The sequence below is a fragment of the Melospiza georgiana genome, chromosome 24 (assembly GCF_028018845.1).
Source record: "Melospiza georgiana isolate bMelGeo1 chromosome 24, bMelGeo1.pri, whole genome shotgun sequence".
Classification (NCBI taxonomy): Eukaryota; Metazoa; Chordata; class Aves; order Passeriformes; family Passerellidae; genus Melospiza; species Melospiza georgiana.
In genome coordinates, this window is record NC_080453.1 from 7,502,059 (window position 1) to 7,639,888 (window position 137,830).

At 58.8% G+C, this 137,830-nt stretch overlaps 6 protein-coding genes across 14 annotated transcripts in view; 3 read left to right on the plus strand and 3 right to left on the minus strand.

Moving 5' to 3' along the window:
• The window catches only part of NFYC (nuclear transcription factor Y subunit gamma), a 28,719-nt gene extending 22,230 nt beyond the window's left edge, over window positions 1–6,489 (plus strand). For 2 of the 3 annotated variants that reach the window (XM_058040172.1, XM_058040171.1), the window contains exons 7-10: window positions 220–378; window positions 4,222–4,329; window positions 5,031–5,090; window positions 5,665–6,489. In XM_058040172.1, coding sequence (XP_057896155.1) covers window positions 220–378; window positions 4,222–4,329; window positions 5,031–5,090; window positions 5,665–5,784 — 447 coding nt within the window. In that variant the 3' untranslated portion in view covers window positions 5,785–6,489. The remainder of the gene's footprint in view (window positions 1–219; window positions 379–4,221; window positions 4,330–5,030; window positions 5,091–5,664) is intronic. The other variant, XM_058040173.1, reaches the window with a different exon arrangement.
• Window positions 6,490–12,838: 6,349 nt separating this feature from the next.
• On the plus strand, window positions 12,839–38,511 carry KCNQ4 (potassium voltage-gated channel subfamily Q member 4). Its single transcript, XM_058040049.1, has 14 exons — window positions 12,839–13,497; window positions 25,063–25,153; window positions 25,825–25,951; window positions 26,852–27,027; window positions 27,989–28,114; window positions 28,184–28,321; window positions 28,432–28,527; window positions 29,416–29,504; window positions 32,583–32,639; window positions 33,774–34,003; window positions 34,970–35,072; window positions 35,165–35,296; window positions 35,676–35,814; window positions 36,650–38,511. Exons 1-14 carry the CDS (start codon window positions 12,839–12,841, stop codon window positions 36,866–36,868), a joined length of 2,382 nt encoding a protein of 793 aa, XP_057896032.1. The 3' UTR covers window positions 36,869–38,511.
• Window positions 38,512–42,191: 3,680 nt separating this feature from the next.
• Window positions 42,192–50,389, plus strand: TINAGL1 (tubulointerstitial nephritis antigen like 1). Its single transcript, XM_058040302.1, has 11 exons — window positions 42,192–42,495; window positions 43,039–43,102; window positions 44,940–45,032; window positions 45,115–45,229; window positions 46,443–46,566; window positions 46,810–46,960; window positions 47,710–47,893; window positions 48,141–48,186; window positions 48,617–48,740; window positions 49,798–49,843; window positions 49,966–50,389. Exons 1-11 carry the CDS (start codon window positions 42,192–42,194, stop codon window positions 50,104–50,106), a joined length of 1,392 nt encoding a protein of 463 aa, XP_057896285.1. The 3' UTR covers window positions 50,107–50,389.
• A 2,721-nt stretch (window positions 50,390–53,110) lies between these two features.
• On the minus strand, window positions 53,111–56,529 carry PEF1 (penta-EF-hand domain containing 1). The gene is made up of 5 exons (XM_058040185.1): window positions 56,473–56,529; window positions 55,645–55,864; window positions 54,972–55,127; window positions 54,375–54,518; window positions 53,111–53,900 (listed from the first exon to the last, which is right to left on the minus strand). Exons 1-5 carry the CDS (start codon window positions 56,488–56,490, stop codon window positions 53,671–53,673), a joined length of 768 nt encoding a protein of 255 aa, XP_057896168.1. The 5' UTR covers window positions 56,491–56,529; the 3' UTR covers window positions 53,111–53,670.
• Window positions 56,530–57,418: 889 nt separating this feature from the next.
• On the minus strand, window positions 57,419–92,235 carry COL16A1 (collagen type XVI alpha 1 chain). Its single transcript, XM_058040250.1, has 71 exons — window positions 92,193–92,235; window positions 91,287–91,399; window positions 89,151–89,213; window positions 88,918–89,035; window positions 86,075–86,198; window positions 85,712–85,987; window positions 84,903–84,983; window positions 84,524–84,655; window positions 83,524–83,577; window positions 80,077–80,112; window positions 79,713–79,739; window positions 78,940–79,002; window positions 78,772–78,813; window positions 78,583–78,627; window positions 77,514–77,549; window positions 77,335–77,397; window positions 77,202–77,246; window positions 77,026–77,121; window positions 76,868–76,906; window positions 76,462–76,506; window positions 74,459–74,494; window positions 73,855–73,974; window positions 73,739–73,774; window positions 73,620–73,655; window positions 73,469–73,543; window positions 73,311–73,358; window positions 73,192–73,227; window positions 73,043–73,096; window positions 72,670–72,786; window positions 72,558–72,593; window positions 72,341–72,448; window positions 72,126–72,260; window positions 71,998–72,051; window positions 71,678–71,719; window positions 71,559–71,594; window positions 71,358–71,411; window positions 71,213–71,290; window positions 71,075–71,119; window positions 69,902–69,928; window positions 69,757–69,822; window positions 69,618–69,671; window positions 69,493–69,546; window positions 69,365–69,418; window positions 69,142–69,186; window positions 68,965–69,063; window positions 68,296–68,331; window positions 68,079–68,144; window positions 67,033–67,077; window positions 66,702–66,746; window positions 65,350–65,403; window positions 65,192–65,245; window positions 64,440–64,493; window positions 64,270–64,314; window positions 64,126–64,179; window positions 64,004–64,039; window positions 63,131–63,193; window positions 62,895–62,966; window positions 62,620–62,673; window positions 62,486–62,530; window positions 62,270–62,314; window positions 62,131–62,184; window positions 61,993–62,046; window positions 61,833–61,883; window positions 60,773–60,862; window positions 60,644–60,679; window positions 60,494–60,538; window positions 60,225–60,413; window positions 59,496–59,562; window positions 59,209–59,385; window positions 57,719–57,796; window positions 57,419–57,634 (listed from the first exon to the last, which is right to left on the minus strand). The coding sequence occupies exons 2-71, from the start codon at window positions 91,360–91,362 to the stop codon at window positions 57,432–57,434; spliced, it is 4,818 nt and encodes a 1,605-aa protein (XP_057896233.1). The 5' UTR covers window positions 91,363–91,399; window positions 92,193–92,235; the 3' UTR covers window positions 57,419–57,431.
• A 4,102-nt stretch (window positions 92,236–96,337) lies between these two features.
• On the minus strand, window positions 96,338–136,150 carry ADGRB2 (adhesion G protein-coupled receptor B2). Of its 7 annotated transcripts, XM_058040273.1 has the most exons (32): window positions 131,159–131,308; window positions 127,943–128,741; window positions 121,171–121,254; window positions 119,012–119,176; window positions 117,553–117,717; window positions 114,950–115,117; window positions 112,277–112,441; window positions 112,100–112,201; window positions 111,576–111,682; window positions 110,692–110,886; window positions 110,516–110,584; window positions 110,293–110,401; window positions 109,064–109,210; window positions 108,145–108,220; window positions 107,971–108,073; window positions 106,939–106,982; window positions 104,492–104,618; window positions 103,582–103,685; window positions 102,597–102,699; window positions 102,216–102,366; window positions 101,003–101,072; window positions 100,796–100,862; window positions 100,619–100,704; window positions 99,962–100,060; window positions 99,040–99,211; window positions 98,872–98,967; window positions 98,695–98,734; window positions 97,911–98,569; window positions 97,628–97,663; window positions 97,255–97,359; window positions 97,062–97,115; window positions 96,338–96,970 (listed from the first exon to the last, which is right to left on the minus strand). In XM_058040273.1, the coding sequence occupies exons 2-32, from the start codon at window positions 128,724–128,726 to the stop codon at window positions 96,776–96,778; spliced, it is 4,647 nt and encodes a 1,548-aa protein (XP_057896256.1). In that variant the 5' UTR covers window positions 128,727–128,741; window positions 131,159–131,308; the 3' UTR covers window positions 96,338–96,775. The 7 variants fall into 7 exon arrangements, with proteins under 7 accessions (XP_057896256.1, XP_057896251.1, XP_057896249.1 ...); XM_058040268.1 differs by lacking the exons at window positions 117,553–117,717; window positions 131,159–131,308 and adding an exon at window positions 136,071–136,150 and having other exon boundaries at window positions 112,277–112,438; XM_058040266.1 differs by lacking the exons at window positions 117,553–117,717; window positions 131,159–131,308 and adding an exon at window positions 136,071–136,150.
• Window positions 136,151–137,830: the final 1,680 nt, after the last annotated feature.

Consider the following 137,830-nt stretch of genomic DNA (forward strand, 5'->3'; position numbering starts at 1 on the left):
TCCTGGTCTGTTCCTGGGTCAGGTCTTCTAGGAAAGTGCTTCACCCAGGCTCTGAGCTCCATCTGTGGTGTTTTAATCCCCACAGTTTATGGGTGTAGGACAGACCTGCCCCAACCCAGCAGCAATCAGTGGGTGTAGGACAGGCTCAGCCTGCCCCAATCCTGACATATCACAGATTTCCCACCTCCTGATGCTCACCTTTGTTCATTTTTTGTGCAGACCACCCCTGTGACCATGCAGGTGGGAGAGGGGCAGCAGGTGCAGATCGTGCAGGCCCAGCCCCAGGGCCAGAGCCAGCAGGCTCAGAGCGGCACAGGACAAACCATGCAAGTGATGCAGCAAATCATCACCAACACGGGAGAAATCCAACAAATCCCGGTAAGATTTGGCCAGGAATAAAGGTGGAAAAGTCTCCCTGAGCAAATTTGTGAGCATGAGGCTTGTTTCTGTTTGCTTTGTTAACTGGCAGAGGAAGTTTGGATTGAGTGGTGTGGTTCCTGCACTTAGGAAAACCAACCAAGGGGGAAATAAATCTTCACTCATTTAATCCAGACTCGTTGCCCACCCCAAACACCTTCCCCTGAGTGAAATAGTTGGGATTAGGAAGCAGTAAATCAAATATTTCCTGGCTAAAACCTCAGTTCTTCACCACAGCCTGCTTTGAATAAATGAGAATTCATTTCTTTTGCCTTTACTTGGTTGTGCCTCTGCAATCTGAAATCGTGACCTGGCAGGCTGAGTGGGAAAGTTGCCATCTGGGAGTTATTAATAAACTTTGATGTTAAAAGAAATATTTCTCCAAAATATTTGGAGCTGGTTGGAGAAATGGCTTTGCAGAACCAGGAGATTTTTTCTGGTTCCTCACTTGTACATCGGCCTTAAAAATGAGATTTTGGGTGCCCAATGTAACCCAAACTTTCTGAAATGTGTCTTAAGTAAACACAGAAGTAAAAAAAAACACATTAACTTAGAATTACAACAAAACTGTGTCTTTTGGTTCCCAGCTGGAAAATACCACACCTGTTAGAGGAAAAAATAAATAAAAATCAGCCAGATCTGTGTTCCAAAGGTCACCCAGGGCCAGGCTTTGCACTTGGATTTCAGTTTTGCTGTGAAATTGGAGCTTTCACAGAGGTTTTGCCTTTCCAGCCTTGCTGAGCTTCCCTCTGTGGTCAGAGCATCTTGGAAAGGGTTTGGATTGGGGCAGTGCCGGATTTTTCCAGCTCTTTTCATCTCTTGACTCTTCAGCTGATTCCTGCTGCCTTGAGGTGTTGATCAGAAAGGAAGAAATTCCCAAATTGTCTTTTTTACTACAAGGAACTCTTTTTCTTCTCTTCATTTTCTTGTCCTTTTCTTTCTTTTCCTTGTCTTTTTTCTCTTCTTTTCCTTATGAAAATCTCTCTGAGAGATTTGTTCCTCAAAGAATTATGGAAAATCTCCAGCGGATCCTCAGCAAGAAAAGAACAGCTCAGATTTATCTCCAGGAACTCCAGAAAGGGGCTTGGACATCTCTTGGGAGCAAGAATTCCTTACAAAGGAGCCAAAACCTCCTGAAGAAAATCCAGGGGGATCCTTTGGGAAGTGATGCTGTGGTTTTGGACAGACTGGAGGCATTCTGGGGTCTGGTTTTGACCAAGAATTTGCTTTTTTCTCCCTCTTTCCTGGCATTGTGGGAGAACAGGGAGCTGTGGCTGCTCCCCAGGAGCTGCCAGGGGTTGGAGTTTGGAATCTTTTTGGGACTACCTGGATCTCTGACAGCTCCAAGACTGAATTTGGGATGGAATAATCCAAATTTCCAGCCACCCATCCAGGAGAAATCCTATTTGCCTGCAACCAAGAGGATTTTTCTATTGAAGAGCCACAGTTGGTGCTGAAGGAACTTCCAGCAAGTGAAATAAAATAAAACTTGGAGAAAAATTTGGATTTGGCTCCACAGAATTCCAGTCCTTGATCTGTTCTGCTCTTCCTGCTTTGCTTTTATTTTTTTCCCTTTATTTTTTTCCTTTTATTTCCTTTCTCTTTTGGCACAATCAGAGCCATCTTCTGTCAGCTCTGTGCACTCTGAGGGCTCAGAATGAATCTTGGATCACCCAAACAGAGTTGGAAACTCTCCTGAAACTGGAATTACCTCTGGAATGTTGAGAGCATCTTACTCCTGATTTTCCACATGTTCCTGCTGCTGTGCACACTCCCTGCTGCTCTTTATTCCAGAAATAAAGTGGAAAAGTGAATTTTTAACAGAGAAAAACTGGAAGTGAATCCATCAATGAAGTGATAATTGTTTGGCCATATGAATTTTATGTTAAATTTGATCTTTGTCTTACCCAGGCCTCATTTTAGGCAGGTTCTTTAGAGTTTCCTCTCCTTGCTGAAAGAACTTTTCCCAAATCTCTTCCATCATTTAATGATGTAATTAAAACCTAATTCCCCCAGCATGGAAAACTTGATCTCCCTGCAGTTCTCAAGGCAGAAACAAAATTTTTATTGAATTTTATTGCTCAGGGGTAGTTTTATTTGCTCTTGAAATAGTTTTGGAGCTTTCAGACACAAATGAGAGAGTTGGTGCCAGCACCATGTGCCAGGCACTTCTTTATCAGTCAGCAGTTTTTTAGAGTGTTCTGTGTGTTCTTTCTCTTAAAAAGAAAAAAAAAAAACACTTTTTTTTTTATATGAAATTACCCTTAAAGCTGAATTTCAATGTTGTAAAGTTAAATAACAGAAGGAAAATCCAGCAGTGGTATCTGTGACATTTTTATTGCTCTCAGGTGTGTATTAACTCTATTTTCTTCATGTCCCACATTCCCAAGCATCCAAATTTAGGTGATTTAAGGAATAAATTTGGGGTTGAATCTCTCACACAAATCACAGACACCAAAAAGCTGAAACTTGTGCCAGGTGGGACTTGACAGGTGTGAGCAGAGAGCTGCCTGCAAAGGCTCCAAAAATATCTTTGGGGTTTGAAATCTCTGCTGGCTTTGTTTGTGGGGAAAATTCCTGTTTATTTTTTAATTTTTGGCAGGATATGATTGATTGGGGTGCAGAATTTGATGAGGAGTGCAGGATTTGATAGGGATGCAGGATTTGATAGGGGTGCAGGATCTGATAGGCCTTCAAAGCCTCCAAAAATATTTTTGGTTTTTGCAATCTCTGTGGGGAAAATTCCTGTGTATTCCTTAATTTTTGGGAGGATATGATTGATTGGGGTGCAAAATAAGATAGGAGTGCAGGATTTGATAAGGGGTGCAGGATTTGATAAGGGGTGCAGGATCTGATAGGGGTGCGGGATATTTTAGGCCTTCAAAGCCTCCAAAAATATTTTTTGTTTTTGCAATCTCTGTGGGGAAAATTCCTGTTTATTCCTTAATTTTTGGTAGAATATGATTGATTGGGGTGCAGGATAAGATAGGGGTGCAGGATTTGATAGGGGTGCAGGATTTGATAGAGATGTAGGATTTTATAGGGGTGCAGGATTTGATAGGGATGCAGGATTTGATAGGCCTTCAAAGGCTCCAAAAATATTTTTGGTTTTTGCGTCTCTGTGGGGAAAATTCCTGTTTATTCTTTAATTTTTGGGAGGATATGATTGATTGGGGTGTAAAATAAGATAGGAGTGCAGGATTTGATAGGGATGTAAGATTTGATAGGGGTGCAGGATCTGATAGGGATGCAGGATTTGATAGGGGTGCAGGATATGTTAGGCCTTCAAAGGCTCCAAAATATTTTTGGTTTTTGCAATCTCTGTGGGGAAAATTCCTGTTTATTCCTTAATTTTTGGGAGGATATGATTGATTGGGGTGCAAAATAAGATAGGAGTGCAGGATTTGATGAGGAGTGCAGGATTTGATAGAGGTTCAGGATATGATTTGGTGTTTTCAGCTCCTAACAGTTGATGTGAAACGCTGCCTCAAAGGAGTAAAACTTAATCCTTGTAACCAAAATTGCTTCCAAATCCTTGAGAAACTGAGCCATTAATATGCTTTAGCTACTAACTGACCCTTCCCAGGCTGGAAAAAAAGGAGGAATGTGGTGCCTCAGGGATATCCAGGAGCTCTGTGCCCCTGGGGTTTTACCTTTGATTCAGAATTCCGTGGAGCTCCAGGGCAAAGCTCCCCAATAACTCCAGCTCCCGTGGTGGAATCGAGCAGGGAATTTTTGCTGTGTGTTGAGGGTGCAGAGTGACCTGTTTCATTTTCTTTCCCTGCCCCCTCCACCTGTCTCCAGGTGCAGTTGAATGCTGGCCAGCTGCAGTATATCCGCTTAGCCCAACCCGTGTCAGGCACCCAGGTAGTCCAGGGGCAGATCCAGACGCTTGCAACCAATGCACAGCAGGTATGCACTCCACAGAGCTGCCTCCAAGGCTTCTTCCCCAGCTCCTGAAACACCTCTTGGGTTAGGATTCCTACTTTCTTTTCTTGTTTTTGTCAGAGTTTATTTTTTTTTTTAATTAAAAATGAAGGAGCGTAGCGGAAACCTCCTTTAGGTGTCCGTGAGAGGTGCATGCAGAGCTCGTTTGTGTGTGTGTGTGTGTGTGTGTGGCTCTGGGTGAAGCTCCTGCTGCTTTTGAGCTGCTTGCAGGTAACATTTTGGGCTTATCAACCTTTTCTTTCCTTCTCCTTCTTGCCTGGGTGAGGGAGGAGCCGTGCAGGAAAGGCAGAAACGTCGGGAGCGGCGTTGAGGCTGAGGGATCCTTCCCAGCTGGAAAATACCACACCTGCTAGAGGAAAAAAAATAAATAAAAATCTGGAGGCCACCTTCTCCTTGGGGGGAGCAGAGAGGACGTGGTTTTGGGGTCTAAAAGGACCTGGTTTGGGGTCTGGAAGGACCTGGTGTTGGTCTGGAAGGACCTGGTGTTGGTCTGGAAGGTGGTGTTCGGTCTGGAGGTGTCGTGGCTGCCGTTCCTCTCGTGGTTGGGGTGCTGGAAAAGTTGGCTGAGGTTAAAAACCTCTCCCCAGGCAGCAGCAGGATGGTGGTGGTGGGGTTGTGAGCCTCTGGGAAGGGCTGGCAGTGATCAGCTGCTCTTATCTCTGTAGATAACGCAGACGGAGGTGCAGCAGGGGCAGCAGCAGTTCAGCCAGTTCACGGATGGACAGGTAAGAACTGGGGGGCACAAGGGGCTCAGGGTCCTAAATCCTCATTTTCTTCCTTATAAAACACTGCTGGCCAGCAGCAGGGTAAGGGAATCTTGTGCCAGGTGGCACAAATCCACAATCCAGGTGGATTTTTAAAGTTCTGCTGCCTGTGCTCTGAATTAATCCAATCCCTGGCACTCTGGGTGAAATCCTAAATTCCTAATTCAGGAATAAAAGTTTTAACATCTGGATGTTGTATAAGTATCTTAAATCATGGAATGGTTTGGGTTGGAAGCACCTTAAAGCTCCAACCATGTGGGGGACACCTTCCACTGTCCCAGGGTGCCCCAAGCCCTGTCCAGCCTGGCCTTGGACTCCTCTCAGGTATCCTGGGACAGCCACAGCTGCTCTGGGAAGTCCAGAGGGGCCCTGATGTGAGCCTGGGCATCAGCAATTCCCAGAAGGACTTTGCTGGGAATTAGCAGCAGATTTGGTGGCAGCTCATGGTGGGTTTGGGGTTTTGGGGATCAAATCTGGGGGCTTCTGGGTGTGCTGAGCACTGACAGAGTTCCTGTGTCCCCCTCTGTGCCTGCAGCAGCTGTACCAGATCCAGCAGGTGACAATGCCAGCGGGCCAGGACATCACCCAGCCCATGTTCATCCAGTCCACCAACCAGAGCTCGGACACCCAGGCCACACAGGTGACAGGGGACTGAGCAGGGACCTGGGGACAGTCCCCAAATCCAGCCCTGAACCTCTGCCAGACCCAGCAGCACCCCTGGGACTGAGCCTGTGGCAGGCTCTGCCATCTCCACCTCTCTCTGCTGGCCTTGGGATTATCCAGAATATCCAGGATATCCAGCAGACTCTGCCAAGAATGCAATATTTTTATTTTCCAAACCAATCTTTGTGTATCCAGCTGCTTTTCCAAACCCTGGGAGAAGCCATCCGAAGGGATTTGGAGCATCTCATTGAACAAACGTGGGAAATGTTTTTATTTCTAGGAAAATCCTGAGGGTACTGCTCCTGTCAGAGCTCTATTCCTGCTGTTCTCTTTGTATTTTTTTTCTCTAGGTTTGGTCCTCCCATCTCAGTGGGTTTTAGGGAATTTTTAGTGGGGGGAGTGTATGTGGTTTAGATTTTTCTCTCCTGCCTCCTTTTTTTGGAGCATTTGCTGTATGCAGGGAATAGGAGGAGGAGGAGGAATTGAAATGAAACAAAATAAAAAAAAAAAAAACATTCCTTGTATTATGATTGTATTTTTTAAGAGCAAAAAAAAATCCTTGAATTTGGCCTCTGGATTCCAGAAGAACTGATGGAATCTGGACAAAACCCCAACCCTGCTGTTACCTGTTGTCCTGGCTTTGGTCCATGCATGTAATATAAGCTTCATGAAAGGAAATAAATTTGCTTTTGTCAAATCCTTGTGTGCTGTCCATGAGCTGCTGGGCCTGAATCCCTGGGGTTGTTACACATTGAATCCCTGGGATTGTCGCACCTTGAATCCCTGGGATTGTCACACCTTGAATCCCTGGGATTGTCACACCTTGAATCTCTGGGATTGTTACACCTTGAATCTCTGGGATTGTTTCACCTTCAATCCCTGGGATTGTTACACCTTGAATCTCTGGGATTGTTACACCTTGAATCCCTGGGATTGTCACATCTTGAATCCCTGGGATTGTTACACCTTGAATCCCTGGGATTGTTACACCTCAAATCCCTGGAAGTGTTGCACCTTGAATCCCTGGGATTGTCACACCCTGAATCCCTGGGATTGTCACACCCTGAATCCCTGGGATTGTCACACCTTGAATCCTTGGAATTGTCACATCTTGAATCCTGGGATTGTCACACCTTGAATCCCTGGGATTTGTTACACCTTGAATCCTGGGATTGTCACACCTTGAACCCCTGGGATTGTTACACCTTCAATCTCTGGGATTGTTACACCTTGAATCTCTGGGATTGTTACACCTTGAATCCCTGGAATTGTCACACCTTGAATCCCTGGGGTTGTTACACCTTGAATCTCTGGGATTGTTTCACCTTCAATCTCTGGGATTGTTACACCTCAAATCCTTGGAATTGTTACACCTTGAACCCCTGGAACTGTCACACCTTGAATCCCTGGAATTGTCACACCTTGAATCCCTGTCCCCCTTGTCCCAGCTCAGGTGTCCCCCAGCCTGGGCAGAGATGCCCCTTTTACCTGGCACAGGTGTCCCTGGTACAATTAACTCCTTTTTCCTGGCACAGTTGTCCCAGCCCAGTTTTCCCCCTTTACCTGGCTCAGGTGCCACCCTTTACCTGGCACAGGTGCCTCCTGGTGCCACAGTTTTCCCCTTTACCTGGCACAGGTGTCCCTGGTACAATTAACCCCATTTTCCTGGCACAGTTGTCCCAGCACAGTTTTCCTCCTTTACCTGGCACAGGTGCCACCTGGTGCCACAGTTTTCCCCCTTTACCTGGCTCAGGTGTCCCCCTTACCCCATCATAGATGTCCCCTTATCCTGGCACAGGTGCCCCTTGCCAGGCTCAGCGGGAAGGGAAGCAAAGCCTCAGCCTTTGGCTCTCCTGGGGATATTTGTAAATATTTGTAAATATTTGTAAATGTCCCTTTTCCTGATTCCTGAAGGGTTTTTCCCGAATTTTCCAAGATTTTTGGGAGCAGCGGGAGGGAAGGGAAAGGAAAGGAAAGGAAGGGAAGGGAAGGGAAGGGAAGGGAAGGGAAGGGAAGGGAAGGGAAGGGAAGGGAAGGGAAGGGAAGGGAAGGGAAGGGAAGGGAAGGGAAGGGAAGGGAAGGGAAGGGAAGGGAAGGGAAGGGAAGTTTGCAGCTGTCGGAGCACCGCCGGTGTGTGGAGCAGAGCCGGGATGTGCCAGGCTGGAGCAGCATCCCCTGGGCTGGGAAAAGATGGATTTGGGGTGGAAAAAGAACTTTTCGGGAAAGCTCCGAGAGTGGGATCGGCCACGAGAGGGCTCCCGTGGGAAGGGCTGGAGCGGGACGGGACGGGGATGGGACAGGGATGGGACAAGGGGAATGGGACAGTGGGATGGGACAGCCAGGAAGGGACAACCAGGATGGGGCAGGCGGAATGGGAGCTTGGAGCCGCCTTCCCTGGAACCGGCCGCTCAGAGGTCCCTCCTTTCCTTGGAACTTGAGAGTCCCTTTCCCTGGAATTGGAGGCTCACAAGTCCCTTTTCCTGGAATTTGGGTGCTCCGAGGTCCGTTCTCCCGATATCTGCATCCCTGTGTCTGCTCCGGGCTGCTGCGGGAAGGGCTGGAGCGGGATGGGAGAGCCAGGACGGGGTTTTGGAGGTCCTTTTCCCTGGAATCTGGGGCTCGGAGGTCCTTTCCCTGAAATTGAGAGCTCGGAAGTCCCTTTTCCTGGATTTGGGGGCTCGGGGGTCCTTTCTCCCAACATTTGCATCCTTGTCTCTGCTCTGGGCTGGAGCGGGATGGGAGAGCCGGGATGGGAGAGCCGGGATGGGGTTTTGGATCTCTGATCCCACCACCAGAGGAGATGAGTGACCTCCTGTGCCCCCCCCAAACCCCTCTGGAAAAGCCTCCCTTGGGTCTGGAGAGCTGGGAATCCGCTTTGTGGGGATGGAGAGAGACCTGGGAGGCAGAGCTGGAGAGCGGAACGGGCGCTGCTCGCCTTTATCAGCCCCCTCAGGCTGCTGAGGAAAAGCTCTTTACTGGGTTTGCTGGAAATTGGTTAAACTTGAATGGGAATAAATCGTTTAAAGGACAGAAAACGGGAGGGAGATGCTGCTCCTCAAGGGAGTTTCCAGCTGTTGCATGAAGTGAATGAAATTCAGCTGGAAATAAAAAAATAAACCCTGTTGAGTGCTGAGGGATCAGAGGGGCTGGGGGCGGCCGGGATGATTATTTTAATTCCTGATTGTGTGGAATTGGGCAGGGAAAATGTGGTCATGGTCAGCAAAAACCTTCACGATCAGATACACAAAAATAGGGTTTGTTAAAGGCACAGAAACAGTTTCAGAACAGAATTTTCTCCTCGGACTCAGATCAGGGCAGAGAGCTGAGTAATAAACATGGTGAGAGTGTGTATTTAATTAACCTCATTATATAAGATGTGGATTTTAACATTGAAATAAACCTTAATGGGGCAAAAGTTATTTTTTTTATTTAGGTGATAACAGAGGTAAAGCTCTGCCAGCCCTCCCAGAGGACACTGGGACGGGATGGATGCTTTGGGGACAGCCAGCACGGTTTGTCACAGGGATTGGAACCCGGGGCATTGACAGGAGCCAGACCTTCCCTGCAAGGACTCACGGCTGCCTTTGATCCACCGAGGGGACCGCGGTGACAAATGGGGCGCCCTGGGGTGACACAGAGGCAAACACGCGTCCCTCCAGAGAGGGATGGCACCCACGGAGGGGACATGGGGCCTTCTGTGTGTGACACAGGGAGTGCCACCTCTGCAGGGCAAGTGCGACAGAAGCAGAGCTGGTGACACCCCCAGGGAGCCGGGATGAAGCTGAGGAGGAGGAGGAGGAGGAGGAGGAGGAGGAGGCAGCAGCGCTTCCCTGCCAAACGGAGATCCCGTTTCTCCTGGGGGTGATGAGCTCAGCACCGGGCACTGCCACGCTCGGTTTGCTGCGGGTTTGGCTGCTGACAGCTGTCCCCTTCATGGGCTGCTGTCCCCTCCATGGGCTTCTGTCCCCCTCCCAAAGCTGCTGTCCCCCTCCCAAAGCTGCTGTCCCCCTCCCAAAGCTGCTGTCCCCTCCAGGGCTACTGTCCCCCCCAAATCTGCCACCTCCGGCCACCCTTTTCCAAGGAAATCCCCTGCCATGGAGGTCCTGTGGGTGCAGGACCCCCGAGGGACCCTGGAGCAGGGGACGGCGCTCCCGGTGAAGGTTCTGGAGTCTCCACCTGCAGCCAGGGCCACCAAGGTCCCGTTCCCTGGGGGATCGGCTCTGCCTCTTCTCCGCTCTGCTCCATCTCCGCAGCACCTGGCATGAACGGAGGGGTTTGGCCGGGAATTGTCCCAGTTCTGGCGAGCCCTTGGCTTCCTCATCCTTCCTCATCCTTCCTCATCCTTCCTCATCCTTCCTCATCCTTCCTCATCCTTCCTCATCCTTCCTCATCCTTCCTCATCCTTCCTCATCCTTCCTTCCTTCCTTCCTTCCTTCCTTCCTTCCTTCCTTCCTTCCTTCCTTCCTTCCTTCCTTCCTTCCTTCCTTCCTTCCTTCCTTCCTTCCTTCCTTCCTTCCTTCCTTCCTTCCTTCCTTCCTTCCTTCCTTCCTTCCTTCCTTCCTTCCTTCCTTCCTTCCTTCCACCTCCTGTCCCCTCCCTGCTCCTCCTCGTCCGTGCCGCTGGAGCTGTCCCAGCTCGGGGACAACTCGGGGTGGCTTTGGGACAGAGAAGCCCCAGCTCCCTGCTCAGGATTCCCCATCCCCGGCTGTCCCAGGCTCTGCTTTGTCCCAGCGAGCCGTGCCAGGAGTTAATTACCCTGGGATGAGGCCAAGCCTCTGCTTGGAGCAGGCGCTGCACAACCCTCCCCGCTGTCACCGCTGTCACAGTGCTCCCCACACCGCGACAATGCCACCACTGCCACCCCCAGCCCGCTGTCCCCACTCTGCCCATCCCAGTCACCCTGCTCACAATGGATAAATCCTCCCCTCCACGGTGTCCCCCCCATATCCCCAACCCAAGGAGCCAAACTGGGGCTTTGTCCCTGTCCCCGTGTCCCCCTGAGGGGTCCCGGCTGTCCCTGGTGCCACATCCCCTGTCCCCAGCCCCGCAGCCCTGCCAGCTGCATTCCAAGGCTGCAAAACTTACTGGAAATCCTGTGGATGCAAATCCTGGCTGCTGCTCCGTGCCAGGAACTCGAGCTGCAATCCCGAGAGGGCAGCAGGCTCCAAGCACAGCGAGGCCTCCCCCTCGCCATTCCCGGCCTCTGGAATGCTCTTGAAAGTCTCCTCAGGGCTGGGGACACCAGTGGCTCTGTGGGACCCCCAAAACCGAGCAGGTGTGGGGGAAAATCAGCAAATCCTGGGGTGCCTTCCCAAAATCTCCACCCATCTGAGGGATGGGTCGGTGCCATGTTGATTCAGACTGCCTGGCTCCATCCCAAAACCTCCCAGCTCCCAGATCCGTGGAGATTCCCAGGCTCTGTGCAGGTGACAAGGTGGGAATGGCACCTGCCCACCATGCGTGGTGACCCCCGGCGCCAGGAATAACCCAATTCCCACCCGCTCCTGGAACAACCAAGTCCTTTCCAGGTCACCTCAACCCTGTCCCCTCTGCAGCCCCGAGGTTTTAATCAATCCCAGGTGAAACCCAAACCTCCAGCGAGGAGGATGTGCTGCTCCAAAGGCAGCAGCGGGATGAAGGTCAGGGTGCTCCTGCTGGAGCAGGGCCAGACCAGCTGGGGATGCTCTGGGATGCAATTTTTGGGGGGATGCAGGATTTAGGTATGGATGGAGGGGAGAATTTCCTTTGGATCTCCAGCATTTCACTCTTATCCCGTCTGTGCGTGGGGTTTTTGTGGCATCCTTGGGGAGAATTGTGGGTTTAACAGCACCATTTCCTCCAGGTAAATCAAATTGTCTATTTATTGTGTGTGTGATTGCCCAGACCTCCCAAATCCCGCAGTGCTCACGAGGGCCCCACGCCGTGCCAGGATCTCTGGCTGCCACTAAATAATTCACTGCCCAAAGCCCTGAACTCCAGCTCTGCTCCAGGAGGAGCTGGAGGGGTGGCGTGGGGGCACTTTGGGTTCCCCAAAGGTGCAGGAGAACAAGGATCCAGCTGGGATCCAGCTTGGAAAGGGAATTCCCAGTCCCTGCCTCAGTTCCCCGCTGTGCTGGGGAGGGGTTGAGGTGGAAAAGAAAAGGGCTGAACTTGGGGAACACTTGGGGAACACCTCGAGGCTGAGTCTGCAGAGGATGGGTGGGGATGGGATGCTCCATCTCCTCCAGGGATGCTCCACACCCTCCATAGATGCTCCATCTCCTCCAGGAATGCTCAATCTCCTCCAAGGATGCCCCATCTCCTCCAGGGATGCCCCATCTCTTCCAGGGATGCTCCATCTCCTCCAGAGATGCTCCATTCCCTCCAAGAATGCTCCATCTCCTCCAGGGACACTCCACACCCTCTGTTTGGGGTGTGCTGCGGGATCCAGTTCGGGATGCAATTTGGGATGCAGTTTAGGGGGCAGTGACGTGCTTTGGGACGCGATTCCATTTGGGATGCGGTGTGGGGCGAAGCTGGGATGGGGTTTGGGGTGCGACTCGGTGTGGGGCGCAGTTTGGGACGTGACTCGGTTCAGGATGAGGTACGGAATGAAGCTGGGGCGCAGTTTGGGATGTGTCTCGGTTCAGGATGAGGTACGGAATGAAGCTGGGGTGCGGTTCGGGATGCGGCTCGGTTCAGGATGAGCTATGGAATGAAGCTGGGATGGGGTTTGGGATGTGTCTCGGTTCAGGATGAGCTATGGAATGAAGCTGGGATGGGGTTTGGGATGTGGCTCGGTTCAGGATGAGGTACGGAATGAAGCTGGGGTGCAGTTTGGGATGCGGCTCGGTTCGGGATGAGGTACGGAATGAAGCTGGGGTGCGGTTCGGGATGCGGCTCGGTTCAGGATGAGCTATGGAATGAAGCTGGGATGGGGTTTGGGATGTGTCTCGGTTCAGGATGAGCTATGGAATGAAGCTGGGATGGGGTTTGGGATGTGGCTCGGTTCAGGATGAGGTACGGAATGAAGCTGGGGTGCAGTTTGGGATGCGGCTCGGTTCGGGATGAGGTACGGAATGAAGCTGGGGTGCGGTTCGGGATGCGGCTCGGTTCGGGATGCGCTTTGGGAAGCGTTTGTGTGCAGGGCGCAGTTTGGGACGAGCCGTGCCATGCGGGCCGGGATGCGGTGCCCCAGGATGACGCGCCAGGACCCACCCCGTGCCCAGCACCGTCCCGTCCCCACCCCCGCCCCCTCCCCGGCGCTTTCCCCGCCCGCCCCGTCCGGCGGAGCCCCGGGGGCGGGGGCCAGGTACGGCGGGGCGGGCCGGCCGGCCGGGGGAGGGCCCGCGGGGAGCGGCGGGCAGCTAAAGGCAGGTGCCGGCCCCGAGAGCCGCCCCGGGCTGGCTCGGGGGTCCCGCGGCGGCCGGGGCCATGCGAGGGGCGGCGGCCTGAGCGGGGCGGCCATGGCCGGGGCGGCGGGCGGGGAGCGGCGGGCGGCGCTGACGGCGGTGCGCACCGAGGGCTCGGGGGGGACCCCCGGGGCGGGCAGCGGGACCCTCCCCCCCCTGCCGCCGCCGCCGCCGCCCCCTCCCCGCCGCCGGGGGCTCGGGGCCGCCCCCCGCCCCGCCGGGGCCCCGCGCTGCTGCCGCCGCCGCCTGCAGAACTGCCTGTACAACGTGCTGGAGCGGCCCCGCGGCTGGGCGTTCATCTACCACGTCTTCATGTGAGTACCGGGCACCGGCAGGGGGGCACGGGGAGGCGAACACCCGGGGCTGCGCGGGGAACGAGCACCGGGGCTACCGGTAGAGCCCCCCCGGCTCCAGCGCGAAGTTTCTCCGGGGCCGCCGGAGCCGGTCCTGGTGCCGGGATCCGCCGCCCGGGCTGGGTCCGTGGCCCCCCGGTGCTGCTCCTGCCCTGGAGCCGGTTCCAGTCCCGGGATCCGCCGCCCGGGTGGGGTCCCTGGTGTCCCGGTGCCGCCCCTGCCCCGCAGCCGGTGCCGGCTCGGTGGCGGAGGGTCCCGGGCGAGGAGCTGAGCGCGTCCCCAAGGATGGGGCTCAACCCCCGGGATGGCCCCGAGACCCTTCCCGGTGTCACCGCGTCACCGTCCCGCCCTGCCGCTGTCCCTGCCGGGGTCTCTGAGCACAGGGGGACACTGAAAGGCAGGGGGGTGACAGCTCTGGATGGCAGCGGGGACACTCTGCTGTCCCGTACCTGTAGCACGGCTGGGACAAGGCACAAGTGCCACCCCAGAGCCGTGCCCGGGGATCCTGTCCCCGCTGTACCCCCAGAGCTGCGCCCATTCCCGGCTCCCCGTGGATCCCCAGCGCTGGAAATCCCTCTCCATGGCCACGGGGATGTTCCCAGGAGCGCACCTGCTCCTTCCCCTGCTCCGGGTGTTTTCCTGAGCTCTGCTCCAGCTTCCCTGGCTGGATCCGAGCATCCCACGGCTGCTGGCTCCGCTCAGGGCTCTGAACAGCTTCACCCGCTCGGGTTTGCTACCTCGGGGGGCTGTGACAGCAGCCCCAACACACCTGGAGGCTGCAGGGACAGAGGGGGCTCCAATATTGGGATTGTCCCGAACCGGGAGCTGGGGACGTGCTGGGACATCACAGCCGTGGGGCAGGAGGTGCTTTCCCTCCTTGCCTGGCGTGTTCCAGGTGTGGGCACGGACAAAATTTTGCCTCTTTCCCTCTCACCTGGAGCGGTGCCGCGGGGCTGCGCCGTTCCTGGGGTGCTGCGGGAGCCGGAGCTCATTAAGAGGCAGGAAAATGGGTCTTGCCTAAGTTAGCACATCGAGCTGGCAGCGGGGATTTGTCACGGGAGGAAAGGGCACCTGGAGCTCCCCAGGGAGCCGGGACACCAGCCCGGGGCCCATTTGGAAACCACATCTACCTCCAGAGCGGGCTCCCGCAGCCAGAATCCCTGCGTGGAAAATCCCACCTTGGGAAAAGCTTTTCCAGCAGGGAAAGGCGGCCAAAGCCCCTGGCAGGGCGGGCAGGGGGGATGGATGGCACACACACACGGCCTGGGGATGTGGAAGAACTGTGCCCTGCTCATCTTCCAGCTGGGATATCCATCCCTGAGCATCCTCCACCAGTTTGAGCCTTTTTTACCCCAAAAATAACAACGTGGCACAAGCGGCCCCGTTTGCAGAGCCTCCCCTGCCAGGGCAGGCAGTGGGCATGGATAGCACACACACCTCCATGGAATATGGAAGAGCTGTGCCCCCTGCTCATCTCCCAGCTGGGATATCCACCCCTGAGCATCCTTCACCAGTCTGAGCCTTTTTTTACCCCAAAAACACCAAAATGTCACAAGCGGCCTCATTTACAGAGGCCCAGTCCGTTCCCTGCCAGGGCGAGCAGTGGGCATGGATGGCACACACAACCCCCACGGGATGTGGAAGAGCTGTGCCCCCTGCCCATCCACCCCTGAGCATCCTCCACCAGTTTGCGCCTTTTTTACCCCAAAAATAACACTGTGGGACAAGCGGCCCCATTTGCAGAGCCTCCCCAGTCCCTCCCCTGCCACCCCAGCGTGCCTGGCCCCATCTCCCGGGCTCTGGGCTTCGTTCCACAAGATGTGCAGCAGCAGCAGCAGCAGCCAAACGTCTCCAGCCTTTGCTGAGGAGGTTTTTGTTCACTCACTCGCTCAATTTTAGGCAGCTGCAGGGCAGAGTCCTGCCAGGGACCCCCCGAATCCTGTGGGAAGACGCCGCGGTGGGTGCAAGGTGCAGACATCTGTTCTGCGAAGCCTCTCCCGTAATGCTGCTCATTTCTGGCTCCTTCCAAGTTTTTTTTTTGTTTTTTTTGTTGGGTTTTTTTCCTCTCTCTCTCTCTCTCGCGGCAGATGGGAGCTGCGAAGCTGTTGCAGCGGCTCTGAAGTTGTCGGGCGATGATTTGTGTGCCGCAATCGCTGGGTTTTAACAAAAGAGGAGGAAGGTGTTACCCCCTCCTCTTCCTCCCCTGAGAGGCACGGGAGGGGATGGAGCCTCCAGCCCGAGGTTGGGGCAGTGCTGGTGGCACAAACTGGTCCCAAACGCTGGTGGCACAAATGGAGCCCCAGTGGCACAAACCGAGCCCCAGTGGCGCAAACCCGTCCCCAGCGCTGGTGACACAAAGCGGTCCCCAGAGTTGGTGGCACAAACCGAGCCCCTGTGCTGGTGACACAAACTGGTCCCCTGTGCTGGTGACACAAACCAACCCCATCCCCAGCTCTAGTGGCACAACCCCATCCCCAGTGCTGGTGGCACAAACCCGTCCCCAGTTCTGGTGGCACAAACCCTTTCCCAGCTCTGGTGGCACAAACCCGTCCCCAGCTCTGGTGGCACAACCCCATCCCCAGTTCTGGTGGCACAAACCGAGCCCATTCCCAGCTCTGGTGGCACAAACCCGTCCCCAGCTCTGGGAACACAAACCAACCCCATCCCCAGTGCTGATGGCACAAACAGGTCCCCTGTGCTGGTGACACAAACCAGTCCGTCCCCAGTGCTGGTGGCACAACCCCATCCCCAGCTCTGGTGGCACAACCCCATCCCCAGCACTGGTGGCACAAACCAGTCCCCAGCTCTGGGGACACAAACCGAGCCCCGGTGGCACAAACCCGTCCCCAGCACTGCCTCCCCGGGCGGGCTGGCTCCGGGACAGGGCTGGGAGCTGCTGGAATGGAAATCCCCGCTGAGAAGGGACGTGCGTCCCTCCCCGCAGCGCGGCCGAGCCCATCGCGTTTATTGACCCGCTCCAGCCTCTTTCTGTCTCGGCGAATTGATCCCAAATCTTCTGCCAGCACCTGCTCTGGGCTCCATGGTTTGGTCACTGAATCATTTCTGCGGCAGCTCTGCCCTGGGTGGAGGGGGTTAGGAGGGATTGGAGGCACTTTTGGGGTCTGGTGGGTGTCCCCAATGTCCCCCGTGCACCAGGAAGGGGGTGGTGAGGACATGGGGGCCCGTGCAGGTGGAAATCCGAGTGCTGAGGTGCCCCCAGCCCCTCCAGACCATGCAGGGAGGCTCAGCCCGGCCTCACCAAGCCGAGCCTGGGATGAGAACTCGCAGCCCTGGAGCTTACGGAGCAAATCCAGGAGGGAGCCCAGAGCATTAACCAGAGGCTTTAGAGCCAGGAGACGAAATAAGAACTTCCCTTTTCCAATCTCCTCCTCCTTAGCAGGCGCTTCCCCGCTCCCGGCAAAGCTTGGCACGGGCACAGCTGCGTGCCCGTGGGCAGGGGCTGCCCTGCCAGGGGGTTTCTGCACCCTGGAGCTGCTCCATGAATTTTTTCCAGGTGCCCAACTCTATTTATTCCCAATGTGGTTTGTCCCTGCCCACCCTCCAGCCCCAAAAATTCCCGGGGTCTGCTGGTGCCCACGGTTATGAAACGGCACCAGCAGCTGGGCTCAGCGCTTTTGGCGCTCCTGGAGGAGCATTTCCATGCAGAACAGCTTCACCTGGAGCAAATTAGGGAAGCCTGAGCCAGCAGCAAGCACCGGGAACAGCCGCAATCCCCTGCCTGGAGCAGCATCCCCTGTGCCAGGCCCAGCTCCTTGCGCTGCTCTTGGGTTTATTTCCCACCTGGGAGAGGAATTTTCGTGGTTGTTGGGGTTTGTTTCCCACCTGGGAGAGGAATTTCCCTGGTTGTTGGGGTTTATTTTCCATGTGTGAGAGGAATTTTCCTTGGTTTTGGGATTTACTTCCCATTTCATAGAGGAATTTCCCTGGTTCTTGGGATTTATTTCCCATCTGGGAGAGGAATTTCCCTGGTTGTTGGGGTTTATTTTCCACGAGTGAGAGGAATTTTCCTTGGTTTTGGGATTTACTTCCCATTTGATAGAGGAATTTCCCTGGTTCTTGGGGTTTATTTCCCACCTGGAAGAGGAATTTCCCTGGTTGTTTGATTTATTTCCCACCTGGGAGAGGAATTTTCGTGGTTGTTGGGGTTTGTTTCCCACCTGGAAAAGGAATTTCCCTGGTTGTTGGGGTTTATTTTCCACGAGTGAGAGGAATTTTCCTTGGTTTTGGGATTTACTTCCCATTTGATAGAGGAATTTCCCTGGTTCTTGGGGTTTATTTCCCACCTGGAAGAGGGATTTCTCTGGTTGTTTGATTTATTTCCCACCTGAGAGAGGAATTTCCCTGGTTTTGGGGTTTATTTCCCACCTGGAAGAGGAATTTCCCTGGTTGTTGGGGTTTATTTTCCACGAGTGAGAGGAATTTTCCTTGGTTTTGGGATTTACTTCCCATTTGATAGAGGAATTTCCCTGCTTTGGGGGTTTATTTCCCACCTGGAAGAGGAATTTCCCTGGTCCTTCCAGCACTGTTGGAGAACCAGAAAACCCCCCTGCCATGCTGGCAGTGCCACCACAGCCAGTGCCCAGCCCTTGCCAACACCCCCAGGGCAATTCCTAAGCCTGGAGGCTGGCATGGATTGCAGGAAAATCCTTCCATCCCTGCTCAGCGCTGAGTCCCCAGCGCCTGCTTGGAAAAACCTCTTGAATTAACTCTTAAACTCTTGAATTTAACTCTCAGCCCTTCCACCTCTTCGAATTTAGCTCGTTGAAGGTTTTTAACCTCCTGGATTTAACTCTTCAACCTCTCTTAAACTCCTGAATTTAACTCCTCAGCCTCTCTAAAACTCTTGAGTTTAACTCTTCAGCCTCTCTAAAACTCCTGAATTTAACTCTTCAGCCTCTCTAAAACTCTTGAGTTTAACTCTTCGGCCTCTCTAAAACTCTTGAGTTTAACCTCTCTTAAACTCTTGAATTTAACTCCTCAGCCTCTCTTAAACTCTCGAGTTTAACTCTTCAGCCTCTCTTAAACTCCTGAATTTAACTCTACAACCTCTCTTAAACTTTGAGTTTAACTTTCAACTATTCTACCTATTTAAATTTAGCTCGTCGAAGGTTTTTAACCTCCTGAATTTAACTCCTCAGCCTCTCTTAAACTCTTGAATTTAACTCTCCAGCCTCTCTTAAATTCCTGAATTTAACTCCTCAGCCTCTCTTAAACTCTTGAATTTAACTCTTCAGCCTCTCTTAAATTCCTGAATTTAACTCCTCAGCCTCTCCAAAACTCCTGAATTTAATTCTTCAACCTCTCTAAAACTCTTCAATTTGACTCTTCAGCCTCTCTAAAACTCTTGAATTTAACTCTTCAACCTCTCTAAAACTCTTGACTTTAACCCTTCAGCCCCTCTAAAACTCTTGAATTTAACTCTTCAGCCTCTCTCAAACTATTGAGTTTACCTCTCCACCCTTCCGCCTCTTTAAATTTAGCTCGTTGGAGGTTTTTCACTCACTGTCCCCCAGCTGGGTGGTGGCACGGCCACCCCAGAGGGGCTCAGGCTGTGCCCCCAGGGCCACCTTCAGCCCGGGGCTGAAACGGGAGCTGCCCCAGGGGCAGTGCCAGCGGCAGGAGAAGCCGGCACAGCACTTTCCCCAGCCCCATGTGGTGTCACCAGGGCATAAAATTAAGCGACTTCGGCGCAACATGAAACGGTGCATTGATTTTTCCTTCTGTTTTGTTTTTTTTTTTTTTCCCTTTTTCCCTCTTCCTGCTCCCGCCAGACCCCCTAGGTTGGCACAGGAGGTGCCAGTTTGGCACCCCAGTGGGTGATGCTGGAGAGTTTTTGCTTCTTTGTCCCCATCATTTGATCCCAAACCTCCCCTCCACCCTTTGAGGGTCCCAACTTTGGGGCCACCCACACCCTTGCGCCCCAAATGTCCCCGCAGGCGCTGGCAGAGGGTGACAGCCCCGATCTCTCTCTCTCTCTCTCTTTCTCTCTGCTCAGAAAACTCTCTGGCTCCTTCTCCCCCCTCTCCAGCCCGCTCCTTGCCAGATGATCCAAGAGCAAAACTATCCCGGCCGCTCCGTGTGAGCGCCTTGGCACGGCCGCGGGAGCCTTGTGACCTCCCCGCGGGCACGGGGGGTGCCACCAGCCGCGCTCTCCTCCCGAAACACGCCGGGGTTTAGGGCTGGAGTGTTCCTGGGTGCTGCCGTGGGGTGGGGGAGAGGATCCGTGTCCTGGCTTTGCTTGCAGCGCTCCCCGGGATGATGGGGACATGCCGTGCTGCCTTTCCTCTGGGGCTGTGGGGACTCTGAGAGAAGCACCCTCCTGATAACAGCTCTGATAACATCTGGGGGGACTGGGGACACCCAGTGCTGCCTTTTCCCTGGGCTCTGGGAGCATCACCCTCCTGATAACAGCTCTGATAACATCTGGGGGGACTGGGGACACCCAGTGCTGCCTTTTCCCTGGGATCTGGGAGCATCACCCTCCTGATAACAGCTCTGATAACAGCTCGAGGGGCATCCAGTGCTGCCTTTTCCCTGGGACTTTGGGAGCATCACCCTCCTGATAACAGCTCTGATAACATCTCGGGGGGCTGGGGACATCCAGTGCTGCCTCTGCTGGGACTGTGGGGCTCTGGGAGCATCACCCTCCTGATAACAGCTCTGATAACATCTGGGGGGACATCCCGTGCTGCTTCTCCACTGGGGCTGTGGGGCTTTGGGAGCATCACCTTCCTGATAACAGCTCTGATAACATCTCGAGGGGCATCCTGTGCTGCCTCTGTGCTGGGGCTATGGGGCTCTAGAAGCAGAACCTTCCTGATAACAGCTCTGATAACATCTGGGGGGACATCCCGTGCTTCCTCTCCACTAGGGCTGAGGGATTCTGAGAGCAGCACCCTCCTGATAACAGCTCTGATAACATCTCGGGGTACCTCCAGCGCTGCCTCTTCCCTGGGGTTCTGAGAGCATCACCCTCCTGATAACAGCTCTGATAAGGCCTCGGGGCTGCGCTCTGAGCGTGTGCCGGGCTCTGCTGCGCTTCTCCCCGTGGGGAAACACTCCCGGAGCTTTTGTGCTTCCCTTCAGGGCGGCGTGGGCCGCTCCGTGCCATGGTTACGGGCGCAAACAGGGCCCGGTTATTTATATCCCCCCGCTCCACCTCTCCTGCAGGGCTGCGGGGCCGAGGGACGGGGATTTATGCCTTGTGCTGTTTATCCAGCTGCAGACCGAGCTGAACCTCGCGGCCAGGGGAGCCGGGAGGGTGAAACGGCACCGCCGTCCCTGCTGGAGCTGTGCGTGGGCAGTTTTTGGGCCAAATCCCGAGTTTCCAGCGGTGGCACAGCTGGAGGGTAGGGTTTAGGCGCTGTGATGGTGCCAGGGAAGGGATCTGTGCCTTTCTGGAGCCGGCCGAGCTGTTTGTCCTGCGGGGGATGGTGTTTGTCTTGCCTGAGTTATCGCGGCCTGCGCCCCTGCCCGGGGCGAGGGCAAAGCAGGGAAGCGACAGCCCTGCCAGGGCCGGTTCCACCCCCGTGCCAGTCCCGGGACAGGGCTGGTGTCACCCCCGTGACAATCCAGGGGAGAGGGCAAAGCAAGGACAAGGAAAGCCCTGCCAGGCTCAGTGCCACCCCTGTGCCAGTCTCAAGGATCTGGGCAGAGCAGGGACCAGGACAGCCCTGCCAGGGTCGGTGCCATCCCCATGCCAGTCCCAGGGTTTTGGGAAAGCAGGGACCGGGACAGCCCTGTCAGTGCTGGTGGCATCCCTGTGACAACCCCGGGGGTTTGGGCAGAGCAGGGTCAGGGACAGCTCTGCCAGTGCTGGTGTCACCCCCATGCCAGTCCTGGGTTGAGGTCAAAGTGGGACTGGGACAGCCCTGATGGCGTCGGTGCCATCCCCGTGCCAACCCCAGGGATTTGGGAAAGTGGGGACCAGGACAGACATGCCAGGGCCGGTGTCACCCCCTTGCCAGTCCTGTGTTGAGGGCAAAGTGCCACCAGGACAGCCCTGCGAGGGTTGGTGCCACCCCCATGCCAATCCTGGGGTGAGGACAAAGCGGGGACCGGGACAGCTCTGCCAGGGCTGGTGCCACCCCTGTGCCAATCCCGGGGATTTGGGGATGAATCCTGGGATTCCTACCCCACAAACTCCAAGGATCCCACTCCTCTGTCTCATCCCAGGCTGTTTTGGGGTGCAGCCCCTTTGCCCAGCGGTGTTTTGGGCACACTGGGAGCCAAGTGGTGCCCGCCTGCCCATGCGGGGAGCCCGACTTGGCCCTGGTTCCCCTGAGCTCAGCAGCTTTCCCCGCTCACCTGTTCCTGGGCCGGCTCAGGCGGCAGCAGATGGCAGTGCCCACCCTAATGAAGATTAATGGAGGAGATTTCGCCTTCCCCGCCGGGTTTTCATTATTGTTTTGGGGAGGTTTCGCTGCTCCTGCTGGGTCCTGTCCCTGTGTCCATGCTGGGAAAAGGGGGGGGTCCCATGGAGAGGGGGCTGGAGGTGGGGATTTTATTTGGGAGAGGTGAAGAACCAGCTCAGCCTCTGCTCTGGGGACGCTCTGGAGCTCCTGTCCCCCTCTCTCTGCCCCATCCCCATTCCCCTTCCGGCATTCCTGGCTTTTCCAGCTCCTCTTGGAGGGTGGGAAGAGCAGCGAGCTGGGATGGGAGCTGGTCCCCAGGGGGGTTTGGGAAAATGGGGACCAGGACAGTCTTGCCAGGGCTGGTGCCACCCTCATACCAATCCTGGGGATTTGGGAAAGTGGGGATCAGGACAGCCCTGCTAGGGCCAGTGTCATCCCCATGCCAGTCCCATGGCAAGGGCAGAGCAGGGACAGGGACAGCCTTGTGAGAGTTGGTGCCACCCTCGTGCCAATCCCAGCTTGAGGGCAAAGCGGGACAGGGACTGCCCTGCCAGGGCTGGTGCCATCCATATGCCAATCCTGGGCTGAGGGCAAAGTGGGACTAGGACTGCCCTGATGGGGGTGGTGCCACCCTCCTGCCAACCCAGGGGTTTGGGAAAGCAGAGCTCAAGATCACCCTGCCAGGGCTGGTGCCACCCGCAGAGATTTGGGAAAGTGGGGACCAGGACAGTTCTGCCAGGGCCAGTGCAGGGCTGAGGGTGTAAAACCCTCCTGGGTGTTTGGTACAGCAGAATTCCTGCCCAGGATGGTTGCTCCTGGCTGGTTCCTGGCTCCCCTCGCTGCCTTCAGCCATCTGACCCTCCCCTAAGCCGCTTAAGCGCCGCCGGCAGCCGGGATGGGGCGTTTGCCCGGGCTTTGCGCGTTAATTCCTAGCAGGTGATGCCTTCCCAGAAAGTTCCTTTCCCAGCCAGCCCCGTGGGGCCTCTCCTGCCTGGATCCTTCCCCAGATCCCACAGGATGCTGCTGGGAGGTTTCCCCCATCCCATCCTGGTGGTGCTCCAGAGCCAGGGCCACCCACAGCAAAGTCCCCACGTGTGCGTGAGGCAAGGGGCACAAATCTTGCCTTGCACAAGGGGCACAAATCTTGCCTTGCACAAGGGGCACAAATCTTTCGCAGCCCGCGAGATTTCTGCCTTCTCCTCTGCTTTGTGCTTGGCTGCCCGTGTAATTGCCTGCTAAATCCTGCCTGGATAATCTTTTCTTGCTGATGATGCACCAAGCTCTGAGCTCGGAGCTGTGTTTTGCTCCTCCTGGCACCTCCTGCCCGTGCCACGGGGGTGCTGCTGCTCCCTGTGGGGTTTCACTCCAGAACTGCTGTGCTGGAGGAAAAAAAAAACCCCAATTAATAATTCAGAGGGAGAAGGAGCTGGCTCCAACCTTCTGCCTTGCCTGGGAGAGCAGCAGTGCAGGGAGGACAGGGTGGTGACACGGCTGTGACACCCCTGGCTCCGGCTCTGCCTCCTCCCTGCTCTGCATCCAGCTCTTCTCCCATTCCTGAGGGGTTTTTTGGCTGTCGGTCCCACCTCCAGCAGCATTTTGGGGAAAAGGAACCCAGAAAAGGTCCCATTTAGGCTGTGCCACCCTCACGGCCCTCATGCCAGGGGTGGGTTTGGCAGCCCCCAGCCCCACACGGGGCTGTGGTGTCAGTGGGGCGGGGGGGGGGGGTCCCGGATGGTCTCACTGAGGGACACAGAGCATTGTCCCCTCTCTGCTGTGTCCCCTGGTGCCTTCCCAGTGCCACTGGGACAGCTGGGACAGGACTCACCCCTCTGATGGCTCAGGCAGCTGGCTCTGCCCAAAAATCCCATCAACATCAGCAACACAAAGAGGTGGGAACGTCCTCCTGAGGGGGAAATGAGCCCCCCACAGCCCCTGGATGAATTGAGGAGATTTCTCCTTCCCCATTGGGTTTTCGTTGTTGTTTTGGGGAGGTTCCATCCAGCGCTGGTGGCCCCTGGGCATTGTCACCATGAGAACAAAGCCATGGGGCTGAGATGGGGGCCACCAAGGTGCCAGGGCCACCAGGGCTCCGTGCCAGTGCCACCCAGGGTGGTGTGACCATGGTCCCTGGTGTGCCATTGTCCCCAGTGCCACCGAGGGTGGTGTGGCCATGGTCCCTGGTGTGCCATTGTCCCCAGTGCCACCCAGGGTGGTGTGGCCATGGTCCCCAGTGCCACCCAGCCTGGTGTGCCCGTGGTTCCTGGTGTGCTCATGGTCCCTGGTGCCACCCAAGGTGGTGTGCCCATGGTCCCTGGTGCCACCCAGCCTGGTGTGCCCATGGTCCCTGGTGTGCCCATGGTCCCCGGTGCCACCCAGCCTGGTGTGCCCATGGTCCCTGGTGCCACCCATTGCGGTGTGCCCGTGGTTCCTGGTGCCATCCCAGAGCAATGTGCCCATGGTCCCCGGTGCCACCCAGCCCGGTGTGCCCATGGTCCCTGGTGCCATCCTAGCGCAGTGGTGACGGAGCAGCGAGTGGCCCTTTGTGTCACGTGGGCCGGTGGCACAAGCCCTCCGCTTTCCTTTTTTAGAATCGCTGGATCAGGGGAAAAAAATGTATTTTTGGAGGTTTCATTTGCTCCAGCTTCAGAGTCGACTTTCTTTTTTTTTATTTTTTTTTTTTTTTTAATTTTAATTCCCCTCCTTACTTTAAATGGGCCAAAGCCCCTCGTGCCTGAGCACCCAGGGAGGAGCAGCCTCGGAGCTGTTCCTGAGGACTTTTCCCCTGGGTTGACACTTTCCTGATGCTGCTGGCATGTCCCCACCGTGGCAGTGATGCTGGGGACAGTCCTAAGCAGCTCTGCTGCCCTTCCTGCAGCACCAGAACCCTGCACAGTGCCAGACCCCCCGTGTCCCTCCCTGCCTTTAATTAAGAAGCTGCAGGGCTGCGCCAGAGCTGGCGCTGAGCCCCACGGCAGCTCCTGGGTTCCCCAAAGGCTCCATGCCACCATCTAGAGGCAAAACCTGTCCCCAGTGGCTCTGCCACCACCTGGGGAGCTCTTGACTGGGGGTTCAGGCTGTGAGAGGGGGGTAGCACTGTGGGCTGGGGTCCCCTGGCTGTCCCTGTGCCCCCACTGACACTTTGTGCTTCCAGATTCCTCCTTGTCTTCAGCTGCCTGGTGCTGTCCGTCTTCTCCACCATCCAGGAGCACCAGAAATTGGCCAACGAGTGCCTCTTCATCTTGGTGAGCGATGCAGGAGCTCGGATTCCCTTTCCCCACTTTAGATCCTAAAGAAATTGGGTAAAATGGCGGGCAGAACCCCTGTGACCTCATCACAAGTAGCTGATGGCCCGATGGCACTGCGGGGGTGGCCTGGCCGTGGGTGTCACCAGGGCCCATCCCACCATTGTCTCTCCATCCCACCATTGTCTCTCCATCCCACCATTGTCTCTCCATCCCACCATTGTCCCAATCCGTGCGAAAACCGCTGGAGCAGGCAGGGCACGAGGGGCTAAAAAAGGCAACTTTCCCCCAAACTGTCACAAAGAGCTGACGCAGGGACTTCTCCCGAGTGACGGAGACTAAATTGGGAAGGTCCTTGTGACTTTTCCTGCGAGTAAGCAGAACGGGGGCTTGTTTGTGCGAGAGGTAGGAGGACAATGCTGACAGAGGAGGAAAAGGACCCAGCTCGGGGTGAGGAGGAGAGCAGCAATTCCCTCACAGCCCCGGCAGCTCCGTCTCATCACCCTCATCCCTTGGGGCAGCTCCGCCGGCCTTGCTGCGGCCACCCCATGCCGCGCTCAGCGAAATTCACTTTTCCCCATCAAATCTGAGCCCTTCACTCTCCCTACGCCCCTTTCCCCCCCTTTTCCCCCCCTTTTCCCCCCCTTTTTCACCTTTTTTCCCCCCAACAGGAGTTTGTGATGATCGTGGTGTTCGGCATGGAGTACATCATCCGCGTGTGGGCCGCCGGCTGCTGCTGCCGCTACCGCGGCTGGCGCGGGCGCTTCCGCTTCGCCAGGAAACCCTTCTGCGTGATAGGTACCAAAAAACAAAAAATCATTTCCATTGGGTTTGGGTGTCACATTAAAGGTGGTGTTTGAGGCTCTAAGGATTGGAGATGTCCTAGTTGCTGGCAGCTTTAGTTTTGGAGAAATCCAGCAAAGTTTGCCAATTTCGAGCTTGGCACCACGCGGTCTGCCAATGGGAGTGGTCGCAAACAGAGGCAATTTTCCATGGGGAAAAGAAGTGATTTCCTCAGGGTTTGGGTATCAGATTAAAGGTGGTGTTTGGGGCTCTAAGGATTGGAGAGGTCCTAATTGCTGGCTGCTTTAGTTTTGGAGAAATCCAGCAAAGTTTGCCAATTTCAAGCTTGGCATTGCCCTTGTTGGCGAGGACAAGTGGTTGTAAATGGAGGCCATTTTCCATGGGAAAAAGAAATCATTTCCCCAGGGTCTGGGTATCAGATGAAAGGTGGTGTTTGGGGCTGTAAGGACTTGCTGGGTCCTAGTTGCTGGCAGCTTAAGTTTTAGAGAAATCCAAGAAAGTTTGCCAATTTTGAGCTTGGCACCACACAGTCTGCCAGGGTGAGTGGCCACAAACAGAGGCAATTTTCCATGGGGAAAAGAGTCATTACCCCAGAATCAGGGTACCAGATTAAAGGTGGTGTTTGGGGCTCTAAGGACTTGCTGGGTCCTGGCTGCTGGCAGCTTTAGTTTTGGAGAAATCCAGAAAAGTTTGCAAATTTCTAGCTTGGCACCACCCTGTCAGTGAGGACAAGTGGCCGCAAACGCAAACGGAGGCCATTGTCCATGGGAAACACGACAACTTCACAATAATAAATCAACGATACAGCACATTACTACAACATGGCAACTTTGATTTTTATGGGCCGAATTCAGGACAACCCCCAGCGTCCCCTGAGCCTGTTTGTCCCCTCAGATTTCATCGTCTTCATCGCCTCGGTGGCCGTCATCGCCGCGGGCACGCAGGGCAACATCTTTGCCACGTCGGCACTGCGCAGCATGCGCTTCCTGCAGATCCTGCGCATGGTGCGCATGGACCGCCGTGGTGGCACCTGGAAGCTGCTGGGCTCCGTCGTCTACGCCCACAGCAAGGTGAGAACAACTGTAAAATATTGTTGTTACCAATATTGCAGACTTTCGGCTGGTTGGGTGTGTGGTGTTTCACCCCACAGATACTTTGGGCTGGCTGGGCGTGTGGTGTTTCACCCCACAGACACTTTTGGCCAGCTGGGCGTGTGGTGTTTCACCCCACAGACACTTTTGGCCAGCTGGGCGTGTGGTGTTTCACCCCACAGACACTTTGGGCTGGCTGGGTGTGTGGTGTTTCACCCCACAGACACTTTGGGCTGTTGGGTGTGTGATGTTTCACCCCACAGACACTTTGGGCTGGCTGGGTGTGTGGTGTTTCACCCCACAGACACTTTGGGCTGGCTGGGTGCTGCAGCTGAGCCCGTGGGGATAAGGCCAGGCCTGCAGGAGCTCTGGTGGTGCTGGGATGGAGCTTCCCCCCATAACAGGGGCTGCTCCTCAGGTTTCCCTCTGGCAGAGAAGCTTTAAGGCGATGGTGAAGGAAAGGAGTCGGTTCTGATGGAGGGTTTGCATCCAGAGCTTCATTCTGGCCCACAGGCCTCTGAATGCAGCACCAGCTCCAGCAGAACTCCCTGAGCCCGTGGTTGCTGCTCCTTTGAACCCGGGGAGAGGGGCAGGGAAGGGGCAGGGAGCCACCAAGCAGGGACAGGAGGGGAGGGACAAAGGTACAAAGGACACCTGGATGGCCCAATGCCCCCCAGGGGTAGAGGGCATCCTTTGAATCTGTCAATCATTGGAATTCCAGGACTGAGAGACAGTGCTGGGAGGGGAATGGAGAGGTGACTGACACACCTGTGATATAACATAAACTTATAAACATAACATAAAATTCAGTGCAATATAAAGACCACTCAGCGCAAATCTCCAATCTAGCCAGCACAAAACAAACAACTAAAGAACAATTTAGCGCAATACAGCAAAAAACCACCCAGGGACACCCCCTGAGCCTCACCATGCCCCTCAGGAGCTCATCACCGCCTGGTACATCGGCTTCCTGGTGCTCATCTTCGCCTCCTTCCTCGTCTACCTGGCCGAGAAGGACGCCAACGTGCAGTTCGCCACCTACGCCGATTCCCTGTGGTGGGGCACGGTAAGCTCGGCCCCCGCGGCTCCCCGGGGACAGGAGGGGACGGGGCCGTGCTGGGGGAGCGCCCTGCAGGCCCCCCGCTGCTGTGCCCCCGGGCAGGTCACCCTGACCACCATCGGCTACGGGGACAAAGCGCCGCAGACGTGGCTGGGCCGGATGCTGGCGGCCGGATTCGCCCTGCTCGGCATCTCCTTCTTCGCCCTGCCCGCTGTGAGTAGGGCTGGGAGAGGCTCAAAATAGGGGGGAAAAGGGGTACAGCACCCTCTGTGTGGGGTCCAGGCTGTGGTGGCACTCATGGCTCTGTCCCCTCCTGTCCCCAGGGGATCCTGGGCTCCGGATTCGCCCTCAAGGTGCAGGAGCAGCATCGGCAGAAGCACTTTGAGAAGAGGAGGACTCCAGCGGCCAACCTGATCCAGGTGAGGCAGGGCTGGCCTGTCCCACCCCAGCCCTTCCCAGGAATGCTTTGCTGTCCCCTCCTCTGCTCTACCCATCCAAACTCCCAGCCTCACACTCAGCACTGTGACCGTGTGCACAGGAGTCTGAGAGTGAGGGAAGAGACGAGGATCTGACTCCGTGTTCCAGAAGGCTTTTATTATTTATTATTTTATTTTATATTTGATTATAAAATTTATTTATTCTTAATAATTTTATTATTTATTTTTTAATTATTTTATTATGTATTTATTTATTTATTTATTTATTTATTTATTTATTTTTAATTGTGTTATTATTCATTTTGGGTTTTTTAGTTAGGCATTTATCATTTTATAATAAAATAACATAGAAATTATTTTATATATTATATTATATTATATTATATTATATTATATTATATTATATTATATTATGTTATGTTATGTTATGTTATGTTATATTAATTGTATTTTTATATATCATTCTATATATATATATTCTATTAAAACTATACTAAAATAATAGAAGAAAGGATTTCATCAGAAGGCTGGCTAAGAATAGAAAAAGGAGGAATGATAACAAAAGCTTGTGTCTCAGACAGAGAGCCTGAGCCAGCTGACTGTGATTGGCCATTAATTAGAAACAATTAACATGAGACCAATCCCAGATTTACCTGTTGCATTCCACAGCAGCAGATAATCAATGTTTACATTTTGTTCCTGAGGCCTCTCAGCTTCTCAGAGGAAAAAATCCTAAGGAAAGGACTTTTCATAAAAGATATCTGAGACACAGCACCGACATTCTGCGGGTTGGTCAGGATGGATGGAGGGGTCCAGGAGGGTTCTCCCATCCCCATTAACCCCAATTCCCATGAATCTCCCTCCCTGCAGGCTGCCTGGCGCCTGTACTCCACCGATGCCAGCCGGGGGTACCTGACGGCCACCTGGTGTTACTACGACAGCCTCCTGCCCGCCTTCAGGTATGCCTTCAGGGAGGGGGTGAGGGCTGGGGGCTCCCGGGGGTCCCCATGGGGATGAACAGCCTGGGAAACCAGGAGGGACCTTGTGGAACCCCCAGGAGCTCGGTGGGGTCGAGCAGCACCGACACCTTCCCAGCACGGGAGTCTGCTGAAGGAGCCTCCTTCACCCTCATCATCCTCACAGCGCCCATCCCATCCCCTCTCACTCCATCCATAGCCTTCCTCCAGCAGCACAGGGAATGGGGAGGCACCTCGGGAACCCCACGGTTGTGGTGGTGGAGCTGCAGCAGGACAGGAGCTGGTTCCAGGTGTGGGCACGGGGGGATCCCATGTCTCGTTCCTGCAGCATGTCCCTCCTGTGATCCCTGGGATTTTGCACTGTGGATGGGCCAAAGGCTTCCCAAAGGTTTTTTCCAGATCCTGAAGGTTTCCCACATCCCTGTGAGCATCCCTGCCCTCCTGCCTGCCCTGCTCAGGCCATGTGACAAATCCATCCCTCTGTCCCACTCTCAGTTTTTCCAAAGGCCACAGCCCTGAGTCCCAGCGTCCCCAGCATCACCCCGGATCCTGGGGATCTCCGGGGGCTCTGCTGCCCCTCCTGCAGTGCCAGGAGCAGTGGAATTCACACAGAGCCAGATTCCATCCCTGCTGGGTCGGAGCCTTCCCCTTCTGGCTGGAGCCCAGGATCTGATGGTGACAGATCCGTGTCCCCACCCCGTCCCAGATTTGTCCTTCCCTGATCCATCCCCCTCAGCACGTCCAACCCTTCCTTCTGTTCAATCCCTTCCCAGGACCCTTCCCCAGCCCCATCGCCCCTCAATTAAGAAACAATCTTTTGAACAAAAATGCTGATTTTTTTTCTTTTGTTTTGCTCCAGTTTTGCTTTGGTTTGCATTCAGAAGGACCCAGCGCTGCTCAGCCTCGCTTTGCCGGTTCCGTTTGCTTTGAAAATTTTAATTTCTCCCCGTTTTTATTCCACCCCGACCTCAGAGAGCTGGTCCTTATATTTGAGCATTTGCACCGGGTGCGCAACGGAGGATTTAGGAACTCAGAGGTGAAAAAATGGCCTGAGAGAGCCCCACCACCCTATCACTGCTTCACCCCCGCCCAGAAAAGCTTCAGCCTGGCCGTGTGTGCAGGGGAAAGGTAGGAGGGGGCAGCCCCCGTGTTCTCCCTCCTCTCTGCTCTGTCTGCTCTGCTCCTCTGTGCCCTCCTGAGATGTCACTGTCACTGCCAGGCAAGAACAAGTCTAGACTCTTCACTTTTCGGTCTTGAAGTTGTTTATTAATGAAAATTTTATATATATATATATATATATATATATATATATATATATATATATATATATATATATATATATTTAATTAAATTATTAATTTACCTGAATAATTCATTACATTATTAATTTTTAAAATTGTTAATTCTTTATTATTAAATTATTATTTTTTTTCTGCCCAGCTGAGATCTGCTCAGCAGGGCAGCCACAGGCACTCTGACCACCCGCGAGGTGGTGTTGTCTTTTTATACTATTTATAATATATATTTATATATATATTATATATATATTTATATATAATTATATATAAATATTTATTTATAGTATATATAAAGATATATTTATACTATTTATATATATATATATATATATATATATATATATATAATATAACATATTTACACTTAATTCCCAATACCTATCAGCTATGTTAGACAGTGCACCTCTACTCTAAACCACTCCCAAAGTGCCAACATCACTGCAGAAAATGGAGAACAAGAAGAAAGGCTGGACATGCTCAAGTTCCTCCATCTTGTCCCCATAACCCCCATACCAAAAATCCTAAAATCTACATTTTCACCCTGTGATTATTTTGTTATTATACTATTCAAGCCTGTGTGGCTTTCAGGTCCTCATACAAAGCTGGTAATTTGCTTCAGGGGTCACAATCAAATCCCCAGGTGTTCTGGGCTGTGTGCCAGGGTCTCTGAACCCCCCAGCAGGGTTCTTGGCAACTCTGGACACCCAGAGGGGTGCTCTGAGTTCTGACACCCAGCTCCATTCCAGCTCCAGGAGGAGCAGATTTGATCCCAGGGGATGCTCTGGGCTGTTTTACCTTTGTGGGGTCACCTCGCTGCCCTCTCCATGTGGCACAGGGCAACTGAGAGTGGCAGGAAACCCCTTGAAGGGGCAAGGGCAGTGGTGCCATCCTGGCAGGATGGAGCCCAGGAAAGAGCAAATCCCAGAGCCTGGGGCTGGGAAGAGCTCCTGGACCCCATGAGTAGAGAAGGGAGGGCTTGAGGCTGCCCTGCTGCTGGTGGTGGCTGCTGTGTCCCTTGTCCCCTCTCCCTGAAGAGGAGATCCCAGCGTGCCACCCCCAGGACACCGCCAGGGTTAGGTGGGGAGAGGCCCCGTGCCTCAGTTTCCCCTGTGATGCTGCATCAGCAGGGCTGAGCGTGCAGGTGTGGGGATGAGCAGCACCTGCACCTGCTTGGGATGAGCAGCACCTGGTCCATAATCCAACGGTTTTAGGAGCCGCTCATCTTGGTGCAAATCCAAGTGAAAACAATGGACCTCTCACTAGTCCTAAACACATTCATACTCTTAACTCTAGTAGCCCTCTGCACCCGCGCCTGCTCCCCCAGGTGAGTTCGGGGCTTGGGGTCTCCTCCCTGGGCTCTGTGACCAACCAGGACCTAGCAGAGGAAGGACCAAACCCTCCTCAGGGGTCTGAGCCTGCCCATCTCCCCCACCTCTCATAACATCTCATCTTCTCTCTCTCCTCCCTCTCCCGCTCACCTTCCTCCTCCTCCTCCTCCTCCTCCCCATCCCTTCATCCTCCCCCAAGCTGGAATGAGGAGGACGCGCAGCCCCACAGGTGTTTACGCCTCAGGTAACGCTCGGGAGCCCCCACCGCGGTCCCTCTGCTCGGGGACTGTCCCCAAATCCTTCTGGCAGGGCCGAGACGGCGCCCAGGTGTTTATGCAGGACCTACACGAGCATCCTGTCCTCGGGGCGGTGGCATCAGCGGTGGCCCCGGGGCTGATTCTCTTTTCTCCTGTGTCTCTGCCCTGCCCCTCCAGCCCCATCTTTAGTGGTAAGAGGAGGCTCTTGCAGACGTGGGGCACGTGGAGAAGGAGGTACCGTGTACTGCTGAGAGCCTCGGGATGCATGGATGCACCCTCGGGATGCATGGATGCAGCCCTGCCTGCGTGCCTGCGGCATGGACGGGACTGGGACCGAGGCACAGGGGGTGGAGGCAGAATTAGGGGTCCCTCCGAGGGCAGGGAGGTTGTGCATGGCCTGGGCTGAGCTGTCCCACTCTCCCTTACTGCCTCAGTTTCCTCGTAATGCGGATGAGAATGGGTTGGCGGCAACCATACCTTGGATAAATCCCATAAATCCCAGCTGTGTGCTGCAGCCTGATTGCTGGGACACAGCCCTTCCCAGCCTGAGAATGTGTGGCAGCCCCACCTGCCAGCACGGGGAAGGGCTGGGAGCCCTGTGCCCTGCCAGGACCCTGCCTGTATCCCTGCCAGGACCCTGTTGTATCTCTGCCTCTATTCCTGCCAGGACCCTGCCTCTATCCCTGCCTGTATCCCTGCGTGTTTCCCTGCATGTTTCCCTGCCAGGACCTTGCCTAGATCCCTGCCTGAATCCCTGCCTGTATCCCTGCTCGTATCCCTGCCAGGACCCTGTCAGGACCATCCCCAAACCCCTCAGTTTCATGGATCCTGTCCTGCAGAGGGTGTGGGATTCACTCCGTGCCCTCCCCACCTTTAGGGTCCTTCCCTGTGCGTCCCCTTGAGCTGCATTTGGGGTCTCTCATCGTGTAAAATCTGGGGGTTTTGAGTAGGTCCTGCATAAACAATGCCTGGTGTTCCCCCCCAACCCAAAACTGCAGCTGGGTTTGGGAGCAGAACTCGCAGTAGGGCAGCAGCAGAGCCTGGAGGAGGAGGAGGAGGAGGATGAAGCAGCTTGGCTGGGTTTGGAGGGATGGAGCAGGAGCAGAGCTCTGCTCAGCTCAGCTCAGTGTCCCCTGCTGCTACATCCATCTGTCCCCTCTCTCCCTGTCTGTCACCTCCTTTCTCTGCTCTTGGGACCAAAAAAAAAGGGATTTACAGAAAAAACCTCAGACCTGCCCAGCAGGAACCACCTGCTCCTGGTGCCCATCACCTTTCAGGGGCCCTCTGTGAGCTCAGCATGGCCACCCCCACCTCAAACAAGGTCCCTGTCCCCGTCCCCACGGCCCTGACGCCGCTGTCCCCGCGCAGCAACAAGATGGGCATCAAGGAGCGGATGCGGCTGAGCAGCTCTCAGCGCCAGGGCAGCCGCGGCCGGCAGCATCAGCAGCAGCACCTGGGGCCGCCCCTGCACCGCTCCCCCAGCCCCGAGGACGTGGCCGAAGCCTCCAGCCCCACCAAGGTGCAGAAAAGCTGGAGCTTCAACGACCGCACGCGGTTCCGAGCGTCGCTGAGGCTCAAACCGCGGACGCCCACCGAGGGTGAGTGTCTTGGTTTGGGAAAAGGAGGCTGCTAAGGAAGGCAGGAGCCTCCCCTGAAATGGAGAATGTAAACCCTCCCCACCCCTCCAAATTGCTATAAATTTTAAATTAAGGGGTTCTCAGGCAAAAAATATGGGAGAAGGAAATAACAGTTCTTTAATAGGGAAAAGAAAAAAAAAAAGGATAAAATAAACAATGCAGTGAACTAAACCAACACTGCCAGAGTCAGAACACAGCCTGACACCCTGTGGGTCAGGCTGTTGGCAGCAGTGCCATTGGAATTGTGGCTCAGCCCTCCTGCAGCGTCAGGGCTGGTTCTGCTGGAGCAGGGATCCTGGAGAAAGGTGCAGTCTCTGCCTCTGAAGATCCAGGGGCAGAGGCAGCTGCTGTTCCTCTGGGAAATCCCGTGGAGAAGCCGTGCTGGTGTTCCAGAATCTCCAGATTATATCCAGGTGGGAATGTTTGAAATCTCCAGATTATATCCAGGTGGGAATGTCTGAAATCTCCAGATTATATCCAGGTAGGAATGCTTGAAATCTCAGATTGTATCCAGGTAGGAATGTTTGAAATCTCCAGATTATATCCAGGTGGGAATGTCTGAAGTCTCCAGATTATATCTGGGTAGGAATGTTTGAAATCTCAGATTGTATCCGGGTAGGAATGCTTGGCTCCTCCCCCTGGGCTCACATCTCCCAATGGGAAGCTGTAGTTCTTATCAGCCATGCAGGGACATTCCATAGCTGTTATCAGCAGGTGTCCCCTCCCGAGGGAGGAGTGATTGTGGTCACTCAGAAAGAGAGATAAGGCAAACTGCCCACTTGACAAGGGTAATCTGCCATACAGATGGTAATGGAAAACAACTTGCATTGCAATCTTCAACAGTGAGCCCCTGGGGGACACTGAGGGGGCTGCAGGGTTGGGGACAGCCCTGGGGCTGTGCCATCTGCCCCCTCTTGTCACCCACAGCTGACTGCCCACCAGAGGACAGCGGTGAGGAGAGGAGCTCCCCCTGCGAGCTGACCTTTGAGGACATCATGCCGGCAGTGAAGACCCTCATCAGGGCTGTCAGGTGAGGCTGTCCCCTCCCATGTCCCCAAGTGTGCCCAGAGCCCCCCACCCCGGGCACCCCTGTTCGTGCTTCCACCCCCGCTGTCCCTGCAGGATCCTGAAGTTCCTGGTGGCCAAGAGGAAGTTCAAGGAGACCTTGCGTCCCTACGATGTCAAGGACGTCATCGAGCAGTACTCGGCCGGACACCTGGACATGCTGGGCAGGATCAAGAGCCTGCAGACACGGTGAGGTGCCCTGCAGGTGGCCCTGGGGCATTCCCTGATGGGGTCCCAAGCCCTTGGGAGTGATGGGTGGGCTCTGTCCCTCCCTTCCCAATTTTGGGGCATTCCCTGGTGGAGTCCTGAGCCCTCGGGAGGGATGGGTGGGCTCTGCCCCTTCCTTCCCAATCCTGGGGCATTCCCGACCCTGGGGCATTCCCCGGTGGGGTCTCAGGAGTGATGGGTGGGCTCTGCCCCTTCCTCCCCAACCCTGGGGCATTCCCAACCCTGGGGCATTCCCTGGTGCAATGGATGGGCTCTGCTCCTTCCTTCTCGACCCTGGGGCATTCCCTGGTGGGCTCAGGAGTGATGGATGAGCTCTGTCCCTTCCTTCCCTCCGTGCCAGCGTGGACCAGATCGTGGGCAGGGACCGGGCGCTCCCAGCGGACAAGAAGGTTCGGGAGAAGGGCGAGAAGCCGGCGCTGGAGGCAGAGCTGGTGGACGAGCTCAGCATGATGGGGCGCGTGGTCAAAGTGGAGCGGCAGGTCAGGAGGGGACACCCAGCAGTGTCACCGTCCCTTGGGAGGGACAGCTGAGCCTCCCACCACCCCTCCCATGGGGGTGGGCCCGGCTGAGCTGGGGGTTACTGAGGGATTTCTGTAATTCTCAGCCATCCCCTACATTGGACAAACACTAGTCGAATGAGCCTGAGGTGGGTTCTCTGTCGACAATCCTACACTAACTCAATCCTTTGCCCTTCATTTCCTCCTCCCATTCATCATCGTAGGCCTCACACTTGTCCATCTCACCTTCCTCCATGAAACAGGCTCAAATAACCCCCTCAGACTGCGACAAAATCCCCTTCCACCCATACTAAACCATTAAAGACATTCTAGGGTTCGTAGTGATACTTTCCTTACTCATCCCCCTGGCCCTATTCTCCCCCAACTTCTTGGGTGACCCAGAAAACTTTAACACCACCTAACCCATTAGTGACTCCTCCACACATCAAACCCGAATGATTCTTCCTATTTGCCATCGTCTGATCCATTCCTGTCACTATAGGACATGAAGCTCACACCGCTGTTCTCAAGGTGAAGAAAAAGGGAAGTTTATTTTCTGACTCCAACATTTATAGTGACAGTGAATTGGAGGGTGACAGCGCCACCTCTCCGATGACACTGGTCAAACCAACAGCCCATCAACTTTCTCCTCCTCTATAAAGAAACGCAAAACAATGAGTTATTCACAGAAAGCGTGTGAGAAAGTTCACTCCAAGAATGTCAACATCACGAGGCTTAGAAAATCTTAAAAAATTCAAGGTAACAAACAAACCAGGAGGCGTCCTAGCCCTATCTGCCTCCATCCTCGTCCCTGCAGGTGCAATCCATCGAGCACAAGCTGGACCTGCTGCTCGGCCTCTACTCGCAGTGCCTGCGCAAGGGCTCCAGCAACTCCTTCAGCCTGGCCGCGGTGCGGGCGCCGCCCGGCGAGCCCGACGTCACCTCGGACTATCACAGCCCCGCGGAGCACGAGGACATCTCGGCGTCCGCGCAGACCCTCAGCAGCTCCAGGTCGGCCAGCGCCAACATGGACTGAGCAGGAGGCGGCAGGATGGGGTGATGGGGACGGAGGGGCGTTGTCCCTTTGTTGTCACCTCGCTGTCCCCTCACGGTGTTACTTGAACCGAGTCTTCCTCTGTGGGGACACGGCTGCAGCAGGGTGCCTGTGGCACGGGGGCGTGGCCAGCCCAGGCTCCTGGGGCGTTCCTGAGATGTTCCTGGGGTTCTCCTGGGGATATTCCTGAGGATGCTCCTGGGGATGTTCCTGGGGTTCTCCTGGGGATGTTTCTGGGATGTTCCTGAGATATTTCTGGGATATTCCTGGGATGTTCCTGGGACATTCCTGAGATGCTCCTGGGGATGCTCCTGGGGACGTTCCTGAGACATTCCTGGGACGTTCCTGGGGACATTCCTGGGGACGTTCCTGGGACATTCCTGGGACGCTCCGAGAATATTCCTGGGATGTTCCTGAGATGCTCCTGGGGTGCTCCTGGCTTCCTGTAGGATGATGCCCCTGCAGCTCTGGGGTCCTGGGTGCTCCCCAGCTGTCGTGGGGATGCTCAGGGCTGGCCCCATCCCCTGGGGTTTGGTTTGAAGCCCATCCCCAGCCCTCAGGACAGGTCCTGCGTGGTCCCCCAGAGCTGAGCCGGGGCCACCACCAGCTATGCAAGGTCCCATCTCCCTCTCGCTGCCAGTGCAGGGGTGTGGGGACACGACCCAGGGTGGTTTTACCCGTGTCACTGGGGGTCCCCAGTGTGGGGAGCAGGGGACTGTCCCCCCCTGTCCAGGCTGCACCTCTCCAGAAGCACAGCAGAGCCTTCTGCCTGCCCGTGCATGCTCCCAGGGCAATATATATATAGATTATATATATATTTATATTTATGCAATAATGTCTTAATATGCAACACCCCTGGGAAAAGCAACCCGAGGGGCCATAGGCAATAAGCAACCCCCTGCCAGCTGCCAGGCCTGGACTGTGCTGCCCTGGAGGCCCTGAGAGCTCAGGGAAGGGGGAAATCTCCACCCCAGGGTGGCCCTGGAGCCAGGAAGCTGAGCAGGGGACAGCGCTGTCCCCAAGGAGTGTCCCAGCCCCTGCTCCTGCTTAGGGGATTCACTCCCGGCTGGGTCCTGCCGTGCTCAGTTTGTCCCTGTCCCTGTCACGGGCCGGGCCTGGAGGGGAGCTGCCACAGGGTGGTGTCCTTGCATGTCACCAACAGCAGAGCCACCACAGCCCCGCGCTGTCCCAGTGCCAACGCTGGGGCTGTGCCAAAGTGGCACCAGGAGGGCTCGGTGGTCACCCCACAGCGCCAGGATCTGTCCTGGGCTGCTCCCACCGCTCCCCCTCTCTGGTTTGGCACAGTGGGGTTCGCTCCATGTTCTCTGCTCCGGGCACTGGGGACCCCCGACCCTGCTCGTCCCCTCTCCCATCAGTGCATGCAGCCAGCGCGGGCCGTGCCAGGGCTGCTCGAACCCCCAAATCCCGGGGGTGCCCGGGCGGTGCCACAGCGGGGCACAGCGCTGGGCGAGGTGCATGTGACAGCTTTGCAGGAATTGCAGGAATTTTAACCCTTTAGAACCCCCCTGCCCGGGCTGGCTGGTCCCCGCAGAGCCCCCCCAGAGCCAGCGGTAGTTACCTCACTTGATTAACTTATTAATTTATTTGTTTCATTAAAATTTGGAGTAGAGGCTGACGCCTGCTGCTGTCTGTCTCCCGAGAGGTGGCACTGCGGCCCTGTCACCGAGCTGCGGACAGGGGACACAAATGACCGGGTGGGGACAGGACACAAATGTCCTGACGGGGACACAAATGACCAGCAGGGGACACAAATGTCCAGCAGGGGACACGAATGACCAGCAGGGGACACAAATGACCAGCAGGGGACATGAATGTCCAGCAGGGGACACGAATGTCCAGCAGGGGACACAAATGACCAGCAGGGGACACAAATGACCAGCAGGGGACATGAATGTCCAGCAGGGGACACAAATGTCCAGCAGGGGACACGAATGGCCAGCAGGGGACAGAAATGACCAGCAGGGGACATGAATGTCTAGCAGGAGACACAAATGTCCAGCAGGGGAAACGAATGACCAGCAGGGGACACAAATGTCCGACAGGGGACACGACACAAATGTCCAGCAGGGAACACAAATGTCCACCAGGGGACACAAATGTCCAGCAGGGACCAGAAATGCGGACACAAATTTCCGCCAAGGGACACAAATGACCGGCAGGGGACACAAATTTCCGGACACCTCCCTGACCCCTTAAGCTGCAGAAAGCCACCGAGATGGGACTGAGAGCGCAGCTCCAGCTCCATCCTGTCCGTGCAGGGGTGCAGGGTCGGTGTCACTGCAGAAGGACCCGTGCCCTGATTTTTGTCACCTTACAGTGAAGTGTCGCTGCCCCGGGAAGGGCTGTGGCCACCCTGCCTGTTTGGTGTGTCCCCCCGCAAATGGCGATGTCCCCAATGCCATCCCAGTGAGGTGAAGGTGCGCCCCCCTTCCCCAGGAGCCCCCAGACCCCTGTGGGGACAGCAAAGCTTCAGCCCTGGCAGTGAGCTGTCACCCCCGGGGGACAGCGCGTCCTGCAGCGATGCCGGGGCTGAGGCGGCTCCTTCCCGTGCCGCTGGCCGGAGAGGAAACCGGGGCCGGCCGCGGCTCCGTCCCTGCCTTTCCTGGCCGCCTCCTGCCAAGAAATTCTCTCCAGGATCGCCTCGGGGCCGAGCCCTGCAGGGGCAGCGCCCCCAGAGCTGGGGATGGGGGCTCGGGGGGGCTCCAGCACCCCGGTCCCGCCCAGTGCCCGATATGTGGGGTGCGATCCGTGGGGGGCTGGCTTTGGGGGGCGCTGGACCACGCACCAGAGGGGCGGGCGGCTTTCCTGGGTGGGTTTGGAGGGATTCATCCCTGCAGTGCGGGATCTTCACCCCGCACTCAGCTCGACAGAACCCGGCTCTGTTCGTGGGGCATCCAGGGCCAACCCAGCCGTGGGTTGGGGTCTTCCCGTGCCTCTGAGCAGTGGGAACAGGGTGCTGGCACTTGTCCCTCCCCCGGTGGCACAGGCAGGGCAGGAGGCGTGTGCCAGCCCCGGGCTCTGCCTCCCGCCCTCACACGGGCACACAAAGTGCCCTGGCAGGACTTTGTCCCCCTCCACCTTGGCTACCCCACGTGTGCCCAGGCTGCCACTCCCCGCAGAGGGGACACACGCACACAGAGTGACACAGAGCCCGGAGCTGTGAGCTGGCAGGGCGAGCCCCGCCGGAGCCGCAGGAACGGGGTGAGGGGATGCTCCAACACTTGGCCTGCGGCCGCTGCCGCCTCCGCGCTGCGCCGCTTTCTTATCAGCTGGCGGGGGGACAGCGCTGTTTACGGGAACGCTCAGCTGCTCCCGCGGCGTCTCTGAGCTGTCAGGGAGCTGGCGGGGGCACAAGGACACGGAGCAGCGGCCGGGGATGTCCTTTGTGCCAGTGGCTTTGCTTTGTTCTCCGGGGGTCTTGGGGGAATTCGTGACTCACTGCGGATTCCTGCGAGTCCAGTCATGCTGGAGACGGACTGGGCTGGACTCAGTTCCTTCCTGCGCCGCTCCGGCTGCCCAAGGACGCGCTCACAGCAAAGGCCCTTCCAAGAGCGCTTGGAGCAGGGGCTCCCTGCCCAGGGGGCTGCACAGGACCCTGCTTCAGGCGCCCAGAGCACCCTTGGGTGCCGGCAGCCCCCGTGCCCGGCGGGGTTTGGTGCTCCCCGTTTCCCCGGCATGAATCCCACCCTGGCCGCGGTATTTCCCCCGTGGGCTCAGCCAGGATCCCGTGGCCGCCCAGGGAACCCCGCCGTGCTCCCGTGCTGGCTGCCGTGAGCCGCCCTCGAGGAATCCTTTGGAGATGCTCCCGGCCGGGCGGGGACAGCGGGAGCCCCGCGTGGGCGGCCGAGCTCCCGCAGCAGGTGCTGGAGCCTGGGGAGCGGCCAAGACCCCCCTGTTGTGGTCCCCGAGGCCGAGGCTGGGCGCTGACAGCCGGGCAGGTTCCAAGCGACACCAACTCAATGCCTTGGGGTGTCCCTGTCTCATCTGGACCCCTGGAATGGGCAGGAACGCAGCCCCCTCCCCTCCTCCGCGCACACCTGGGCAATGGGGAAGCCCCCCAGGATGTACATGGGGCAGGCAGAGGGTGCCGCCCCCATAGCCGGGACCCCCCCATTTAGAGAGGGCAGCGCAGAGGGACCCCAGGAAGGGATCAGGAGCCGGGGACACCGAGGGGACAGAGCGGGCCACAAGCTGGGGGCTCCTCTCCGCAGCCCCAGGCCCGACCCCCGCCCCGCCGCGCTCCGCCCCGGGCCGTTCGCTGCTGTGTCGGCGCCTCCCCGCGCCCCCCCGGCCGGGGCGCGGCTATAAGGGAGCGGCGGGGCCGGCGGCGGGCGCGGGCCGGCGGAGCGGCGGGAGCGGCAGGTACGGAACGGGCTCCGGGGGGAGCGGGTGGGGTGCCAGGCATGGGGAGAAACGGGGGTCCCGCCCCGTGAGTTCCGTGAGGGATCCCAGCACCGGACCCTCCGCCCCTCTCCCGGCGTTTCTGCGCCAAGGGAGCGGCAGGTACGGCCGGGAATGGGCGGGGGTCCCACCCTTGGGGTCCCCGTGGGTTACCGGGTCACCCTGCCCGCTTTATGGGGGTCCCGGCGCCCCCCACGCTGCACGGCAGCGGGAGGGAGGCGGCAGGAGGGAGTCCTTCCCCGTGTGCCCCCGGATTGTCCCCAGCGCCCCTTTTGGGGTCCCCATCACCTCCCAAACTCTGCGGGCTGAGCCTGGCAGCTCATGGCACTGCCCACGGTGGGGACTGCGGGCGGCGTTGGGAATGGACTCCGGGCAGCCCCCGAGTGTGCCGGGGAGCCCTTTCCCCTGAGGGTTCGGTTTTGGAGCCGGTGGTGAAGGGGTGAAGGGGTGGGTGAGCCCGGGATGCGCGGAGCCGGGGGGGAAACGGTGTTTTGGAGCTTGAGCTGCGCGGTCACAAGGGGAGTTACAAAACCGGAATGCTCTGAGGAGCCCGGGGAGGGCAGGGTGAGAGCAGAACCCGGAGAGGGCAGGGTGGGAGCAGAACCCTCAGAGGGCAGGGTGGGAGCAGAGCTTGGGGAGGGCAGGGTGGGAGCAGAGCCCAGGGAGGGCAGGGTGGGAGCAGAGCCCAGGGAGGGCAGGGTGGCAGCAGAACCTGGAGAGGGCAGGGTGGGAGCAGAGCCCAGGGAGGGCAGGGTGGCAGCAGAGCTTGGGGAGGGCAGGGTGGCAGCAGCGCCCACCCCGCCGTGCCCTCAGTGGCAGCAGCGCCCACCCCGCCGTGCCCTCACCGCCGTCCCTCCGCAGGTGCGGGGACATGGCCGGGGACATGCGGGCCGTGCTGTGCCTCTGGCTGCTGGTGGCCCCGGTGGCGCGGGTGGCCGTGTCCTCGCGGGTCCGCACCCGCCGGGAGCTGGGCCCCGGGCTGTACCAGCACGGCGTCTACGACGCGGGCGGCTCCTACTGCCAGCGGGGCGACGTGTGCTGCCACGGCCGCGACGACGGCTGCACCGTGCCCTACCACGACACGCTGTGCTACTGCGACCTCTTCTGCAACCGCACCGTGTCCGACTGCTGCCCCGACTTCTGGGAATACTGCCTGGGAATCCCGGCGCCCTTCCCCAAAGCCCCAGGTGAGGCTGCAGGTGATGGGGTTCAGCCCTGGGGTGGTGGATGTGGTGCTGCCCTCACTGCAGAGGTGCTCAGAGTCCTCGAAATTTTAGGAATTGCTACGGAATGTCCGGGATGGGGATGGACTCCCTCAAAAAGAGGTGTGGGAGCAGCCCGTGACCCCAGAGCCCGTTCCCATCAGTGCCTGCAGGGACACGAGGGGACATGAGGGGACGCCATCCCAGCTTGCCCGGTCACGTCTGGGGCAGGCAGATGCTGGCCCTGGTTTAACCCCCAGCTCCCAGCACAAGGCTCTCTCACAAGTCCCAGGCGCGGAGCAGAGCCAGCTCCCGGGCACAACCGGCCCCTTTATCCCTGTCCCGCCAGGCTGAGCACATTTAACCCTCCCGGCGCCGAGCCAGGCTCCCACCCTGCACCCACTGACCCCCACGTGCAGCCTGGATTTAAGAACCACGTTGATTTTCCCTTTGGTTTGCACCCCCGGGAATTTGGGGGGGCTGGTGGGACCCCAAACACTCACCAGGAGCTCTCCTGTTCCCACACAGGCTGTGCCCGTGCTGGACACAATTACCCCACAGGAGCCACGTACCGGGAGAACTGCAACCTGTGGTGAGTGTGGGCACCTGTGGCATGTCACCAGCACGTCACCAGAGGAAGGTGTCACGCTCCTGTAAACCTCAGAGAGCGAGGCCCGAGCTGGGTGGCGGGAGCTGCTGCCAAAATGCCTTTGCTCCAACAAAAACCCCGAGCCAGAAAGGGCCTTGAGCCTCTCCCAAGTTTCAGCTCATGCCTGCGTGGGAGCCGGCGCTGCCCAGGGGCGTTTTGGCCACGCTGGTCCCAGCCCAGCTTGCCCAAGCCTGACCTGACGGGGGTTCTGTGCTGCTGGGCACTCCCAGAGCTCGGGGTTCACTGGGAATACCGGTGTTCTGTACTGGTATTGCTGGCATGCGGAGGTGGGGGATTGGAGACGAGGATTGCAGCCCGAGGGGCGATGCTGCAGATAAGGGGAAATCAAAGGCAGCGTCTGGGGCGTGTGCAGGGCAAGGGCACGTGTGGGAACATGTGTGTGTGCTGGGGCTGCGGGTGAAAGGCCACCCTGAGCCTCCCTGCAGCTCTGGGGAGTTTATCCAGGCTGGTGGCACGGGGCACTCAGGGATGGAGGGTGTTCCTGTTCAATGCCAATGTCCCCAAGCCACGCAGGTGGATGTCACCTCTCTACTGTGGGCAAGCATCTCTGACCCATCTCTTCCCTTCCAAACCCTCTCCCCCACACTTGGTCCCTAGAGAACAGAAATTTCTGCAGTGTCACTTCCACCCCTGCCCCTGGTGTGGTCCTTTTGTGGGGTACCAGGGGACAAAACCCATGGCAGGGTGACACACGGTGTATGGGGCACCCATCTGGTGGCACCCGGAGGTGCTCCCAAGTCCCCAGGTGTCACACAGAAGGCTGGGGCTGCAGATGAAAAGCCAACCCGAGCCTCCCCACAGCTCTGGGGAGTTTCTCTGGGATTGTGGCATGGAGCACTTAGAGATGGAGGGTGTCCCCGTTCCCCTGGGAACGTCAGTGTCCCCAAGCCGCGCAGGTGGATGTCACCTCTCGGCTGCTGGGGGAGCATCTCTGACCCCCCAGCACTGGGGAGGGAGAAAATCTCTTCCAAACCTCCTCCCTCACATTTGGTGCCTGGAGAAGAGAAATTTCTGCAGCGTCACCCCAGGGTCCTGCTGGGGGGGGGGGGGTACAAGGGACAGAACCCATGGCGGGGTGACACGAGGTGTGTGTGGCACCCTGAGGTGCTCCCAAGCCCCCAGGTGTCACACAGAGCTCCGGGATCGCTCGGGGATGGATGGGGCAAGGCTGGAATCCAGGTGCTGCCGGCCAGGACTGGGGTGGGGGTGTCTGGCAGGACACGGCCACGGCCTCGCTCAGCTCCATAAAAGGGAAATGTGCCGGGATCTGAGCATGCCAAGCATTGCTCACTGCACGGGGGGAGCACAGCCCGGGGCTCCCCAGGGGACCCACCACACCCCCAGAACCCCCCCCTTGGCCCGGCTGTCCCCATGGAGTGCCCTGGTCACTGTGGGTCACCCGTGGGGGCACCCAGCCCTGACCCCCAGCCCCGGGCTGCTGTCCAAGCCCCTCTCTGATGTCTGCAGCCCTGGCAGCTTTTCAGATGATTTTCTGTCCCATGGCCTGGCTGCCCTCGGGGCTCTTGTGGGGGCTGGGGCAGGGGGGGGGACAACTCCCAGGGTCACCCAGAGGCCACTCGGGGTCACCCAGATGCCACTCGGGGTCACCCAGAGGGCTGCCCACGGATTCACCCCACTGCAAGGTGCCAAGCTCTGGTGACCCCCGACAAAAGCCGCCAGTTTGGGAGGGGCAGCGCCCACTCAGCGCCCCCCTGGTCACCCTGGGGACATCGTTTCTCACCTGTTGTTCCCCCTGCAGCACCTGCGGGCCCGGCGGGCAGTGGCAGTGCGAGGACCACGCCTGCCTGATGGATGGGGAGCTCATCGACGCCATCAACAGGGGCAATTACGGGTAAGCACCGGGCACAGGGGTGCTGCACCCCTCGCTGCTTTTCGGGGTGGGCCCTGAGCCGTGCCCCCCTCTCGCCACGCAGCTGGAGAGCCGCCAACTACAGCCAGTTCTGGGGGATGACCCTGGAGGACGGGATCCGGCACCGCCTGGGCACCTTCCGTCCCTCCGCCACCGTCATGAACATGAACGAGATGCACGTGAGTGCCCGCGGGGAGGGAAACTGAGGCACGGCCATGGCTGGGAAGGGGCTCCCGGAGCAGGGGGCAGGCAGGGCAGCCCTCGTGTTTGGAGACAGCGGCTCAGCAAATTCCCCCGGACAATCCCCACGCTGCCAGTGTTGTCTTTTCCCCCCTCTCCTCGGCGCTGGTTTCCCATCGGAACGCCGAGCCCGACGCTGCTGACTCAGCAGAGCTGCCTCTCTTTGCTTCTCCCCGCACCCAAACCCGGGCTTGGGCACCCCCCGGGGGTCCCTGGGGGGCTGGCAGGGTGTGACGGTGCTCACAGGGGTCTTTGGATGAGGGAAGAGGTGAGGATTTGACCCCGTGTTTCAGAAGGCTGATTTGTTATTTCATGATATATATTACATTAAATCTATACTAAAAAGAATAGAAGAAAAGGTTTCATCTCAGAAGGCTGGCTAAGAATAGAATAGAAAAGAATTAATAACAAAGGTTTCCTGCTCAGACAGTTTGTGCTGTGATTGGCCATTAATTAGAAACAACCACATGGGCCCAATCACAGATGCACCTGTTGCATTCTACAGCAGCAGATAATAATTATTTGCATTTTGTCCCTGAGGCCTCTCAGCTTCTCAGGAGGAAAAAAATCCCAAGGAAAGGATTTTCATGAAAAGATGTCTGCAACAGCAGCGCTCGGTGCACCCCCAGCCCCAGGTTTAATTTTAGAGGCGTTTCCTGCGGGCGATTGTGGCCGTGTCCTCCCCAGGAAGGCCAGGGCGGGGACACTGTCCTGATCCAGGGAGGAAAGGCAGGGCCAGAGGCCACCCTGAGGGGCTGTGTCACCCTGGGCTGTCCCCTCGGGGCGGCCACCAAGGGCCCTGCTGGGCTCTGTGATGGGACACTCAGTGCTGGTGTGCTCTAAGGAGGTGCTGGGGCTGTGGAGCCCAAATTTAGGGGAAACTGAGGGGTTTGGCATTTCTGGGATAAATGGGAACCCAAATCTTTGTGTCTCAGGGTGATGTCCCTGTCCTGAGGGGTGTCACAATGAGGCTGGGGGGACACAAAAGTGGGGACACTGCTCAGAGGATGGCTGGGGTGGCAGGAGGAGCTGGGGTCCCATAGTGGGGCTGGGGACACTGGAGCTCACTGGGGACCATCTCGAAGGATGGTTGGGGTTGCAGGAGGAGCTGGGGGGTCCCGTGGGCTGAGCCCCCCCATCTCTGCCCCGCAGATGAACATGGACTCCAACGAGGTGCTGCCGCGTCGCTTCAATGCCGCCGAGAAGTGGCCCGGGATGATCCACGAGCCCCTGGACCAGGGGAACTGCGCCGGCTCCTGGGCCTTCTCCACGGCCGGTGAGGAGACAACTGGGACAGGGGGGACAACGGGGACGGAGCCACCTCCCCTTGACCTGCGGGGACAGGGACGGAGCCAAGTCCCTCTGAGCTGCGGGGACAGGGGCAAAGCCACCTCCCCATGATGAGATGGGGGGACAGCGGGTACAGAGGGGACAGGGACAGAACCACCTCCCCCTGAGCTGCGGGGACACTGGGGACAGGGATGGGACGTCCTCCCCCTGACCCGTGGCTCCTCCCCAGCCGTGGCCTCGGACCGCATCTCCATCCACTCCATGGGCCACATGACCCCCGCGCTGTCCCCCCAAAACCTCCTGTCCTGTGACACCCGAAACCAGCGCGGCTGCAGCGGGGGGCGCCTGGACGGAGCCTGGTGGTACCTGCGCAGGAGAGGGTGAGTGGGACACTGGGGTGATGGGATAATGGGATGGGGACAGGTGGGATGGGACAGGACGACGTGGGACAAGGTGAAACGGGAATGGAAGAGAATTGGATGGGGTGCAACACAATGGAATGGGATAGGATGGGATAAGATGGGAATAGGAGACAATAAGAGGGGATGGTACAGGATGGGATGGGACAGGAGGGGATGGCATCAAACAGGATGGAATGGGATAGGATGGGATGAAAAAGTTGTGGGATGAGATGGGAAGGGAGTAGGATGGGACAGGACAATGTGGGACAAGATGAAATGGGAATGGAACGGGATGGGATGGGATGGGATGGGATGGGATGGGATGGGATGGGATGGGATGGGATGGGATGGGGGACAGGGCCTGCTCTGGGATAAAGGGGCTTTGGGGCTTTGGTCACCTGGAGAAAGTCCAGGAGATCCCTGTCCTTAACCTTGCTTGGACAGCTGGGGAATGAGGGCAGGATGGACAGTGGGGTTTGGGATCGGGATGGGAGTGGGGATCAGAGTGGAGATGGGAGTGGGGTTTGGGGTGAAGATGGAAGTGGGGATTGGAATGGGGATGAGAATGAGTTTTGGTACGGGAATGGAAGAGGGATTTGGTGTGAGGATGGAGAGTAAATTCGGCACGGGGATGGGATGGAGACGGAGCAGGAAGTTCCATTTGGGATGGGGATGGCAGTGGGGTTTGCCATGAGGATGGAGCCGTTCCTTCCCCTCCCGCGCCCCAGCGTGGTGACGGACGAGTGCTACCCGTTCACGAGCCAGCAGAGCCAGCCCGCGGCGCCGCCCTGCATGATGCACAGCCGCTCCACGGGCCGGGGCAAGCGACAGGCCACAGCGCGCTGCCCCAACCCCCGGAGCCACGCCAACGACATCTACCAGTCCACGCCCGCCTACCGCCTCTCCTCCAGCGTGAGCGCCGGGCCCGCGGGCGGAGCGGGGAGCGGGGACGGGGCTTGGCTTGGCTGGGGCTGCTTCACCTGGGAAAACCGAGCTTGGGAATGCGGCTGGGAAAACCCCACCGGGGGAGCGGCTCCTCCGCAGCGGCCGCCCGTGGGTGCTGGAGCTGCTCTGCTGCATCCCTGTGGGTGGGAGGGCGCTGCCAGGGCTCCCGGTGCCACTCGGTGTCAGCCTTGGCCGCTCTGTTCTGTGCTTGCAGGAGAAGGAGATCATGAAGGAGCTGATGGAGAACGGCCCCGTGCAAGGTATGGGAGAGGCAGGGGCACCCCTTGGTGCGCACCCCAAAAGGTTGGGGGAATAAAATAGGCGAGGAAACCTCTCTGCCCATGCTGGGGGAGCTGTGGTGGCAGCCAGAACCCCCCTGGGCCGCTCCCCCTGCGTGCCCAGGCAGCGCTGCCCCAGTGCCCGTCACGCTGCCCACCCCAGCGGGCACCGGGTTGCTCATTAACTCCTGAGATTTAATCACCGCCTTGGCAGCTGCGTTTGTTTAACTTTATTTGCGCTTTTTGAAACCTCCGGGGAGTGTTGTTGCATGGCCCCAGGGAGGCTCCAGCTGCTGTTTGGAATTTGATACCCCCGTGCCCCTCTGTGCCCACATCCCCCACCCATGGGGACACAGATCCCCTTCCCTCGGGACAGTGGCAGTGTCCCCAAACCCTCTGGCTGTCCCCACAGCCATCCTGGAGGTGCACGAGGATTTCTTCATGTACAAGAGCGGGATCTATCGGCACACGCCCGTGGCCGAGGGGAAGGGGCCCAAGCACCAGAGGCACGGGACCCACTCGGTGAAAATCACGGGGTAGGTCTGGGGGTGGCCTGGGGGGCCCACAGAGCCATCCCATCCCATCCCATCCCATCCCATCCCATCCCATCCCATCCCATCCCACCCATCCCATCCCATCCCATCCCATCCCATCCCATCCCATCCCATCCCATCCCATCCCATCCCATCCCATCCCATCCCATCCTGTCCCTATCCCATCCCATTCCCATCTGATTCTGCCCCATTCCCATTTCATCTTGTCCCATGTCATCCTGCCCCGTTCCATCCTGTCCTGTCCCATCCCACAACTCTCCTATCCCATTCTATCCCATCCTATCCCATTCAGGGTGGCAAAAATGTTCCCTTTGGGTGTCCCCGAGCTGGGAAAGGTGACAAGGAGGGGATTGGTGGCACAAGGGACACAGTGTGGCGCTCAGCACCCTGGAGGACGGGGGGTTTGGAGGTGCAGACCCCCAGGATGGGGTTGGATCTGCCCTGTGTCTGTGTTTCCTTCCTCCTGCCGTGGCTAAATATTCCTGCCCCTATTCCTGGAGCGGATGTCCCAACCTCGGATGGCCCTGGGGAGGTGCCCGGGGCAGGAAATGAGCAGGGTCAGCCCCCCCGTGCCCCAATCCCACCACGGGGCTGGGTGGGGGGACCCCAAAGTCTGGGGGAGCTTGAGAGGACCCCACATTCTGGAGGAGCTTGAGGGGACCCCACATTCTGGAGGTGCTTGGAGACACCAAAGTCTGGGAGAGCTTGGGGACATCAAAGTCTGGGAGTGCTTGGGGACACCATGGTTTGGGGGTGCTTGGGGAGACCCCACAGTCTGGGGATGCTTGGGGAGACCCCACAGTCTGGGAGAGCTTGGGGACACCACGGTTTGGGGGAGCTTGGGGATCTTCCCCACATTCTGGAGGTGCTTGGGGACACCACAGTCTGGGAGAGCTTGGGGACATCAAAGTCTGGGGGTGCTTGGGGACCCCAAAGTCTGGAGGTGCTTGGGGACACCATGGTTTGGGGGAGTTTGGGGATCTTCCCCACATTCTGAGGGTGCTTGTGGATCCCCTCTCACTGTCCTGTCTCTCTGCAGGTGGGGAGAGGAGCAGCTGCCTGATGGCCAGACCCAAAAATACTGGGTAAGTTTTGGGGTGAAGAGCTCAGCCGTGGGGTGCTGCCATTCCCCGCACCCATTTGGGGTCCGGCTTGGCTTTTTTTGGGGGTGTCACCGCCCTGAGCGTGTCCCCTGTCCCCTCTGCAGACGGCGGCCAACTCGTGGGGCACGGCGTGGGGCGAGGGCGGCCACTTTCGCATCGCCCGCGGCGTCAACGAGTGCGAGGTGGAGACCTTCGTGGTGGGGGTTTGGGGCCGCGTCAGCATGGAGGACATGCCCCACAAGTGAGCCCCGCCGATGTCCCCAGTGTCCCCAATGTCCCTGTCCCCAGCGCGGCCCTGCCCAGCTCACAGCACGGTGGGCAAGGCACTGTCCCCTGCGTCCAGTGGCAGGGGGCTGGCGCTGTTCCCTGTGTCCCCTGGAGGACAGCATGGAGGACATGCCCCACAAGTGAGCCCCATGATGTCCCCCAGTGTCCCCAGCGCGGTCCCACCCAGCCCACAGCACACTGGGCAGGGGCTGGCGCTGTCCCTGTGTCCCCTGGAGGGGGCTGGCGCTGTCCCTGTGTCCCCTGGAGGGGGCTGCGTGTCCCCGCCGTGCTGACACAGCGGCTGGGGGCAGTGGGGCGTGCCAGGGGGATGCTCCGGGGGCTGCTCCCGTCTCCCATGGGATTTACCCGCTAATCCCCCCTGCCCCGGGGCTCGGCTGGGCTGCGGTGGCGGCTGGGGGCTCTTCAAAGGCAGCTGCACGCCCCCCCCCCCAAAATCCCGGCTGTGGGATTTCTCCTCCTTTTCCCAATGGAAATTCCTGTCCCTCCCGTCCTGGCTCCAGCAGCTCCTCCCAGCAGGGCAGCGCTGGAGTTTGGGGGTGAAATAACCCAACAAGGGGGTCCCCTGAGCCCCCAGGGCTGGGTGGTGCCAGGATGGGGTCCCCACCGTCCCCCCCAGCCCGTCCCTATGGTGCTATGGCCCTGCCACCCCCCTGGGGGACAGCAGGGACAAGGGAGGGCTCAGCCCCGTGGTGTCCCCATGTCCTGGGGGGGGCCACAAGTGGGGTCCACGCAGCCAGCACAGCCCCTCTTCCCCCTCAACCCAAGGGCTGTACTTTTAAGACATTTTTTTGTATTTATTTTGCTTTTTATTGTTTGTAAATAAAGTTATGGAAGCCTCAGAGCCTGGAGGGTGCGCTCAGTGCTCCGAGGGGGACGCGTGGCCCCTGTCACCCCCTGTCTGGGGGGCCCAGCGCGGCCTCGGGAAGGGCTGGGGGGGTGAGATAAGAGATAAGGCCCCGCTCATTGTCCACCTTCCGGCCCCGCCGCTCCGGTCACCGCGGCCAGCGCTGGCCACGCCGCGGGCACGCGCAGCCACTCGGGCCACCGCGGCCACCCATGTCACCACGGCCAGGGGGTCACCACGGCCGGCTGTGCCACCACGGCCAGGTATTGCCACCACAGCCACCGTGCAGCTGGGCGGCCAAATGCCAGCTGCAAGTGCCACCACGGTGACACGTGCCACCCCAAGTGCCACAAAAATGAGACGTGCCACCACATCCACGGTGTCCCCACAGCCCCCGTGCCCTCCCTGGGGTGGCGCTGGGGCTGTTGTCGCCTTTCCCAAAGGCCTGCGTTGGTGGCGGTCCCTGTCCGTGTCCCCTCCCTCTGTCACCCCCGGCTCCCCACGCAGGGGACATTCACGGGGTGGAGGGCGGTGCCACCTCGTGGTGGCTTCCTGTAACTGCAGGATGGGTGGGAATATGTTTATATGATTTTAAAAAATGTAAAAATATCTCTATTGTGTACAGATAGAGATATAGATGTGTATAGATATGTCTGTACATCTATACATATACAGGTGTCTGTTTGTGTTCACCTCCCCATATATATCTCAATATAAATCTCTCAATGTATATATATATATATATATGTGTGTGTGTGTATATACCTGTATATTTATATATATATGTGCAAAAATATATATATTTTTATATATATTTTTTTGCACACATATATATAAAAATATCCTGTATATGTTTCTATATGTGTATATATGTGCATGTAACCACACCCATTTAATATATATAATATAAATAATGTAATAGAAAAATATAACATATAAAATATGTATAAGACATAAAACATAATGTATATATAATATTATATATATAATATTATATACATTATATAATATATTATATATATTATATAATATATTATATATATTATATATATTATATATTATATTATCTATTATTTATTATATATTATATAATATATATTTATATTATATATTTATATTATACATTATACATTATACATTATATATTATATATTATATATTATATATTACGCGTGTGTCTATGTATTTACATATATACTTGCATGTATACAAACACATGCATTTCTATATATTTACATATGTATATATACATATAAACAGTTTTTAATATGTTTATGTGTATCTATATATATGTACATGTATGTATATATATATTAAAAATGTCTGTATATATATTTATATGTGAAAATATGCCTGTACACACACCTCTATATATGTATATATATACACCAGTGTATATATACATATCTACCTATACACCTGTATGTGTGTATGTATGTATATATAAAAAAAAATATATATCATGCAGGTATGTATTTTAAATATATTTATATGTATTTTATATATATTTTACATATATCTATATTATATATAGCATATAAAATATATTAGAAATACATATATGCACATATAAAATGTATTTAAAATCTATAAAATATATATTTCTATTTTTTATATACATATAAATATATTTATATGTATTTACAACCCCTCTGCCTCAAGCCCAAGCAGGGCTGAGCTCTGACTCAACAGAAATATTGGATATGCTCAGGGGAAAACATCCTTGGAATGCTCGGGGATGGTTGGGAACAGCCAGTCCTGCCCGGGGCTGGAAAACACCGAGGTCACACAGAAAACACCGAGCCTGGCTCCTCCTGCTCATCTCAGACCTTTGAACCTTTTATTCCTTAAGAATTCCTCCAAATCTCTCGGAGATTCCTCAGGGTGAATTCCAGGCTCATCACTCAGGAAGAAAACTCCTGCACTGACGGGATTTTTCTGCGCCTCAGGAGTCCCCCCATATCCTTTATTTTCCATATTTGGACATGAAATTCCTCAGAATTGATCTTAGGGAACAGTGTCCAGCCCTGGGACGTGTCCCCTGGTGCCACCACAGGGGACAGGAGGCACCTGATGTCCCCTGGAGCCCCCCCTGGACACAGAGACCACGGAGCAGCTGGAGCAGAACACATTTTATTCCAAAGCTGGAAAACCTGAGCTCTGAACTTTGTCTGGATTTGGCTTCAGGATTGGCAACAGCGAGGGGACAATCCCATGGGGCTGCAGCAGGACATCCCATTCCAGCAGCCCCGTGGAAAACAGGGATGAGACCCCCAGGAAAGCATTCCCAGGGTGGGATGCGCTCCCAGGGCACTCAGGTAGGGAAGGAAGGAGCTTTATCCTCATTTTTCCCCTTTCCTGCTTCTTCCAAACCCAAGGTGCAGCTTTTCCTCCCTAAAATGAAGATGTTCTGCTGCAGGCACCTCGGGATGAAGCTGGAATTTGGGGCTGGCACGGGATCTAAGCTGCTTTGGCTGTCCCAGTTTGGCGTGGGTTTCACAAAACGGACACGAGGAATCCAAGCCAGGAAAACCCCAGCAGGATTTGGGGTGGATCAAGCTGGAAATTTGGCCCCGGGGGGAACTCTCAGATGGGCTCGGCATCATCCAGCAGAGAAGATGAGGATGGCTGAAGGTTCTGGAGAGCTCCAGAATTCCCAGCCTTTGGAGTGGGGATGTCAGAGCATCCGTGTCACCACCATGGTGAGGAAATCCTCGTAGCTGAGGCGGACATTCCCCACCATGGCCGTGTCCTTCTCCCTGAAGGCGTCGGTGAGGCTCTGCAGCTGCATGCAGATGTGGATGAACCGGTCCAGCTGGATACTGGGATTGGGGGAACGCTGGGCGTACCGGGCCAGCAGCAGCTGGCTGAACTGGGGGCTCAGGTTGTAACCCATCTGGGAGAAAGCTGGGGGGAGGAAAAACTCGGGTTGAACCTTCCCAAATGGAAAGGGAGCGGCTGTGTCCTGCTCGCCCATGCCCCACACACCCCATCTCCCACTCGCACCACCCTTCCCACTCAGGGTGTGCACGGGCAGGGCTCTCCAGAGGAATCAAACCACAAATTCCAGGCATTTTTCCCTTTCACACACACCCAAGAGCTCCTCCCCACAAACCAGGCTCCAGCCACTCATCGTTGAGAGGGAATTCTGGGCTTCCTGAAGGAACTTTGTGCCCCACCCCTGCTGCAGCTCATCACCTCCTGTCCCCTGAGAAGCTCCTGGTTTATCCCATGGATAATTCCCAAGGAGCTCACACCCCTCCAGCCCGGCTGCAGAGACCACTCCAGCAGGAATTCCAGGTTCCAGCTGGGAACAGAGCCTGGAAATGGTTATGGGGGGCATCAGGAGGGGCCAGGCTGGTGGCTGTGGCCCTCACCCACCTTGCTGGAGCTCGCTGAAGCTGATGGAGCCGGACTGGTCCCGGTCATACTGCTGGAAGAGGCTCCTCCACTGCTGGATGAAGCGCAGCAGGGCGGAGAAGCCGTAGACGTCGATGCGCCCCGACCGCGTCTTGTCGAACATGTCTGGGCAGGGAGGAGCAGCAACAGGGCAGGGAGGAGGAGTGGAAAAGCTGCAGAAACTTCCAGGGAGCTCAGGATCCACGCCGTGGCTCCCTGGAGTCCTGCTCTGATCCCAAAAATCCCCCTCGCCAGGACTGCGATCCACCGGGACCGTTCAACCCTCAAGGCTGGTAAGAAACGGCACCAAAAGCTGAGGTTGGGGCAAGCTTTGGGTGGATCTCTGCATTTTTTGGGCTTCCCTCACTTTCCTCCCTGTCTTTCTGGGATCTGGGGCTTGTGCAGAGCTGGGATTTCCTTTCCCAAGCAGGATTTTGGGCCCTGCACCCGTGTCCTGCCCCACTGGGAGCTGCTTGGTTTGCCCAGCTCCAGCCGGGAGCGATACCCAGGGAAAAGGGGAATTCACCCCAAATCCAACCAAACCAGATGAGAAGGAGGGGAAGGAGACCCCAGACTCACTGATCATGAGCTGACAGGTCTCATCGTTGAACGAGGACCAGTTGTTGTTGACCAGAGCCTGCTTCAGCTCCTTGACGGAGATGAACCCGCTGTGATCCGTATCCACCGTCTGGAACCAGGAAAACGCCTCGGGATCCACCCCTGGGGGGGCATTCCCTGCTCGGGGAGAGGCCATCGGAGCTGTCACCTTCCCCTCGGACAGGCCAGGGGCTGGGCTGGGCTGGCCCCGGAGCTTCTCCTCCCACGGGAATTACAGCCCGGTAAATCCCGGGAGAACGGGGCTGGGATGGGCACGGAACGGCTGGAGCCGGGAATGGGCTGGGAACCGGAGCCTGGGGTGGAGAGGAGCCACGGTGCTGCCCCACAAATCCGGCAGAACCGGGAGATTGGTGTGGGGTGAAAGTTTTAGGGCTGCCTGGCCCTTCCTCTTCCTCCCTTTTCTCTTTTTCCTCCTCCTCTTCCTTCTCCTCCCTCTCCTCCTCCTCCTCCAGGATTTCAAAATAATAAACCGGGACATCCAATTTCATCCTCCTGGTGGCTTCTGCTGAGCTGGGGACCCCCTCAAACCCCATCGGGGTGGGGACTCCCCAGCCCCCCGACCCCGCACCGGGCTGGGCACCCCATCTCTGCCCACCTTGTCCCGGGTACCGCGGCAGGGAGACCCCGAACTCACCTCCCGGGGCCGGCCCGCCGTAGGGCCCGGGCTGGGGGCTGCCGTAGGGGCCGCCGTAGGGACCCCCGGGTGGGGGGTGCCCGTAGGGTCCCGGGGGTGGCCCCCCGCCATAGGGACCCCCGGGTGGGGGGTGCCCGTAGGGTCCCGGGGGTGGCCCCCCGCCGTAGGGAGCCCCGGGGTACGGCCCGACCGAGGGGGGCTGTCCTGCGCCGGGGTAGCCCTGGGGAGGGGACAGAGCCGGTGTGAGGCGGGCACCGGGCACCGGGCACCGGGCACCGGGCACCGGGATGGGCACGGGGATGGAGCTGGTGTCGCTCACTCTGGAGACCCTGCGCGCCTCCCATGGCCCCGACCCCCGGACCAGCGCCCGGTCCGACCCCCGCCCCGGTCACAGTCCGGATCCCGTTCCCAATCGCGGTCCGGATCCCGGTCACAGTCCCGCTCCCAGTCACAGTCCCGATCCCGGTCATAGTCCCGATCCCGGTCACAGTCCGGATCCCGGTCACAGTCCCGATCCCGGTCACAGTCCCGATCCCGGTCCCTGGTCCCCAGCGCCGCTCTCGGTTCCGGTCCCGCTCCCTGGTCCCACTCTCCGCTGCCTCTCCGGTCCCGCTCCCCGGTCCCCATTCCCTGCCCTCCGGTCCCGGTCGGGCTCCCTGCCGCCCCTCCCACTCCTCCGGTCCCGGTCCCAGTTCCCGTTCCCCGCCGCCGCTCCTGGTCCCGGTCCCGGTCCCGGTCCCGGTCCCGGTCCCGGTCCCGGTCCCGGTCCCGGTCCCGGTCCCGATCCCGATCCCGATCCCGGTCCCGGTCCCGGTCCCGGTCCCGCACCTGCCCCGGGTACGCCATAGCGGGTCTTCCGCCCCGGCCACGCCCTGATGACGTCACCGAAACGTCCTGCACCCATTGGCTACGCTAGGTAGTGACCACGCCTCTGGGCGGGGCGGGGGCAGGGCGGTGACGCGCGGGAAGCGCGCGCCCGACGGAGGCCTTAAAGCGGCAACGGCGCCTGGGCGGGGTGGGGCCCACCAGGAGCGGGGATAGCGCCGGGATCAGTCCGGGAGTGCGGCCGGGATCAGCCCGGGAATGGAGCTGGAATTCCCCGGGAGATCAACCGGGATCAGCCCGGGAATGGGGCTGGCGACCCCACAAAATGAGGGCTGGGATTCCCCTGGCAGCAGGACCGAGATCCCTCTAGGAGCAGGGCTGGGATAGCGGTCTGGGATTCCCAGGAATTCCAGGCATGATCCAAGAGTAGGGCTGGTGTCAGCCTGAGAGTAGGCCTAGAATCCCCACAAAACCACAGGAATTAGTTTGGGACTCCTCCAGAGGCAAAGCTGGGATCCCACCCCATCCCAGATCTCCTGGAACCAGGGCTGGGATGTGCTGAGATGAGAGCGGGATCTCCGCAGGAACGGCGCTGGGATAGCCCCAAATCAGGGCTAGGATTGCCTTGAGACATCCCAGGATCCCCTGGCATCAGGACTGGCACTCCCCTTATCCATGCCAGGGAGCTCAGCATCACCGTGTCCCCAACCAGAGCGGGCTCACGCCGCTCAGATGGCTGGAGCAGCATCCCTTGGTGACAGCGTGGTGACAGTCTGGGGATGAGGCACAGAGCCACCCACGTCCACTCACAGGTGTATTTTTGGGGCAGGATCCACCTGCCCCCACCATTGCCTGTACAAGCCCCCCTGAGCCCCCCAGCACGGGCACGGCCCCGGCACAGCGGGGTGAAACACGAACAATATTAACAGCAAATCTGGGGGGGCTCGGGGGGCACGGGGGGCTCAGCCAAAGGGACCCTTGACGTTCTTGGGCTGGAAGAGCGGCTGCTCCACGGGCAGAGCCCCCAGGCAGTCGGCAGGGTTGCAGTGCCCCGTTTTGCCCGGCTGCCCCGTGGCGCCAGGAGGGCCGGGGATGCCAGGGATGCCCTGCTGCCCCACGGGGCCCGGGGGACCCATCTTGCCGTAGCCTGGTGGCCCCTGGGGACCTGGAAGAGAAGGAGTGAAGGGAAAGTGGGGTGGCAGCAAAGCCCAGGGTGGGGCTGGGGGCCAGGCAGAGGTTGGGGGCTCACCTGGGGGTCCCGGGGGGCCGCTGTCCCCCATCAGCCCCACGCCTTTCTCGCCCTTCTCTCCTTTGGCACCCGGCTCACCTGCGGGAGAGGTGGAGGGAGAGGAGGGGTGAGAAGCTGGCACAGCCACAGCGTCCCAGTGCCAGGGACGCTGGGAATGAGCTGGGGACACTGGGAATGAACTGGGAACAGCCCAGGGACACTGGGAATGAACTGGGGACACTGGGAATGAACTGGGGACACTGGGAATGGACTGAGAACACTGGGAATGAACTGGGGACACTGGGAACAGCCCAGGGACACTGGGAATGAACTGGGAACAGCCCAGGGACACTGGGAATGAACTGGGGACACTGGGAACAGCCCAGGGACACTGGGAATGAACTGGGAACACTGGGAATGAACTGGGAACAGCCCAGGGACACTGGGAATGAACTGGGGACACTGGGAATGAACTGGGGACATTGGGAACAGCCCAGGGATACTGGGAATAAACTGGGAACACTGGGAACAGTCCAGGGACACTGGTAATGTCCTGGGGACACTGAGAATGAACTGGGGACACTGCAAATGTCCCAGGGATACTGGGAACAGCCCAGAGACACTGGGAATGAACTGGGGACACTGGGAACAGCCCAGGGACACCAGGAGCATCCAAGGGACACTGGGAACAGCCCAGGGACACTGGGAACACTACAGAGACACCAGGAACATCCTAGGGACATCGAGAACGTGGTGGGGACACCGGGAACACCACAGGGACAGTGGGAATGCCTCAGGGGCATTGATAACATGATGGGGACACCAGGAACATCCTGGGGACACCGGGAACACCCCAGGGACATTGAGAACATGATGGGGACACCAGGAACACTCCAGGGACACCAGGAACATCCTGGGGACACCGGGAACACCCCAGGGACATTGAGAACATGATGGGGACACCAGGAACACTCCAGGGACACCAGGAACATCCTGGGGACACCGGGAACACCCCAGGGACATTGAGAACATGATGGGGACACCAGGAACACCCCAGGGACATTGAGAACATGATGGGGACACCAGGAACATCCTGAGGACACCAGGAACACCACAGGGACAGTGGGAATGCCCCAGGGACATCAGGAACATCCTGGGGACACCGGGAACAGCACAGGGACATTGAGAACATGATGGGGACACCAGGAACACCCCAGGGACACCAGGAACATCCTGGGGACACCGGGAACAGCACCGGGACATTGAGAACATGATGGGGACACCAGGAACACCCCAGGGACATTGAGAACATGATGGGGACACTGGGAACACTCCAGGGACAGTGGGAATGCCCCAGGGACACCAGGAACATCCTGGGGACACCGGGAACACCCCAGGGACATTGAGAACATGATGGGGACACCAGGAACACCCCAGGGACATCGAGAACACGGTGGGGACATCGGGAACACCGCAGTGACACCGGTGACGGCCCGGGGAGCAGCACGTACCCCGCATGCCCGGCACGCCCTGCCGCCCCTCTCGGCCGATCTGCCCCGGCATGCCCGGGGAGCCGGGGGGTCCCGGCCGGCCGGGCAGCCCGTCCTTGCCGGGGGGACCGGGCCTGCCCGGAGACGCCACCATCTCCACCGGGAAGTGCAGCCGGGAGGTGTAATAGGCCATCCGCTCTGCGGGGACACAAACGGCGACAAAAACGGGGACAAAACCCGAGCTCAGCCAGCGGGGACAGGGTGGGGACAGGGTGGGGACACAGGGAGGGTCACCAGCCCCCCGTTACCGTCAAACATCTTGTTCAGCTCCTGGCGGATGAAGCGCTTGACCTCGTCGTAATTGACCACATCTCCCTGTGGGGACAGAGGGGACACAGGAGGGGACACAGGAGGGGAGACATGAGGGGACATGTGAGGGGACACACGATGGGACATGCAAGGGGACATGAAGGGACACAAGGGGACACGTGAGGGGACAGGGGACACAGGAGGGGACATGTGAGGAGACACACGGGGACATGCCAGGGGACACAGGAGGGGGCACATGAGGGGATACAAGGGGACACGTGAGGGGACATGAAGGGACACGAGGGGACACAGGAGGGGACACACAGGGGGACACGAGGTGACACGCGAGGGGACACAGGAGGGGACACATGAGGAGACACATGAGGGGACATGAGGGGACATGAGGGGACACAAGGACACACGAGGGGACACACGAGGGGACATGTGAGGGGACACAGGAGGGGACACATGAGGAGACACACGAGGGGACATGAGGGGACATGAGGGGACATGCCAAGGGACACAGGAGGGGGCACATGAGGGGATACAAGGGAACACATGAGGGGACACAGGAGGGGACACGTGAGGAGACACATGAGGGGACATGAGGGGACACAGGAGGGGACACACGATGGGACACACGAGGGGACACACGAGGGGACATGGCCACCACTCCCCACCACAGGGACATGGTCCTGCCCCCCGACAGTGCCACCCTCTGTCCTTACCATCATGCCCGGGGGTCCCGGCAGGCCGGGGCTGCCCGCGGGGCCCGGTGAGCCCGGGGGTCCCCTCTCCCCCGCGGGGCCCCGCGGCCCCACCAGCCCCATGGAGCCGCTTTTGCCCGGCCCCCCTGGCATCCCGGCTCTGCCCTTCTCGCCGGGGTAGCCGCGCTCGCCGGGGGCTCCAGCGTCGCCCTGCGGATGGCAAAGGTCAGTTCTGGAGTGCCAGGACAGCACAGCGACCGTGGTGGCACTGCCAGCTGGCACAGCCTCACCTTCTGTCCAGCTGGGCCTGCAATGCCCGGTTTGCCTGGTGGTCCCTAAAAAAAACAGGAGCAGTGTGACAGGGATGTCACCCCAGCCAGGCCAGGGGGTGACAAAATCCGTGTCCAGCTGGGCAGAAAGTTCCAGAGAACGCTGCTCACCTCCTTCCCGACGGGTCCGTCTGCTCCCTGCTCTCCCTGCGGGGACAGAGAGGGGCAGCGTGAGGTGGTGACACCACAGGGCCACCCCAAGGTCCCCACGCTCGGGGTGCAGGGTCCTGCTGTGCTCACCGGTGGTCCTGGGTGTCCTGGGGGTCCCGGCTGTCCTGGCATTCCCGGCAGACCCCGCTCGCCCACGGAGCCGCGCTCGCCCTTCAGCCCCTGTGGAGAGGAGGGAACGGGAGCATCGGGATCAGGGGATCCCAAAACCCCAAATCCCCAACCCAAAGCCCCTATGGAGAGGAGGGAACGGGAGCACCGGGAACATCGGGATCAGGGGATCCCAAAACCCCCAAATCCCCTGTGGGGAGGAGGGAACGGGAACCCCGGAGCATCAGGATCAGGGGATCCCAAACCCACCCATCCTCACCCCAAAGCCCCTGTGGGGAGGAGGGATAGGGAGCACCAAGAGTACTGGGATCAGGAGATCCCAAAACCCCAAATCCCCACCCCAAACCCTCTGTGGGGAGGAGGGACCAGGAGCTTCTGAAGCATCGGGATCAGGGGACCCCAAAAGCCCAGATCCCCACCCCAAAGCCCCTGCAGGGAGGAGGGATCAGGAGCACCAGGAGCACTGGGATCAGGGGATCCCAAAACCTCAAATCCCCCCCTAAAATCCCCACCCCAAATGCCCACTCCAAAGCCCCTGTGGGGAGGAGGGACTGGGAGCATCGGGAACATCGGGATCAGGGGATCCCAAAACCCCAAATCCCCAACCCAAAGCCCCTATGGAGAGGAGGGAACGGGAGCACCGGGAACATCGGGATCAGGGGATCCCAAAACCCCCAAATCCCCTGTGGGGAGGAGGGAACGGGAACCCCGGAGCATCAGGATCAGGAGATCCCAAACCCACCCATCCTCACCCCAAAGCCCCTGTGGGGAGGAGGGATCGGGAGCACCAGGAGCATCGGGATCAGGAGATCCCAAAACCCCAAATCCCCACCCCAAACCCTCTGTGGGGAAGAGGGACCAGGAGCTTCTGGAGCATTGGGATCAGGGGACCCCAAAAGCCCAGATCCCCACCCCAAAGCCCCTGCAGGGAGGAGGGATCGGGAGCACCAAGAGCACTGGGATCAGGGCATCCCAAACCCCCAAATCCCCACCCCAAACCCCCACCCCCGGCACTACTCACCACCCCAGCCAGGCCAGCGGGTCCTGGCTGTCCTGGGCTGCCAGGGGGACCCTGGGGACAGAGGCAGGGCGGTCAGTTGGGGGTCACGGGTGGTGTCCCCACTCCCTGTCACCAAAGGGATCCCCTCTAGGATTCCCCCATTGTGGGGGCACCAACTTACGATGAGCCCTGGGGGTCCCTGCCGGCCTTGGGGTCCCATGGGTCCGGGGTCACCCTGAGGAAGGCAAGGTGAGGAGGAGGATGAGGATGGCAGGGTGGTGACAAGGGGGTGACAAGGGGGTGACAAGGGGTCACTCACCTCAGCTCCTGGCCGGCCCGTGCTGCCTGGTGGGCCGGGTTTGCCACAGTCACCCTAAAAGGAGAAGGGACCGTGAGGGGAGTCCTGGCCATGCCTGTGGTCCCTGGGGACGTCACCAGGCAGTGTCACCACGGCTCACCTTTGGTCCTGGCAGCCCTGGGTGTCCTGTCTTGCCCTTGAAGCCCTGGAGAGAGAAAAGAGCTGGGTGGGGGTCCCAGGGTGATGCCAGGTGACCCTGACCATGCAGTGCTGGTCCAGGGCCACCAACCTCAGCTCGGTGTCACCAGGAACACCTCAGGGGACAGTCCTGGCTCAGGAGAGCCCAGGGAGAGGTGACAAGGAGGGTGTCACTCACCGGAGGACCCATCATCCCTGGTGGCCCGGGGGGACCAGGGTCACCCTGGGGACAGACAGACAGACAGACAGACCGGGGTTGGGGGTGTCCTTGGGGGTGCAGGGTGGCTGCCCCCCACCCAAGCCCAGCCTCACCCTCAGCCCTGGCTTGCCGTCCTTGCCATCCAGGCCTTCCAAACCAGCAGGGCCCTGTGGGGACAAGGTGACAGTGACAGAGGGAGGGTGGCACTGGGGAGGTCTGAGGGACTGGCTCAGGGCACCCCAGGCCATGGGAACAGATCCCAGGGGATGGGAATGGGTTCCTGGAGATAGGAACAGATCCCAGGGGATGGGAACGGGTCCCTGGGGTTTGGGAACAGCCAGTGTTGCTCCCAGGAGCACCCAAGGGTGACACATGGGGGGGGTCTTACCTGGATTCCGGGGGGTCCGGGGGGTCCGGGGGGCCCTGGCATCCCCGTGGGGCCCCGCATGCCCTCGCTGCCCTGCAAGAGCCACAGGAGGTGACAGGCAGGTCACAGGCAGGGCCACCAGACCTGGCCATAGCCCGAGGGACAGGCGAGGACAGCACGGAGCCACTGCCCGCTGGCACAGGTGGCACTCAGCTTCTCTGAGGGTGGCACTCACCTTCTCTGAGGGTGGCACTCACCTTCTCTGCCACGGGCCCTGGCGGCCCTGCTGGACCAGCCTTTCCTGGGAAACCAGGAGGGCCCTAAAGAGGAGAGGGGTGCTGGGTGAAGGGGGATCCTGTCCCAAAAATCCTGTCCCATAAATCCTGCTCTTTCCCGGCTAAATTTAATGGGATTGATCCGGGGCTGCTCCCTGCTGCTCACCCCACTCGTGTGCCCCTTGTGGAACCCTCTGTCCCCATCCCTGGCACTGTGGGGACCTGGGGACACACAGCCAGGGATGGACACACAGCCAGGGATGGACACACAGCCAGGGATGGGGTCCATCTCCCAGGGTGCTGGAATTCCAGCAGGATTTACTCAGAATTCCTGGTGAGTTGTACTCAGAATTCCCAGTGGGATTTACTCAGAATTCCCAATGGGTTTTCCTCAGAATTCCTGTTGGGATTTACTCATAATTCCCAGTGGGATTTACTCAGAATTCCTCGTGGGTTTTACTCAGAATTCCAGGTGGCATTTACTCAGAATTCCCAGTGGGATTTATTCAGATTTCCCAGTGGGATTTACTCAGAATTCCTGGTGGGATTGACTCAGAATTCCCAATGGGATTTATTCAGAATTCCCAGTGGGTTTTACTCAGAATTCCCAATGGGTTTTACTCAGAATTCCCAGTGGGATTGACTCAGAATTTGTGATAGGATTTATTCAGAATTCCTGATGGGATTTAGTCAGAATTCCTGGTGGAGTTTACTCACAATTCCCAGTGGGATTTGCTCAGAATTCCCAGTGGGATTTGCTCAGAATTCCCAATGGGTTTTACTCAGAATTCCCAGTGGGATTTGCTCAGAATTCCCAATGGGTTTTACTCAGAATTCCCAGCGGGATTTACTCACCGGTGGTCCCGGGAAGCCAGGCTGGCCCTGGAAACCCTGAGGAGAGACAGGAGCTGAGCTGGACCCCACAGCCCATGGTGGGGGGTGGCCCTGGGGGTCCTGTCCCCTTTGGGGACACTCACCTGGTCTCCCTTCTCTCCGGCACTTCCCGGCAGCCCACGCTCACCCCTGGGACCCTGCAGAGAGATGGGAAGGGGTGGTGGGAGCACCCCAAAACTCCCCCAGCCAACCCATCCCTCCCCACAGCCCCCAAGGTGGGCACCTACCGCTGGCCCCACGGGGCCGGGCAGCCCGTCCACGCCGGGGGGACCCTGGGAAGGATGGAATAGGATCAGTGGAGGTGGATGGCAGTGCCAGCCCTGGTGCCCAAGGAGAGGGGGCACCTGGGAGTGCCCCCAGCCCCAGTGCCCACTGAGAGGGGCCCTGAGGGACTCACCAGCTCCCCTTTCTCTCCGGGTGGACCCACGTAGCCTCGCTCGCCTTTGATGCCCTGGGAAGGGAGGGACAGGGTGGGGATGTGGGGCACCGGTGGGATGTGGGGCATGGGTGGCATTTGGGGCACGGGTGGGACATGGGGCATGGATAGGATTTGGCACAGAGATGGGATTTGGGGCGTTGGATAGGATTTGGGGAATGGGTGGAATTCGGGGCATGGATTGGACATGGCACGGGGTTGGGATATGGGGCATGGGTGGGATTTGGGGTATGGATGGGGTATGGGGCATGGGTGAGATTTGGGGTATGGGGGGATTTGGGGTACAGGTAGGATATGGGGCATGGCTGGGTTATGGGGCATTGGATGCGATTTGGGGCATGGGTAGGATTTGGGGTATGGATAGAACATGGCACAAGGGTGGGATTTGGGGCAGGGATGGGATTTGGGGTACGGGTGGGATATGGGGCATGGATAGGACATGGCACAGGGCTGAGATTTGGGGTACGGATGGGATTTGGGGCATAGGTAGGATTTGGGGTACAGGTGAGATTTGGGGCATGGCTGGGACATAGGGCATGGATAGGACTTGGCACAGGGCTGGGATTTGGGGCAGGGCTGGGATTTGGGGCAGGGATGGGATTTGGGGCAGGGCTGGGATTTGGGGCAGGGATGGGATTTGGGGCAGGGATGGGATTTGAGGCAGGAATGGGGCACAGAGGCTGGCAGGGCTGCCTGGTGCCCCCCATACTCACAGGAAGGCCGGGTGGCCCTGTGGCCCCGGGGTATCCCGGCTGTCCTGGAGGTCCCTGTGAGTGACGACGATGACATTGAGCCCCCTGCAGCCCCCCAGCCAGGTGCCACCCCCTCAGGCCACCAGCGTCCCCCTGTGCCCTGGTCCCACAGCACTCACCGGCTCCCCCTTGGCTCCGGCCAGCCCCACAGGGCCACGCTCCCCTTGCAGACCCTTGGTGGGGAGAAGAGAGGAGATGCAGGGGGGTCTCCAGGGCTGTGCCCGCCTGGCAGCAGGAGCTGGGCACAGCCCATGTGCTCTGTGCCCTCTGCCAGCCTGCTGGCACCTGCCTGGGCTCCCTCCACCCCTGCAGGCACTGAGGGCAGTGCCCAGATGTGGTGGGGACGCTCAAACCGTGGTGCTATGGAAATGCCAGCCCTGGGGGGGCTCATGGGGTGCCCAGCTCTGGGTGCAGCCCTCAGCTCCAGCCTGGTGCCCCCCGTCCTCCCAGGGTGACACGGGGACCTCCGGGGTGGGTTAGTGGGGTGACGTGGCACTGAGGTGACACAGAGAAGGACAGGACACGCTGGCACACCGCAGAGCACGGCCCACAGAGAGCCCCAGGGAGGCCCTGGGGTGACGGTGACATTAGTGGACAAGGGGACATGAGCAGGAGCGTGGGATCCTCCGGGAGCCGCCGGCACAGCCCCACCACCGGCTCCTGTGGGGAGCAAGCAGGGCCAGCAGGAGGGTGGAGATGGAGGTGGAGGTGAGGATGAAGGTGGAGATGGAGGTGGAGATGGTGGTGGACATGGAGATGGAGATGGAGATGGAGATGGAGATGGAGATGGAGATGGAGATGGAGATGGAGATGGAGATGGAGATGGAGATGGAGATGGAGATGGAGATGGAGATGGAGATGGTGCTGGAGGTGAGGATGAAGATGGAGATGGAGGTAGAGATGGTGGTGGAGATGGAGATGGAGATGGAGGTGAGGATGAAGATGGAGATGGAGGTGGAGATGGTGGTGGAGATGGAGATGGAGATGGAGATGGAAGTGGAGGCGAGGATGAAGATGGAGATGAAGATGGAGATGGTGCTGGAGGTGAGGATGAAGATGGAGGTGGTGGTGGAGGCTGAGTGACCACACAGGAGTGAGGAGGAGGATGAGCCCAGGTCACACGTGGGATCCTCCTGGTGTCCCTGGTGGCCATCAGAGGAGCTGTGACGGTCACCTGGCCCAGGTGGCACCTCCCTGGACCTGTGCCAGCTCCCGTGGTGCTGAGAGGACCCAGCAGGTGGCGAGTGCCACCACCAGGTCCCTGAGCTGAGGAAGATCATCCCCAAATCATCAAATCCGGGTCTGCCGGGACCCCCTGCTTTGGGATGGAGGAGCGAGAATGGTGTGATGGAGATGGAATGGAAGGGCAGCTGTGCTGGGCTGTCCCCAGCAGGGACAGGGACAGGGGACACAGCCAGACCAAGCGGCAGCGACACAAGGGGCACAGAGCGGAGCCGTGCTGTGTTCTTACGGGCAGTCCGGGGGCGCCCGGCGTTCCAGGGAAGCCCGGGGGGCCCTGAGGGGAGAAACAGGGAGGTCACAGCTTGGAAAAGGCGCTGGGGAGCCTGGCCTGAGCCCTGGGGGTGCCACAGAGCTCCTGCTCCACCTCCGGGCCGGCAGCAGCGTCACCTCCATGTCCAGCCTCCATGGGGACATCCGTGGGGACATCCGTGCTGTGCCATGTCACACCTCACCATGGCCATGGCCCTCTGCCTCAGGGCAGGGTGCCAGGCCCCTTTGCCAACCTGCTTTGAGGTGCTGTGAGCCCCCAGACCCCCCCCAGCCCGGGCAGGGTTACTCACGATGGGTCCGGGTGGTCCTGGGGGTCCGCGCAGCCCTGGGGAGCCCTGGAGGGGATGGAGGTGCCAGTGTTAGCGTTCAGAACCACATAATCATGAGAATGATTCTATTCACGTGGTTTTATTGAAGAGCTCTGGGTGTCAAACCCAAATCCTACCCCGACATTTTATATCCTATCGTTATATAACTTTCATGTTAATTATTAAACTTATGTTGTTCTGTTGCATACATTGATTTCATCCAAGCATGAGCTCCTCGTGGTCCCCCTCAAACTTCTAACAGAGTTTCTCATGATTCCTCTTACCATTAAACAATAATTATATTTAATTGCTAAACAATCATCACATCTAACAATTATATCATTTATCATATACTGCTTATATGTATATGATAAATGATATAATTTATCATTTATCATATACATATAAGGAGTATATGTATATGATATAATTGTTAGATGCAGGTGCAATTTCACACGAGCTGGCAAACACAAAGCCTAACATTTTCAGAGTCTGTTTTTAACATTTTTCCAGGGCTCCGCTAAGTCTAGCTTCTTTTAACTCCCCAAATTTTATGATTTTAAAATACCAGGTGTGACCACCGAGGTGGGGACAGCACCGTGGTACGTGGCACAGCGCCCAGGAAGGGCAGGGTTGGATGGGTTGGGTGGGTTGGGTGGGTTGGATGGGTTGGGTGGGTTGGGTGGGTTGGATCGGTTGGATGGGTTGGGTGGGTTGGATCAGTTGGATGGGTTGGGTGTGTTGGGTGGGCTGGATGGGTTGGATGGGTTGGATGGGTTGGATTGGTTGGGTGGGTTGGTTGGGATGGGTGGGCTGGATGGGTTGGATGTGTTGGATGGGTTGGGTGGGTTGGGTGGGTTGGATGGGTTGGGTGGATTGGATGAGTTGGATGGGTGGATTGGATCGGTTGGGTGGGTTGGATGGGTTGGGTGGATTGGATGAGTTGTATGGGTGGGTTGGATGGGTTGGGTGGATTGGATGAGTTGTATGGGTGGGTTGGATGGGTTGGGTGGGTTGGGGTCACCCACCTGCTCTCCTGGCATCCCCGGTGCTCCCGGCAGCCCGGGGTGACCGGCGCAGTCAGGGCTGTCACCCTGCGGAGGGTGGGGCCACATCAGAACACCGAGGTGGCACTGCCAGTCACACTGAGCCATGCCAAGCCTCCCCAAAGGCCCCACAGTGCTGGTGCCCAGCAGGAGCCATCCCTGGGGTGGCACCAGGACAGTGTGTCACTCTGTCACTCACCCGAGCCTCCTCTGCTCGTGGGAGCTGTGCAAGGCACTGGAAAAGAACCCTGGAGTCACCCAGTGTGACAAAGGACCAGCCTGTCCCACCCTGGGATCCCCACTGGGGCTGTGCCCACATTCCCAGATGGGTCAGTGTCCCCAGAGGGCGGCGCTTCCCCCAAATCCCACCAAATCCAATTCCCTGGTGTCATAGACATGTTTTATGAAAAATCTTTTTGCTGGGATTTTTTCTCCTGAGAAGTTGAGAGACCTCAGGAACAAAATGTAAACATTGATTATCTGCTGCTGTGGAATGCAACAGGTGCATCTGGGATTGGTCTCATGTGGTTGTTTCTAATTAATGGCCAATCACAGCCCAGCTGGCTCGGACTCTCTGGTCAGTCACAAGATTTTATTATCATTTCATTCCATTCCTTTCTAGCCTTCTGATAAAATCCTTTCTTCTATTCTTTCAGTAGAGTTTCAATATAATATATATCATAAAATAATAAATCAGCCTTCTGAAACATGGAGTCAGATCCCCGTCTCTTCCCTCGTCCCCATCTCCCTTCTCCCCGTCCATCCCAACTTCCACCAAATCCAATTCTCTGCTCAGGAGCATCTCTCCAACCCCATCCCTGCATGTCCAGCAGGTGTCAGGCACCCACATCCCCACTCAGAAACTCACCCTGGCACAGTCCTCAGTGCCAGGGGCACCTGGCATGCCCCCATCTCCCTTCTCCCCCTCCAGGGCTGCCTGCAGCTGGGCACAGTCCCCGCAGAGAGTCTGGAAAAGGGGCGGAAAAGGGGAGTCAGGGGTGCCCCGAGAGGTCCCCAGGGCAGGACCCCATCCCCACCCTCTCACCTTCAGCACCTCGATGTTCCTCTCAGCCACGACGGCCAGGGGTCCCTGGAGGAGAGGGAGGGATGGAGGGATGGATGGATCGATGGATGGATGATGGATGGATGGATGATGGATGGATGGATGGATGGATGGATGGATGGATGGATGGATGGATGGATGGATGGATGGATGGAGGGATTGTCCCCGCCATGGGGACATTGCCACGGGAATTGTCACCACCTACCAGGTCTCCAGCCGGTCCAGGCAGTCCGGGCAGGCCGTTGTGTCCGGGCATACCCTAAATCCCAGGGGAATGTTCAAACCTTGCCCTGGAAGCTCAGGAAGGGTCACCTCCCCTATACCAACACTCACCTGGCGACCAGGGGCACCGGGCGGCCCGGGGGGACCAGGAGCTCCAGGGGGACCCTGAAAAACCCCAAAAAACAATCAGAGAGGGTGAGGGGTGAGGAATGAGGGATGACAGGGGTGGCACTGACCTGTGGGCCAGGCTGGGGCTGCCAGGACATCCCAGTCCATAATCCCGGCGCTCCCTGGGGGTGAGAGAATCCCAGAGGATGAAACGGGGCTGGGATGTGCCCCATGAGGGTGGCACAGTGCCAGGGGGGTGACACTCACTGGCATCCCGTTGTAGCTGGGGTCCTGGCGGGGGCTGGAGGGGCAGGAGCACTCGCCAGGGTCTCCCTGTGGGCACAGGGGGTGAGGGCAGGGCGGGTTTGGGGTGGCACGGGGGGCACGGCTCCACCCAGAGACCCCCACTCACCTTCTCTCCCTGGGCACCCTTCTCGCCCTGCCAGAGGAAACAGAGGTGGGGGTTAGGGCAGCCCCCTGTCACAGACATCTTTTATGAAAAGTCCTTTCCTGAGGATTTTTCCTCCTGAGAAGCTGAGAGGCCTCAGGAACAAAATGCGAACATTGATTATCTGCTGCTGTGGAATGCAACAGGTGCATCTGGGATTGGTCTCATGGGGTTGTTTCTGATTAATGGCCAATCACAGCCAGCTGTCTTGGACTCTGTCTGAGACACAAGCTTTTGTTATCATTCCATTCCTTTTCTATTCTTAGCCAGCCTTCTGATGAAATCCTGTCTTGTAATCTTTTAGGATAATTTAAATATAATATATTATATATTTTAATATATATATTATATATTGTTCTATATATTAATATAATTTAATATATTCAATATATTATCAATATATTATATTTTAATTCTATTATTAAAATTTTTATTTAATAATTTAATATAGTATTTAATATAGTATTTAATATCTTATAAAGTATTATTTATAGTATATCATATATTCAATATATTATATCAATTATATATTATATATATATAAATTTTTTATATATTATGGTATATATTTAATATATATTATAGATATATTATTATAATATATTAATATATATTATATATACTATATAATATAATATATAATATATAATATATAATATATAATATATTATATATTATATATTATATATTATATATTATATATTATATATTATATATTATATATTATATATTATATATTATATAATATATTATGTAATATAAATCATAAATTATATATTATATATTATATATTATATATATTATATATAATATATTATATATTATATATTATGTAATATATATTGTATTATATATATAATATATTATATATAGTATATATTGTATATATAAATATATGCATATAATATAAATTTTATTATATTATATTATATTACATTATATTACATTATATTATATTACATTACATTATATATTTAATATAAAATATATAATAAAATAATAAATCAAGCCTTCTGAAACATGGAGTCAGATCCTCGTCTCTTCCCTCATCCTCAGACCCCTGTGACCACCATCATGTTCCCCACGCACTGAGTGCCCCCCACCCCCCTGGCACCCCCCTGGCACCCCCTCACCTACCGGCTGCCCGCTGGAGCCGGGGAGCCCCCGCTGCCCCTCGGGGCCCTGTGAGGAAGAGGAGGGTGAGAGAAGCGCCCGGCTGCGCCAGGATCACGGTGCCAGCAGGGTGGCACTGCCCACGCCCAGGGCAGGACCTACCGGTGGCCCTGTGACGCTGCTCCCTGGTGGCCCTGGTGGCCCGGGGGGTCCTGTGGCACCTTTGGGGCCCGCAGATCCCTGCAGAGGAAGGACAGCAGGAATGGGGAGCACGGGGCACACCAAGGGCTGGGGGACGCTGCCTTACCTTGGCACCTTTCTCTGCTGCCATCCCCGGGGGTCCCTGCGGTCCTGGAGGGCCCTGGGGGCAGGACAGGGTGTTGGTTCCCCCCCATGGAGGGGACAATGCTGTCCCCAGAGCCACCACAGAGGGCTGGCAGGGGGGTGACCCCATCAGCCAGGGCTGGGCGCCCCAAAAGGCCACCCCAACACCCCAAACCCTACTCACGGGGGGTCCGGGGGGTCCGGGGCTCCCGGGGTCTCCCTGGGGAAAGCAGAGGGTGTGAAAGGCACCAGAGCCACCCGGCAGGGGACAGCAGGGGACAACACAGACACCCCAAAACCCACCTGAGGTCCAGGCTGGCCGATGCCTCGCGGTCCTGGCTCACCCTATGGACAGAGAGGGGCAGGGAGGTGTCCCAAAAACCCCACTGGGGCACAGAGGGGACACTGAGGAGTCCCCAGGACCCATTGGGGACACAGAGGGGCACCCCAGGACACCATTGGGGACACAGAGGGGCACTGAGGTGTCCCCAGGATCCCACAGAGGGGACACTGAGGAGTCCCCAGGACCCATTGGGGACACAAAGGGGCACACCAGGACCCCACTGGGGACACAGAGGGGCACTGACCTGTCCCCAGCACCCCACCCCCTGCACCCCACTCACCTGCAGCCCCTTGGGCCCCGCAGGACCCCGCACCCCCGGCAGTCCCGGCTTGCCCTGAAACACAGCAGGGTCACCCCGAGGGCACAGTGCCAGCGGCTCTGTCCCACGGGGAGGGAGGGGACACTCACAGCTCTGCCAGGCTGCCCGATGCCCGGTGGGCCCTGCTCCCCTTTGGGCCCCGGGATGCCCACGGCTTTTCCCGGGATGCCCTCGGTGTCCGGGCGGTGCCCGAGCACGGCGGGGTGAGGCTCACACGGCTCTCCCTGCAGGGAGGGCACAGGACAGGGATGGTGACACTGCAGGGACAGGGCACAGCTGCCCAGAATTGGAGCTCTGTCCTCACCTTGTCACCTTTAGGGCCAGCTGGTCCCCTGATGCCAGGCTCACCCGCCAGCCCTGGCACACCGGCCATGCCCGGCGTGCCAGGGTCACCCGGGCTGCCAGCGTCACCCTGGCAAAGAGAGGGGACAAAGGTGGCACCCAGAGGGAGGGGACACACAGCACACGGAAATCACAGTGCCCTCTGTCACCGCTGAGCCACCCCGAGCCCCTCTGCTCACCTTCTGTCCCTTGTCACCAGCCTCGCCCGGTCTGCCCTGCGGAAACGCAGCAAGAGGTCAGGATGGGGCATCCCCCCCAAAAACGGGCATGGGGGGCACGGGGGGCACTCACCGCTCTGCCGGGGGAGCCAGCAGGGCCCCTCTCACCCGGTGGCCCCGGCACTGCCACCACTGTCGCTGTCCCTTGCAGGGCTTGAGGGGTGGGAGGGCACTGCCCGCATTGGTCACCCTGTGGGATTTGAGGGGCTTGGGGGATCCTGGGTGGGGTTTGGGGGGGCTGAGGGTATTTGGGGGGGGTTGGGGAGTTCCAGAGGGAATTTGGGCGTTCCTGAGGGTGTTTGGGGGGGGTTGGGGGGTCCTGGGGAGGATTTGGGGGGGTCCCCTGACCTCCCCACCCCAGATCTCAGCAGGGACAGAGCAGGGACAGGGACACAGCAGGGACGGGGACACAGCAGGGACAGGGGTGTCCCCAGTGCTGCACCCACCTTCTCTCCCTTGAGCCCCCTCACACCTGGGTCTCCCTTCTCTCCTGGCATTCCCTGCACGGAGAATCCACGGCACAGGTGACACCACGGTCCCCAAAACTCGGCTCCGACACCCCAGACCCCCCCCCCCAAAAAATGTCCCCACTCACCGGTCTGCCCGTGGGTCCCACATGGCCAATGTCCCCCTGAAACGGAGCAGGGCCAGGATCAAAATTAGGGTCGGGATTAGCCAAGCCTGGCATGTCCAGAGGGGACAGGGGTCACTCACCTTGTCACCCTTGATCCCGGCCAGCTCGGACAGCCCCTCCTGGCCCTGCTGGACACGCGTGTGGTCACTCTCTGGGCGCTCAGAGCATCCCTGGGTGTCACCCAGCCCCGGGACAGGGGGTCCCACCCCGGGACCGGGGGTCCCACCCCGTTACTCACCGGCAGCCCCGGCTGCCCCTCGAGGCGCAGCGCAGCGAGGACGCGGAGGTGATCGCAGGGCTGGCAGGAGTCCCCCTGGTGGGGACAGCAGGGGACAGCTCAGGGCCTGCAGCGGCCGAGCAGGGGGTGGCATGGAGGGTCGCACACTCACCTTGTCGCCTTTCATGCCCTGGATGCCAGGATCGCCCTGCGAGGGAAAGGAGGAGGTGGGCGCTGCTCGGTGTCCCCCAGCTGGAGATGGGGACGCCCAGCCCTGCCCGTGTCACCTACCCTGTCCCCTTTGGGTCCTGCGGGGCCGGGGGTGTCCTGGGAAGGGGGAAACAGAGGGAACATCAGGGATGCTGAGGTGACACCGCTCTGTCCCCCATCCCTGGGCTCAGACTCACCGAGATCCCGTCCCTGCCGGGCGCTCCGGGCTCCCCCCGCGGCCCCGGCTGGCCGGGAATTCCGGGAATTCCGATGGCACCGAGCGTCCCCTCGGTGGGACACGGCTGGCACGGCTCGCCCTGCACGGTGACAGCGGTGACACAGAGCCTGGGGTCGGTGTGGTGGCCCTCAGGATATCCCAGGCAGCCGAGGGATGCGACCGTGGCCACCGTGTCAGCCCAGCAGTGTCACCGCACCCACCGTGTCACTGTACCCACCATGTCACTGCACCCACCATGGTACTGTACCCACTGTGTCACCCCTGTCACTGCACCCACCGTGTCACTGTACCCACCATGTCACCATTCCCACCGTGTCACCTCACCCACTGTGTCACCTCACCCACTGTGTCACTGCACCCACCGTGTCACTGTACCCACCATGTCACCATTCCCACGGTGTCACCTCACCCACCGTGTCACCTCACCCAATGTGTCACTGCACCTACAGTGTCACTGCACCTACAGTGTCACCATCCTACCGTGTCACTGGGTGTCACTGCACCCACCCTGTCACCCCTGTCACTGCACCCACCGTGTCACTGCACTGTGTCACCTCACCCACCTTGTCTCCTTTCGGCCCCAGCGCTCCAGGGGGACCCTGCAGGAGCAAATTTGGGACGGGGCTGCTTCAGGGAGGCCACGCTGTGCCCCAGCAGTGCCACCCAGCACCCTCACCAGCCCTGTCACAGGGCGATCCCAGCCCTGAGCAATGCTCCCACTTTTCCCAAAACTCTCATTTTTCCAAAGCCCTCTCAGCTCCCACTTTTCCCAAGTCCTCTCAGCTCCCAGTTTTCCAAAGCCCTCTTGGCTCAGCTCCTCCTTTTCCCAAAGCCCTCTTGGCTCCCAGTTTCCCAAAGCCCTCTCTGGTCCCACTTTTCCCACAGCCCTCTCATCTCCCTCATTTTCCAAAACTCTCTCATCTCCCACTTTTCCCAAAATCCTCTCTGCTCCCAGATTTTCAAAGCCCTCTCAGTTCCGTCTTGGCTCCCACTTTCCCCAAAGCCCTCTCGGCTCCTGCTTTTCCCAAAACTCTCTCAGCTCCCTCATTTCCAGATCCCTCTCAGCTCCCACTTTTCCCAAAGCCCTCTGTGCTTTCCCCAAGTTTCTCAGCTCCCGGTTTTTCCAGAACCCTCTCATCTCCTGCTTTTCCCAAAGCCCTCTCAGCTCCAGTTTTCCCAAAGCCCTCTTGGCTCCTGGTTTCCCAAAGCCCTCTCAGCTCCCAGCTTCCCAAATTTCTCCCAGCTCCTGCTTTTCCCAAATTCTCTCATCTCCCTCATTTCCCAAAGCCTCTCAGCTCCCACTTTTCCCAAAGCCCTCTCGGCTTTCCCAAATCTTCTCAGCTCTTGGTTTTTCCAGAGCCCTCTCGGCTCCTGCTTTTCCCAAAACTCTCATCTCCCTCATTCCCCAAATCTCTCTCGCCTCCTGCTTTTCCCAAAGCCCTCTTGGCTCCTTGTTTCCCAAAGCCCTCTCGGCTCCCGGCTTCCCAAATCTCTCCCAGCTCCTGCTTTTCCCAAAGCCCTCTTGGCTCAGCTCTCACTTTTCCCAAAGTCCTCTCGGCTTTCCCAAAGCTTCTCAGCTCCCGGTTTTTCCAGAACCCTCTCATCTCCTGCTTTTCCCAAAGCCCTCTCAGCTCCAGTTTTCCCAAAACCCTCTCAGCTCCCAGCTTCCCAAATCTCTCCCAGCTCCTGCTTTTCCCAAAACTCTTTCATCTCCCACATTTCCAGATCCCTCTCAGCTCCCACTTTTCCCAAAGCCCTCTTGGCTCAGCTCCCACTTTTCCCAAAGCCCTCTCGGCTTTCCCAAAGCTTCTCAGCTCTTGGTTTTTCCAGAGCCCTCTCGGCTCCTGCTTTTCCCAAAACTCTCTCAGCTCCCACATTTCCAGATCCCTCTCAGCTCCCACTTTTCCCAAAGTCCTCTCAGCTTTCTCAAAGCTTCTCAGCTCCCGGTTTTTCCAGAACCCTCTCATCTCCTGCTTTTCCCAAATCTCTCTCAGCTCCTGCTTTCCCCAAAGTCCTCTCAGCTCTTGGTTTCCCAAAGCCCTCTCAGCTCCAGTGTTCCCAAAGCCCTCTTGGCTCCTGGTTTCCCAAAGCCCTCTCAGCTCCCAGCTTCCCAAATCTCTCCCAGCTCCTGCTTTTCCCAAAACTCTCTCATCTCCCTCATTTCCCAAAGCCCTCCCAGCTCCCACTTTTCCCAAAGCCCTCTCGGCTTTCCCAAAGCTTCTCAGCTCTTGGTTTTTCCAAAGCCCTCTCGGCTCCCAGCTTCCCAAATCTCTCCCAGCTCCTGCTTTTCCCAAAACTCTCCCATCTCCCTCATTTCCCAAATCTCTCTCGCCTCCTGCTTTCCCCAAAGCCCTCTTGGCTCCCCCTTTTCCCAAATCCCTCTCAGCTCCAGGCTTTCCAAACCCCTTTCAATTCCCGCTTTTCCCAAAGCCCTCTTGGCTCCCCCTTTTCCCAAATCCCTCTCAGCTCCCGGGCTCAGATCCCGGCCCCTCTCCGGCCAAGCAGCCCCGACCCCGAGCCAAGGACCCGGCCCTGACCCCGGCCTTGGCTCCTCTCCGCTACTCACGGCTGTCCCAGGCGATCCTCCGGGGCCAGGAGCTCCCGGGCTGCCCTGGAGCCAGAGATGGGGAACGCTGAGCTCGGCCAGGGGGACAGCAGAGCCCTGGGTGACAGCCCTGTGCCCCCAGAGTGACACCACAGCCCTGGGTGACAGCCCTGTGCCCCTGGATGTGACACCTCTGTCCCTCTGGGGGTGACACCACAGCCCTGGGTGACAGCCCTGTGCCCCCAGAGTGACACCACAGCCCTGGGTGACACTCCTGTCCCCCCAAGGGTGCCACCACAGCCCTGGGTGACACTCCTGTCCCCCCAGGGGTGTCCTGCCCCCCACGGCAGCTCCTTGGGCCACCCCGAGTGGGTGCAGCTCTGGGTGGGGTTCTCTGGGGGCACCTGGGACCCTGCCCCGCACTCACCTTCTCTCCCTTCGCACCCGGAGGGCCACCAGGGTCACCCTGAAAGGGACAAAGGGCGCTCTTAGCCCCGCTGGGGTGCCCTGGCTGTGGGGTGGCACCTTGCCCCTGCCATGGCCGTGCCCACCGTGGGGACACCGCCTTGGCACAGGGCTCCTCACCGGCTTCCCTGGCATGCCAACCCCCGGGGAGCCTGGCACGCCCGGGGGTCCTGGTTCACCGGCCAAGCCCTCCGGTCCCACGAGGCCGGGGTCACCCTGGGGGACAATGAGGGGAGGGTGGCAGTGCTGGCAGTGCCACCATGTGCCACCTGTCACCCCCGAACCCCCCCTGGTACCTTCTGTCCCTTGGGTCCCACCACGCAGATCTCTCCAGGCCGGCCCTGCCAGGAGGGGAGGGGGGTGTGAATGCTCCTGTGGGGGTGCCCAGGGGTGCCAAGGGGTGCCCAGGGGGTGCCCAGCACTACTCACATCACGGCCAGGGCGCCCTGGCTTGCCCTGCAGTCCTCCATCCCCCTTCTCACCCTTCTGGCCCTGCAGGACAGACAGATGTCACCTCTGGTGCCACCCGTGGTGTCACCCAAGGTTGGTGCTGGCAGGTGCCACCATGCCAGGTGTCCCTGCTGCCGTGCCAGGTGAGCTGGACTCACCTTCTGCCCCTCAGCGCCAGCTGGGCCCGGGAGTCCCTGCAGGGGGAAAAGGGGACAAAGAGGGGGACAGAAAGGGGACAAAGAGAGGGACAGAAAGGGGACAAAGAGGGGGACAAAAAGGGGACAAAGAGGGGAGACAAAAAGGGGACAAAGAGGGGGACAAAAAGGGGACAAAGAGGGCTCGTGAGGGTGCCCAGGCGGGATCATGCAAGGTGCCCGGGTGGGTGCCCAGGTGGGCTTGAGTGGGTACCCAGGTGGGCTTGTTCAGGGTGCCCAGGAGGGTGCCCAGGTGGGTTCCCAGGTGGGTGCCCAGGTGGGCTTGTTCAGGGTCACCTCCTGCTCCTTTCATGCCCACACAGAGCTGGAACCCCCACCCCAGCCCAGGGCAGGGGGACCCCCACAATGTCCCCACAATGTCCCCACAATGTCCCCACAGTGTCCCCACAGTGTCACCACCTGATCACGCTGCCCCACAATGTCCCCACATTGTCCCCACAGTGTCACTTACCACCTGCCCACAGTGTCCCCACACTGTCCCCACAGTGTCACCACCTGCCCACGCTGCCCCACAATGTCCCCAATTTGTCCCCACAGTGCCACCACCTGCCCACGCTGCCCCACAGTGTCCCCACATTGTCCCCATTCTGTCACTTACCACCTGCCCACGCTGCCCCACAATGTCCCCACATTGTCCCCACAGTGTCACCACCTGCCCACGCTGCCCCACAATGTGCCCAATTTGTCCCCACAGTGTCCCCACAGTGTCCCCACAGTGTCACCACCTGCCCACACTGCCCCACAGTGTCCCCACATTGTTCCCACAGTGTCACCACCTGCCCACGCTGCCCCACAGTGTCCCCAATTTGTCCCCACAGTGCCACTTACCACCTTCCCACACTGCCCCACAGTGTCCCCACATTGTCCCCACAATATCCCCACATTGTCCCCACAGTGTCACCACCTGCCCACGCTGCCCCACAATGTCCCCACAATGTCCCCACAGTGTCCCCACTCTGTCACTTACCACCTGCCCACAGTGTCCCCACATTGTCCCCACAGTGTCACTTACCACCTGCCCACGCTGCCCCTTCTCGCCCCGCGGCCCCTCGGCACACTGGGAGGAGGAAGAGGAGGAGGAGGAGGAGGAGGAGGTGAGGGGGGGGGGGTGTGATGGGAATTTGGGGAGGGGGATTTGGGGAGGGGGATTCGGGGAGCGTTTTGGGGAGGGGGATTCGGGGAGCGTTTTGGGGGCTCTCACCCGCACGGGGCCGCCGGGGTGGGTGCGCACACAGTCCATGCCCTGCGGAGAGGGGAGGCGGCTCAGGGATGGGGTTTGGGGGGTTTGGGGGCACCCCCAGGGCATCCCCGTGTGCCAGGGGAGGCAGCGGGAGGGGACACAAGGGACAGAGACGCCAGGGACACTCACACGGTCACCCTTGTCCCCTTTGCCACCCGCCGTGCCAGGGAGGCCCCGCTCGCCCTTGGTGCCCTGCAAGAGAGGGAGGGAGGGGGGACAAAGGGGCACAAGGAGGGTGAAAAACGGGCACAGGGAGGGGGATAAGTGGGCACAGGATGTTTTAAAAATGGGCACAGGGAGGGTGACAAATGGGCACAGGGAAGGGGACACAGGGAGGGTGATAAAGGGGCACAGGGTGGGTGGCAAGTGGGCACAGGGAAGGGGAGAAATGGGCACAGGGTGGGTGAAAAATGGGCACAGGGTGGGTGAAAAATGGGCACAGGGAAGGGGACGAACAGACACAGAATGGGTGACAAATGGGCACACAAGTGGGCACAGGGAAAGGGACAAGCGGGCACAGGGTGGGTGACAAATGGGCACAGGATGGGGGACAAGTGGGCACAGGGAAGGGGGCAAATGGGCACAGGGTGGGTGACAGACACAGGGTGGGTGAAAAACGGGCACGGGGTGGGTTAAAAATGGGCACAGAATGGGTGACACATGGGCACAGGATGGGTGACAAATGGGCACAGGATGGGGGACGAACGGGTACAGGGTTGATGAAAAACTGGCACAAAGTGGGTGTAAAACAGGCACAGGGTGGGGGACAAATGGGCACAGGGAGGGTGACAGAACACAGGGTGTCCCCAGTGTGTGCCCACAGCTCCTGGCAGGGATGCCCTGGCACAGCATCCCCACATCCCCGCTGCAGCTCTGCGTGTCCCGGGAGGTGCCAAACCAACCTTGGGACCTGGGGGACCGAGGGTGACCTGTGGGCACAGGACAGAGGTGTCCCCAAGGTGGCAGCAGCAGAGCCCTGAGCCCAGCACTGTCCCCATGGTCCCAGCACTCTGTCCCCAAGTGCCACCATGGGTGTCCCAATGGCTGCCACCCCCCTGCCATCCCCCCCACACCCCAGCCAGCTGCTGCTGCAGGAATGGGGCCACATCTGGAAAGGATCAGGGCCCTTCCAGATGTGGCAGGGCCAGGAGGAGCTGTGGGGTCCTGGGGGGGGGCTGGGGACAGTGGCTCAGTGGCTTTTGCCACCCCCAGGTCACAGCCCAGCCTGGCCAGGTCAGGGTCCCCCATGCCCGGTGCCACACTCACATTTCCTGGTGCCATCTGGGGCGAGCAGGGAGGGCACTGCAAGAGACGGGGGTGGGAGATTGGAGCAGCTGCACGCACTGCCCGTGGCACCCTGAACACCAGGGCACCCAAAACACCAGGGCACCCCAAACCCAGAGCACCCCAAACCCAGAGCACCCCAAACACCAGGGCACCCAAAAACCCAGAGCACCCCAAACACCAGAGCACCCCAAACACCAGGGCACCCCAAACCCAGAGCACCCCAAACCCAGAGCACCCCAAACACCAGGGCACCCAAAAAACTCAGAGCACCTCAAACCCAGAGCACCCCGAACACCAGGGCACCCAAAAACCCAGAGCACCCCAAAAGCCAGGGCACCCCGAACACCAGAGCACCCCGAACACCAGGGCACCCAAAAACCCAGAGCACCCAAACCCAGAGCACCCCGAACCCAGAGCACCCGAAAACCCAGAGCTCCCCAAACCCCAGGGCACCCAAAAACCCAGAGCACCCCAAACCCAGAGCACCCAAAAACCCAGAGCACCCCGAACCCAGAGCACCCCAAACCCAGAGCACCCCAAACCCACAGCACCCCAAACACCAGGGCACCCAAAACCCAGAGCACCCCAAATCCAGAGCTCCCCAAACCCAGAGCACCCCAAACCCAGAGCACCCCAAACACCAGGGCACCCAAAAACCCACAACTATCCAAACCCCACAGCACCCCCAAACACCAGAGCACCCCAAACTCCACAACACCCCAAAACCCCACAGCACTCCCAAAGCTCAGGGCACCCAAAACCCCACAGCACCCTCAAACCCCACAGCAACCCCAAAACACACAGCACCCCAAACCCCACAGGAACCCCAAACACCAGAGCACCCCAAACTCCACAGCACCCCAAAACCCCACAGCACTCCCAAACCCCACAATACCCCAAACCCCATAACACCCCAAAACCCCACAGCACCCAAAATCCCACAGCGCTCCAAACACCAGAGCACCCCCAAACCCCACAGCACCCAAAATTCCACAACACCCCTAAACCCCACAGAACACAAAACCCCAGAGCACCCCAAATCTCATAGCACTCCCCAACCCCACAGCACTCCTAAAACCCCACAATGCCCCAAATCCCATAACACCCAAAACCCCCACAATACTCCCAAAACCAAAATCCACAGCACCCTCAAACTCCACAGCACCCTCAAACCCCACAGCACCCAAAACCCCACAGCACTCAAACCCAGAGCACCCCAAAACCCCGCAACACCCCAGAGCACCCAAGAACCTTTTGCACCTTTGGCTGGGTTTTCTCTGTAAAGGATTTTGTTATTTTGCCTTTTACTAAAACTTTTTTTGTTTCCACCACTCCCACAGAAGCCATCCTGCTGATTTTACGCCTTCCAAGGCAGCTGAGCTGTCTTGGGTGTGAAACAGATCTCCAAGAGCTTTTGAGCCCATTTATCACCCTCCACCCCGATCTGAACCTTGGGACATCCCCGTGGTGGGATGAGGCATCCCAGAAACATTCAGGGATGAGGAACAGACACCAGAAACATTCAGGGATGAAGAACAGATCCCAGAGACGTTCAGGGATGAGGAACAGACCCCAGAGACATTCAGGGATGAGGAACAGATCCCAGAAACATTCAGGGATGAGGAACAGATCCCAGAAACATTCAGGGATGAGGAACAGATCCCAGAAACATTCGGGGATGAGGAACAGACCCCAGAGACATTCAGGGATGAGGAACAGACCCCAGAAACATTCAGGGATGAGGAACAGACCCCAGAAACATTCAGGGATGAGGAACAGATCCCAGAGACATTCAGGAACGAGGAACAGACCCCAGAAACATTCAGGGATGAGGAACAGATCCCAGAGACATTCAGGGATGAGGAACAGATCCCAGAAACATTCAGGGATGAGGAACAGACCCCAGAAACATTCAGGGATGAGGAACAGATCCCAGAGACATTCAGGGATGAGGAACAGATCCCAGAAACGTTCAGGGATGAGGAACAGGAGCGCTGGAGATCTGCACCCACCCCAATCTGCACCCTGGGACATCCCCGTGGTGGGATGAGGCATCCCAGAAACATTCAGGGATGAGGAACAGACCCCAGAAACATTCAGGGATGAGGAACAGATCCCAGAGACATTCAGGGATGAAGAACAGATCCCAGAAACATTCAGGGATGAGGAACAGATCCCAGAAACATTCAGGGATGAAGAACAGATCCCAGAGACGTTCAGGGATGAGGAACAGACACCAGAAACATTCAGGGATGAGGAACAGATCCCAGAAACATTCAGGGATGAGGAACGGGAGCTCTGGAGATCTGCACCCACCCCAATCTGCACCCTGAGACATCCCCGTGGTGGGATGAGGGGATGAAGAACAGATCCCAGAGACATTCAGGGATGAGGAACAGATCCCAGAAACGTTCAGGGATGAAGAACAGATCCCAGAAATGTTCAGGGATGAGGAACAGACACCAGAAACATTCAGGGATGAAGAACAGATCCCAGAAACGTTCAGGGATGAGGAACAGATCCCAGAGACATTCAGGGATGAGGAACAGATCCCAGAAACATTCAGGGAGGAGGAACAGACCCCAGAGACGTTCAGGGATGAGGAACAGACCTCAGAAACATTCAGGGATGAGGAACAGGAGCTCTGGAGGTCTGCACCCACCCCACTCTGCACCCTGAGACATCCCCGTGGTGGGATGAGGGGATGAGGAACAGATCCCAGAAATGTTCAGGGATGAGGAACAGACCCCAGAGACATTCAGGGATGAGGAACAGACCCCAGAGACATTCAGGGATGAGGAGCAGATCCCAGAGACATTCAGGGATGAGGAACAGATCCCAAAAACATTCAGGGATGAGGAGCAGATCCCAAAAACATTCAGGGATGAGGAACAGACCTCAGAAACATTCAGGGATGAGGAACAGACCCCAGAGACATTCAGAGATGAGGAGCAGATCCCAGAGACGTTCAGGGATGAGGAACAGACCCCAGAAATGTTCAGGGATGAGGAACAGATCCCAGAAACGTTCAGGGATGAGGAACAGATCCCAGAAATGTTCAGGGATGAGGAACAGACCCCAGAAATGTTCAGGGATGAGGAACAGATCCCAGAGACATTCAGGGATGAGGAGCAGATCCCAGAAACGTTCAGGGATGAGGAACAGGAGTTCTGGAGACGTTTCCCAGCTCTGGCAGATGCTCACAGGGAACAAAGAGGCCCTTGGCCAGAGCTGGGCTGGCTCCAGCAGCAGCACGGAGCCAGTGGGGCCTCAGTCCCTGCTCGGGGGAGCAGAGCAGCCGCTCCTCACGGCATCCCTGCAGCGCTGGGAGAGCCCAAATTGGCAGGGACAGAGCCAGCCTGGCTGTGGGACAGTGGTGGCACCGCGGGTGGCACTGGGAGGGGAGCAGGGCTGGCACACGCTCACCTTGTCCTTGGGATCGTCCCTCAGGCTGGTCCTTCCCGAGGCTCTGCCCGGCTCCTGCAGGGAGGGAAGAGCTGGTGGGAAGAGCCTGGAGCATCCCAGCCCTGTCCGTGAATCCTGGGATGGTCCTGCCCGGGCGTTCAGGGAGGAGGAGGAGGCAGTGGTGGGACCTTCGTGTCCCTCAGAACCTCGGGTCACGGACACCTGGGACCTTCCTGTCCCTCAGAACCTCGGGTCACAGACACCTGGGACCTTCCTGTCCCTCAGAACCTCGGGTCATGGACAGCTGGGACCTTCCTGTCCCTCAGAACCTCGGGTCACGGACACCTGGGACCTTCCTGTCCCTCAGAACCTCAGGTCACAGACACCTCCCTGCCCTGGTGGGACCTTCCTGTCCCTCATCATCCCCTCGGGTCACGGACACCTCCCTCCCTCCCTCGTGAGCCTCATACTGGGTGGAAAAAGTGAGGAAGGGATTTTCCAGGGGCTGGAGCAATGGGATGGGATGGGGATGGGGATGGGGATGGGATGGGATGGGATGGGATGGGATGGGATGGGATGGGATGGGATGGGATGGGATGGGATGGGATGGGATGGGATGGGATGGGATGGGATGGGATGGGATGGGATGGGATGGGCCTGGGAACAGAGATTGGGACTGGGATGGGGACTGGGATGGAGATGGGAACAGGGATGGGGATGGGGATGGGGGACCCAGGATGGGGATGGGGACTGGGATGGGACTGGGATGGAATGGGATGGGACTGGGATGGGGACGGGGATGGAGGTGGGAATGGGAACAGGGATGGGGACTGGGATGAGAATGGGGATGGAGATGGAGATGGGCTCAGGGACAGGGACAGGGACAGGATGGGGACCCAGGATGGGGATGGAGATGGGAACAGGGACTGGAATGGGGACTGGGATGGGGATGGGGACTGGGATGGGGATGGGGACTGGGATGGGACCAGGATGGGCACGGGGTGGCACTGCCAGAGCTCACGGTGCCCAGCGGCTCCTCCAGGCAGAAGCAGCGGGTGAACACCCTGCCCTCGGGCTGCGGCACCATCTCGATCAGGTTGCTGCTCTGCATCAGCTCCGCTTGCCGCCGGGTCTTGGGCGTTTCCGTCTGGCACTGCAGGGACACAGAGGGGTCAGGGGGAGGCTGCTGGGGCACAGCCGGGGCTGTGAGGATGGGCAGCACGAGGCAGTGACACAAAGGGGACAGACCTTCCCTCCCTGTGCCTCAGTTTCCCCTGTGGGGAAAACCCTGAGCTTGCACAGGGCAGTTCCAGGGTCCAGGGTTGGGGTGGGGGCACTCAGAGATGCTCAGGGGCACTCAGTGGCACTCAGGGGCACCAGGGTCACTCAGGGGCACTCACCCCACTGGCCGAGATCTCGCAGCACCCCTCCTGCCTGGCCAGCTCGGCGTCGCAGTAGATCTGAGCTTGCTGGAGGTCAAACTGCAGCAGGACACGGGTGACAGGTCAGGGGTGGCCCTGACAGTGCAGGCAGTGACAGGGGCACCCATTGGCACTCATTGACACTCAGGGGCACTCATTGGCACTCAGGGGCACCGACCCTGGGGCATTCAATTGGCACTCGGGGGCAGAGACCCCAGGGCACTCATTGGCACTCAGGGGCACTCATTGGCACCCATTGGCACTCAGGGGCACTCATTGGCACTCAGGGGCACTCAGGGGCACTCATTGGCACTCAAGGGCACTCAGGGGCACTCAGGGGTGCTCATTGGCACTCAGGGGCACTCATTGGCACTCAGGGGCACTCAGGGGTACTGACCGCAGGGGCACTCATTGGCACTCAGGGGCACTCATTGGCACTCATTGCCACCCAATGGCACTCATTGACACTCATTGGCACTCATTGGCACTCAGGGGCACTCAGGGGCACTCAGGGGTGCTCATTGGCACTCAGGGGCACTGACCGCAGGGGCACTCATTGCCACCCAATGGCACTCATTGACACTCATTGGTACTCAGTGACACTCAGGGGCACTGACCCTGGGGCACTCATTGGCACTCATTGGCACTCATTGCCACCCAATGGCACTCATTGACACTCATTGGTACTCAGTGACTCTCAGGGGCACTGACCCTGGGACACTCATTGGCACTCATTGCCACTCATTGGCACCCTTTGGCACTCATGGGCACCGACCCCTGTGACTCACCCTGACCGGCGTGCCACGCACGGCGTCCAGCCCCAGGAAGGCGTTGCCCTCGGGTGCCAGCGCTCTCCTTGGCCCCAGCGGCTTGGAGGAGATGGAGGCGCAGTCCAGGTGCACGGACACGGCCTGGCCCTGCACGGCCAGCACCACCTTGTGCCAGCGCCCGTCGAACAGCGACGCCACCGCCTTGCCCGCGAAGGTGGCGCCCACAAAGCTGGCACCCGGTGCCCGCGCCTGGAACTCCAGGCTCCTCTCAGGGCCGTGCACGGACAGGGAGAGCTGGGCACACACACAGGGGACAAGTGGCACGCTCAGAAATGGCTCCTGGATGTCATTGGGGGGTCCCCCCACGTCCCCGGGGTGTACCTGGGGGTATCCCTGGCGGTCGGTGACCTGGAAGAGGTACCAGTGCTCCCCGGTGCTGTTCTTCTTCAGCAGCAAGGTGAGGACCAGGGTGAAGGCGGGCGGCAGTCCCCGGGGGAACACCTGCCTGTGGGGACAGCTCTTGGGGTGGCTGGATCCTATGGGGTGCTCCAAGGAGGGTGGCACCCACCCATAGGGGTGGCTGGGTCCTACGGGGTGCTCTGGGGATGGAGCTGGAACTGAGGAGGGTGGCACCCATCCATAGGGTGCCACTTTCAGGTGGCAGCACCACCCCAACAAACCCCAGTGGGTCCTGCCATGATCTGTCCCCACTGGTGGCATCCATTCATAGGGCATTTTCAGGTGGCAGCACCACCCCAACAACCCCCAATGGCTCCTGCCCTGATCTGTCCCTGCTGGTGGTACCCATCCATAGGACAATTTCAGGTGGCAGCACCACCCCAACAAACCCCAGTGGGTCCTGCCCTGATCTGTCCCTACTGGTGGCACCCATCCATAGGGCATTTTCAGGTGGCAGCATCACCCCAAAAACCACTTATAGGTCCTGCCCTGATCTGTCCCCACTGGTGGCACAGATCCATAGGGCATTTTCAGGTGGCAGCACCACCCCAACAACCCCCAATGGGTCCTGCCCTGATCTGTCCCTACTGGTGGCACCCATCCATAGGGCATTTTCAGGTGGCAGCATCACCCCACCAACCACTTGTGGGTCCTGCCATGAGCTGTCCCCACTGGTGGCACCCATTTTCGGGCACTTTCAGGTGGCAGCACCGTCCCGACAACTCCCTGTGGGTCCTGCCATGAGCCGTCCCCCCAGGTGGCACAGATCCATAGGGCATTTTCAGGTGGCAGCACCACCCCAATAACCGCCCATGAGCTGTCCCCACTGGTGGCACCCAGGATGGCGTCTCAGTGGGTTCTGCCCCACACTGCCACCCCTGCTGGCACAGCTGCAGCTCTTATCCCAAAATTTTGTCCCAGGGCAGGCAGGAAATGCATCCATCACGGCCAGGGAGGCTCTGGCAGCCTTCCCCAGCTCTCCCACAGCCCATTCAGCCTCTGGAAATATTTGCTCCAGGCTCTGCTCCACTCCCAGCCTTGGCTCCACACCCGCGGCTTTCCGAGCCACTGCTCTGGAGCTGCACCAAGGGATGGGCACTGGGACCAGGCCAGCGGTGCCCTCTGCTCTCCACGGGGCACAGGGACACCCTGACAGGGCGCCGAGGTGGGTGGGCACCCATAGGATCTCACAGGATCTCTGTGCCCAACTCCAGACTCCCCAAAGCTGAATTTGCTGTGCCCCAAGCCAAGAACAACACCAGCCTGGATTCTCCACCAGGGTTTGGCTGCCCAGGCTGGATCTGCTGGCCCTCTGGAGAGCCCCATGCCCAGCACAGCTCCGTGCCAGCCCCGGGGCAATGTGGGGACACGCCACAGCCATTTCCTGCAGGACGTGGATCTGCCGCCACCGTGCCACGCTGCAGCGTCCCTGCCAGCCCTGGCACCGTGGGGACAAAGGCCAGACGGCCTGTGCCCCCCAGCAGCCCCCCACACAGCCAGCAGTGCCTGCTCAGAGCCTCTGGAGCTCGTCTGGACCCCGCAGGCCCTGCCAGGAGCAGCCACAGAGCGGGCACAGAGCTCTGCTTGCGCAAGGTTTGGCCAGCACCCAGCAGAGCCGTAGCAGCCTGGGGTTTGCTTTTGAGGAGAAAAGCGTTGGGGCAGCCTCGGGGTCCCCAGTGTCCCCACGGGTGACACGGAGCTGCCTGGCATCCCTGGCGCGAGCTAAGAGCAAAGGCCACCCAGTGTCACAGACATCTTTTATGGAAAATCCTTTCCTTGGGGTTTTTCCCCCTGAGAAGCTGTGAGGCCTCAGGAACAAAATGCAAACATTGATTATCTGCTGCTGTGGAATGCAACAGGTGCATCTGGGATTGGTCTCATGTTAATTGTTTCTAATTAATGGCCAATCACAGTCAGCTGGCTCAGGCTCTCTGTCCAAGACAGAAGCTTTTGTTATCATTCCTTCTTTTTCTATTCTTAGCCAGCCTTCTGATGAAATCCTTTTTTCTATTCTTTTAGTATAGTTTTAATATAATCTATTATATTACAATATATTAATATAATATATAATATATAATATATAATATATAATATATAATATATAATATATAATATATAATATATAATATATAATATATAATATATAATATATAATGTATAATATATAATATATAATGTATAATATATAGCATATAATATGTTATATGTTATATATTATATATTATGTATTATATATATAGCATATAATATGTTATATGTTATATATTATATATTATGTATTATATATTATATTATATATTATATATAATATATTATATATTATGTATTATATATTATATATTATATATTATATATTATATATTATATATTATATATTATATATTATATATTATATATTATATATTATATATTATATTATATAATGTATTGTATCATATATTATATTATATATAATACAATGTATATTATATTATATTATATTATATTATATTATATTATATTATATTATATTATATTATATTATATTATATTATATTATATTATATTATATTATATATCATAAAATAATAAATCAAGCCTTCTGAAACATGGAGTCAGATCCTCGTCTCTTCCCTCATCCTCAGACCTCTATGAACAGTGTCACACCCCAGCTGCACCCAAACCCCAAATTTACACCTGGAGGAGCTCTGGGCCACCTGAGGGTCACTCAGGGCCACCTCACAGGTCACCCAAGGCCACCTGACGTGTCACCCAGTGCCACTCACTGCGTGGGCTGGACCAGGGGCACGGTGCCCAGGCGCAGCACCGCCGGCCCCCGGGCGCTGCGGATCTTCTTGATGGATGAGATCTTGAGCAGGTCGAACCTTTTAACCAGGTTAAACCCTGCAGGACAGAGCAGGGGACGTGAGACCCGGCCCTGGGACAGGTGACAGTCCCCAGGCAGGTCACAGAGCCCATCCTGGGGTGCCAGGGCATCCCTGAGAGGGTCTTTCCTTACCGGTGACATTCTCGTACTTGTCCCCAAGCAGGTCCTCGTCCCAGAGCCGCGGGCACAGCTCCCCTGTGGGGCGAACCAGCTGTCACTGTCACTGCGGTGTCCCCAGGCAGGCAGAGTGGCACCACAGAGAGCTCCCCAAGGCCTGGAGGGTCTGGGGGTGCTGCCAGGAGCCAGCCCCAGCCCCAGAGGCAGCACAGAGCAAGAAAACCCTACTTGGGAAGGGACAGAGCCTGGGAGGGGACAGAGCTTGGGAAGGGACAGAGCTGGGGAGGGGACAGAGCTTGGGAAGGGACAGAGATTGGGAGGGGACAGAGATTGGGAAGGGGACAGAGATTGAGAGGTGACAGAGAATGGGAGGGGACAGAGATTGGGAAGGGACAGAGATTGGGAGGGGACAGAGATTGAGAGGTGACAGAGAATGGGAGGGGACAGAGATTGGGAGGGGACAAAGATTGGGAGGTGACAGAGATAGGGGGGTGACAGAGCTTTGAAGGGGACAGAGCTTCGGAGGGGACAGAGATTGAGAGGTGACAGAGAATGGGAGGGGACAGAGATAGGGAGGGGACAGAGAATGGGAGGGGACAGAGATAGGGGGGTGACAGAGCTTTGAAGGGGACAGAGCTTCGGAGGGGACAGAGATTGAGAGGTGACAGAGATTGGGAGGGGACAGAGATTGGAAGGTGACAGAGATTGGGAGGGGACAGAGATTGGGAGGGGACAGAGCTTTGGAGGGGACGGAGCTCCGGAGGGGACAGAGCTGGCGCTGCTGCCTCCCGCAGGTGAGGCGCTTTCCCAGCTCTGTTTTGCCCGCAGACAGCCCCGCGGCTGCGATCAGCATCAGGAGGCCGGGCCGGGTGCCAGGGACACCCACAGCGCCACCGACAGCTGTCCCCTCCTGCCCCTTCCCGAGCCGGTGGCCCTCGGGGACAGGCGCGAGGGTGCAGCCCGAGGCCGAGGAGCAGGAAATGCCGTGTCAGGGGCGGTCACGGGGGTGCTGCTGCCGCTTGCAGGGATAAATCACAGCCCCGGCAGCACCGAGCCACCTCCAGATGCGCCAGATGTTGGGAGGTGCGAGATAAAGGAGTAAACAAGGGAGAAGGGAAGGATTTGTTTTGTCTCCGTGCAAAGCGGCCCTGGAGCAGGATGGGCACCAAAGATGCTCCTACGGTGTTGCCAAGGGGTCTCTGCTCCCACCAGACCCTCCCCACCTCTGTCAAGAGCTTGGCACCGCCGTGGCCAGGCTGAGCAGGGGCCAGCAGTGGTGTGGGGACAGGGACAGGCCTGGGCCAATGTCACAGCCAGGGCAGAGTGCCCCTCTCTCAACCTCAGCAGGGCAGGGGACACCAAGGAGCGTAAATCACCCCAGTGCCACCCCTCTGGAGCCTCTCCCAGCTCTGGGAAGGGAAAATCTTGCCTCTGTCTCTCAGGAAAGGCCGTGCCGGGCAGCAGGAGCGGGTGACAGTGACAGTGACAGTGACAATGTCCCCTCCCGCCTGATGCAACCCCGGTGTCGCTTCCAGCGGCTCCTCCCCCAGAGCCCGGGGCTCATCCCACACCGGGACCCATCTCTGTTCCCCGTCCCTGTTTCCATCCCTGTTTTTCCATCCCTGTTCCCATCCTCATTTCCCCATCCCTGTTCCCCCATCCCCGTTCCCATCCTCAGCCACCGTCCCCCTGTCCCCAGCTGCACCTGGACACCTCCCAGCCCTCCACCATGGTGTGCATCATGGCCAAACCCCCCTCGGGAGCTCTGTGATCCTCACCCTGCCCTGTCCTGGCTCACCTGCCCTGTCCTGGCTCACCTGCCCTGCCCGGATCCGGCTCCAGCCGCACCGCCCTGGCTGTCACCGAGTGTCACCAAACCCCATCTGTCCCCATGCCAGGCCTCTGGGGGCTGTGTTGGGGTGTCCCAGGCTGGCTCAGCTCTGCCACCCCTGGCCCCCTGCCCGCGGGGGATGCTGAGCAAAGCCTGGCACTCGCTCTGGAGCCACCACTCCGGTCCTGGCATGTGGGGACCTGGCACAGCTCACAGTGCCTGTGGTCACCTCTGCTCTGCCACCCCGGGGCTGACCCAGCTGTGACAGGGACAGAGGAGGACGGAGGTGGCTCCCAAGCCCTTCTCCCGGTGTTCCTTACCTTCTGTTGGCAGCGGCTCCATCCCCTGGCAGGCGCTGATGAGCCAGGCGAGCACCAGGGCCCAGAGACCCCTCATGGTGCCCCTGGCAGAGGCCCAGAGCCCTCAGGGCCACCTGCAAGGGACAGACCCCAAGATGGGCACCTGGTTGGCCACACCAGTAAAGCCACCAGCATGGAGTGGCGCTGACCCTCCTGGCCATGGCTCAGTGATGTTTTGGGGGGTCAGTGTGTCCCCCATCCCTCTGCTCCACACCCACCCCAAGTCTCAGCATCCCAGCACCCCTGGGTGTCAAAGGCCAGCACCCGAATTTACACCAAACATTCAGAAATCAATGACTGAAGTTTTCCCCGGCGTGGAACCGGGCGCACCCGCCCGGGAAGGGCTCAGCACCTCCCGTTCCATCTCCCGGCCCCGCGTGGATCCCGGGAGATGGAACCAGGTCGGGGTATCCCTGCAGGTCACCCCGACCTGGCCCCTCTCCTGCTTCCTGCCACGAGGCAAGCCGGGGCTGCCGGCAGGGCCCGCAGCCGGGACAGACGGACAGACGGACAGACGGACAGACGGACACCGTCGGCTCCGGGGCTGCTGCCAGAGCGGGACATCCCCGTCCTTCCACCCCTGCCCTACATCCTCGGGGCTCTCTGGCACCCCCCGATCTTCCCAGCCCCCCCGTCCCCCCACAGCCCCTTCACCGCTTGTCCCCTGCGCTGTCACCCGGCTCCTCTGGCCCGTGCCACCCCTTGTGCCACCCCCGCTCCGTTCCTCGCCTTGCCCGCGCCGCACCCTCCGCACCGGCGGGTCCCCGCGGCCCCGGGGCGGGATTAACGCCGGGGATTAACGGGGAATAATCCCCCCTCGTCCCGTCCCGCCGCAGGGCCGGGCTGCTCCGCGCTCCCGGGGCTCACCTGCGCGGGGCTCGGTGGGGACGGGGGGTGCGGGACACCGGGAATTCCACCGCGGGACACCGGGAACTCCGCTGGAGAGCGGGACACCGGACACCGGGAGCCGCCCCCGCCGCCTTCCCCGCCTCCCTCCGGGGGGAGCCCGAGCCGCCCCCCAACCCGGGGGAGCCGCCTTGGCATCCCCGCCCTCCTCCTCCTCCTCCTCCTCCTCCTCCTCCTCCTCCTCCAGGCGCCTCCCCCGGCAGCGCCTCCTCTCCCTCCTCACCCTCCTTCCCCTCTCCGGCCCAGACGAGGGGAACCCCAATCGCGGGAATTGGGATGGGGTGCATCCCGTTCCCTGTCTGCCATCCTTGTGGAGCGGCTCTTCCTGCCCACACGGAGCTGAGGGCACCCGCGGGTGGCACCGCTGGTGGCACCGCTGGCCAGAATGTGTCCCCAAGGAAGGACGGTGTCCCTCAAGTCCCCCTTGTGGAGCGGCTCTTCCTCCCCACGCGGAGCTGAGGGCACTCGCGGGTGGCACCGCTGGCCAGAATGTGTCCCCAAGGAAGGACGGGTGTCCCTCAAGGATGCTCCTCCTCCACGGGCACGGCCCCAGGAGGGAGCAGCTCCGGGCAAACCCCGAGGGCTGCCAGCTCTCTGTGCGACACGGAGCTGCTGTCCCCTCCCTGCGCCTCGGGGGTGCCTTGGGGACAGCCTGGGAGAGATGCCCGGGGTCAGAGCGAGGAGACAGGACGGCTGCTGCCACCATCCCTGCCGCCATCCCTGCCGCTGGCACCGCGTCCTGCGGATCTCCCGGAGCCCTGCCAAGCCCTGGAGGGATGCCAGGATGTGCCAGCCTGCAATGCTGCCCCGCGGCCTGGCTGCCCCATCCTCCCATTCCCATGCGTGCCAGGCCGCCCTGACCCCCCAAAACCAGGCAGAGAACGAGCTCAGCTCATGTAATTTTAGGTCTGGAGGGTGCAAAGCATCCTCTGGCGTCTCCATGGCTGTGTCACCGTGGCACAGGGACTCTCAGGATGGCCCAGCTGCGTTTTCTCCCGAATTGTGACGGATCTGTTCAGGCTGCAGCTTTAGAGACGCGTGAGGGACGCGTGGATCTCAATAAAGTCGCTAATTAGCAACTGCTGCTCGTGCAGAGGCAGTAAATGAGCTGTCGTGGGCAACCCCAGCCAGTCCCGGCGACAACGCTCCCGCGAGGTGCCTGCTGAGGTAATTAAGGGTAATTAAAGCAAGTGGGAACGAAAACAGAGCGAATTTTCCTCTGTTCTCTCCTTTGGGATGATTGTTCTTTGTTTGGGGCCACCCAGCAGCGATGAACTTGGCTTTGTGCGTCCTGTGGGCCCTAAAACCGGCCCCACATCCCATCCCAACCCCAGAGCCGAGCAGGGATGAAGGGCAGCCTCATCCCATCCTCTGCATCTCTCAAGATCCTCAATTCATCCGCAAAACCACTTCGGAGGGTTTACAATCGAGTTTCCCTCACTTCCCAGGGCGCTCCCTTGGTTTCCTCGCCCCCCAACCCAGCGGCACAAAGCGACCGAGGGAAAACCCCGCTCCGTGCAGCTCCTGCTTCTCTTCGCTGCTCCAGAGCACGGGATCGGCATTTGCAGAGGGAGGAAGGAGCCGGATCCCGCCTGCCCAGAGCTCTGCCTTGGAGCGGCGCCCAGCGGGGGGATGGAAAGCAGGATCCTGCAGCCCACCCTCCATCCATCCATCCCATCATCATGGAAAAAAAGCAGAGGCGCGCTGTGCTTCCAAGAAACTGCCGCGCCGCCTGCCAAAAAACACGAGCCGGAGCAGAGCCCGATAATTTTGGGGCTGGAGAACAATTTTGCCTCCGAGCAACGCGGAGATTTTGTTACCCTGGGGCCTCCCCGCGTCTCATCCACCCCCCCCCAAAAAAGCTCCCCCAAATCCAAGGAATGAGGGTTGGGATGACGCCGGCCGGACCAGGCTGGCTCAGAGGCAGCTGGACACGGCGCAGGAGGGAATTCCTGCGGTGAGGATTTCAGAGGCTCAGCATTCATTTCTGCTCCGATCCAGGCACAATTCCCCCCCTTTCCCTCCCTGCCTAATTCCAGCCAGGAAGGAAAGCGCCTGCAGGAATTCTTTCCAGCTTCCCAGGGCCGTTTGTGCCGCGGTGCTAGAACAGCAATTTTTGCCTCTTTTTGGTGAAGTTTCTTTCCTGGGAAGCGGAGGGAGAAGCCTCAGAGCCGCTTCTCCATCATTTCCGCCCCCCAAAATTCACATTTTTGGCACTGGGGGCGACTCAGCCCGGCTCCAATGGGAGCAGAAAATGGAAAACAGCTCCAGAGCTCTGGGATCTGCTCTGACCCACCCTGTACCCCCTGTCTGGCAGGACTGAGGATTTCGGAGGCTCAGCATTAATTTCTGCTCCAATCCAGGCACAATTCCAGCCAGGAAGGAAAGCGCCTGCAGGAATTCTTTCCAGCTTCCCAGGGCCGGTTTGTAGCCGCGGTGCTAGAACAGCAAATTTTGCCTCTTTTTTTGGTGAAGTTTCTTTCCTGGGAAGCGGAGGGAGAAGCTCCACGAGGGCCTCGTACCCCGAGCAGCCTCAGAGCCGCTTCTCCATCATTTCCGCCCCCCCAAAATTCACATTTTTGTCGCTGGGGGGACTCAGCCCTGCTCCGATGGGAGCTGAGAATGGAAAACAGCTCCAGAGCTCTGGGATCTGCTCTGAGCCACCCCTGTCTGGCAGGACTGGGGGCTGTCCCTTGTCCCTTTATGCTGGGACACTCCTCGAGCCTGCGCCTCTGGCCCGGGCTCCGTTCCCTCGCCCCATCTGGCGTCTCCATGAGTAATAAAAGCCGCTAATTGCCAACAGATGCCCCAGGAAACCCTGACGCTGCCTCTCGCGGCTGTGTTTGGCTGGGGAAGGAGAGGAGGGGAGCTGGAGCAGGCCCCGGATCCCCCCGAAGCAGGGAGGGTGCATAGGGGGGGTGATCCCTGTGCGTGGCAGCTCTGAGAAACCGGAGCTGGAGATGTGGCTGCAGAATTCCAGCAGAATTTTCCAGCAGAATTTCCAGCGGAATTTCCAGCAGAATTTTCCAGCACAATTCCAGAAGCATTTTCGGCAGAATTTTCCAGTAGAATTAGGGACGAGCAGGGGGAACAACCCAAGGAATGGATGTTGCTCCTGACCCACACCCTCCACGGGGCTGGCAGCCCCACAGCAGCCCCAGGATCTGTCACCCGCCATTCTGACCCCTGCCATGGGCAGCCAAAATGCTCATGTTCATCCTGGCCCTCTTCCCAAACATCTGGATCCCGCTTAGGAGGTGGCAGTGGGATAATTTGGCTCCTCGTCACTCCCACCACCACGCTGGGACACAAATGGCTTCTCCCAGTGGCCCAAACCTGAACTGGGCACTGCTGGGATGAACTGGGTTATGAAATTGGGACTTTCAACCCCACTCCAAGGGTCACACCCTGTCGCAGTGTCCCAGTGCTGGGGATGGGGGCAGCCCTGTCCCATCCCATGGGCAGTGGCCACCAGCCCAAACTGGGCAGTGTCCTTTGGTCTTCCCAAGCCTGTGCTGTCCAAGGGAAGCCCTCAAGAAGCTCAGGAGGCTTTTCCCAGAGGGAAAAGGGCTGGGACCAGGATCTGCTCCCACCATGGCACCACCATGGAGGAGCTGGAAGGGTTTTGGCGCCGTGATCCCACCATGGATCCAAATCTCTCATCCCAGATGTGCCCAGAGCCACCAGCAGAGATGTCCTCTCCTCCAGCACCACTGTCCTGCTCTGGACATTCCCACCCACAGCTGCTGCTCCTGCTGGAGCTCCCACCTCCATCTCCGGATGCTGGGATGCTCCAGCAGCACCAGGCAGCCCACCTGGAGCGACTCCACATGGTGATGACCTCCAAAAGTCCCAATTTACTCACAGATTAATTACTCTATAATTACCTTTCCCATCTGCCATGACCAGACCCTCATTCGCAGCACGTGGGTGCAGGATCGGCCCTGCTCAGGGTGGGATTTTTTGGGCAGGGGGGTGCAGGCTGTGACACGCTGGGTGACACCGGGTGGCACTGGGTGACAGCCACCCCCAGGCCAAGCACGAGGCAGCGCCCACGGCCCCACGGCACCACAGAGAGTGAATTTTATTTCCAACAACGACAGCACCTGCCCCGTGGGGTGGGGGACGGTGGGGAGGGCTGGGAGGGGGCGGCCGCGGGGCTCCCGGCGCTTTTTGGGGGGGGGGTCCCGGGGGGCGGCCGCTGGCGTGCACACGGTGCACGGCGTGAAGAAGAAGAAGAAGAAGAAGAAGAAACATCCCGGTAGAAAAGAACAAAGGTCTGAGGGCCTCCACGGGCCGGTCCTGCCCCGGGGGTTGGGGTGCAGGCGTGAGCGTGGGGGAGCATTTTGGGGATGGGGTGGGGGGAGAGGGCGCGGGTCCCCTCCACACCCGCGTCCTGGGGGTGGCGGGAGGAGGAGGAACCGCATGAGGACGGGTGGGAGGCGGCTCTCCCGAGGGGCAGGGACCCCCCGGCTGCCCCGGGGCTCGGAGCAAACCCAGCGGGGCCGCGCACGGGGCGGCGGCAGCGGCGGCACCTCCGGGGCTCACACCTCCGTCTGGAAATCACCGTCGGCCGCGTCCAGGCCAGCGCAGTGGCTGTCCCAGTCTGCCCTGCACAGCTCCAGCCGGTCCCGCTGGGCGCTGGGCAGCGAGCCCAGTGTCATCGCCTTGAACGTGCTCCATGGCTTGGGCGGCGCTGCCGGAGCTTTCGGCCGCTGCTCCTCGGGGCTGGTCACGTCCTGCAGGGTGAGGGGCAGCTGTGGGCAAGCTCTGTGCCACAGCCACCTCCTGCCCTCTCCACAACACCCCCAAGGGGGGGTCAGGACTTACGTTGGCCGTGCTCTTGTCCCCGCCGCCCGACGAGACGCTCCACCGCTTTTCTCGCTGCGGAAAAACACCAGCGCTCAGCCCCGGCGGCGCCCCTGGGTGCCCTGAGTGTCCCCGGGGTGCCACAGTCCATGCGGGAGGAGGAAAAGGCTGGCAGGGTGCACGCCAGGGCAGGACGGGGCCTCCAGGACCTCACCTTGGAGGAGCCGGTGGATGGAGCCCGGTACCGGTCCAGCGTGTGGAATTTCTGGTTGAGCTCGTGGTAGAGCTCCGAGTGGCGTTTCCGTGTGTGCATCACCTTCTGCGGGGGCAGAGCAGGGCCTGTGGCCATCGGCTCTGCCCGCTGTGTCCCCTGTCCCTTGGCACTGTGCCCATCCCTGTCCCAATCCCTGGCATCCCAGACCAGCACTCCACGCTCATCATCGGTGTTTTAATCCAGAGGCAACGCTTGGCACTGCCTGGTCTGAACCCCTCGGAGCTCAGGAGCTGCTGGTGGGGCAAAGGGAGTGGGGACAACGTGGATCAGTCCCCCACGATGGCACCGGTGCCGCCTCCATGGCAGCGCTTACCTCAAAGTCCAGGTCAGAGTACCGCAACCTCTTCCTCTGGCAGGGGGACAGGCAGGAGCAGGGGAGGAGATGGAGAAGAAAAGGGAAAGGTCTTTGCAGGGCCAGGATGAGGGGGAACAGGGTTTAGGGGCTCATGCCAACCCCAATCCATGCCCAGCTGGGGACACGGAGCTCATCCCGCCAGGGCTGGGATGGCACGGGGGGAATTCATGCAACTTTACACGTGCATTTGTCTCCTGGGCACACAGCTCCCTCCCCACACGGGCACCAGCCCCCCGCTCACCTCCAGGGACCCCACTTTCATGGCAGAGCCGGGCACGGTGCGGGGCATGGTGCGGCTGCGCTCCGACAGCTCCGAGGCCAGGATCTGCCTCACCGTGGGGTGCTGCTTGAACTGCAGGCCGTAGGGCGCCTTCACCGTGGCGTAGGGCTGGTTGAGGTTCACGTTGACGTGATCCACGGCCACAAAGCCGGGATAGGCGTCCCCTTCTGCCGCCGGGCGCCCCGTCCCGCCGGGCACCGCTTCCTCCGCGCCGGCACCGAGGGTTCCTTCCTCCCGCGGGAAGCGCTTGAGGCTGCTGGCGCGCCGGGGCAGCATCATGTAATCGCTCTCTCGGGGCGGCTCGGGAGCCCGGATCCAGCCGTATTCCAGGGGTCTCAGACTGCTCTCGGTGCACAGGTAAACGGGACCCGGCGCCTCCAGGCTGAGCTGCTGCGCTGGCGGCTCGCCCAGCTCGGTCAGACCGGCCACCACGTTGGGCGTCATCTTGGGCACCTGCACCAGGATGCTGGTGGGGGGGATGTTGCCGGGCAGGCTGGAGAAGCCCAGGCCGCCCTCCGAGGTGGTGTTGAGCTTGGGGTCTTCGTCTCCGTCCAGGGAGATGCGTGACAAGGTGCCCGTGATGGTGGCGGGGTTGCAGGTGTTCACCTCTTTGAACAGCACTGTGGGCATGGAGCGGGGTCAGAGCCGGCCCTGAGGGTCCCACCGTGGGTAGGGGGCGCAGGAGGGACCCCTCTGGCTCGTGCTGCCTGTCCCTCCCAGGTGTGGCCAACAGAGGGGAGCTCACCTGTCTGACACGCCAGGTCAACGTCCTTTTCAAAATCTGTCTATAAAAATCCAGAAAGAGGGGAGAAAGCGAGACAGAGAGGAGAGAAAGAGAAGGGAGAGACACGGGGAAATGAAGCAGCACGGCCGGGCACGGGCAGCAGCGGCGGCGGGGGTCTCCAGGGGGGGACCCACTCACCAGGATCTGCACCTGCCCGTTCTTGCAGGAGTCGGGCGAGTTCTCATTCTCCTCGCTCCTGCACCCCCCCATCTGACACTTGACCACGTCCTGGACCTGCGGGGACAGAGCCGGTCACGGCCCCGCGGCCAGGGCTGTCCCCCGGCGCCCCTCCGGCGCCGCCCCCACCTCTCGGCGCAGGAAGCCGTGCACGGTGATGATGACGAAGCCCTGGACGGAGTTGAAGACGGCGAAGAGGACCTGGAAGAGGATGGAGCGCCGGTCGGTCATGGCGAGCACGGCCGACATCCAGGTCAGCGCCAGCAGAGGCAGGACCACGCAGGAGCTCCACAGCGATGCCCTGGCGCAGGGAGAGAGGGGCCAGGGTGAGCCTGAAGGGTGGGGCTGCTCTGGGAGAGCCCCCCGAGCATCGCCCCCTCCCCACAGCAGCCCCCCAAACCCCACAAGCATGGTTGGGGCTGTGTGACACAGCTGTCCCCTCGTCCTCCGTGTCCCCAAGCCAGTGCTGGCTGGGAACTGAGGGTTGAGGGGACCTGTGGGCTCCAGCCCCGCAGGTGGGTACCTGCCCTCACACAGCCACAGGGTGCTGGGGGGACACGGGGACACCACCGCCCTACCACGGCCACCAGAACAGCAGAGAGGGGAATTTTGGGATTTTTTCTCTTTTTTTGCAGCAAATTTTGGGGCCAACTCTATTGTGACCAAACCCCCATGAGCAGAGACTTTGGCAGCCACACTCCATGAGGAGGGTCCCGAGGGGTCCCCCAGTCCAGGCCAGACAAGCCCCCCCAACCCCAGCAATGAGGTGACCTGCCATGGGAAGCCATGCCATGCAGACGTGATGGGACACCCCGCCCCGAGCACACAGCGTCACCCTTCCTTTCCTTCCTTCCTTCCTTCCTTCCTTCCTTCCTTCCTTCCTTCCTTCCTTCCTTCCTTCCTTCCTTCCTTCCTTCCTTCCTTCCTTCCTTCCTTCCTTCCTTCCTTCCTTCCTTCCATCCCCTCGGGGACCCCCAAGCCGCCCCCAGAGATGCCCAGAGCCCCCTCCCCGCGCTGTGCTCGGGGCGGGGGGCGCGGGACGGGCACTAACATGGCACTGCTGGCGGTGGCGGAGGTCATGGCCGCGCTGGACACCACGCCGCACTTGGTGCATTTCAGCAGCAGGCTGCCGCACGGGGGGGGCTTGGAGCTACGGGCCCAGCGCCCCCCCGGCGCCCCGCGGCCAGGACCGGGCCACGCGGGGACGAGGAGGAGGAGGAGGAGGAGGGATGCAGGCATGGGGAGAGGGGAGGGAGCAAGGCACGAGGGTGAGGGGATGGACAGATGGACGGACAGATGGATGGAGGGATGGATGGACGGACACACAGGCAAGAAGCAAATGGGAGGAGGAGAAGAAAGAGAAAGAGAGAAAGAGAGAGAGCGTCGGGTTAGTCGAGGGTGGCAGCTGTTAATGGCGAGGGGGGGTGGCCAAGCGGCAGGGGAGGGGGCGGGCACGGAGAGGGGGCTGCGGCCTGCGGACCCCCCCCTTCCCCGAGGGGCTGCCCCCCAAATTCTGCCCCTCCAGCAGCCCCCAACGAGGAGGGGCTGTGCTCACCCCACGCTTGGCCCCCGCCGCCCACTGATGCGGTGAAATCTGCCCCATCCCGTGCCCGCTGCTTGGGCACGCCGTGCCCAGCCCCTGGCAGGGTGTGGGGGTCTGGGGGCACCCCTGGGACCCCCTCTCGTGGGGCACAGGGCACACACTTACCCAGCTCGCTGCTTTTTGGACTTATCTGAAATGCCGTCACGGGACATGAGCTTGTTGAAGACGATGATGCCCACCAGCATGTTCACCTGCGGGAGGGTGGGCTCAGGGCTGGCATGGAGACCCCTACCCGTGCCACCAGCCCTCCCAGGGTGGGGTTTGGGGGGGTCCAGGGCTCACCAGCACGATGACAGCAGCGGGTCCCACGAAGGCGTAGAGCAAACCGCCCTCCAGCGAGAGCCAGCAGCTGCAGGGGACGCAGGGTGGCGGGTCAGGGACAGCCCTGTGGTTGTGCCCTGCTCCCAGTGAACCCACAGCAGCCACCACGCCCTGCCCCCTGTCCCCTGTCCCCACCACCCCATGTCCCTTGTCCCCTGTCCCACGTACTAGCTCGCTGTCCCGTAGCCTTTGGTCCGCGTGAATCCAACGGAGACGGCGACCACGAGGGCTGGCAACCCTGGAGAGGGGACACGGGGATGGAGGAGATGGAGGAAGGTGGCACTGTCCCCGCCCTGTGCCAGCCCCAGGGGTGGGGACAGCGATGGAGCTCCTCTGACAGCTCCTGAGGGTGCCACAACCGAGACACCCGGGTCTGCTTTCCTCCGCTGTGCCTCAATTTCCCCTCTGATGTGTCACAGACATCTTGTATGAAAAGTCCTTTCCTTAGGATTTTTCCTCCTGAGAAGCTGAGAGGCCTCAGGAGCAAAATGTAAACGATGATTATCTGCTGCTGTGGAATGCAACAGGTAAATCTGGGATTGGGCTCATGTTAATTGTTTCTAATTAATGGCCAATCACAGTCAGCTGGCTCAGACAGAGCCTGACCCACAAGCCTTTGCTATCAGTCTTTCCTATTCTACTCTTAACCAGCCTTCTGATGAAATCCTTTCTTCTATTCTTTTAGTATAGTTTTAATGTAATATATATAATAAAATAATATGAATATAAAATGAAAAAAAATAATATATATAATAAATAATAATATATAAATGTCATAAAAATCATAGTATTTAATTAAGGTTTCCTTATAATAGTTTATTTTTAATATGTATAATATTTATAATATTTTAATAGAATGTCTTATAATATTTTAATAGAATATTTTATTATGTATTTATATATGTATATATTTATATATTTATATATGTATATATTTACATATTTATATATTTATATATTTTTATATTTTTATATTTATATATTTATATATCTATATATTTATATATTTATATATTTAAATATTTTATATTTTTATATTTTTATTTATATACTTTTTATTTAATATAATATTTATAATATCCTATTTTTAATATTTTCATATTTCAATATTAATATTTTATTATATATTACAATCTATAGATAATGATAAATATATAATAATAATTAATAATATTAATATAAAACAAGTCTTCTGAAACACAGAGTCAGATCCTCATCTCTTCCCTCCCCTTCAGACCCCTGTGAGCGCCATCACACTGAGCCTGGGGTGTGCCAGGGACGGGCAAGGGGTGCCCCCCTCCCAGCCAGGCCAGGAGATTTGTAAACTATGAAGATTCTTTATTCAGAAATAAAGATTTGCACAGCCAGGCCGGGCTCTTACCCCATCCCAAGCACAGGAAGCGTTTCCTGACCAGGCGTGTCCGGATCCGGCCGATCACCGCCAGGTACGACTGCCAGGCCTCGGTCAGCACCCAGCAGAAGGACGAGAGGAAGAAGAAGTGGAGGAAGGCAGCGGTCATGGTGCACACGCCCTGCAGGGGGGACACGGGGACATCACGGGGACATCACGGGGACATCACGGGGACATCAGTGTCTGGCACCGTGGTGGTTAAACGCCCATGCCCGGCGAGGTTTGTGTCAAAGCACGGGGGATTTAATCCCGGGATCGAGTTAATCCAAATGCAATCTGCAGCTGGGAGCCAGCAGGGGACCAGGCGAGCGGCCGAGGGTGGCAGGGTGGTGACGGGGTGGTGGCACCCACCTTGCTGAGCATCTGGGACTGGCCCACGAGGATGAGGATGTTGGACGCCAGGATGGAGACACAGAAGTTGAGCAGGATGATGGAGCGCTCCGACTTGATGAACCTGCGGCAGGAGCGGCGTGGGGCCAGCCTGTCTCTGTCCCAGTCCCATGTCCCTGTCCCATGTCCCATGTCCCTGTCCCTGTCCCATGTCCCTGGCACTTATCCTATGTCCCTGTCCCTTGTCCTTGTCCCATGTCCCTGTCCCTGTCCCTGTGCCTTGTCCTATGTCCCTATCACTTCTCCCATGTCCTTGTCTCATGTTCCTGTCCCTTGTCCTTTGTCCCTGTCCCATGTCCCTGTCCCATGTCCCATGTTCCATGTCCCTGTCCCTTGTCCCTTGTCCCATGTCCTGTGTCCCTTGTCCCATGTCCCATGTCCCTGTCCCTTGTCCCTTGTCCCATGTCCCTGTCCCTTGTCCCATGTCCCTGTCCCTTGTCCCTTGTCCCTTGTCCCATGTCCTGTGTCCCTTGTCCCATGTCCCATGTCCCATGTCCCTGTCCCATGTCCCTCTCCCATGTCACTGTCCCATGTCCCTGTCACTTGTCCCATGTCCATCACTTATCCCATGTCCCTTGTCTCATGTCCCTGTCCCTGTCCCATGTCCCCATCCCTTGTCCCCTGTCCCTGTCCCTGTCCCTGTCCCATGTCCCTGTTCCTTGTCCTTGTCCCTGTCCCTTGTCCCACATCCCATGTCCCTGTCCCTGTCCCCTGTCCCTGTCCCTTGTCCTTGTCCCTGTCCCCATCCCTTGTCCCATGCTGCCACAGGGTGGGCACTGTCCTGTGGTGGGGACAGTCTCAGGCACTTCTCCCACCCAGCTTTTCCATTCCCATTAATCCCATTGATCCTGAGCCTTCCCCACCGCCCTGTCCCCCTTTGTCACCCCCTCCCCACACAGCCCCATGCCCCAGGAGCCCCCCATGTCCCCATGTCCCCTCGGGTCACCTCCAGAAGGCGGCGTAGATCACCAGCAGGGTCAGCAGGGCCATGCAGGACACGGCACAGCCGATCATCAGCGGCACCGACGGCGTCCCCGAGGGGTCCATGGCCTGGGGGGACACACAGGCTGAGCCCAGCCCCCTCCCCACTGCTCCCTGACAGCCCCTCTGCTGCCAGAAGGGGTCGGTGGCAGTGGTGGCACTGCCAAAGGGGACTCTGTGCCAACAGGGAATAGCATTGGGGTGCCCCCTCCCCTCCTGGCACACTGCAGTGCCCTGTATGGAGCTCTAGGGGCCATGGCAGGCCCTGCCCACACAAACCCACTCTGCTGGGGGTGCTGGGGCTGCTGGGGGTGCTGAGACCCTTCCCCTGGCTGCTGAGGATACCCCAACCCTTCTGTGCCCACCTCATCCTAGGAATGCCCCTTACCCATCCCCATTCTCCAGTGCCCACCTCATCCTAGGAATGCTCTGTGTCCCCACCCTCCTGTGCCCACCTCATCCTAGAAATGCCCCATACCCATCCTCATCCTCCAGTGCCCACCTCATCCCAGAAATGCCCCATACCCATCCCAACCCTCCAGTGCCCACCTCATCCCAGAAATGCTCCATGCCCATCCCAACCCTCCTGTGCCCGCCTCATCCCAGAAATGCCCCATACCCATCCTCATCCTCCTGTGCCCACCTCATCCCAGAAATGCTCCATGCCCATCCCCACCTTCCTGTGCCCACCTCATCCTAGAAATGCATCCCCACCCTCCAGTGCCCACTTCATCCTGGAAATGCTTCATGCCCATCCCCACCCGCCCTCAGGACCGCCCGTGCCCAGCTCAGGGGTCACTCCCCAGCCACACCCCGTGTCCCCAGCAGGCTGGTGCCTGTCCCCAGCCTGTCCCCAGCCTGTCCCTGTGCCCTACCAGGTCCCTGGGCAGCTGGGCGAGCACGGCGAAGGTGGCGAGCTGGCGGCACTGGCACTTGGTGTGCGCCGGGAGGGTCTCCAGGGTTTGGCAGCTCTCCGTGTCCCAGTTTCCCAGGCCAGCATCACTGATTAATGGCAGGAGAGAGCAGAGGGAGAGCAATTTGAAATGATCAAACACGCGGCAGCCCCTCGCTCCTCTCCGGGGTTAACCCCTTCCTGGCCTTGCCCAGGGGGTGGCACTGAGGGGGCACTGCCAGGGGAACCCCCCCAAGCTTGGGGAGGGAGTGAAACCATCCCTGACCTGGAAGGCTTCGGGTTTAATCATCCCACAGAGATTTGAGAGGGAAGAAACATCTCAGAGAGGGGTGGGGACAGGGCCAGGACCGGCAGGAACAGCCCCAAGAGCCCCCTGGCACCTCTGTCCCCTCCCAGGGGAGTGCAATGGGGACGCCTCCCTCCATGGGGTCCTCATTATGGGGACCCCTCTGTCTTTGGGACCCCTCATTATGGGGACCCTTCTGTCTTTGGGACCCCTCCTGGCCTTGGGGACCCCTCCCACCCTTGGGGACCCTTCTGTCATGGAGCCTTTCCTGTTAGAAAGATCTCTCCACCATGGAGATCCCTCATTATGGGGATCCCTCTGTCTTTGGGACCCCTCATTATGGGGACCCCTCATTATGGGGATCCCTCTGTCTTTGGGACCCCTCATTATGGGGACCCCTCATTATGGGGATCCCTCTGTCTTTGGGACCCCTCATTATGGGGACCCCTCATTATGGGGATCCCTCTGTCTTTGGAACCCCTCTTGCCATTGGGGACCCTTCTGTCATGGGGGCTCTCCTGTTAGAAGGATCTCTCCCCCATGGAGAGATAAAGGTCCCCCCCTTTTATGGGGACACCCTTTTTATGGGGACCCAACCCTTTGGGGACCCTCCTGCCATGGGGACCCTTCATATTAAAGGGATTTCTCCACCCTGGCGACCCTTCCTGTCACAGGGACCCCTCCTGCCATGGAGTGCCCGCAGTGAGGGGGCAGAGAGTGGGGTGGCACTGCCACGCCCGGGGAGAGCAGCCACAGCCCCCAGCAGGTCAGGAGAACCAGGAACTGTGTCTGTGGGACAGCTGGGGACGTCCCTGGGGCAGGGCTGATGCCTGCCACGCTCATCACAGCCAACACCTCCCCACCGCTTTGGGGGACGAAAGGAACCAGTGACCCCAAACCGTGGGGTTCCCGCGGCTACCTGGGCACGGGGGCTGGCAGTGCCCTCGCCCAGCCCGCGGCGCTGCCCGCCCCCCTCCCTGCCCTACTTTCCCTCATTCCTGCCAGCGCTAACAAATCACATCTGGCAGCCTGGCAGCAGCTCCGGGGCCGCATCGATCCCGTGGGAGCTCAATTCACCCGCGCCGCTGGGGCTGGGATGCGGGAAGGGATGGTCCTGGTTCCTCATCCCTGCTCCCATTCCTGCCCTCCCATCCCTGCTCCCATGTCCCCGTTACCCCATCCCTGTTCCCATCCCAGCTCTCTCATCTCTGTATCCATCCCTGCTTTCTGTCCCTGCTCCCCCATCCCTGTTCCTTGTCCCTCTTCCCATTCCTGTTCCCTATTCCTATTCCTATCCCTGTTTCCCTATCCCTGTTCCCTGTTCCTTGTTTCCATCCCTGTTCCCTGTTCCCATTCTTGTTCCCCATCCTTGTTCCCCTGTTCCCTGTCCCCGTCCCTGTTCTCCCATCCCTTTTCCCCCATCCCCATTCCTCCATCCCTGTCTCCCATCCCTGTTCCCCCACCCCTGATCCCTGTTCCCTGTCCCTGTCCCCGTTCCCCCATCCCTTTTCCCATCCCTGTTCCTCCATCCCTGTCCCCATCCCCATTCCCCCATCCCTGTCTCCCATCCCTTTTCCCATCCTCATTTCCCCATCCCTGTTCCCCCATCCCTGCTCCCTGTCCCCGTCCCTGTTCTCCCATCCCTTTTCCCCCATCCCCATTCCTCCATCCCTGTCTCCCATCCCTTTTCCCATCCTCATTTCCCCATCCCTGTTCCCCCATCCCCGTTCCCTGTTCCCTGTCCCTGTCCCAATTCCCCCATCCCTTTTCCCATCCCTGTTCCCCCATCCCTGTTCCCTGTCCCCGTCCCAATTCCCCCATCCCTTTTCCCATCCCTATTCCTCCATCCCTGTTCCCCCATCCCTGTTCCCCCATCCCCGTTCCCTGTCCCTGTCCCCATCCCCGTTTCTTGTCCCCATCCCCATCCCTGTTCCACATCCCATTTCCCCCATCTCTGTCCCCATTCCCCCATCCCTGTTCCCATCCCTGTCCCCATTCCAGTCCCTGTCCCTGTCCCTGTCCCTGTTCCCAGTCCTGGCTCCCCTCCCTCCCAGCAGCCCCCTGGCACTGCCAGCCCCGCCCTGTCCCCAGAGTGTCCCCATGTCCCCGTGTCCCTCACTCACGTCCTCGTGTAGTCCCAGGTGACACACTGCGGGTGGGACGTGCCCTGCGGACACAGGGACAGGTCAGAGCTGCCCCCAGCCCTGTCCCCACCCCACCAGGGACATGCCACCCCTTGGGGACATTCCCCAGGTGTACCAGGGGTGGCATGTCCCCACCGTGGGCACAGGGACCATGACACAAATTGGGAACTGCTGGTTCAGTGCCTGCAGGTGACAGGGACGCACACGGGACTGGGAGGGGACACGGTGATGGGACAGCAGGGTGACACACGGATGGCGTGGGAGGGGACAATCACATTGATGATGTGGGAAAGGACATTAATGGTGACACGGGTGGGGACACTCATGGTGGTGATGAAGGAACTCGTTGATGACACAGGAGCGTTGACGATGAGGAAGGGCAATGCCACAAGAGGGGACAGCCACGATGGCAATGTGGGACAGGGGACACTTGTGTGGGTGACACAGAGGGGGACGCTCACAATGACGTGGGAGGGGACACTCAGTGATGATGAGGGAAAAGAACAGTCACATAGACATGCCAGGGGGGACACAGGCTGATGACATGGGGAGGGGACACATTGATGACATTGGAAGGGGACACACACCTAGGTTGGTGTTCTGGGAGGAGACACATTGGTGATGTGGGAAGGGACATTCATGGTGACGTGGGAGAGGGACACACACTGGTGACGTGGGAAGAGGGACATGGTGACACGGGAAGGGACATTCCCGGTGACATGGGAGGGGACACTCACATTGATGAACATGGGAAGGGGGACATGGTCATATAGAAGGGACACTCGTGACACCAAGGAAGGGGACACCCAAGGGAGGGGACACTCACGTTGATGATGTGGGAAGGGACATTCCCGGTGACATGGGAGGGGACACTCACGTTGATGATGTGGGAAGGGACATTCCAAGTGCCAGGGGAGGGGACACTCACGTTGATGATGTGGGACAGAAGGGGACACTCACGTTGATGATGTGGGAAGGGACATTCCAGGTGCCAGGGGAGGGGACACTCACGTTGATGATGTGGGACAGCTCCACCAGCACGAGCGGCTCCGCAGGCCGGGTGGGCGGGCGCACCGTCACCGTCAGCACCTTGGAGGTGACGGCCAGGGGGCTCCTGCGGGAAGGGACACGGGCTGTGACAGGCCGGGGGGACAGCGGGGGACACGGTGGGGCGGTGCCACTCACCTGGGCGGGGGCAGGATGAGCCCCAGCGTGCGGTACAGCACCGCCCCGATGACAAAGTGCGACGATTCCTCGGCTTCTGCAGAGAGAGACACAGGGTGGGTGACACGGGAGAGGGGACACGCGGGGCAGGCCAGATGTGCGCCCAGATGTGCGGGGCACACGGCTCGAGGGCACGCGCGGTCACCTGCACATGCCTGGGGGTGCAGCTCAGGTGTGTGTGAATGGGAGCCAGATGTGAGCCCACATCTGCAGCAGGTGTGCACTCGTGGGCACCTCCAGATGTGCAGGCTCACAGGTGAACACATCTTCGCACCCCCAGATGTGCAGGCTCGTACATGTGTGCACTCCCAGATGTGCACTCACATGTGCACATTCGCACCTGAGCGCACATCCAGATGTGCACACTCTCAGCATGCACACCTCCAGGTGTGCAGGCTCACACACGTGTGCACATCCAGATGTTCACGTTCACACCTGTTTGCACACCTGGGCGCTCCCAACATGCCCGCTTCCAGATGTGCAGGCTCACACACTTGTGCACATCCAGATGTTCACGTTCACAACTTTTTGCACACCTGGACACTCCCAGTATGCACGCTTCCAGATGTGCAGGCTCACACGTGTGTGCATACCCAGATGTTCACGTCCACACCCGTGTGCCCACCTGCACACCCCCAGATGTGCACACGCCCAACTGACACACCTTCAAATGTGCAGGCTCACACACACACGTGCACATCCAGATGTTCACATTCTCACCTGTGTGCACACCTGCACGCCTCCAGCATGCACACCTCCAGACGTGCAAGCACACACCTGTGCCGTCCCAGACGTGCAGGAACACTCGGTTCGACACATGCCCACCTCCAGCTGTGCCCACCCCGCCAGATGTGCCCACAGCTGGGCCCTCCCCGCTCACCTGCCGAGGCGAGGCTCAGCACCTCCCTGGGGATGAAGAGCTTGTCCTCGGAGCTGCGGGCCCAGTCCTTCATCCCCCGCCGGCCCCTCATGGGGAAGTTGATGTCGCTGGACACGGCGGACACGGGCTCCCGCTGGATGCTGGTCACTGTCAGGGGACACCAGTGTCACCTCCCCGCCCCTGAGTCCCCTCGGGTCCCCACACTCACGCGGTGGTGGTCCCAGGATGAGGGAAGAGATGAGAATGTTGACTCCATGTTTCAGATTGAACTTGATTCATTATTTTATTAGATATATATATCTATATATCTATGTATATCTATATATCTATATATCTATATAGATATATATTTGATTTTTAGATATAAAAATCAAATACATATAATATATAATATGTATAATGTATATTTATTACATAAATATACAAATATATAAAAATTATAGAGAAATATATATTTATTATCTTATGATATATATTTTATATTATATTATAATATATATAATGTAATATAATATAATATAATATAATATAATATAATATAATATAATATAATATAATATAATGTAATGTAATGTAATATAATATATATTTATTATATGAATATATATTTATTATATGAATATATATTTATTATATAAATATATATTTATTGTACAATATATAAATATTATAGAACATATATTTATTATTTTATTATATATATTATATTTAAACTATACTAAAATAATAGAAGAATTTCATGTGGGAAGGTACATTCCTAATGACATGAGAAGCCTTTCAGCTTCTCAGGAGGAAAAATCCTAAGGAAAGGATTTTTCATAAAAGACGTCTGTGACAGCAGGGCGAGTGTGGAGCCATATTTTCTGAAAAATCCTTTCCTTAGGATTTTTTCTCCTGAGAAGTTCAGGAACAAAATGCAAACATTGATTATCTGCTGCTGTGGAATACAACAGGTGCATCTGGGATTGGTCTCATGTGGTTGTTTTTAATTAATGGCCAATCACAGTGAGCTGGCTTGGACTGTCGGGTCAGTCACAAGATTTTGTAATCATTCTTTTTCTATTCTTAGCCGGCCTTCTGATGAAATCCTTTCTTCTCTTCTTTTAGTATATTTTAATTTAATATATATCATAAAATAATAAATCAAGCCTTCTGAAACATGGAGTCAGATCCTCATCTCTTCCCTCATCCTCAGATCCCTGTGACCACCGTCCCACCCTGCCGCTCACCCAGGTTGTCAGTGACAATGAGGGAGCTCTGGAAAGCCTTCAGCGCATTCCCCACCAGGTGGATGAAGTCCTCCACCACCTTCATCAGGTGCACGGAGCCAGGAGAGACCTGCAGAAGACAACAGAAGCTCCAGAACCACCAGGATTTGTCACCGCGATGGGGACACCCCCATGGTGGGGACATCCCAGCCGCCACCACCACCACCGCCCCTATGCCACTCACCTGCTGGGCATCCTCCCACTTCTCCCGGTTCTCAGCGTCCACCATGTAGCTCACCACCTGGAAGAAGCGCTGCGGGGACGGGGCTCAGCGGGGCTGGGGACAGACCGACGGACAGACCGACCGACCGCCACCTCCCCGGGGATCGGGGGACCCTCTCCGCTCCCCCCGGCCGCTACCTGCACGTCCTCGGAGGACGGGATGTAGGTGGCCCTCTTGAAGGTGTCGGTGACGTTGCGCAGGATGTCCACGGAGAAGAGCAGGTCCCCGCTGTAGTAGCTCTTGCGGGCCATGAGCTCCAGCAGGCTGCGCACCACCTGTGACATGCCCTCCCCTGCCAGCACCCGCTGGCCCTTGGCCAGGTGCTCCCGCAGCTGCCACGGGGAGGGGACAGCCGTGTCACCGAGCTGCCACCACCCCACAGCGGTGCTGAGTGTCCCTTATTGTCCCCAGAGCCCCAGGGACGCTGCAGAGTTACTTAAAGGAAGATGTGCAGGATGAGGGAGTCCACAGGGGTTTGGGGACATCCAGGGTGGTCTGGGGATATTTACAGGTGTCTGGGGACATTCACAGAGGTTTGGGGACATCGAGGTTGGTCTGGGGACATTCACAGGGGTTTGAGGACATGCAGGTGGTCTGGGGACATTCACCAAGGTTTTGGGACATCCAGGTTGGGCTGGGGACATCCAGGTGGTCTGGGGACATTCACAGGGGTTTGGGGACATCCAGGGAGGTCTGGGGACATCCATGGGGATCAAGGAGCATCCTGTCCATCCCAAAATCCTTTTCCCAAACATGCAGGAGCACAACCCCAACCAGAACCCCGCTCCAGCTCGGGGATGGGATCCCTCTTCCCACCCCATAGGGGATTCCATGGGGATCCGAGGAAACCTTCCCATCCCAAGAACCATTCCCCACGACACAGCCTGGTGGCATCCCCTTTCCCCAACCACCCTGCCTCAGTTTCCCCATGCCAGGGAGGCTTTTGGAGTGCCAGGGATGGGACAGAGCCCCATGGACAGGGCCAGGGGGCAGAAGGGGCCGTGCCAGAGCGGGCACCTACTGAGAGATGCAAGTATCTGTACTCGTGGGACACGCAGCGGGCGAAGCTGGGCACGCCCCAATAGGCGACCCCGTGGGGGCTCAGCAGGCACCGGCGGCTGGCAGTCCCTGTGACGGAGATTTGGGGTTGGGGCGGGCACTGCCATCCCTTCCTGGCACCCCCATGCCACCCTGTGCAGCTGCAGGGCCAGGGGATTTAGGGGCACTTGACCCCATTGTCACCCACCACCCCCTGCCCTGCTCCAGGGGCCTGACCCAAATGCCACCCCCTGCCCATGGGTTTGGAGTTGCTCAACCCAAATGCCACCCACACCCTCTACTCTGCTGCAGGTGGCCTGACCCCAAGGTCACCCCTGTCTCTGGGGCTTTGGGGTTGCTCAACCCCAATGCCACCCACACCCTCTACTCCAAGTCAGAGGGGTTTGGGCCACTTGTCCCTCATGCCACCCACTTCCCCTGGGGTTTGGGGTGCTCAGTCACCCACCACCCCTGCCCTGTGCCAGCCCTGGGGACATCTGGGCTCACCCGTGGCGTTGGGGGGACATTTGTTGTAGATGATCTCCCCGGCAGCCGTCTTCTTCCAGGTCATCAGCATCACGTACTCGTCCTTGCACATCTCGTGGTAGGCTGGGGGGGGAAAGGGGGATCAGCACGGCCCAGATGTGGGGTGAGGGGCGCTGTGGGGTGGGGGGCACCCCGTACCTGGGCATTTCTTCTCGTTGCAGGTCTTCACCTCCTCGCCGGTGCCCTCGCAGGGGTAGCCCTGCATGCCCGTGCCCTCGCACATGCGGAAGCGCCGCTGCCAGCCGGTGTCGCAGGTCTTGGAGCAGAGGCTCCAGTGGTTCCAGGGACCCCACTTGCTGTCTGCTGTGGGGATGGGGACACTGTGGGACACCTGGCTCTGCTCACGGAGAGTGACACCCGCGGGGACGGGGATGGGACAGCATCGGTGACGCCCCACGCGCTGTGAGCCGAAAACCCGCGGGGTGTGAAATGCGTGGGTCAGTGATTGAAATCTCTTTTGGAGCAGGCTGGCATCCTGCTGCAGATGCCATCCTGCTGCAGATGATGCCCATCCTGCTGCAGATGATGCCCATCCTGCTGCAAACGATGCCCATCCTGCTGCAGATGCCCATCCTGCTGCAGATGATGCCCATCCTGCTGCAGACGATGCCCATCCTGCTGCAGATGCCCCTCATTCCCTGCCACCATCCACGGGAAGAGCAGAGGTACATTCCTTGCTATTTGGCTTTTTCTCCATTTCCCTTTGTTTGCTTGAACTTGTAAACTCCACAACACAAATTTAGCTGAAGACTCAATCCCAGACTTTCCCAAAGTTATCAATTCATGCCCTACTTTGTCCCAAAATTGAACGTTGAGGACTTCTTCAGGAGAAATTCGTGGGAAGTGTAGAAAAAGCCACCTCACGCAGCCACCACCTCCCTCTGTGGCTGCCACCGGTGCCACCACTTCTCCCACAAACCAGGAGCTGCTCGAAGGACAGGATGGGGACCTCGTGGTCCATCCTGTGCCCGGTGTCCCCACGCCCAGAGCCGTCCCCAGCCCCGTGTGCACGGTGAGATCTCCCTCGTGCTTGTACGCCCAAAGCACGGCGGGACCCGTCACCACCACCTGGCACCGACGGGTCCCCAACGCGACCCATGGCGAGGACTGTGCCAGCCTCCTCCAGCTGGATGTGCCCGGTGATCCCTGGCATCACCGACATTCCCAGCATTCCCGGAATTCCCAGTATTCCCAGTTCAGGAGGCACAGGGACATTTATTGAGCCGCGACACAGCGAGGACACCGTGGGGACACCGCGAGGACACCGCGGGGACACCCCAAGGCCCAGCCGGGACACCCCCAATTCCTGAAAAATTCCCAAGGAATTCCTGGGGGTGAGGACGGGCCCCTGGCCCCGAAGGATGGGGACACCACGGTGGGGTCCCTGTCCCCGTCCTGGGGGTGGCACTGGGACCCTCTTGTCCCAGTTCCTGTCCTTGTCCCTGTGTTCCCCTCCCAGGGGTGGCACTGCCATCCCCCTGTCCCCACCCCCGGGGGTGTCCCTCTGTCCCTGTCCCATTGTTGCTTCCCCTGTCACCCTGTGTGACACATGGCCGTGTCCCCTTGTCGCTGTTGTGTCCCCTGTCCCTGTGTCGCTATCCCTGTCATGGACGTGGCACTGCTGTCCCCCTGTCCCTGTCCGTGTTGCCATCCCCTGACCCTGTCCTCCTCTCCATGTCCCTGTCCCTGTCCATGTCCCTGTTCCCCTGTCCCTGTCCATGTCCCTGTTCCCCTGTCACTGTCCCCTGTCCGTGTCCCATGGTGACATTGCATCCTGGAGATGACATTGCTGTCCCCGTGTCCCTGTCCCCATCACAGTCCTGGAGGTGGTGGCATTGCTGTGCCCCTGTCCCCGTCCGTGTCCTTGTTCCCCTGTCCTCCTCTCCATGTCCCTGTTCCCCTGTCCCTGTCCCCATCATGATCCCAGAGGTGGCACTGATGTCCCCCTGTACCTGTCCATGTTGCCATCCCCTGCCCCTGTCCTCCTCTCCGTGTCCCTGTCCCCGTCCTGTTCCCCTGTCCCCTGTTTGTGTCCCTGTTCCCCTGTCACTGTCCCCTGCCCGTGTCCCGTGGTGACATTACATCCTGGAGGTGGCACTGCTGTCCCCCTGTCCCCATCATGGTCCTGGAGGTGGCATTGCTGTCCCCCTGTCCTCCTCTCCTTGTCCCTGTTCCCCTGTCCTCCTCTCCGTGTCCCTGTCCCCGTCTGTGTCCCTGTCCGCCTCTCCATGTCCCTGTCCTCCTCTCTGTGTCCCTGTCCCCTGTCCATGTCCCTGTCCCTGTCCCCTGTCCATGTCCCTGTCCCCATCTGTGTCCCTGTTCCCTGTTCGTGTCCCTGTCCCCATCTGTGTCCCTGTTCCCTGTCCGTGTCCCTGTCCCCATCCGTGTCCCTGTCCCCTGTCCATGTCCCTGTTCCCTGTCCATGTCCCTGTCCTCTCCATGTCCCTGTCCCCATCTGTGTCCCTGTCCCCATCCATGGCCCTGTCCCCTGTCCGTGTCCCTGTTCCCTGTCCATGTCCCTGTCCCCTGTCCATGTCCCTGTCCCCATCTGTGTCCCTGTCCCCTGTCCATGGCCCTGTCCCCTGTCCGTGTCCCTGTCCCCTGTCCGTGTCCCTGTCCCCATCCATGTCCATGTCCCTGTCCCCTGTCCATGTCCCCGTCCCCTGTCCGTGTCCCTGTCCCCTGTCCGTGTCCCTGTCCCCATCCATGTCCATGTCCCTGTCCCCTGTCCATGTCCCTGTCCCCTGTCCGTGTCCCGTGCCGGGTGCGCGGTGCCGTCCCCCCGTTCCCCCCCGGCGCGCGGGGCCTTACTGGGACAGGTGGGGTTGGAGCACTCCCGGGCGTCGGCGTGGGCCCCCCGGCACTCGGCCCAGCCCTGGGGGGCCGCCACGCTGCACCTGCGCGTCCGCTGCTGGGTGCCGTTGGCGCAGGTGACGGAGCAGCGGCTCCAGGCGCCCCACGGCAGCCACTGCCCTTCCACTGCGGGGACAAGGAGAGCGGCGTCTGTAGCCGCGGTTCTCTTGGCAGAGAAAAGCAACGCACAACTTCCCCGAGATGGTTTTTGGGGTTCACTTTCTCTTCGCAGAGAAAAGCAACGCACAACTTCCCCGAGATGGGTTTTGGGGTTCACTTTCTCTTCGCAGAGAAAAGCAACGCACAACTTCCCTGAGATGTGTTTTGGGGTTCACTTTCTCTTCGCAGAGAAAAGCAACGCACAACTTCCCCGAGATGGTTTTTGGGGTTCGCTTTCTCTTCGCAGAGAAAAGCAACACACAACTTCCCCTGGATGTGTTTTGGGGTTCGCTTTCTCTTCACAGAGAAAAGCAACGCACAACTTCCCCTGGATGTTTTCAGGGATTCGCTTTCCCCTCACAGAGAAAAGCAATGCACAACTTCCTCAGGATGTGTTTTGGGGTTCGCTTTCTCTTCGCAGAGAAAAGCAACGCACAACTTCCCCTGGATGTTTACTGGGATTTGCTTTCCCGTCACAGAGAAAAGCAAGGGATTCACATTTGTCGCGGACATCTTTTCATGAAAAATCCTTTCCTTAGGATTTTTCCTCCTGAGAAGCTGAGAGGCCTCAGGAACAAAATGTGAACATTGATTATCTGCTGCTGTGGAATGCAACAGGTGCATCTGTGATTGGCCCATGTTAGATGTTTATAATTAATGGCCAATCACAGCCCAGCTGTCTCAGACTCTCTATCCGAGCCACAAGCCTTTGTTATCATTCCTTTGTATTCTATTCTTAGCCAGCCTTCTGAAGAAATCCTTTCTTCTACTCTTTTAGTATAGTTTTAATGCAATATATATCATAAAATAATAAATCAGCCTTCTGAAACATGGAGTCAGATCCTCATCTCTTCCCTCATCCTCGGATCCCTGTGAACACTGTCACAGACAATCACGAGATTTTGGGCAGTTGAGTGGAGTTGAGTGCTTGGCACATTCAGTGTAATACAATGTATTATATAATGGAATAACATAGCATAATAAAGTAATTAATTAGCCTTCTGATATCAGTGGAGTCAGATCCATCATTTCCTGCCTTCATTTCTGATAGGTGTCAGCTCCCACTGCACACTTGGGCACACCGGGCATTGGGTCCAACCCGTGGATGTGCCAGCTCAACCTGGACAGGCAGTGCTGGGAGTGGGGATTGTCACTTGGACTGTCCCCTGCACCAGCTGGGACACAAGGGACACGCTCAGGGTGGGGACCTTGGTGTCGCTCACACTGAACTTAACGTTTCTGGCAGCCTTGGTATTGCTTCCAACCAAACCCAACGTCTCTGGCATCAGTCTTGACAAATCCAGCAGCTCTGGCATTGCTTTCCACCAAATCCAGCAGCCCTGGCATCACTTCTAATCAAACCCAGAATCCCTGGCATTGCTTCTGGGCAAATCCAGCATCCCTGACATCACTTCCAAACAAATCCAGCATCCCTGGCATTGGTTTTTACCAAATCCAGCATCCCTGGCATTGCTTCCAACCAAATCAATCATCCCTGGCATTGCTTTTTACCAAATCCAGAATCCCTGGCATTGTTTTTAGCAAATCCAGCATCCCTGGCACTGCTTCCAACCAAGTCCAGCATCCCTGTCATCAGTCCTTCCAAATCCATCAGCCCTGGCATCACTTCCAACCAAACCCAGCATCCCTGGCATTGTTCCCCGCCAAGCCCAAGGCTCCAGCAGCATCTCCACAGGACAGCCATGGCCAAAGCTCTGTGCCATGGGTGCCACGTCCCTGTCAGAGTCACTGCAGGAGCAGCTCCTGCACTCCCTCCTGCTCCAGCTGTCACACGTGGTGTCCCCATAGGGACAACATCTGAGACATGGCATCCCTGCCTGTCACCGCAGAAACCCCACAGCCACCACCACGGCCACTCCTGGCACTCAGGAGGAAGGGACAGCTGTGCCACTGCCACCTGTGTGCACTCAGACCCTGCAGCCAACCCCCTTTGTCACCTCCCTGAACCCCACGACGTCCCTGTGCCACCCCAGTGCCCGTCACCGCAGAAACCCGGCAGCCACCACCATGGCCACTCCTGGCATGGACCTCATGGACACGGGAGCTCAGCCACCTGTGCCACTGCCACCTGTGTGCACTCAGACCCTGCAGCCAACCCCCTTTGTCACCTCCCTGTACCCCACAACGTCCCTGTGCCACCCCAGTGCCAGGCAGAGCAGAGGGCAGGGAAGGAGCCGCCTCCTCTGTGTTCCCCTGCCCATGATGGGGTCATGAGACCCCGGCACAGCCAAGGGCACCAAATTTCCTCTTGGATCTCCAGCAGGGACAGGACGGTGCACCGAGTGTCACAGCATCCATGGCACCCTGGCACTCAGCTGGCACCATCTCCTGGCATTCCCGGCGGGAAGAAGGATCATGGGGAGAGGGAGGGAGGTACTGACCGGGGCAGGTCTGGATATTGCAGGGCTTGGCCTGCAGCTCGGGGCCCTCGCAGCCCTTCCCTGGGCGCCGCGGGGCCGCGCAGCGCCGCGTCCTGGTCCTGGCGCCTCGCCCGCACGTCACCGAGCACAGGCTCCACGGGGACCACGGCTCCCACGCGCCAGCAGCTGCAACACAGCACAGCCCGGGGGGGTTTTGCTGTTTGAGGGGGTTTGGGAGCAGGATTTGGTGTTTGAGGGTGGTCTGGGAGCAGGATTTGAGTGGAGACCTCAGCGATTTTGGAATCAACCTCAGCCATGGCATCTGGCCCTGTGGCCACCTCTCGGATGTCCCCTGATGTCCCCAGGGCTGTCCCTTTGCCACCGCAGCCCCTCCAGCCCCCGAGGGGTCCTGGCACGGCAGACCCCCCATGCTCTGCCCAGGGTACAGCCGGGCACAGTTTCCGAATTTCTTATCCCAAATCCCTGAGCTGGCAGCGCTGCTGCAGCCTCTCTTTTGGGGTGCTGGCACTGGCGGCGCACGTCCCCCCACAGCCACACACGGGTCACCCCAACCCCTGTCAGCACACCCAGCACAATCTGCCCCTCACATCCACGGGAGCTCAGCACTCCAGGAACATCCTAAAGGATGTTCCTCCTCAAGCTCTGATGTCCTCGGGGTGCCAGGACAGGGCTGCACTCCCTGGTACAGACACTGCATGTCCTGGAGGTGAAAATTGCTCAAAACACCCCAGATTAGGGCAGGGCAGTGTGGCTGCCACTGTGGCACCCTGAGGTCCCTCCTGTGTCCCACATGAGACACACGGACACCACCATGGACAGACAGGAGATCCTCAGCATCCTGCTGGAGCCACCGAGCAGCTCAGGGGGAGCCCCTGGGAATGCCAGGCTCCAAATCCCCCAGGCTCCAACACAAAGCCTTGGGGACACCCAGGAAGAGCCCACAGTTCACCAGGAGAGAGGATGGAAAGGAAATTCTCCGCATCCTGCTCGTGTCACTGAGCAGCTCAGCCCCTTCCTGCCCCACATCAGGGGGAACCCCTGGGAATGCCAGGCTCCAAATCCCCCAGGCTCCAGCACAAAGCCTCAGGGACATCCAGGAGGAGCTCACGGCTCACCAGGAGAGAAGATGGAAAGGAATTCCCGAGGCAATCCCTGGCAGCAACATCCCTGACAGGGCACAGGGGTGCGGGGTACCCACGCAAGGAGAGGATGGAGGGATGCCAACAGCACTGAGAGCATCCACAACCACGCCAGGCCACCCTTCTCATCCACCGCAGCACCCCGAGGACACCCCAGAAACATCTCAGCAACATCCACAGCACCCCGAGGACACCCCAGAAACATCCCAGCAACATCCACAGCACCCCGAGGACACCCCAGAGACGTCGCAGAAACGCGTTCTCTCTGTCCCCGCGATGTCCCCGCCCTGTCCCCGCTGTCCCCGGTGTGTCCCCCGTACCTGGGCAGGTGGCGGTGTTGTTGCAGGTGCGCGTCTCCCGGAGCAGCCCGCTGCACAGCGTCCCGTAGGGAGAGGAGACGCAGGAGCGCGTCCGCACCTGGGAGCCCTGGCCGCAGGTCAGCGAGCACACGCTCCACTGCGACCACTCCTCGGCCGCCGGGTCCCCTGGGCGAGACAGCGAGCCTGAGAGCCCGCGGGGGACAGGGGACAGGGGACGCGCCAGCAGGGACACGGACAGGGAGGTGGCACCAAGGAGAACAGGTGGGTGACAGGGGTGACACTGAGGGTGGCACTGAGGTGAGGCTGCAGACGGAGGTGGGGAAGGGGTTGGGGCACGGGGTGGCAGCTGGTGTGAGGGACGGGGTCTGAGCTGGGAGGGGATGGCAGCACAGGCAGGGTGGGCAGGATGGGCAGTGGGCATCAGAGGCAGGGTGAGCAGGGTAGGCAGTGGGCAGCATGGGCAGGGTGAGTGGGGTGGACAGGGTGGGCAGAATGGGCAGGGTGGGCAGTGGGCAGCATGGGTGGGGTGAGCAGGGTGGGCATGGTGGTCAGTGGGCGGCACAGACAGGGTGGGCAGAGAGGGCAGAGTGGTCAGTGGGCGGCAGGGACAGCATAGGCAGGGTGAGTGGTGTGGGCAGGGTGGGCAGTGGGCAGCATGGGCAGCACGGGCAGCGTGGGCAGGGTGGGCAGCACAGACAGGGTGTACAGGGTGGAGAGCACAAACAGGGAGGACAGCCTGGGCAGCACGGGCAGCATGGGCAAGGTGGGCAGCACAAACAGGGTGCACAGGGTGGAGAGCACAAACAGTGTGGACAGCCTGGGCAGCGCGGGCAGCGTGGGCAGGGTGGGCAGTGGGCAGCACAAACACTGTGGACAGCCTGGGCAGCATGGGCAGCATGGGCAGGGTGGGCAGCACAAACAGGGTGTACAGGGTGGGCAGCACAAACAGGGAGGACAGCCTGGGCAGCGCGGGCAGCATGGGCAGGGTGGGCAGCACAAACAGGGTGTACAGAGTGGGCAGCACAAACAGGGAGGACAGCCTGGGCAGCACGGGCAGCGTGGGCAGGGTGGGCAGTGGGCAGCACAAACAGGGTGGGCAGGGTGGGCAGCACAAACAGTGTGGACAGCCTGGGCAGCACGGGCAGCACAAACAGGGTGAGCAGAGTGGGCAGGGTGAGCAGTGGGCAGCACAGACAGGGTAGGCAGGGTGTACAGGGTGGGCAGCACAAACAGTGTGGACAGCCTGGGCAGCACGGGCAGCGTGGGCAGGGTGGGCAGTGGGCAGCACAAACAGGGTGTACAGGGTGGAGAGCACAAACAGTGTGGACAGCCTGGGCAGCACGGGCAGCACGGGCAGCGCGGGCAGCACAAACAGGGTGTACAGGGTGGAGAGCACAAACAGGGAGGACAGCCTGGGCAGGGTGGGCAGCACAAACAGGGTGTACAGGGTGGGCAGCACAAACACTGTGGACAGCCTGGGCAGCGCGGGCAGCCCTCCGCCGCTCCCTCTCCCCACCCCGTCACACGCTGACATTTACAACAACCGGCTCTTATTAAGGTTGATGATGTCTCTGAGGCTCTTGGACAGCCCAGCAGCAGAGCCCATCCGTTTAAATTAAACAGGGATGGATGGGGGAGGGCTCTGGAGGGCACCGTTTGTCCTGCAGACAAGCACAACGTGGGCTCCGCGTCACCCGCGGCGGTGACAACGTGCTGGGGCTGCTCTGTGCCACGGGAGCAGGACAGGGCCACCACTGGGGTCACCCAGGAGCTCCCAGTGGGGCAGGAACCCCGTGAGCAGCCGAGTGTGGTGGGAATTCTGCATGCGGAGCGGAGCTGGGGCTCATCCATCTCCCCGCTCGCCTCCGAGCCCTCCGACCATAAATCAGGGAGGCTGGGGAGAGGGGGGAGCAGCACGTTCAAATTACCCAGATGGATTTGCCAAATAAATACGTTTGAACGAAACAATTAATAGATTTTTTTTCCCCCTGCTTTTGCTTTACAACCCTCGGAGGAAAGTGCGGAGGAAAAAATATATAAATGGAGGGAATTAAGGCAGTCTGTGGGCAGGAAGCCAAAGGGAGCTGCTCCATCTCTGTCACCCCTGGCCAGGTGCACGAGCCTGGTGTCACCAGTGTCCCCCTGCCTGTCCCTGGTACCTGTCTGGGCCATGTAGACCCCGGGTTCATCTGCTGAGCGTGGCCACTGGGTCTTCACCTTCTGGTTCTCCTCGACTGCATTGCCTAGGGGAGAGAAATGGCCAAAATGAGAGTGGGCAGGGGACAGGGATGGGGACAGCGATGGGGACAGCGATGTGGACAGACCAGTGCAGGACATTTCAGGGGTGCCTGGCTACATGCTGACACCCCTGAGAGCAAAACCTGGTGGAGCATCACTGATCACACCCCCAGCACCCCAAATGTGTCACAGCCACCCCAAAATGTCCCAGCTGGACCCCAGCCCGGGGTGCCACGTCCCTGGTGCAGGCAGGATGCCAGTGTCCCCACCGTGCCAGGCGGAGGTGCTCCCTGTCCCCACTTATCAGCTCGCTGCAGTGAGGTGGCACAAATTTATGGCTCGGCTCACCAAAAATAACAAGTGATCCATCAAGGGCACTTGGCGTGAAATTAACTGGCGTGTGCGGGGCCGGGCGGGGGACGCGGCTGCAGGCACAGGGGGACACCTCCCTCGGCCTCCCCCGCACCCCTGGGACACCTCCCTGTCCTCCAGAGGGACTCCTGTCCCCAAATCTGAGCTCCCGTGGATTCATCCCAGCTGGATGCGCCATGGGGACAGAGGGACAGCGCCATCCGTGCCACCCCAGGGATGCCACCCCCAAAAATGCTGTGGTCACCGTGCTGCTGTGACAGCCAGGAGAGCAGCCAGGGATGGCACAAGCACTGCCAGCCAAACACAGCCATGTCCCCAAGGGATGGAGGGGAGGTGGCATGGGGACACCTGGCACTGCCAGCGCGCTTTGGGGACAGGGCGGCACCCACTGGGACACAGAGCGGGGACACCCAGCCCCAGGCAGGGAGCACAGCATGCTCTGGCACTGCTTGTGCTGGCAAAAAGCCCCAAATTTGCTGAGTTTTGCCTTAAATTGGGATAACCCTTCAGGGCTCCCCGCTGGCACCCTCAGATCCTTGGACATCCCACTCCAGAATTCCCGGGGGAATGGGAGACACACGGGGACACCAAGGGGATGCCCAGGGGGATCTGTGGGGCTGAATTCCCCACGGGGCCATCCCCCTTTTGGGAGTGCCACAGCAGAATGGTTGTGCTGTCAAAAAGTCCCCAAATTTACCAAGTTTTGCCTTAAATTGGGGTAACCCTTCAGGGCTCCCCGCTGGCACCCTCAGATCCTTGGACATCCCACTCCAGAATCCCCAAGGGAATGGGAGACACACAGGGACACCGAGGGGATGCCCAGGGGGGTCTGTGGGGCTGAATTCCCCCTCTGGGAGCAGCAGAATTACACACAGCACAGCAAGAGCCCGGGGAAAGCCATAAATCCCGGGGATATACGAGGGCGTTCTCCCAGGCTGTGTTCGACAGAGACACCAAATTCAATTTCCTTCAGAGAGCACTAAATCCTTGCCTGTCACCACCAGGAGGCTGCAGCCAACCCCAGCACCGCACCCCAGCCTGCCCAGGGGTCCCCCAATTTTCCCTTGGTGGGGACAAGCATGGGAGGGGATTTTGGGGACATCAGGGGTGGTTTTTGGGGACATCAAGGTGAACCCCAAGGCTGGTGGTGTCCTTGTCCCAGCAGCACCTCTCTGGGAGTTGGTTTCTGAGCAGGGATGGGTTTGGGGTGAGGAAAACCCAGAATTGGAGGTGCTTGGCCTCGACACAGCAAAAAGAGGGGGTCACACCTTTGGCGGTCTTTAGAGGGGTCACACCACCTGGATTGTGGAGCAGCAGGGCCGAACACACCCGAAGTCACCCACAAACCTCCAACCTCATCCCTGAATCCCCCTGGCAGAGTGGGCATGACCTTGGCACTGGGAACCCCGGGGTCAGGGTGTTGAATGCACCCAAAGTCACCCTCAAACCTCCAGCCCACCCACGTGGCTCCAACCTCATCCCTGAATCCGCTGGCAGGGCAAGGATGATATGGGGCACCAGGCACTGGGGACAGGGCATTGAACACACCCAAAGTCACCCACAAAATCCCCACGTGGCTCCAACCTCATCTCTGAATGCTCTGGGGGAGCAGGGATGATGTGGGCACTGGGGGACCCCGGGGTCAGGGCATGGAACACACCCAAAGTCACCCCACAAACCTCCAACACACCCAAATGGCTCCAACCTCATCCCTGACTCCCCTTGGCAGAGCAGGGATGACGTGGGCACCGGGAACCCCGGGGTTAGGGCATTGAATACACCCAAAGTCACCCCAGCCCATCCAAATGGCTCCAACCTCTTCCCTGAATCCTCTGACGAAACAGGGATGACGTGGGCACCGGAGACCCCGGAGTCAGGGCATGAAACACACCCAAATTCACCCACAAAACTCCCACGTGGCTCCAACCTCATCCCTGATTCCCCCTGGGGGAGCGGGCATGACGTGGGCACCAGGCACTGGGGTCAGGGTGTTGAACACACCCAAATTCACCCACAAAACTCCCACGTGGCTCCAACCTCATCCCTGACTCCCCCTGGCAGTGGGGATGACCCGGGGTCAGGGCATCGAACACACCCAAAGTCACCCCAAAAAACTCCAACTCGCCCACCCCAAATGGTTCCAACCTCATCCCTGAACCCCCCCCCGGCAGAGCGGGTATGACGTGGGCACCGGGCACGCTGGGGTCAGGGCTGTGGGCAGGCTCTGGGCGGGCGCCAGCCCCGCGTCGCTGCGGCGCAGGAGCCGCTGAGATCAGCGCTGGGCGCCCGCCAAGCCTCGGCTCACAGGCGCCATTCAGCCCCCGGCCCTGCGTGCCACCATCCATCCCCCTCAAAGGGCACCATTCTCCACCCCGGGGGGCTGGGGGGAGGCCAGGTGGGAGCTGGGACCCCCCCCAGCTGCATGAAGGGCGCTCTGTGATGCGGCCCCGCGGCTCGGCGCGGTGACACCGTCCGTGGTGTGGCACCAGGGGTGGCCATGGCGGCGCGTCACCCCCGTGGCTCTGGCGCTGCAATAACACTGAGCCCCCGGGCGCTCCAGCCTTTAATTGAATGTCAAATGTAATTTGGAGAAGGAGCCGGAGTTTGCGGCCGTGGCAGCCGGAGAGGCGGAATGTGGCACCGAGCCCTGCCAGCTCTGCAGGGACACCCCAGGCCAGCGCCCTGTGCCAGGCTCGGGGGCAATAACCCCGCTGAGCCACCCCTGGGGATGTGCTGGGGCCCCTGGAGGAGGATCCCGCTTCTCCATCCTATCCTAAATCACAATTCTCCATCACATCCTGCATCCCAGTTCTCAATCCCATCCTGGATCCCACTTTTCCATCCTGTTCTGCATCCCCCATCTCCATCCCATCCTACATCCCAATTCTCGATCCCATCCTGGATCACAATTCTCATTCCCATCCCAAATCCCAATTCTCCATCCCATCCTGCATCCTAAATCTCAATCCCATCCCAGATCCCAATTCTCCATCCCATCCCGGATCCCCCTTCTTCATCGTGGATCCCAATTCTTCATCCCATCCTGGATCCTCCTTCTGCATCCCATCCTGGATCACAATTCTCCATCCCATCCTGGATCCCAATTCCCAATCCCATCCTGAATAGCAATTCTCCATCCCATCCCAGATCCCCCTTCTTCATCCTGGATCCCAGTTCTCCATCCCATCCTGGATCCCACCATCCTGGACCCTAATTCTCAATCCCATCGTGGATCCCAATTCTCAATCTCCATGGTCAATCCCAATTCTCAATCCCATCCTGGATCCCTCTTCTCCATCGTGGATTCCAATTCCCAATCCCATCCTGGATCCCTCTTCTCCATTGTGGATCCCAATTCCCAATCCCATCCTGGATCCCACCCTCATGGACCCTAATTCTCAATCCCATCGTGGATCCCAATTCTCAGTCCCATCACGGATTCCCCCTTCTCCATCATGGATCCCAATTCCCAATCTCCATGGTCAATCCCAATTCCCAATCCCATCCTGGATCCCTCTTCTCCATCGTGGATTCCAATTCCCAATCCCATCCTGGATCTCTCTTCTCCATCGTGGATTCCAATTCCCAATCCCATCCTGGATCTCCCTTCTCCATCATGGATCCCAATTCCCAATCCCATCCTGGATCTCCCTTCTCCATCATGGATCCCAATTCCCAATCCCATCCTGACCTCCCTCCTCCCCAGCCAGCCCCAGCCACCACAGGTGTCACCCCTGGGGCACAGGGTCAGCCAGGCTGACCTTGGGGCTGGCACCTGACCCCAACCCTGAGCTCTTAATCACCCACAGGGAGTGGCTTTTATGGGGGGGGGGGAAATAAACCAAAACATGAAAAAAAAACCCATAAAATGCAATCAGCTCAAGCAGCTCCCCTCGGGATGAGGCGATTTAGAGCCCTGCAGCTGTAAGGGACCGGGGATTTACTGGGGGATCTGCCCATAATGACATTTAGCTCCTGAAATAAATGCTAAAGCCCAATGAAATTATCTCTACACCCACCCCCGTCCAGGCCCCGCCACCTAATCTGCCGGATAAAAACCCCACACAGCCCTGTCGGGGATTGCTCCTGCCCACACATCACCCTGAGGCTGCCGAAGGGAAAACATCTGGCCAGATGTGACCCAAAATCCCCTCATCACCTCGCCGGGCTTGGCACCGCAGGCACGGGCAGCACTGCGGTGTTGCAGACATCTTTTATGAAAAATCTCTTTTTTTTTAGGACTTTTCCTCCTGAGAAGCTGAGAGGCCTCAGGAACAAAATGTAAACATTGATTATCAGCCTCTGTGGAATGCAACAGGTGGATCTGTGATTGGCCCATTGATAGTAAAAGGTTTTAAAATCATAAAATCCAGGAGAAGCTAGACTTAGTGAGGCCCTGGAAAAATGTTAAAAATAGACTCTGAAAATGTTAGGCTTTGTGTTTGCCAGATCGTGTGAAATTCCACCTGAGTAAGCAGTATATGATAAATTATATAACTGTTAGATGTGATTATTGTTTAATAATTAAATATAATTATTGTTTAATGGTAAGAAGAATCATGAGAAACTCTGTTAGAAGTTTGAGGGGGACCACGAGGAGCCCATGCTTGGATGAAATCAATGTATGCAATAGAACAATATAAGTTTACTAATTAACATGAAAGTTACATAATGATAGAATATAAAATGTCGAGGTCAGATTTGGGTTTGTACCCCTGACACCCAGAGCTCTTCAATAAAAGCACCTGCATATAATCATTCTCGTGATTGTGTGTTTCTGAACGCTAACACCATGTTAGATGTTTCTAATTAAGGGGCCAATCACAGCCCAGCTGCCTCGGACAGAGAATCCAAGACAGAACTTTTGTTCTCATTATTTCTTATTCTATTCTTAGCCGGCTTTCTGAAGAAATCCTTTCTTCTATTCTTTCAGTATAGTTTCAATGTAATATACATTATAAAATAATAAATAAATCCAGCCTTGTGAAACACGGAGTCAAATCCTCATTTCTTCCCCCAACCCGAGAGCCCTGTGAGCACAGTCACACCCCAGGGCAAGGCGGATCCTGGGGCCGGCTCCTTTATCCTCAGCCGTCCCCACAATCCCGGAACGAGCAAATGGCCTCATTCCGCCTGGTTAACAGCCCGGCCGTGACATCCTGCCTGGAATAACAAGCGCCCGGGCTGCAGCAGTCAAGGGTAATTTGCCACGGCAAAGGGTCATTTTACCTGCAAATTGTTTTCCGCGTCTCCAGCGGGGCACAGGGAGTTGGCTCCTGCTCCTGCTCCTGCCCCGCGCCAGGGAGGCGGTGAGTGATGCCAGGGAGCCACGAGGGATGTGCCAGAGCAGCCCTGGCATCAGCCCTGGCATGGTGGGGTCACCGTGGTGTTCCCAGGGATGGCTGGGCCACGGCAAGGGCTCAGCAAGCTGCAGCTCCACGGATTTGAGCTCATATGGATTCCCTGCTCCACGCAGGGATTCCCTGCTCCATGATCAGTGTCCCACTGGAAACTTCTAGCCCTAAGGGAGCGCGGTCAGGCAGGATTCATCCATGGATTTCTTGCTCCATGCATAGCTCCCTCCTGCCCTGAGGAGTGTGCCTAGGCAGGATTCATCCACCCCGTGGATTCCCTGCTCCATGCACAGCTCCCTTCTGCCCTGAAGAGTGTGGTCAGGCAGAATTCATCCATCCCATGGATTCCCTGCAATTGGCACCATCCTGCCCTGGGAGTAGGCTCGGAGAAGATTCATCCATCCCATGGATTCCCTGTTCCATGCCCAGTGCCCAGTTGGCACCATCCTGCCCTGGGAGTGGGCTCAGAGAAGATTCATCCATCCCATGGATTCCCTGTTCCATGCCCTGTGCCCAGTTGGCACCATCTTGCCCTGGGAGTGGGCTCAGAGAAGATTCATCCATCCCATGGACTCCCTGCTCCATGCACAGTGCCCAGTTGGCACCATCCTGCCCTGGGAGTGTGCTCAGGCAGGATTCATCCACCCCATGGATTCCCTGCTCCATGCCCAGTGCCCCACTGGCACCTCCAGCCCCAGGATCCATCATTCCACCATTCCCTGCCCCATTCCCAGTGCCCCACTGGCACCTCCATCCATTGCACCATTCCCTGCCCTATTCCCGCTTCCCACCTGGCACATTCCAGCCCCACAGAGCCCACACAATCAGGACCCACCCCCTGCCCCATTGCCACCCTCCCCACTCCCCGTGTGCCCCACACAGGCACAACCCACGCATTCCACCAGCACTGGCATCACCCAGAGACCCCCACCACCACACAGGGTGCCCATCCGCGCTCCCCACTCACCGTGGGGCACCTCGGGCAGCTCCAGCTCATTGGCATTGGCGGGATGCAGCTCGGTGGGGCAGCAGTCGGGCGCGGCGGGCACCGGGGTGGGCGTGGGGGGCCGGGTGCCGTTTCGCCGGGGCGCCGGGGCGCTCTCGGCCTGGCAGCTGCAGCCGGCGTGGGTGAAGCCACAGCGGCGGGCACCGGGAGCCTGCAGGCACTCCTCGAGCCAGCGGCACAGCACGCTGCAGGTGAACTGGCTGGAGTTGTTGTTGTTGATGAGCAGCACCTCCACGAAGCGGAACTCCAGCGCCTGCGGCTCCAGCAGCCGCGGGGCCGCCTCGGGCTCGGCCGCCAGGCACAGCTGCACAAAGTTCTTGTCAAAGTGCAGGAAGGTGAAGGGTCCTGTGCCCTCGCACAGCTCCAGCTCGGCTTCCTCGTCCTCCTCCTCCTCCTGCTGCTGCTCCGGGTGATGGGGGGTGGGCGCAGGGCTGGCCTCGCCCCGGGGGTCGCAGGTGTAGTTGGCCAGGTAGTGGTCGAGCGGCAGCACCATGGGCGAGAAGTGGGTGCACACCTGCTCCTCCCGGTTGAAGCGGAGGTAGAGCGAGTACTTGGTGGGGTCGGGGTTCTCCAGGGTCCAGGAGCAGCCCGAGGAGATGGTGGGGAACAGGTCCTTGAGGGAGAAGGAGCCGTAGAGGACGCCGGAGGCCAGGGCGGAGCAGGCGCTGGGAGCCGGGTCGAAGCCCCGCGTGAGCCACAGGACAGACGAAATCACAGCCAGTAAGAGGGGACCAGCAGCGGTCATCCTATGGCATTTGCCCTGCGGACAGACAGACGGACACATGGACAGAGGCTTACCAAGAGGTTTGGGCGCTGGGGAGCTGGGCTGGGGGTCAGCACCCTGCTCTGAGCCCGGGGACAGGGACCAAGTGGGGACGTGAACCGAGAGGTGACATGGGATAACTGGGGCGCTGTGTGCAAGCAGCATCCCTGTTACCCCATGTCCCCTCCTGGTTCATGTCCCCACCTGGTCCCTGTCCCCATCTGCCACCTTGCAGCGTTACAGGGGACTCCTTGCAGTGCCAATGAGTGCCCAGGTTGGGGACAGTGCAGCACAGAGTGAGTAATTCATCCCAAAACCACCACAGCAGCATCCCAACCCCGCAGGTCCCCACTGCAATGATCCCCCCGCCCATGGCTCACCCCTGGCCAAACACAGCCTGGGCATGGAGCCACCAACTTCAGACAGAGCTAAAAAAAACCCTTGGAGCTCATCCTGGAGCATGGTGGGGACAGGCTGGCAGCTCGTGGTGACGTGCTGGGGGCGCACAGTGACGCCCCAGCAGCGTGGTGTCCCCACGTCTATCCTAAGAACCAAGCACGGGGTGAGCACTCACTGCTCAGCACAGATTTCTTGGATGCCTCTCTGGGAATGCAGAGCATGGCCATGAACAGCTTTTTAATACCTCATTAATAAAATAATGCACGCCGTGGCCTTATTAAGCGAGCCCGGAGCACGGCTCTACAGAGGCCGAGGCCGCCGCGCACGTGGCAGCGTCGCTCAGCCCGTGCCCAGGGCAAAGGGACAGCCCTGGGGACACCAGGGGACATCCGGGAGGTGGCCACAGGGCCAGATGCCATGGCTGAGGTTGATTCCAAAATCGCTGAGGTCTCCGCCCAGCCGTGTGCTGGGGATGCCGAGCGCTTGGCACGGCACGGGGGATGCTCATCCTCACCCTGAAACGGCAAATCCTGCTCCAAAACCGCCCTCAAGCACCAAATCGTGCTCCCCAAACATCCTCAAACACCAAATCCTGCTCTCAAACGGCAAATCCTGCTCCCAAACCACCCTCAAGCACCAAATCCTGCTCCTAAACCGCCCTCAAGCACCAAATCCTGCTCCTAAACCGCCCTCAAACAGCAAATCCTGCTCACAAACCACCCTCAAACACCAAATTCTGATCCAAAACGCCCTCAAACACCAAATCCTGCTCTCAAACTGCCCTCAAACACCAAATTGTGATCCAAAACGCCCTCAAACACCAAATCCTGCTCCCAAACCGCCTTCAAACACCAAATCCTGCTCCCCAAACATCCTCAAACACCAAATCCTGCTCTCAAACAGCAAATCCTGCTCCCAAACTGCCCTCAAACAGCAAATCCTGCTCCCAAACTGCCCTCAAACACCAAATTCTGATCCAAAACGCCCTCAAACACCAAATCCTGCTCCCAAACCATCCTCAAACAGCAAATCCTGCTCCTTCAGACAGCAAATCCTGCTCCCCAAACATCCTCAAACAGCAAATTCTGCTCCCAAAACACCTTCAAACACCAGATCCTGCTCCCTCAAACAGCAAATCCTGCTCCCAAACCACCCTCAAAAACCAAATCCTGCCCCAAAACACCCTCAAACAGCAACTCCTGCTCCCAAACCACCTTCAAACACCAGATCCTGCTCTCAAACCGCCCTCAAACACCAAATCCTGCTCTCAAACCGCCCTCAAACACGAAATCCTGCTCCCGAGCCGCCCCTGCCCGAGGTGCTGCTGCTGGGGCATCCCCGGCTCATCGGGAGGGACACTTGGCCGAGCCTGCAGCTGGGGCCACTCCGGGGACTTTAAAGAGCTAAAAATATCCCCATTCTCATGCAACAGGCTGGCGCTGGCTCCGGCAGCACGGAGGGGAGGGCTCGGTGCTGGCGTTCCCCCCTCCAGGGCACGGGGAGAGGGGCTGGGATGGAGCGGAGCCGGCTGGATCTCCCCGATGCGAGCAGCGCTGAAAGAAAACTCCATTTTCCCGGATTAAAACCCTCCGGTTTTTCTGATCTCCAGCCAGAGAAATGCAACAGGAGAGACCCAAAAGCACCGAATTCCAAGTGCAGCCGGAGCGGGGCATCCCCCACCGGTGCTGCTGGAGGACCTGGGGTCCCCCCCCGAGAGTCGCAGCCCCCTCGGAGAGCCGGGAGAGGAGGAGGAGGAGGAGGGAGAGGAGGAGGAGGAGGAGGGAGAGGAGGAGGAAGAGGTCAGGCAGGGACACGCTGCTGCTCTGCAGCGAGCTCCCGGGGCTCCCGCAGCCTGGCAGGGACACAAGATGGTGCTTGCTTCCCTCGCCCAGCAGCAGCAGCGAGCAGGGAGGACGCTCCGGCAGCACCATCCCTCCATCCATCCATCCATCCATCCATCCATCCATCCATCCATCCATCCATCCATCCATCCATCCATCCATCCCGCTCCTCACCTCTCCAGGCACGCATGATCCAGCTGCTCTGGGATATGCGGAGCTTCCTCCCGGCCCCAAAACCTCCTCCGGGTTGCGGCTGCCCGAGCGGAGCCGCGGCCGGGGCCGCACCGGAGCTCGCTCGGCACCAGCCCCGCTCCCTGCAGCTGCTGCAGTGAAAATGTTTCACTGATCTGCGAAGGGGCCGAGGAGATTTTTAACATCTGTGCCACGGAGTCACCCGGCTGGAGCTGCCCGGGGGTCACCATCACCCCCAGCCATCATCAGCACGGCGGGGACACGGAGCCCTGCGGCGTCACCGTCTGCGCTGCCCGGCTCGGGGCAGCCCAGCCCGGCCGCGGTGCCAGGGCACGGCCGCGCTGGCATCGCCCCCTCTGCCCCCAGAACCGCCTCGATCCATGCGGGATGAACCCCCTGAACCACCCCCTGCGCCCCGCCGGTGCTCCCTGGGGGCAGCGATGCCACCCGGAGCACGGCGGGCACAGCGATGCCACCCGGAGCGCGGCGGGCACAGCCTGGCACGCTGCAGCTCCTTCCATCTGCCTTTGTTGCCGCCCGGGCGCGGGGAAGGGGGTGGGTTTAGAGCTTTAATTAAAGCTTTTAAAGAGCCATCACAGAGCTCTGGGAGAGCGGGCGGGCGGGCGGAAGCGACAGCTCGGGCTCGCCGCTCTCCCTCCATCCCCGCCTCGCATCCCTGCTGGAATTTCGCTCCGGGAACAGCAGGATCAGAGCGTGGCACGGCTTTGCCCGGCCGCGGCACGGCACTGCTCCCCGTGCACAAACAGGTTGCTTCCCCGAGGATGTTTTGGCTGGATCCAGGTCCGGCTCCATCATCCCGGCACGGTAGGAGCGCGGATCGTGATCAGGAAAAGCCGGGGACAACCAGCGAGTCCCCAGAAAAGTGATAAATGGGCAGCACGAAAGCATCAATAATCTGAGAAACGATTAAAGGAGATTTGGGGGTGGGGGGATGTGGGTTTTAACCCAACCGTTCTTTTAACAGGCTGTAGAAAATACAAAATCCATGGGGGGAAAAAAAAAGATCCGATCCAGGAAAATTCCTGACATGAGCATGGCTTAGAATAAAGGAATAAAAAGTGAGGAAGGGCTGGGGCATCCTGGATGGTTGATCCAGCATGGAACAGCCTCATTTCCCTGCCGAAAGGAACAGGAACAGGCAAAGCCATGGGGCTCCATCCCATGGGATGCCATCTGTGCCCGCCCAGAGGTGACAGAGACAAAGGCAGCGCCACCACGAGCAATTCCCACCAACCCCCGGGATTCAAAGGCATCTGAAAACTCCAAAGCTGCCCCAAATCACCTCCGTGGGGTGTCCTGAACCTTCCCAGCCCCTCCACCAACACACCAGCACCATTGCTGGCAAAAACCCCCCTGATATCCCATCCTCCAGCCCAAAAACACGGATCCCTGCTCGGCACACACTTGCACACGCGTGTGCACACACAGACACCCAGCGGGCACAGCCATCTCCCAGCTGCTTCCACCCGCTCTGGCAGCGGGGTCCATCCCATGGGATGCCATCTGTGCCCACCCAGAGGTGACAGCGACAAAGGCAGCGCCACAAATTCCCACTGCCCTCCAACCGCTGGGATTCAAAGGCATTCCAGGGAATCCAAAGCTGCCCCAAAGCTCTTCCTGAGCCTTCCCAGCCCTTCCACCAACACACCAGCACCACTCCTGGCAAAAACTCCCCTTCAATCCCCCCCGAAAACACGGATCACCGCTCGGCACACGCGTGTGCAAGCGTGTGCGCACACAGACACCCGGCGGGCACAGCGCTCTCCCAGCTGCTTCCACCCGCCCTGGCACAATTCCCTCAGCATCCCGGAGCCCGTTTCCCCTCCCTTCCACGATTCCACGTCTCCCTTGTCCCCGTGGCTCCCCGGCGTGCTGCCACGGCCCCTCCTGGAGCCGGCAGGCTGGCAGCGGTGCCAGGCTGTAATTAATGGTGCCGCTCTGCCAATCCCTGGCGCGGCCTCGCGAGCACTGGCAGGCACAGGCCTCTTTATTTATTTTCCTTAACTGCTGTTGGTGAAACTCCACTCCAAAAAGCAAGGCCGGGAGACAGCACAGAGAGATCTCCGCCGGGATTGGGGATTTGCTGTGCCAGGGCACGGTGGGTGCTGCCTCCCCTCTTGGATGGGCACAGCTTGGGGGGGGGGGTCCCTGGAGGCAAAACCCCCTCAGCTGCAGGGGCTGCAGCAGCCACGGTGCTCCCACAGCTTCTTCCAAGGAGTTTCTTCCACATCTTTGGGATGTGGGACCCCTCTTTTCCATCAGCTCCGTTTTCTGAAGACTCAGGAAGGTTCCAAAGAGAGGTTCTGTTCTCGCTCCATTCTGGAGACCCAGGAAGGCTCCAAAGTGGGGTTCTCTTCTCACCCCAAAGGGGGATATTTTTTATACCCATTATCTCATCCAGATCCATCCCCACCATGACCTTCTGAGGGGCTCCAGGGAGAGAAGGGGCCTGGCTCCATCCTGCTCTTGGAGGACATCAAGAAGGAACAGCACAGGGGGGGACGCGATGGCCCTCGTGAGCAGCGAGGAGCTGAAGAGCTTCTGACATTTGGCAACAGAGCCAGGTGGCCCCGAGCCAGCCTTGTCCCCATTAGAGGACGGGCCCGTGGTAGGAAATGAGTTTGCAGGGCCTCAGTCCAAATTCCCATGGAGAAGCATCCGTGTGGAGGCATCACAGCAGGGCTGGAGCATCATCTTCCTCCAGGAAATGGGGAATCCATCCCGCAGCTCCCATCCCATCTGAAAATCCCCGTGGGATGTGGGGATGTGGCAGCAATGGGGACACCCTGGCTGGAGGAAATGCCATCTGATCCCACAGCGGTGAGCTTGGTGCCAGGGCAGAGCTCTGCACCAGTGGGGAGAGCCGAGCAGCCCCGGTGCCATCTCCAGCATGGCAGGGAGCGACTCCGGGCTGAAAATTCCACGGCCAAAGGTCCTTGGAGGTGTTGAGGAGCAGCAGAAGGAGCTGGGAAGAGCTGGCAGCATGTCCCAGCCGGCTCTGGAGCCCCTCTGCCACGCGGCTCCCAGCTGGATGGCGAGATCCCACTGTGCCCGCTCCATGCCCGTTTTCTCTCCAGCACAGCCCGAATTTGTAGGATCCTGGCTCCTTGGATCACAGCTGGGGCCGGTGACAAGGCTCGACAGGCCTGGCAGAGGAGCTGCTGCCAGGCTCCGTGCTCTGGCACAGCAGGGCTGGCACTGCCACACGGCCAGCCCCACATCCAGCGCCACCGTGGCATCACCAAGGAGCCCTGCTGGGAGCGGGGGGCAGACCCTCCCTGCCAGGTGACAGTGACGGTGACAGCGACAACAGCTGCGCCACCCCGCTCCTCCCCACGGAGCCTCCCCACGACCCCCCCTCAGCTCAGCACGGCCTTCAAAGCAGGGACAACGCTGTCCCCAAGCCCTGGGGACAGTCCCGGTGGCGCAGCTCAGAGCCAGCCCCGTGCCACCCGTGCGCCCCGCACCGAACCCCCGGCCCGGCCACCCCGGGGCCTCCTCCCCGCGTCACCGGCGGCCCCGGGTGCCAGGCGGCGGCGGGCACGGCGCAGCCAGCGGTGCCATGACCTAGAAAAGGGAAGGGCTCTTCACACGCCGCGCCGCCGCCAGTGCCCCCCCAGCGCCGGCTGCGCAAAAACCTCCCCCGTCCTCAACAAGTGACACGCGCGGGAGGCGCACCGGGCACCGCTCCGTGCCACCGCTGCCAGGGCGCGCGGGTCCCACCCGGAAAGAGCTGCGGGTCCCCCCGAGCTGCCACCTGCGCGCCGCACGTGCCCGCGGTGCCCACGTGTGCCCTCCCGCACGCCCACGGGCCCCGTGGCGCCCCACGCTGGCACCGAACAAAGCCCCGGCGCGCAGGGGAGGGCTGAGAACCCACCCACGAACCCACCCACCCACGACCGAGGGTTCACCCACGCAGCCCTCAGGGCCCTGCCCAAGGGGTGACGAACCCCGCCGGGCACCCACGCTGGCCAGGCTGGCACAATCCACGCGTGTGCCCGCAGCGGGGATGCCAGCAGGGAGCCCCGCACCCACGCGTGGCCTTGCTGTGTGACACGCACCGCCGTGCCACACGTGTGCCAGCGAACACACATGTGCCCGCGGACACGCGTGCAGCCCCTCCGCCGTGGGGCGGCCGGAGCCGGGCACGGTTTAACGGGAGGGAGGGAGGGAACGGCGCCTCGAGGGGGGCACGGGGGTCCTGAGGGGCACCGGGGAACCGGCAGAGCCGAGGGGAGAACCGGAGAAACGGCAACCAGCGGGGAGGGGGGAGCGGCAGAGCGGGAGGAGGAGATCGGGAGCCCCGGGAGAACGGGGGAGCGGCAGTACCGGGGGAAGGAGCGGCAGTACCGGGGAAGGAGCGGCAGTACCGGGGGAAGCACCGGCAGTACCGGGGAAGGAGCGGCAGCCCCGGGGGAAGCACCGGCAGTACCGGGGGAAGAACCGGCAGCCCCGGGCACGCCGCGGCTCTCCGCCAGCCCCGCTGCCGAGCCCTCCGCGCCGCCGCATCCCCGCGCAACTTCCCGGCAGGGCCGGGGCCGCCCCGGGGACGCCGCTGCCCGCGCCGAGCACCGGGCACGGGGCACCCGCTCGGCCGCAACTCCCGTTCCCGCAGCCCCGCCGCCGCCGGGGCAGCGAAGTTGGGGTGGGAGCCGCGGGGGTCCCCCCGGTGGAACCGGGGCTCTGCCAAGCGGCAGCACCGGCCGCAGCAGCCCGCATCGCCGGCGAGCTGCCGCCCCCGCTGCGCCGCGCCGGGGGGGAGCGGAGCCGCCGCACCGGGGAAGAGATGGAGGAGCTGGGGGGGGGTTCACCGATAACCGGGGGGTGCCGGTGCACCGGAGAGGGGGGAGATATCAGATTGTGGCCGCCTTACCTGGGCTCCGTTAGCAGCGCGTGTAGCCCCGGCGCGGCGCGGCGAGCAGCGGGCTGGCCATCCCCGAGCGGCGGCGGCGGTGGCGGTGGCGGTGGTGGCAGCCGGTGCCCGGGCGCGCCCGGGGGAGCGCGGCGGCGGCGGCGGCAGCGCGCGGGGCCGGGAGCGGGGCCGGGAGCGGGGCCGGGAGCGGGCGCGCAGCGCGCCGGGCCCCGGTGGCGGCGGCGGCGGCGGCGGCGGATGCGGTGGGGAGGGGAAGGGAGAGGGGGGGGCTGGGGGAGCGGGGGGCGCGGGGGCGGCGGCGGCGCGCGCCGCTCGGGCACTTGCTGCATGCGCCGGGAGCGGGGCGGTGTGTGACACACCGGGCACTGTGTGTGTGACACACCGGGCACCGGGCGTGTGACACACCGGGCACCGGGCGTGTGACAGCAGCGGGCACTGGGTGTGTGACAGCACCGGGCGTGTGACAGCACCGGGCACCGGGTGTGTGACACACCGGGCACCGGGCGTGTGACACACCGGGCACCGGGCACCGGGTGTATGACAGCACCGGGTGTGTGACACACCGGGCACCGGGCACCGGGTGTGTGACAGCACCGGGTACTGGGTGTGTGACACACCGGGCACCGGGTGTGTGACAGCACCGGGCACTGGGTGTGTGACAGCACCGGGCACCGGGTGTGTGACAGCACCGTGTGTGTGACACACCGGGCACGCTGTGACAGCACCGGGCACGGTGGGGACCCCCCCCTGCTCCCTCACCGTCCCCGTGTGTGTGCAGGGGCGGTGACCCCCGGGTTCTGCTCCTGCAGCGCTGGGGGGGCGGGGGGTGAGCGCTGCACACGCACACGGGGTGGGGAGGGGGTGGCGTGTCCCCAGCCCCCCCATCCCAGCCGTGTCACACGCCTGGAGTGGCACACGGGCACGGGGGGGTTGTGGCTGCGTGTGCACGGCTGGAGGGGTGTGAACGCTGGGAGATGTGGGTTTGCACACGCGTGTGCAAAGCACGCAGGGCTGCGTGTGAGTGTCCCATACGTGCATCCTGTGTGTGTCCCCACACGTGTGCAGGCCTCGGAGAGTTCTGCAGGAGTGTGTGGAGCACAGGCATGCTGAGAAACGGGGCTGTCACAACCACAAGTGTGACACGTGTGGGGGTGACACGCAGCCTGCCGGACCCCCAGGACCTCGGGGGGCTGCAGAGCTGCAGTTTCACACCCAGAGAGGAAGCACGGACAGGATAAACTCGAGGATTTGGTGGCCCGTGGGCGACTGAGCCGCTCCACTGCAGCTGGGATGCTGCTCTGGCTGGCAGGGGATGGGGTGTCAGGGCCACGGAGCCCGGGCGTGCAGGAGGAGCTCAGCAGGATGCAGCAGGGCCTGGCTGCCACGCTGCTGCGGGAGCAGCGCAGCTGGAAATGCAGCACATTCCCTCTGCTGCCTGTCCACCTCTGCCGGACACATCCTGCTGCTGCCAGCGCTGCTCTCAGCTGTCTCAGCTCACAGCTGTCCCCTGTCCCCTCCATCTGGGCTGGCCACCACGGGTGGTGGTTCCAGAACAACTGCTCAGCACCCTGGGGATCAGCACCAGCTCTGACCCAGCTCGGTGCTGCTGCAAGTGCAGAATCCACCCTAGAGCTTCACGCAGCTCAGCCCCTTCCCTTCCTGGCATGCCAGTGCTGCTCTCAGCTGTCTCAGCTCACAGCTGTTCCCGTCCCCTCCATCCAGGCTGGACACCATGGGTAGAAAGCTCAGGATGCAGCTCT

Bases quoted from the DNA above. Each gene is read 5' to 3' on its own strand.
- KCNQ4 (XM_058040049.1), top strand. From the start codon at position 12,839: ATGAGGTACGGAATGAAGCTGGGGTGCGGTTCGGGATGCGGCTCGGTT. The intron at 28,322-28,431 runs GTGAGTAGGGCT...TCCTGTCCCCAG, and splicing joins CCTTCTTCGCCCTGCCCGCT to GGGATCCTGGGCTCCGGATT. The intron at 32,640-33,773 runs GTACCGTGTACT...GTCCCCGCGCAG, and splicing joins TGGGGCACGTGGAGAAGGAG to CAACAAGATGGGCATCAAGG.
- TINAGL1 (XM_058040302.1), top strand. From the start codon at position 42,192: ATGCGGGCCGTGCTGTGCCTCTGGCTGCTGGTGGCCCCGGTGGCGCGG. The intron at 43,103-44,939 runs GTGAGTGTGGGC...TTCCCCCTGCAG, and splicing joins CGGGAGAACTGCAACCTGTG to CACCTGCGGGCCCGGCGGGC. The intron at 46,567-46,809 runs GTGAGGAGACAA...GCTCCTCCCCAG, and splicing joins CTGGGCCTTCTCCACGGCCG to CCGTGGCCTCGGACCGCATC.
- PEF1 (XM_058040185.1), bottom strand. The intron at 54,519-54,971 runs GTGAGTCTGGGG...CTCCCTGCCCAG, and splicing joins GACCTGTCAGCTCATGATCA to ACATGTTCGACAAGACGCGG. The intron at 53,901-54,374 runs GTGGGTGAGGGC...TCCTCCCCCCAG, and splicing joins CTTCAGCGAGCTCCAGCAAG to CTTTCTCCCAGATGGGTTAC.
- COL16A1 (XM_058040250.1), bottom strand. From the start codon at position 91,362: ATGAGGGGTCTCTGGGCCCTGGTGCTCGCCTGGCTCATCAGCGCCTGC. The intron at 72,052-72,125 runs GTGAGTGTCCCC...GCTGTGTTTCAG, and splicing joins TCGGGCAGCCTGGCAGAGCT to GGCAAGCCGGGACTGCCGGG. The intron at 69,187-69,364 runs GTAGGTGGTGAC...CCTCTCCTCCAG, and splicing joins CTGGACCGGCTGGAGACCTG to GGACCCCTGGCCGTCGTGGC.
- ADGRB2 (XM_058040273.1), bottom strand. From the start codon at position 128,726: ATGACCGCTGCTGGTCCCCTCTTACTGGCTGTGATTTCGTCTGTCCTG. The intron at 119,177-121,170 runs GTACCAGGGACA...TGTCTCGCCCAG, and splicing joins GGTCTACATGGCCCAGACAG to GGGACCCGGCGGCCGAGGAG. The intron at 106,983-107,970 runs GTGAGTGTCCCC...CTGTGTCCGCAG, and splicing joins AGCTGTCCCACATCATCAAC to GGCACGTCCCACCCGCAGTG.